Genomic DNA, 131327 nt, shown 5'->3' on the forward strand with positions numbered 1-131327 from the left:
AAAGAAGCAGATTTTTTAATTGGGAAATTTGGGGTTCATTTCATTTCTCTTCCCACATCTGAAACTTTTTTAGAGTATGGAATTAATCCTGTCTTCTTGCCATTCTCTAGCCTTTAAGAGACTGGAAACTCGCTTTTCATTTTCAGAAAGAGTCAAGGCCCTTGGGAACAGCACAGCTCCAGGAGGGGACGTGTTAAGGGAGACATCGCTACCACAGGCGCTGGCAGCACCGCGTCCTCTCCATGCTCCAGCCATTGCAGCAACTTGACCAACTTTCAGAGATGAACCTTCTCCAGCGGCTGCCATCTCCTCCTGCCCCAGTTCCCTGCTCCTCTACCCCCTTCCCTAGGGGCCGTGTCCCCCATGGGGTCCTCCTGTCCCCATCCCCGTCCCCACACGGCCTTGCAGGGGCCTCACCCACTGCGCTGCCCTCCCTGCTTGTCACCCCTTGGCCCTCGCCTCCTCCACCCTCTCTCCAAGGCCTCCTCCTCCCACCCTCCCGGCCTCCCGGCCCCCCTCAGGCTGGGCCCGGCTGCACACCCCCCTCCTCCCAGGGTCCCAACTCCTCTCCTGGGCTCCCAAACTTCCTCCTGGGGTCCCAACTCTCCTCCCAGAGCTCCATCCCTCCTCCTGGTGTCCTAACTCCTCTCCCGCAGTCCCAAGCCTCCGCCTGGGGTCCCAGCTCCTCTCCTGGGTCCCCGCTCTCCTCCGAGAGCGCCATCCCTCCTCCTGCTGCCCCGTCTCTTCCCCCGCCTCCATCTTGTCCCCCCCGCGGGCGCCCCGCGCCGCGCCGCGCGCTCCTCCCGCCGGCAGGCGGCGCTGCGCCGGGCCGGGCCCCCCCGGCGGCGGGGGCGCCGCTCTCTCCGCCCGGCCGGGCCCCGCGGAGGAGGCGGCGGGGAAGCGCGGCGGCGGCGGCGGGCCGCGGCTCAGCGCGAGGCGGCGGCAGCGGCAGCGGCGGCGGCGGGGCCGAGCCGAGGGGCGAAGCCGCGGCCGCCGCTCAGCCCGCCCCGGGCCTGCGGGAGCAGCATGGCCGCCAGCCTGTGGATGGGGGACGTGAGTGTCCGGCCGGGACCGGCACGGGACGCGACGGGACGCGACGCGACGCGACGCGACGGGCGCGGGGCTTTGTGAGGCGGGCGGCGGGGCGGCGCGGCCGGCGCGGCGGGAGGGCACCGCGGCGGCGGCCGCGGGCTCGGGGCGCTCCCTGACTGACTGACTGACTGACTGACGCTCGCACGGACACCCTCGCGCGCCGCCTGACGCCCTCGCGCGCCGCCGTGCCCCGCGCTGCCTGACACGCGCGGGCACACTGAAGGCTCCCGCGTCGCCTGCCCGCGCTGCCGCTCCTGGGCGCTTGCACGCTCACGGTCGTGCGCTGTGGGCGCTTGCACGCTCCTTCGCTCACGAACTCGCTGGCGTGCTCGCAGGCTTACACGCTGGCAGGGGTGTGTGTGCTCGTGTACGCGCTCCCGCACCATAGGCATTTACACACTTAAAAGCTTAAGCTCACAGTTAAAGGCGCTTATACACTCCCGTGCTTGCACTTGTACACTCACACTTGTGCTGACACTCGTAGGCCCCTGTCCCAAAGCATCCGTCGCTGCCTGCCTTGCACACGCACTCACCCACGGGCACGCTCGCACTCATAGGGTGTTACACTCGCACACATGCCCGTGTGAGCACTAGCACACCCCAGAGTTTCCCTCGCTGCTGCCTGTGCTGGCTCCTGGGAGCACAGCCGCGCTCACAGAGGCTTATTCGCTCTCACGCCTCTCTCGCCGCGGAGACGCTCCCCAAAGTGTCCGTCGCCGTCTTCCCTGCCCACGCGCTGCGTTACGTGCTCACGCTTGTGCACCTCATTGCCCCTCGCTGCTTGCCACCGCGCACACATACTCGTGTACGTGCTCACACGTGCATGCTCACACGCAGTGTGTCAAAGTGTTCTGCTGTCTGCTGCCCACACGCACACACCTGCATGTGTGTGCTCACATCAGTATACTCTAGTGTCTCCACCGTCTGCCGCTTGTGCACAACCGTAATGCAATCACACCGCTGTATGACAGTGTGCTGCCTGCCACATGCCTGTGTACACCTGTGTGCACATACATCAGCCCGTAGTATCCCTCACATCCTTTCCTTAAAGATACCCACCAGCGTATCGCGGAGTCCCCCACCGCTTGCCCCTTGGGCACACATGCGTCCTGTGGTCCCTCACAGCCTCCCTCTTCTGCGTGTACATCACAGACCAGCACGTTATCGGGGACCCTGCTCTCCTCTCTGTCCCGTATCCACTCCGAGTCTCCCACTGCATTGCACGCGTACACTGGCTCATCAGAGGGTCTTCCACTGCCTGCCGCTCATGCAAACGCACGCTAGAGTCCCTCACTGTCTCTCTTACCTGTGCAAAGGGCAATCTCCCATCTCTTCACCGTAAGGTCATCTTCTTTTTTCTAACAAATACTCTCCAGAACAGCATAATTACCTCTTTTTCCCTCTGTCCACAAGCTGTCCACTGCTGTGTGTGCTACACCTGTACACATGCAAGCAGCAGTCACCTGTTGTCTTCACGTGTCTTTCATGTACACACACAAACCACAAGATCACCCTCTGCCTCAGAGGGTCACCTCTGCGTGACGTGTCTGTACTGAGTAGGGCTACCCGTTGCTTCTTGTATATGCTCCAAAACCAGGATCATTTCTGTTTTCCACTCACACTTTCACAGGGCACCTGGCACCTTTTGCACATGCTTGTGCAATACGGTCACCCGTGATCAGATATACACACACACAGTACTAGTCTATACTCCCTCTTACACACGTGAAAGAACTGCCTAGCAGCTGACAGACACACGAACACACTCGAGGGCTATCAGTTATCACAAGGCCATCTCTCTTACCCTGTCACACACATATATATACTTATTTCTGTTCCCTCCACACCTCTTCACCTGTTCCATACCCTTCATTCGTGGTGCCAGTGCGAGCTCCATGCATGCACAGTCCTTTTTTTCACTTGCAAACACACAGCCACCCCAGCCTTGTGTTTCCTGCCACATAGACACAGTGCTGCCAATCAGTCTGCCTATTGCAATAAAACTTAATTTCAGTTAGGGCCACCCTTTACTGCTGCTTTTTGTTACACAAAGAGGCATCCTTTTCCCTCAGTACCTTCATTATATATTTGGTCCAAATTGCAGTGCTGTTTCCTACTTTTCAGTCTTTTACTTTTCGCATGTACTATACAGTCACCTCCTGTCCAGTACCTTCGCTCATACAGTGCCACTGCCCTGCACTTCATATACACTCTTACATACACAGTGTCACCCTCTCACCCATGCAGCACAACACACTCAATGCACGCGTGCGATACAAAGTGCTGACTGACTGCGGGATGTGGTTATAGTCTCCCCTTCAAGTGCTGCCCCATATAGCTCCCTGGTTACGTGAGGTTGACATGGCTCTGCAAACCCCCACCCCAGCTGGATGGGGGCTGTGTTACCTGATGCATGCCGCCCGTTCACCGTAGCACCGCGGGCTGTGTCGCACCTTTGTATTGATAGTGCTGGCCCAAGCTCTGTTTGCGTACAGAGAAGGAGCTTGCCCTCTCCTCATCCCCTGCTCCGTGTAGTGACGCTCAGTTTGTTGCTGTATGTCTCTGAGTGGCTTTTGTCCTTCTGTGAAAGCTCCCTGTTCTCTGAAATTCATGCTGTCTCTTGGGTTCCACTTTGCAGACTGTTGAGCCTGGTTCATGCATGCCTGCTGGTTTTGAGTGGCATCGACCCTCTTAAATGAATCTTCTTTTTGAAGTGTAAGGGTAAAATACTTCTCAATAATGTTTTAACTGCTTAGGGTGACATTGACACATATATTCTCCTTTTTGTAGACTCCCATGTCTAACTTTTTCTTTTACTTTTATAGCTGGAGCCATATATGGATGAAAACTTTGTTTCGAGAGCCTTTGCTACCATGGGAGAGCTTGTACTGAGTGTAAAAATCATTCGAAACAGGTTGACAGGGTAACTGTTTATGTTTGTTATCAGTTCATTCTATGAGTGCGTCCTTGCATTTGGATTATACCTTTTGCCCATCACATGGCATCTTTGTGGTCCTGCATATTAGAATGATTTTCTCTTTGAGCTTTTCATCATTGCTGCCAACAATATAGGTATATTGATTATAGCAATGGAAAGGACAGTTGCTGGCTCTTCAACCTCTCCATCACCTAACCAAGGTTTGGCCCTCATCCTGCAGTGCTTCAGTACTCAGTCAAAGAATGGCATGCGTATGGCATACGATCCACCTGGGAATTACACATTCTGGAGTGAATGTCCAGTGACTAGTCTTATGTTAATTGTTACACTGTGCAGCTACATGATGTTGGTAGAGGTGGGATGTCCAACTTTGCAAGAGCCATATCTTTTGAATTCATTTGGAATAAAATGAGTGACTATATGCAGTGTAAAATAGTTTCACGTTCTTGTAAGTGTTGTAGTTGCAGCTTTCAACTGTTTAAACTTGGGTGAGGAAATTTCTATTTAATGAAATAAAGAAGTAAAATATTTGCAAGCAAAAGTATTTTCTGTGTTCTTATGTTGACATAACTTATTGGTAAGTAGGGGTTATCGTCTCACTAGAGATCAGAGATTACTTTGCTAGCTTCTTTTTGGAAGCTGATGTTTATACTTTGAAAAAGAATTTGTGCTAAGTGTTACAACTATAGAAAATTTCCTACCTTTTATCTAAAAATATAATACTTGTTCTCAAATATGTTTTAAATCTGAAATCTTTCTCTCTTCTCCCCTGTCTCTGTGTTCAGAATTCCAGCAGGCTATTGCTTTGTAGAATTTGCAGATCTAGCTACTGCAGAAAAATGTTTACACAAAATCAATGGAAAACCACTTCCTGGTGCTACACCGGTAAGTAAATCAGATCTGCTGGTAAAGAAACAAAATTGAGAAGGGATAGATAAAGTGAAATACATATTTTGAGTAATGATTAAAACCAAGTTGACTAGTTAGCAAACTGGAATTCTTAGGGTTAAATTAGTGAACATAAAACCATTAATGATTTTCCTCAGAAAATTGTTAATTGTTAAGAAAATATTAATTTCTGTGTGAACATACAGATAATATCCAGGTATAGAAATAATATGGTTTATTTTTGTATTTCTGAGCCTTTCTACTGTTACCAAAGTTGGATTGATGAGAAATGAGACAAAAACAAGGAAAAATAAGTTGAATACCCCATCACAGTACTCCTGTCTCTCTTCATTGCTAGCTCCATATTAATTGATGAGAGTGTGCATGTTATGATATAAATACTTCAGATTCATCTTGTAAGTTCCTACTGGATTTTGAGTAACTTTGATTTGCAAGAGAAACATGACTTTTAAGCCTTGAATTATTCTTGGCCCTTAGCAAACGAAAGTTATTCAAACCCACTTACAGTGGAGGCTGCTCATTGTGTAACTGCAATACGTAATAGATGTCCTAAGACAGATAAAAGCTAGCTACCTGGGAAGAAGAGGAGGAATAGTCATAGAGGCTACTTTTAAGGTGTTGATTTGAATGTGTAGCAGATTAAAATGGGACAGCTGACACAGCTGTCCATTGTACCTACAAAAGTTGGCTGCGGTGGATGGGATGACTGAATGGCTCATAAAGCAGCTCTAGAATCACGTCAATTATAGTGTGATATGTTAAAGTAAACTGACCCCTTCTTCAGCGTGCTTAATACTCTGAGTTGGAAACTGGGAGGTTCAGATGTTGTTCCGTAAACTGTGAAGTCAGCCTTCCCGAGAGAGTGGCATCCTCCATCAAAAGGGGCAGATAAGATGCCTTTATATTGCAAGTCAGAGGCCATAATTAAGGGAAACTGTTTTTCCTAGATGCCTTCTATAGTCACTCAAGAAGAGAGCAGCTCCTTCACAGGTAATATAATCATTAAAGTTAGTTTTGAGGAATAGCTGTCTTTATCCACAGTTTAATTCAAAATTCTATGTTGTGTAAAGAGCTGGTTTGCATAATACATGGAGAGAGTTACAGATGTTGGAAAGAGATCCAGTGTAGCCAGCCTGAACTAGTGCACTCAGCAGGCAGTTGTCCAGGTCATCCCTTGCATTTAGATACTATTTCTCTTGTTTGCAGAAAAGTGAATATGGCTCACTTTGATTTATTTTTAAATACTGAATCAGCAAGAAGAACAGAGAGTTGTGGTGATGTTACTGTCTCTGTTTTACAGAATTAGTGTTCCAAGACTCATATGAGTAGAAATGCTGTTCTTTCACTGATTTTAAATCCAAAATATTGCAGTGAAAAAAACAGATCCAATAAAAGATGCGTGTGCTTCAAAGTGGAATCCAGAATCCCATTTTAGGCAACTAAGCTTGTCAGCGGTCCATTTATATCGCTGTGAAGCAATGAATGCAAGCATACAAGGAACATGGTTATAGACTAGAGTTAAGGCTTTGCTCTGTTTCCTAAGAGTTATTTATGCTATCACTAAGGGAAGAAAATACATCCTATGAAGTACATGAGCGGACTAGGCTCTCCACTGTACTAAGGAAATGTCCTCATCTCTAGGTTATGGACTCACTGTCGACTTGTTTTCTTTGGCTTAGTTTCCTTTGAATTCTTCAATGCTATATCACTGTGTAATACAGAGAAAGGTTTGCTTTGGACAGTCTGTAGGGGGAGAGAGAAAAATGTGGGTTTGGAATACTTCAAACTGAGAAGGGAATCCAGTTTAAGTCTTCCACTGACCGGGTGAATGTTGAAGGCAGTATTCTTGTAAAAGGGAGTAACCCTTTTCTTCTTCCTCTATCAGACATATTTCTGAAGAAAACAGCACTTTGCAGTGAGCCTAGTTGAGTCATTGTGTGTTAGACATCATAAAGGAATACCTGTGGGATTGAGAACCTCCTGATTTTGATGTGGATCAGCTGATGCTTAAGTCCTGATCAGACTTAGATGTGAGCTGGACACCAAGCTGCTGAACCGGTTAGGAGTGGGGTGGAGAGTTCCAGATGTGCTAGTAGCACACATCTAGGCTCCTGGGGAGCTTGTAAAAAAATGAGGTACAAAGTTCAGGGAGGCCTCCAGTGTCAAATGACAGGAAAAACAATCTTTTGAGAATACTGTTTCGGACTTGGGATCTTAATTATGTCAAAAGTCCCATTTAGGTACACAAACCTAGTTTTTAAGGATTTGACCAGATGAGTGCATCATCCAGAACAAAGTATTCAGGCATGCTTCTGGAGTCAAGGAATGTTTCTATTTTCCAGTGTAGTTGATTCTGTTCTGTCAGTATGCTTGTAAATCACAAGTCTCCAAGTATGTGTTCTGTTTTTTCATTGTAAGACCTTAGAATTAGGATAAGTCATTTCATGTTTATTGTTAGAACCTCACTTTTCCTGTCTTCCTTAAAAGCGTAAAAATTTGATGCTATTTAAGGTTCACTTGTCTTTCAGTAGCTTTATAAACTGTTGAAATAGAATCCAGACCTCTTGGTGCAGGTTCTGAGCTGTTTTTCATTATTGTAGCTGTACTCAAGATACAAAGATAAAAATGTTGTCCTTGTTTCCTTTACTGGCTGGCCTGACAGCATTGGACATCTGTCAGTATTAAGAAAACTGTGTAAAATAAGCTTATTATATTTTTTTTTCCTAACTGCTTGGATTCACATGAGACTGTTTGAATATATGGATTCATTTTTGCCTTGTTTCAGGCAAAGCGATTTAAATTGAATTATGCAACGTATGGAAAACAGCCTGATAACAGGTAAACACTTAATATTCAAATATAAGTTTTGCCTGTTTAATATCTGTTTATCAGCTGCCTTGCAAAGAGTATTCAAAATGTGCAAACCCACAAGTGCATCATGACTGGATGAGATCTACAGCTAGCAAACTTAGGAGAGCGTTCATGAAATGCACACAACTAAAATTTGTACCGTTTTCTCTAGCAGTACGAGATAATCCCATATTTAAGAAAGTAGATTATGGTAAACTGTTGGGGAACACATTGTAGATACTTGTGTTGCTGTAGATCTTCTTAGCACTTTCTACCTATGTGGGGATGCATCCCATCATAATACTATATTATGCCATGAATGTGCTCAGCACCTAAAGGTAGACACAGTGGTTTCACACCACCTACCTTAACTGGCTGGAGTATCACAACAGTCAGCAGAGAGAGGTGCTCTGAATTGCCCTCTAGAGAAACCCATCTTTCTCCATTGACAGTAAAAGGTGCGTAAGGAGACCAGCTGGCTAAATTAGGTGCCTAGGTGGTTTGAATACCTTTCATAATGCCTGCCCAGAAAAGCTTACACAGTTGAAGTAATAATAAAACATGAGGTGTTCAGGCAAGTGTGTGCTAGGGTGAAAGCAACCCAGTCCTGCAATTTATTAGGGTAGTGTTAGTCATATCTCAGCAATTATACTTTTATTTTAGATGATTATTTATGAAACTTTCCCAAAAATAAAAAAAAAGAAAGAAAAATAAATGCTTTTTAGAGTCAAGGCATGACAGGGCAAAAATGAAAGTTTTTTTTTCTGGTAATTAATTCTTTCAATTCCCTGTGCCCTGGAAACATAGTCATACATTATAGATTGACAACATAACCTTTCCGATTCCAGTGACTTGCACGGTGAATTTTTAGCGGAGCTGGGAGAAGAACTTAGACCTTCTGTCAGTTTTATGCTTTCCCTTTTGTAAAGCACAGCAAATTTGAGGCAGGAGTGTGTTTTAAGATATTTAAAATTTCTAGCATCAGAGCATCTAATTCTTATGTTATCTTTTTAGATAACTATATTGAAGGTAACAAATCTGTAAACGAGGTTTCAGACAACAGACATTGCTTCTGTGTAAATTCAGACCATTCCACATATAGAGATGCTGTTAAAGTTTTTAGGTTTCACATCTGTTTTTCAAAATGGTCATATTAAACTTTGCATTAGAGAAATATTTTAAAAAGTTAAATTAAACTAACTTAGAGATATTATGCTTTCTTGCCACATTAGAAATCCAGATACAGTGCCATATTCAGTAGCCTGTGAGAATTAAAAAAAAAATTAATTATCTTTAAATAAAAAGCAGTATTGAGCAGATTGGTATGAGTGCTTGAACTAATTAGAAAAAGCAATGATAACAAAAATTACCTTCATTTTAGTTGACCAAGCAATTTAATTGGAGGCACTTTAAAGTATCCATTACATAGTCCTTTAATATCACTGCTTTCTGAGGTGGGGGAAATGTTAGCTGTCACTCAGCACACTTTTTTCTGTTATTATGCTTAAGAAGTTTTCTTTTGTTTTGTTTAGTCCAGAATATTCACTTTTTGTGGGAGACCTGACTCCTGATGTGGATGATGGCATGTTATATGAATTTTTTGTTAAAGTTTATCCATCATGTAGAGGTGGAAAAGTTGTTTTGGACCAGGCAGGAGTATCCAAGTAAGTCATCTTCTATGCATTCCTTTCTTTCGCTCCACCTGATGCAACGTTGTTTTAGGGAAAATAAAGCATCTGTTAAGATTTTGAGATGTTATCCCTTTCAAAGGATGATGTAATTCAGCAAAGGAAAAAGTAGTCATATCAGCTTACTGTTTAGTGGATCCCATGGCCACTAAATGCAGCATTCTCGGATATTCAGTCTACTGTATTTGCTGGGTTTTGATGTTCACCATAGTGTATTGTTACTTCTCTGACGGTGTTATGATCTTTATGGGTTGGCAATGTCTTCTAAGACTTCTGAAAATTGTGAAAAGTGTGTGAGTAATTTAAAAACACTGGCTGTCTGGACTTACTGATAGAATTGTGCTGTTACAATCTTTAGGCTATTGAGTATATACTCCCATGGAAGTTTTATGGGTTTTTGTTTCAAACAGGGTAGGGCAAACAAAGCTATGATTCATTGTCAAGTATTTATTAGCTGTATTTATTTCTTCATCAAGTATTTATTCCTCATCTTCACTAGAAATATCTCACCAAAAACAGATAACGAAAAGCCAGTCATCTTGATGATATTAAAACATTTTTCTAAATAACAGAAAATGGAACTACTCCTTTCTTAGGAGAGAGACCAGTTGATCAGCATCCTTATTTTCAAAACAAAACATACTTTCAGTGAAACAGAGTATTCTGATTTAATGCCTGTATTGTGCCAAGACTTAAAATATAGCAACAAATCTCCCCCCTTTTTCACATAAGGGTTTCTCAGTCTTTGACATGTTGGTTTGAAGGAACCGCTGCAGGTCTCTTGTCCAGGCTTCCTACTCCTAGTAGGGCTACTGCCAACACTAGATCAAGTCAGCCATGAATTATGTAGTCTGGAAGACCTCCCAGGATGGAGATCATACAACCTGTCTGGGAAGCCTGTTCCAGTGTTGAACTACCTCCCCAGCAAAGAAGATTGTCCCAGTGTCTGACCTGAACCTCTTTGCAGAGCTGCTAAGTCGCTCTCTGGCTGTTTACTGCTCGTGCTGTTAATTGCCAGTTCACCTGAGACCAGCACTGTTTTGCCTCATCTTCCTCATTGCCCTGTCTGCTCAGGCTTAAACCCAGGAGTGCCTTTTGCTATACCTGCTTCAATCTCTGCCTGCAGAATGGGTGCTGGGTGATGCAGGTTGGGCCATTACTTGAGCTTTGGGGACAGTTCCTAAATGTAGGCCTAAGGAAAAGGGAATCTATGATGACTCGGGAAGTGGGGAGGGGACAGAGGCTTAAAGTCTTATTGCTGGAATGGGCACAACTGTCTTCTCTAGCAGTGCCAAGATGTGTTGCTCCCAGGGATTTTGTTGTGACTTGTGAAGTTACTCAAAGCAGAGGCAACTGCAGGTGTCAATGTGCTGTGAGAGAGGATCATAAGGTTTGTGGATGTGTCTACTAAAGCTCTGGTTGGAAGGGCTAGGTGGTTCAGGTGGTAGCTCTGAAAGGCCTCCCTCCACCCAGTACCTCCTGGCCAGGCAAGAAAGAAGCCTGGGGCTTGATGCACGTTAAACTGAGATAACCAATTCTAAACAGTATGTAGCCACATAGAGTTTTGTTCTTGCTTAATTGCTGCAGCTTGTATATAGACAAGCCTGAACTTCGATTTGGGCTTGGGTATATATGGAATATATCTATCTATATATGTGTATGTATTTTTTATATATATAAATATAGACTTGAATATATAGCTTGCTGTGCAACATACTGCATTCTACAAGGCACCAACCACTACTCTCTGTTAGTTACCAGCATGAACCTTCTCTGAGTACTAGGTGATTCCATTTTCAAAGTAATGCTTTTGTGTTCCCACAGAATAGATAATACACTGTAAATTTACACCCTTGCTTACGGCTCCCTCACTTCCCCACATAGGCAAGCCCTTTCCCTCCCAAGCTCCTTCCTTCACTTATATGGATTCCTCTTTCCCTCCCACACCTAAACCTTTGATCTTTCTGCTGCGTGAGGCAGCCCATCCCATCTCAGGAACATGGCACTGCCCTCTTGGATGCTGTTACATTGCCTCTGACTCACTACAGCATCAAAATCCCACGCAAAGGACTTTTTGGGGATGGGGAGAACCAACATTTTCTGTCTGCCTAACATCCACTACTGTTTGCACTGCTATGAAGGATTGCTGAAGAGTGGAGGGGCTGCTGGCTACCTGCTACCACTGTTCAAGTAGTGCTGTCAGAGCAAGTTTTAGCAGCTTGACATAAAAACTCATTTTCAGGTCCACTGCTGGAAAAGCTGATGAGGCTGTGCAATTGTTAAGAATGACACAAACCCTATTTGAATATCTTCCTGTTGAGAAAAGGATTTGATTGGAAAGTTTTTCTCAGCTGATCCTGCAGAAAAGCAATGTTTCTCTTCACAGTGGGACAGTTTTAGGTATAAATGATGGCCTATGTCCTTTCGATCCTGTGCTGATTGCAACTATTTAGATTATCTTTATCCTCCCAGTATGGATCAGAGGCTCTACTAACTGTCTGTTTATGCATATTATTTTGACATGTCTTGTGCCAGCTCACTTAAGAGATCCCCAGAATCCACTGGCACAAGATCTACTTCATATTTCTAAAGCCCTTGAAAAGTACTACTGAAGTGTAGATGTACAAGTTCAAGCATTTTTCAAATAATATGAAGTAACTTGAACAGACAATCATTTCATTTCTGGTAAAAGCTTGGACAGCCCTAGTGGAAGTGTTTCATTTTCAATAGAGTATTTTCAAAACCAATTCAGATTTCACTGTAAATATTTGAAAAAAAGTGGCATGGCTTTTTTGTTTGTTTGATTCAAATTATTCTGGATCTCTGCAGAGGTTATGGGTTTGTGAAATTCACGGATGAACTGGAACAGAAAAGAGCGCTGACAGAGTGTCAAGGAGCTGTGGGGTTGGGCTCTAAACCTGTACGCTTGAGTGTGGCTATACCAAAAGCGTGAGTATAAGAGCAGCCAGGTGTTTAAGAGTGAAATCACATGTATTTTAAAGTATGTTTTTCTGGTTTGGGTGCATATCCTGGATGTTTCCATCACAAAGTGAAGGAACACCCATGAATATAATAAAATAGCCACAATATCAGAATGCGGAGGAATCAAAAATGTTATAACATTAGATCAAGACCATATTACACTGTCTGTTTTAATTATGTACAATAGTAAATGCACACACCTGTACACACGCTGTATTTAAATAAGATTAGTTTTGAAGTATATGTTCCTTTGCATTAGATTGGAATTGTCTAAATCTGCTTATTGATTTCTAGATAGCAACCTCAATTACTTTGCTAATTCTATTACAATGTCTACTAAATATAAATCTTTTGGGGCAGGGATTAACTTTTTTTTCTGTGTTTGTTCAGAACCTGATACAATGAGATCCTGGTCTGACTTGGGGCTCGTAGCACTAGGGTAATACGAATAATAGAAATTACTCCCTATTTGAATAATTATTTAGATTTTCAGTGGCTTCAAAAGTTGTTGGGGGGGGTTAAGGAAGAGAAAAGCAGGAAGAGGGTATGTATTGTGGTGAGAAGATTGATGTTTCCCTCTTCTTACTTCTCCTTAATTTCATCATTAGGTATAGTTTTGTGTATGGAATATTTTCATTTTCAAGCGGTATTTGTCACCTCATTATTTCAAATCTTGATAATCAGGTGGGATTCCTAATTCTTTGGGAATACTGCCACTTTATGTCAATGAATGAGAATTTTATTACCTTACAGACTATTTAAAACCATTTTTTAAATTATTGCAGTCCTTTTCACCTTAGGAGCTCTGTAAACTGTGTGCACTGAAGATCACCCAGTTCTATGAGAATGGGGATGACTACCTGTTGCATAGGCTGCTGTATGGTAGTGGCAGAAGGGAGGAGCTTTTGTCCATTTTTAGTAAAGGAAACCCCCATTCTTTTACAAGGCTCTAAGTCTTTATCTGTTCAGGTAAAGCAAAACTTAGTACCTTGTCTCAGGAGGCTACAGAATACTTACTTCGTCTTAATTAACAGGAGGAAATAGGGCCCTGGGATCTGGATCAGGGGTTCAAGATTTTCTAAATTGAGGCTCATAGTCCCAAACTCTTCCCTATCCAAAGCCAGGAAATGATCCTAAATTGATCCTAAAGAATGAAAGAAATGTTTATTAATGAATAGGAAGATGAATACAGGGTTTAAAATTAAACCACCTCTTTCTTTCTGCAAATTATGCAAGTGTTAAGAACAGCAGCAATAAATAGTGAATATATTTTGAAGACTGAAATTTGCATGTTGGAATAAGCCTTGTCTATATACCATTTAGTACCTTAAGCTATTTCATTTTCTGCTTTTTCTTAATTGTTCTGCATTATGTGTAATTTACTCTTGTTTTCTTTTTTTAAGTAATCGTGTGAAACCAATGGAGTACAATCAGATGTACAACTATAATTATAACCAATATTACCAACAATATCACAACTATTATGCCCAGTGGGGCTATGACCAGAACACGGGCAGTTACAGCTACAGCTATCCACAGTATGGATACACGCAGAGCACAATGCAGGTAGGACGGCACTGAGTACTCACACTTCAGTGACCTATTGGCACAGAAATACAAGATGGCTTGTAAAAGGGTGATGGGCATATCTTATCTTCAAGCTCTGGGGTCTTAATATAGCCACCTACTGAATTTAGCAGCCCCTGGCTTGTATTGTTGCCTTGTCTGTGGGATATTGTAGGGACTGAGTGGGTAAAAAGGGCTGTGGGGCATAAGGGGCCTCTAGACACAGTTGTCATGGTAGAAGAATTCTATTAATGCAGGCAACTGGATGGCCAGCGATAAGACTGCCTTCTAGGATCCTTCATAAGCCTTGTTTTATAGCATAAGTCAGAACAAGACAGCCACCCTTGCACCTCAGGAATTTCAAGAACTGCTGCCTCTGTTAGAAGCTTAGTGTGGGCTCTCCCCCGTGGAGTCTGCTGGGAGTGGCTCTCCAGGCTTGTGTGTGAAGGATTCTGTTGTAATCAGCCAATATAAAAGTCAGTGTATGACAGTAGTAATCAGCAAGTGATCTTAGAAAAAGATAAGTACGTGTAGTCCTAAGGGGTTATTTTTTTGTCTTTGCAGACATATGAAGAAGTTGGTGAGGATGCATTAGAAGGTATGTTTCTCAAATTCTTTACTGGAGTTGTCAATTCCTTTGCATTGATTAGAGAGCCTTTCTCAAACTGGCCCTTAACTTCAATGTATAATATACATTTATCTTAGAGTAAATCTGAGGCCTGAGAAGATTTGCAGGTCAGTATCATCTGATTGCATCCCGATTTTACACTTGCTCTCGTTAGTCTAAACCTTGCTAAGTCTGAAGCTAACTGGCTTCACTAGCATTGAGAGGATTTATGGACTTGTGTTCATATCTCCTCAGCCCTGAAAATGCAGATTTTAATCTTGTTGCATACTCAAACTATTGTTCTTTCTGTAGTATTTTTTTCTTTTCTGCTACAAAAACAATACAAGTATTCTATTTTTCTGTAAGATCTTGAGATTTAGAGTCCAGGGTACTTCACTGTGCTTTTAGTTTAGAAAAAATAGCATCAGGTAGCACACTGATACAGTATTTTCTTCAGCATCAGGTAGCACACTGATATGGTATTTTCTTCAGCAGTCATTGGCTGAAATGGGCTAGTAAACCATGCTGGTGTTTTAGATATGTGTACCAGCAGTTTTCATTTATTGATGGATATTCTTGAGTAGAATATGCAATACATAGCATATCTTATTTTTCTCTTAAAATAGTTTGTTAAAAGTGGAAAGCAGAGGGATCCTGTACAGGATCCACAGGTATCAGTAATGATGTCAATGAGAAAGCCCTTGCTGGCTTTTAAAAGCATTACGTGAGATCTTTCCTTTCTCTAACATGCTCAAACTAATACAGCAATGCTATAATTAGAATATCTCTAGGGTGTCTTTTTCCTGTTGATTGAATTTTCTCTGTATTTGTATGTTGAATTTTATAGGAAACTGAAATAATATGTTACTAGTGAGGCATTCCTTTTTCTTAATTCTGTTCACTGATCTGTTAAAACACATTGTAGCTAAAACTGAACATGACAAGAATTTTATTCATAATGTGTTTTGTAGTTTTTCCATTTAGGCTAGTCACTTTTCACTCATATAGCCACTTACTAACCAAGTGACTGTGCTAGTTTGATAACCTCATCTTTAGATTATGGGTGTTGTTAGGGGAGCTTTAAATCCCACAAGTTGTTTGGTGAATAAGATGAGTTAATTTTTGCAAGATGTAGAGTATGCATATGTATTAGTAGTAGCAGAATTATGCACGTTATATATTGCTATCCAGTCCCAAAATTCTTTACAGAGATTTCTTCCAACTGTAAAATGGGGCAGATATTCAAACTTAATTCTCTGGGTGTCACTGGCACCACTTTGGTTACTAACTGTGAAATGCTTTGAGATGTTCGAGGCTTTGGCAGATGAGCTCTGGTGACTCTTGTTGCAGTGGTTTAAGACGGTACCATCCCCAGCCATCCACTCTGACCCTGTAGTGGAGTGAGCAGAATGGAACGTGTGCCTGCGCCTCCGCTGCTCCACTTTGCAGTCCGGTGTCTTAGTGCCAGCCCACCCTCTTTGGCAGTTTAAGTGGCTACACTAGACTGCGAGGTGCAGGTATGCGTTCTCTCTGTTGACTCTGCTATGGGGGCAATCATCACTGAAAACAGGGACATACTGGAGTTAGTTGTTCCTTACCCCACTGCAGAAAGATTTCCTAGGGCTAATCTAGCCAGATCCACAACCGGGCAAGTGATGGGAATGCTTTGCGACACCCTCCCCTCCATCTTCCCTGCCCACTTTTGTCTTGATAAGACTAACATATTTATTGGGTTTGGGTGTTCTTAAACATGTTTAGCGTACAACCCATTTGTCTGTATTCTTTCCTCTAGATCCGACGCCTCAGTTGGACGTCCATGAAGCAAATAAACAGTTTATGGAACAGAGCGAAGAGCTCTATGATGCCTTGATGGACTGTCATTGGCAGCCTTTGGACACTGTCTCGTCAGAGATTCCAGCCGTGTTATAGCCTCGTTGCTGAGGCCCTGTCTCTGTGTGACAAGCCCGCCAGCGCGCTCCGGACTGTTATGCTGCACCTGGATCCTGCAGTAGTGAGGGGTGGCCCTTTTTCCACCCAGGTCTGTTACTCAAAGTACAGGAGGACTGTGGCGTTTCCTGTACGAAATGAGTATCGTAGGAGCATCATGGTAACTTTTATTCATGGTGAAAGTTAGAACTGCAACAGTTTTATTCCTTTTGTCTTGAAAAGAACTCTTAATACTTCTTGGGAATTGTAATTTATAAACTTTCAACAAGATGGCACAGGGGAAAGACTCTACTCCAACGTACAATAAAAAAGTTGGTCTTTTAAGTAAAATTACCCTTTGCATTTTGGTTCCTGCCCATCTCTCTGTTTTGCTGCCCATTTAACTATCTTCAGTCATTTGATCCAACTCTCGTAAATGTGTTTTTTTTAAAAGTCAATGTCATATACCACTAAAATGTCTCAAAAGCTTTCTAGTGACTGGGTAAAGTTGCTGTAACTTGAGCATGGGAAAGAAGCACGTAGATAAAAGCTTATGTTTGCTTAATCTAAGCTATGATCTTGAGCTAGCAAGTTTATAGCTTGGTGTTCTTAAGCAAATCTATCTGAAAAGCGTTTTGGAGACAGAAAGGAGTGTTATAAAACTACGACAGACCAATGCCTTCTACATGGTGGTCTAGCGCAGTTTGGCTTGCCTCTCCATCTGTATATGGGGAAACAATTCCCTATCACTTAAGCAGTTCAAAAACTTTTACCAGCAACCTTATTTAAATATGATTCTGTGTGTCTCACCTTTTTCGTTGTGGACAATTCTTGATGGTCTCATGAAGATATTAAGATTTCACAGTGTCTTCCACTGTCCTGTCAGAGTGAATATGGTAAAAATGAAGATTTTGCAGCAAAAACGGGTCAGAGCAATCTAATCAATATATTGTGCAACAAATTGTTGCTAATCTGGAAAGCAGTTTTCTACTGGATGTTGTATAAGCTGGACAGACAAGCAATATATTTAAGCTAATATTATGTTGCATTAAAAGTGACAGCAAAAATAATAGCACTTATGTACATGTTATAAGCCCTTTTCAGGTTTTTGTGCCTTAAACTCTTTGAGAAATAGGAGCAGACAAACTACCTGTAATAAATGTCTATCCAAGAAATAGTTTGGTAACTGAAATTGCTGCTGCAGAGCATTTAGTTGCCTCCCTGCCCATGTTGATGCAGAAATTTGCCACAAAGTTTAAATACTTTCATAAAGCCTACTTCTACTACACCTTTGTTTGTGTCCATAATTATGATATATTTGTCAATCTGTGGTCTTTTTATCAACTGCAATGGTAAATGTACTGTGAATATGAAGGTAATGGTGACCTCCGTACTGGATTTAGCATAGTTTTGAATGAGCAATAAGAGAAATACTGGGTTCCTGTGTTCTCGTCAGCTGTGGATTTTTTCTTCCTGCTACACTTTTGACTTTGCTGTGGGCCATTAACAGTGTCCTGACCTTCAGTTACTCTGGATTTAAGTAAATGAGCGTTCACTGCCAGTGATGTTAGTGTTTCAAAGGCAGCGGAGAGGTGCAAAAGAGCAAAGTGCTTTTTTCTTCTGATGTGGCTGATCACTAAAATGATGGTGCTGATCACTAAAGTGAAGGTGCTGAACACTGAAATGATGCCCCTGTGCTTCAGAAGTGCCTGTTCAATAGGCATTTTGGAGGTGATGTAAAGAAGTTTTTTCTATTCTGTGGTTAAACACTTTCTAGATCACTTGTTGCACTATGACAATGCTACTCTGTATACCCTTCATTCTCCTTTTTTTTGACCTGCATTTGTCTAACCCTCCAAATTTAACTTTTGTAATGTGGCCCTCATAATTCACTAAAGGAGGTGACCTGAAGCCACGCTTATTTTATCAATATAAATGTACGATGCTATGCTAAGGCTGATCAGCATTGCTGTCCTGTTTAATATTTCCTAAGGTGTGGATAAGCCATATCCATCTATCAGCTGTCAGCTGCTGTCAGCTCTCACAGACCTGGGTGCTTGCAGGAGGTGGAGAAAGAAGGGAAGTGATAATGGTAGCATCATCCAGAGCACCTACTAGCCTCTAAGATAAGTTATGTGTGTGTGTGGTTTTTGTGTGTGTGTATATATATATGTATACATGCATACATACACACACACATGTACAGGAAATTTATGCAGAGGACAATTTTGGAGGTAAAGAGGCCAACAAAATGTACCTGCTCTTTACTGGTGCTGTAGAACCTAAAATAGCTCATCCGTTTCCTTTTAGGAGAGGAGCTGTTGTGAGGCTTTGGGCTATGTTGCTGTTAATGCGTGAGGCTGATCCCTGTCTAATGGCTGAGGAAGAGAGAGGCAGCTCCCAACAGCAGCACTAAGGGATGAGCGGTAAGGAAAGCTCAGGGCATTTGGAGAAGAAAAACATTTCTTCAAAACTGTCTGTCAAAATTGGGAATTATTCTGGAGAGAGGAGGGGGTGAGGCTCTCCCACCACCACCCAAAATTGGGAAGAGTGAAAAAGGAGGCAGTTTTCTCACCCTACCAAGTTTAGGGAGAGGCGAGAGCTTCCTGCTCAGCATTACTTCGTAGGTGTGGGCTTTCAGTCATCTTTGCCAGCCTTTTGGGACTGTTTTCTTAGAATCTCAGCCAAGGTTCTGTTGTTCATCTCTCAACACTTTTTTTTTTCTGTGTCACTTGTTTATTCTTCTTAATGTTCGTTTTCAGCTCCCGGCCACTATTGCAGCACCCGGAGTACAGTGGAGCCTTTTATGTGGAGCTACAAAACATCCACTCACCTGGATTGGTAGGGTTTGGGGTTTGGAAGCCAAGTTAAACAGTGTGTGGGATTTTGCTTCTTGTGGATGGCTACAGGAAAAGCCCTGATTAATTACCATTTAGTATAATGCGAGATGAAAGACAACGGCTCCGTGTAATAAGGTAAATAATGCTTTTATCTTTACATGCTAAAGGCAAGAAATTTCAAGGCAGATGATATCACAATACATTGGAATTATGTGCTTCTTGAAAAATTGCATCAAAATCTGCAATTTAGATTATGAAGTACTCTGCCTTTCAGCTTGCAACACTTGCTAGTGATTACAAAAAGTCTTAAACAGTCTCACTATTATACTTGACTACAATATAAGGACTGAATTTATGTTACTGTGTTTAAATTGCAGGGACTCTCAGATTACAATTTGAGCTATATAGAGTGAAAAATGCTTAGCCAACTATAGAGTTGGAAAGCTGTAGGCGTTACTCCTGCTAGGCATTAAGTGGTGATTTCCAAACTAGTCTGCAAGGCTACGTGGTGCCTTGTTGCTGTTACTGTGTGTTTAATTAAGCGTTTGATGGTACAGATGAATGGTGACCTGTGGGAAATTCTGACAGGCTAAGGAAGGGGTTTGAAATCCACTTTTTTAACAAATGTGGGTCGGTACCAGTGCAGCCCCGTGTAGGAGGGTAAGGGCTGTGATCGGGGCCTGCAGTGACGCTTTCCGTGCCTCCGCAGAGAGGATTTCCCTTGTCTGGTGCAGTTTCGGGAGACGGGTTCACAGCCTCCCCTCCAGATCCCATCGCACATGCTTCAGGCAGTGCTGACCACCCTTAGGTATTCCTCTGAATCCCTTTGGAGGAACAGAGATGTTTTGCTCTGATCTTTGCATACTCAGTTGGTTTCTCATTACGGGGTTGCTAATCCTCAGCTTCTACTAAACAAGATCTGAGAGGAACTTTTATCTTCCACCCTCACTGTCTCCCAGAGCATCTTGTTACAGCGTACTGGATACACCAGTTTCTGGATTTAACTTGGGATTTGCTCCGACATGAAATTACTTCTATAACAGGATAGGGTGTGAATTTTAAGTGCAGCAGCTACATTTGAAAAGTGATAAAGCTAGTTCAGAAGACATTACCCTGACAAGCTTTCTTTACCTTTTTGCTTGTTCCAAACATTTCTTCAGAAGATAGCTCCATTTGCTTCCAAGCTACTGCTCTTTTCTGTCTCACCAGTTATTCTTAATCAAAATGGTTTTAACAAGTGCATTATTTTATAATACAAGATTTTATAGGAAGAGTTTTGTGGTAGCACTTAGCACATACTCAGATAACGTGCTGCTTCTCCTGTAAAATATCCAGAATGAAAGGAATAGGAGATAACACAGAGAAAATGATACCGATCAACAGCTGTACGTGAACAGGGCTTGTCTTGTCCTCTCTGCACACAGGCCCCCTCGGGAGCTGCAGGCATTAGCGAACCAAGCGGATCGATGTCTTGCTTTCTTTTTCACAATTAATTTTGTAGAGAGCTTCCCTGCGGGTTAATCCATCAGAGAGGCTGTCGGCTCCCACCTGTCCAGGGGTGAGGACTGCAGGTGCTGTGAGCGTGCTCTCCATCCTGCCGCACGAAAAGGCTCGCTGTAGGGCTCCAAGCCACACCGGGAGGTTTAGTTGGGGTCCTTCCTGACCTGTGGTTGGGCACCGCAAATACACAGCAGGTTTTTCTCTACTCCTTTTTGGAGCTCTGTGTATCTCCCTCGTTTGGGCTGTGATGGGCTTTGGTTTTCAGTATTGTCACTGGCGGAGGTGTTCCCTGTTTAATGTTTGGAATATTCTCTTCCACAACACTTGACGTTTATCAAGGTCTTCTGAATCTTTTTATGTATTTTTTAATTTATTTTTTACTTTTGCTACAGTGTGCTCCCAGTTCCTGTTGTGCTTTGGGATCTGACGGGGAGGTTTCTAGGTTCGCTTTGCTGGAGGTAGCGTGCCAAGAAGAATTAGTGCCGTCTGGGCTATGCCTCATGACTCGGCACAGCAGCTGCAGAATTCACGCAGGAGGTGGAGGACAGGACCACCTGCTTGTAAGCTGTCCCCACTGGATTTGACAAGGACTGTTTTTAGAAGAGCTTGGTCACACAAGATTTGAGATTCATTTCCAGACTTGTTGCTGCTTTAAATGGGTGCCAGGCTTTCTTCATTTGTGATCTGTCACGTTTGTGGTGGAATAACCAGACTGAAAGGGCGATTCCTAAGCAGGAAGCACCCAAAATTTGTGAACATTGCTCAGGACAGATTGAAAGTTAACCGTTGTTCTCCTTCATCCCGTTTCCACCTTCTCCAGGGCAGGAAGCAGACACTTGTGCTCCACTCTGAAATCCAGCTTTTCATCCTGATCTTTCGCTGTGGCTATGGCATCAGCATCTGTATCTGCAGAAACTTCAGGAGCCCCTTCCAGTCGGTTAGCAGGTGCTCTGCTTTTGAATGCTCTCCAGTGATTATAGGTTGTGAGCCAGGGATCAGACAGAGATACTATTCTGGCAGGTGGACTATTGTTTCCAGGATCCTTTTCTTCCATTCCCCGAGGGCGAGGTGTTCCCTGCTGCGATATACTTTCCCAAAGGGAGGAAGGACTCAAAAACACAGCCACTGCCACCACCTTTGCGAAGGGGAACCGCTGACACGCACGTCGAGGGGAGGAGGAGGAAGAAGCCGCGTCTTGCCCGTGTCATGTAGGCTCGAGATTCATCTAGGCTGGGATGGGTGGGGAGCGGTCGCAACCCGGGGTCCTCCTGCTCTGGGGCAAGATCCGTGCTTTTCCGGCTGCAGTTCTCCTTTGCAGAGTGGGGTCCCCACTGGCGGGGCGCGGAGGGCGTGGGGCAGGGGGCGGGGCAGGGGGCGGGGCGGGGGCGCTGTAGGCGGGGCGAACTACAACTCCCAGAAGGCGCTGCGGGAGGGCCCGTCCGCGGGAGCCAATCAGCGCCCGCGCTGCTGGCGTATAAAAGGCCGCGGCGGGGCGCTGGCGGCCTCTCCCTGTGATGGCGGCGGCGGAGGTGGGCGAGTGCGGCAGCGCGGGCCGGGCCGGGCCGGGGGCGCAATCCGGTGCCATCCGCCGCGCCCCGGCGCCCTCCCGCCGCATCGGCGCCCCGTGGGCTCCGCGTCCGGGGCGGGGTGGGGTGGAAGCTGTGAGGGGCGGCGGGAGAAGCGCAAACCCGCCGCGGGGTGGGGGGAGAGGCCGCCGCAGGCCCTGCCCGGCCCTGTCGAAGCTGCGCCTGTCTCAGGCGTGTAGCTGGCGCAGTCAAAAAGGAGCCGACAGCGAGCTGTTTTCCACGACGGTCGCTGCGCAGTTTGTCCTGTAACTGCGGAGCAACATCCCGGGAAAACACACGTGCGGGAAAGGCCCCGGCCCGGCGGTAGGCCTCGGCCTCGGCCCAAGGCCGTGCGGCACAGCGGGGTCCCCACTGGGGTGGGTGCGTGGAGGAGGAGAGGTCGAGGGTATCAGAGCTTTTCTGTTGTCCTAAAGGATTTTCTCCGTGTAAGAAGCTGCCCAGCGTTGAAGACTGGAGCTGTTGCAGTCCTTCAAGCATGGAAGGGGATCCCGTGTACACAAGGTCATGGTGTGGTGGTGGCCAGGGCTCAGCACCACGAGCAGGTGAGATGTGTGATTTAGGCTCTTGATTTCCCCCCCCCCCCCCCCCCCGCCTTATTGTTGAGCATTTGTCTAGTTGCCATCGTGGCCTCCATTACCCAGCACAGCAAACAGCAGTGTTTTCTGGCAGATGCTCTGAAGGCAGTTCTTGTTCCTGGTGTCTTAGTTCCTCTGCAGGACTCATTTTTGGTCTTAGGTCCTGCGGACAAGGCTTTCTCACTAGCAGGGCCTGTTGCAAATATTCCTTCAGACATTAAGAACTGGAGACTCTGCTCCTGTATTTATTACCCTATCAAGATCTGATGTATAGCTGGGATAAGAGAGGACCTTATCTTCCCAGCATCATTTGTTAGGGCCAATGGCAGAGCCAGGATTCAAATCTCATCCTAAGCCAATAAATAATTTTAGCTGCCCCTTTTCTGCTTGCAGCAGTAACAAGCTTTGCTGAAGAGTAGTTTTAGTCTGCATGTTAATCCAAGAGCTGTGGCTCCATGAAATAGCCACAGTTCTCCAACAACGTGCGAGAGTAACAGGAAGGTCTTTGACTGCTAGGCCTCTTTTGCCTGTTGCTGTCACTCACCCCTCCTATATGTTTTCAGGAATATACAGCATGTTGTTCCCTCTTCTTGTAGGGCACTAGTGGTTCCTGGAGTGTGTGTGTGTTAGTGGCATGTGTCCATGCAGAGTAGTATCTGCTGTCTGTTCCTGACCACGCATGTTGCAGTGTGTTCCAGGGCTACTTGATGATCAGGAGCTTGCTCAACTGATTGCCTGCCTGTTGGATAGACCCACCATGGCGCTTGCAAGGTGAGAACATACGCGTTTGTCAGAGCAGAAGCTCTGTAGCCTGCCCCTCCAGATCCCTTTCCCATCAGATCTGAATACCGATCTTGTGGTCGAAAAAGGAGGAAAAGTAAAATGCAAATTGGTCTCAGCCTCTCTGATGGTATGGTCATGCTCTGAGAGGGACCAGTTTGAAGACATTGTAAGTTTAGTCTTAGTCTTGCAGTTTTGGGGAGGCTGGAGTGGGAATGAATTCTGCTAGTCAGCGAATGGATAAGCATGTTAGACACCGGTGGAGATTTGCAACAGAAGTATTAAAGATTGAGGCTGAAATAGTGATACGAAAAACAAAAAAGGTGGGGGGAAAGCAAAGATTGTGTGTAACTTGGTAATTTTGCCTGGCACTTGAGCGCTAAAACAAGATGGTGAGTTAAAAATAATGTTGGTGCCTAGATGGTACAAAAATTCTGTCCAAAGGCTAGGCTGTGGTCACCCTTTAAGAGGATCCCAGGAGATGTAGTGAAGATTTGCTAGCTGGTATCCTGTGTCATACACAAGCAGTTGTGGTGAGCCTTATGCATGGGAGTGTGATTCGACAGAGTCAAAGTCATACAAAATAAAAATAATCCTCTCTGTTGTACAGTCTCGCAGTGAGTTTGATTACATTAATCACAACACTGGATGCGAATGTGACCTTCATGTCCCAAGGGATTCCAAGCACTGTCTGGTGGCCACTTGGGCATTTCTGCTAGTTGTTTTGCTTCCTAGGGGAAGCTCCATTAAAACATGCTCCTTTAAAATTGAAGGCTATTTGGGCTTGAGTTGATGCATTGATTTTTTCTGTGTACAGAGGCCCATCAACTTCAGATTACCTGGCTGTGACTGTGTGTGTATATATATTGTCTTTTCCAGGAATCACTTGCTTAGTGGAAAAGGCTGAGAGCTCGTAGACCCAAGTGATTAATCTCTTGCTCCAGTGAAGAGGATCAGTTTGCTCCCCAAAAGGCCTATATTGCGTGTGGGGAAGCTATGCAGCTAAACACGTGAGTGTCCTTTGTGAATAACTGATATTTGCTCAGTGTTTTCATGAGTGGCATCTCAGCAGTCCTGGACTATGAAGAACAGTGTAAACTGACTGTGAAATGAGTTGTGCCTATGCTGTCAGTAGCTACTAAAATCCTTTTCTAATTGGCCAGTGGAAATGGCTAATCCTTAACTGGCCCTTGCAGCCTGTCCCAGCTTTCCAGGTGGGAATAGTAAAGGTCAGTAGTAAGGTTTGTAGTTCGTCCGCCTGAGATCTCTAGGTCAGAGTTTCTGTGAGATCAGTCATGCCACATCAGCCCTCTTAACTGAGCCTGGTCAGTGATGACACCTCTGTCTTTGGAGACTGCTGGATGAATCCTGCGGATATGGGGCTGAGGCCAGGCAGCTGCATGAACCAGCTGAAATCACTGAAAATTACTGGGAGTGTGAGTGCCAGGGAATTCCTTACTGCAGGTGAAATCTGGATCTATGCTGAGTCAAACTGCTACTGTATTTTTTTTTTCTTCCCTTTTTAGGTCTAAATGGATCACGCTGCTGAGATGAACCAGTCTCTGAAGGTTTTGGTGCCTCTCTGCAAGTCTTCTGTCTCTTTCCAAGCCTCTCCTAAAGTAGTGGCAGTTCTGCATAAGGAGATTAAAAAGATCCTGGTTCCTTTGTAAGCTGTGAGCTCCCCCAGGTGGGGCAACTGCTTTAATTCAGGAGTCATTATTATTACAAGTTGCAGGAGCTTGTTTCACTATAGATGTTACTAAAGTTTCAAAATATTCAGCGTAGGAGAAGTGTTCTGGCTACAGAGTTTTGTCAGGGGAAGAGTTTGGGGGAAGAGTCTGAAGTTAAAACATTTGGAGAGTAGGAAAAAAAATGCATTTGAAATTCCTGCTGTCTCCTGTGTTCATGTTTGGGGTCTGTTGGTCTGTGGTGACCACCTGCTTATTTAACAAGGTAGAACAAGGTTGCCAACATCTGCTACAGTGCTAGTGAGTCAGGTTGTAGTTTTTCCTCATTGTGGCAAATGAATTGAGGATGAAAACAGTTGCAAAGGCTGTTACAACAGATGTGGCATTGCCTGTTGTGCTGTACTGGAAAGCAAAATGCTTGGAAATAAATCTGGGCTTCCTGATGCTGCTGCAGTAGCAGGAGTGGGAAGGAGGAAAGTCACTGGAGTTGGGAGGTGTCCTACTCACAGCTGTGCAAGTCGGAGAAGGGCCCTAAAATATGCCTCCAGCTTTGGGGAGGAGTTGGGGGTGGAGGAGGGGGGTGAGGGCAGAGCATAGGATTTCCAAGTGCCCTTCGCACCCTGCTGCTCCCCATCACTCTGGCCTTCACTGGGAGGGATAATGGTGCTGGAGACCATCCCTTATCCACCCTACCATGGCTAGTGCTGGACCTGGGGACAGATTTGGGTCTGTCAAGCAGAGCCCCAGCAAGTCCCTCCTGGCTGTTTCACTTCCCTTTTTCCTTGTCTTCTCCCCCTTCTGCAGAAAAAAAAACACATCACTGAGCTCAACAAAACACTTTGGGTGGGAGGGAACAAAGAGCAGCAGGAGGGGGAGGACAGGCTGATGGCAAAATCCCCGTGCAGGCCACCAGGCTGCTTGCGGAGCAACTCTGACGGGGCTGGAGCCGGCGCTACTCAGCGCCTCTCCCCGCTTTTGCAGGTTCGGGTCTCCGCGGGGGTCAATCTGCGAGGTCAGAGCAGGCTGGGACAGGTTCCCCGGCCACGGGAAGACGCCGCGGGGTGGGGATGAGGGTGGAGACTTGACCAGCAAGGCGAAGCCCGGGCCGGGATCACAATCCCGGCCGCCGGCATGGACACGGCACCCGAGCCCGACGGGCACTACCAGTACCGCGTGCTGGTGCTGGGGGACGCGGCGGTGGGCAAGTCGTCGCTGCTGCGCTGCTACGCCGAGGGCCCGGGGGCGGCGGGGGGGCCCGCGCCCTGCCCCACTGTCGGCGTGGATTTCTACAGCCGCACGGTGCGGCTGCCGCCGGCCGGCCGGGCCAAGCTGCAGCTCTGGGACACGGCGGGCCAGGAGCGCTTCAGGTGAGCGGCGGGGGGGACGCGGGCCGGGGCGGGGGGCACATCGCAAAGTGCCAGCACCGCTCCTCTTCGCGTTTCCTTTGTGGCAGCGCTGCTGCACCGGGTGCAAAGTCCCTGCCGCGCTTCGCAACGGGACGAGGGTGCTTTCGGGGAGGGGGTTACAACCTTTTGCTGTGCTTGCAGCAAACCTGTGGTCGGGTTTTTTTGGGGGGGGAGCAGAGCCCGCAGGCCTGAAGGGGCTGGGGATTTGCCTCCCTGATTGCATCAGGCTGGAGCCAACAAGCCTGCGAGCATGAAAGAGGCTCAAATGGGCTGCGAAGGGCGGGAGGGGCTGGGGCGGCGGGTTCCCCTTTCCGGGCACCGCCGGGGCTGGGATTTTCTAAAAGGGGGATTTGCCGGCGCGCTGCCCCCGACACCCCCCCGCTGCGGTGCCCAGGTCCATCACCAGGTCCTTCTACCGGAGCGCGGCCGGCGCGCTGCTGGTCTTCGACGTCACCAACCGCGCGTCCTTCGAGCACGTCACCGAGTGGTACCACGAGGCGGCGGGCGGCCGGGCCGCCGGCAAGGTGGCCTTCGTCCTGGTGGGCCACAAGTGCGACCTGGCGGGCGAGCGCGCGGTGTCGGCCGAGGAGGCCGGGCGGCTCGCCGCCTCGCTGGGCATGGCCTTCGTGGAGACCTCCGCCAGGAGCAACCTCAACGTGGAGCTGGCCTTCGAGACGGTGGCCGGCCGCATCCACGAGGCGCTGCGGCGCGGGGCGCTCGCCCCCCACGACGCCTCGGACGGCGTCAAGCTCATCCCCGGCGAGAGCCGCGGCCGCCCGCCGCAGCAGCGGGAGCCCCGGCGCCGGTGCCGGTGCTGACAGCGGCGCTGGGCTGGCCGGGCTGGGACCCGCCAGCAGCTGGGACGCTGAGGGGGTGAGGGAGCAGCACCCCCATCCCCAGCGCCACCCGCCAGTGCGGCTCCATCGGGGCTCCGAGCCTTAATTTGGGGGCTGTGGAAAAAAAACGTGTATACATACATGTATATATATATATGTATATGTGTATATATATATGTTCAGCTGCAGTGGTGTTTTTAATAAACCAGAGCTGCTCCGTGCCGAATAAGGGCTCTGCCGAGCGAGGGGCCGGCGGGTTCCCAGGGCCGGCGAGAGGCTGAAAACCCGCTCGGCCGCCGGCGGAGACCCGCTGGCGCCGCCAGCTCCGGGTGCTCGCGCTGGGCGAGCCGGCGCCTGGGCCGCGGTGAAGAGCGGCCGCCAGCCGCGGCTGAAGCTTCAGGTGCCGGAGAAGGACGAGAAGCACAAAGAGATGCTCGTGCTCAGGATGGGGGGGGGGATGTTCACAGCCTGCCTGGTGCAGAGCCCCGCTGCCTCCTGCGCCGCACGGCAGAGCCGGCGGGGAGCTCGGACGCGCTCAGCTCCGCTGCGATGAAGGAGCCGAGCAGCAGAAATCAAGCGTTTGCAGCACGGGGAAGCACACTGAGCAACTGCGGCGGCACGTTAAACACCCTGTACTCCCCTTCCCGGCTGCCCGTGTTTCGCTGGGGAGGGGGGAAGGCGTCAACACTGAGGCTGCTCACGGGACCTCCCCAACACCAGGCGCGATGGGGGTCAGGTCTGCAGGGGTGGATTTAACGCCCAAGCCCCTATTCGCTCCATGAGCCCCTTCCTACGAGGCCGTCCCCATGCCCTGACCGCACGCCAGGCGCTCGTGGGGCGGTCTGTGACCTCCCCAGCCGCGCGCCGAGCTGCAGTCCCTCTTACTGCCGCGTCCGGAGCGTGCCGGCAGCGAAGCGGCTCAGGGCTGGGCTTCTCCGCGCTCAGGAGGGCCGGGTTGCACGTTTTGAATAGCTGCAGCTCCTGGGTGACCGAGGAGCTGGAGCAGTCTGGCTGCACGGTGAACAGCTCTGTCCCCCCAGCACCAGCTGAGCCCCACAGTGAGGCAAGAACAGCGACAAGCCTGGCCTCACCCAAGAGGCCGCGTTAGTTTAATCGCATGCTCCTGGCTCCTCAGCTGGCTGCTACATGAAAGCAGGAGAGAGGCCTTAGTGGTTATTACTTCAAGTTTCTCCCCTGGGTACTAGGAGCCCCTTGGGCTCTAAGAGCCCTGGCAACAGGCCTGGCAGGGAGGACAAGGCACACTCGTCTCCCCTTGCTGCGTGGAGTGTTTGCAGAGCTGTCTGCTCCCTCTTCCCCAGGTCAAACAAGCAGCAGCTTCTCTGATGTTCACTGGTTTGAGCAGAACAAGCAGGAACAGGCAGCAGGACACAGCCTTTCTTTACGCCCCAGACAAGCAGAGAACCAGGATCAGCCCTAATTTCTTTTCCTCGGTCACCATGTCCAGTTCCTCATGGTCTAAATTTGCAACTGGTGGGCAAACACCTCACCCTGGGCTGGATGTAAAGAGCTTCCAGCTGCTCACCAAATCCTGTTAGCACAGTAGAGGACCAGACGAATCGTTCCACTCGCTTCCAGCCCTAGGACAAGAGATCTCTTACAAGAGCATCACAGGCAGAAAAGCAGGTTATCCTGATCACCAGTCGTTTCACTTGCAATTTCTCCACATGCTCTTGAACAGCACAAGACTGTGCCATGGTTTTAGATTAATAATTTCTTTATTCATGTAAAACAAACGCAAGTATTTATATAAACACTGACATTACAAAGTACTGGAACAGGTAAGGGCAAGAAGGAGGAAACAAAAACCTCTACAGATGCTTCTAATACTGTCCCACACAAGATCAAATGCTCTGTCCCTTGGATAATCACTTATACGATAAACCACTTTCAAGTCACAAATAAAAGTCTTTGTTTTGAGATACGTTGCGCTCTCAGTGGGAATGAGGAAGGGGGCGTAGAACTTTTTTGGCAGATCTCCTCATAAAGTCAGATATTGCTGCACCGTTAATAAAAAATATATGCTTCTCTGTAAGCATTAAAAAAAATATCCCGTGGATGGCATCGTGGAGGCTTCAGCGGAGAGGCAGATATCCCAAAATGCACTGGTGTCATCTCCCAACTCTTCCTAGGGGCTATTTCTTGGTAGTTTTGCGGATCAATGCCATTCTCTGTAACAAAAAAAAAGAGAGAGAGAAAAACATGGGACGCCAAGAGTCTCCAACAAGGTTACTGCAAATAACTGCAAAGCTTATAAGCTACCCACCCAGGAACAATACTGAGAAGACAGTATCTCAGGTTCTCTTAGGACACTGCCTGACTTGTTTCAACACAGGTCTTTCAAGTTCATTTAAACCCTAACACAGACACAGCCAGAGCTAGATAAAAAGAAAGCATCTATACTCTTCTTCACACCTTGAGTTGGCAAAGTGAATGAGTAAAGCTTTAACTGCTGGTAAGGGGCACTAGGATTAAACAGTGCATCGCATCCAGAACCACTTCAAGGCCTTCTCTCTCCATGACAGGCAGTTATTGCAGTAGCTTCAGGAGGAGAGATGCAACCTGGAAAACTCCAGCAGGGCACCCACTTCCCTGGCTCTGACCTTACGTTTAAAAAGCAGTAGCCCAATTCATTTAAAGCAAAACTAAGGGAAAGAACAGAGCTGCTCAGCTTCAGTCTACAGCTGAAATTGCAGGACATCTGTGTGCTCTCTGCTGCACCTTCCCAGGCCTTTAAGCTTTCTGCAGCTGTTTCACTTCTTATGGTGTCCAAGACTTGCGACCCTTGCACACGGACACAGCAGGTGCCGTACACCATTCACCACCTGCAGCGTTGGGGTTCAGATATCAGGTAGCCCCAGGAATTTGAGCCAAAGTCTGTCAAAGAGAGCTCTTGATCACGGTATAACACCACATCCAGACTTCCGTGATTTTGTACCAGGCAGCCTGGGGCTGCAAGTGCAGAGTGGGGGGTATCCGGTTAATCGCGTATGTACTGCATCCCAGACAGAACCGGCCACAAGACTTCACTCAGCCAGTCACACAGGGCATCTCAGTTGTGTTTCTGCTTCCTATGGCTGTTTTTCAAAGTTCTGCGAAGAAATTCTCCAGCCTTTCTGCAACTTCTTAACTGCACACAGAGGAAGCAACAATCCTGTGACAGCAGGCCAACATTCTCACAGCACTGTGCTCACACATGGCTTTTGCAGATCTACAATCTACAGCTTCAGTAGATCCTGCAGCCATAGGGCTCTCTTGGGCTCGAACCACAGCACCTGTGAGGCTACAGAGGTGTGGAGATACACAAGCATTTAATCTAGCATGCTTGGATATGGATTTTCTATTGAACCAGAGGAGCTGAGCAGCCTTTTCGCTTCCTTCTGCACAAAGAGGAAGCACCAAATCCACAAGACGACAGCAGACAAGATTATTGTCTGCAGCTCAGTTGCTTCAGACTTGAACTGCCCACAGACAGTGTGAGAGCTCCTGGTTCACTCAGGGCACAGCCAGCCCACAAAGCAGCAAGAGCAAGCTCGACCCTCTCTGCATAAACAGGTCAGGGGACCCTGGAAGTGATTTCAATTCCAAACCACTTGGAAAAGAGGATACAAATTCACATAGTGCCAAGAGTCCAGGAAGACCCTACCCATATTAGCCTTCTACCACGTGGCTCTCAGCATGTTACCAAGGGCTCCTTACCTGCTTGTGAGCTTCTGTAGTGCAGGCTTTTTTATAGGGCCTGATTTCTTCAGAACCAAAGCCCGGGATCCACATGTTCCACTGACGTTCTGGAAGAGAGGGAGCAGGTCAGCACACGACAAAAACTACCCCAATTGCATGTGGCAGGAGTGGTCTCTTCAGAACTAAAATACCAGTAATACACCCTTCTGGGACCAGCACTAGAAATGGACACGTGCTAGTGATCTGGTCAGAAGCTATAAAAGACTTTTAAGAACAATAGCTGTCAGCTGCACTGCGTTAAAGCACACTAAAGATTAATTTCCTCTGCTAGGTATCTTCCAAAAGAGGCCAAAGGACAGCTACAAACTGCACAATTGAATGCTTAGCTAGGAGAGGATATGGTCAGGGGAAGGACACCCTGACAATCCCTGACTGCGAGGGCACTGTTAAATAGCAACGAATCAGCAGCTATTCACAGGTTTCCACCCCAATGCCATGGTCAGGGTTTGCCCCAATTGAAAAATATGTTCCCAGCTTTGAACTGAGAGAAAAAAAAAATCACTTACCAAGATGCAACTGGACATCTTTCACTTCCAGAGTGTTTGACTTGCGATGCCGTGCAAGCTGGCAGGCAGCCGTCACCACGCTCTCTATGAAATCATCAGCAATCTGCAACAGCATCTGTCACGGACCAAGAACAACAACCAGCCTCATCAGTACTGAACCGTAGCGTCAAAACTATGCGAAGCGTACGAAAATGAACTCTCAGAGGCTACTACTTCAAAGACGTTTGCTGCCATTGCAGTCTTAAAACACTTCTCAGCACTGGGAAGCGAAAGCAGATATGGACATCTGAAGGCTGCAGCAAACATACAGCAGCGTAATTTGAACCAACCCTTGCTGCTTTGGCAAGGGGCCGCTGGTCTGTGAAAGCCCTGGGCCAGCTCCTTCTGTAGCCCCTACCAGGGGTGTGTGTACCTACTTCCTCCACATCTTCATCCAGCTGCTCGTTTGGATCCACCTCACGCACCAGGTCCTGCAGTTTCTTCTTGGTTAAAACCTGAGTGTGGGGGAGGGAAGGAACAATTTACTGCTCTACTTCAGCAAACAAGCTGCCCCCACTATCCTGAGGCCCAAGTCACCCATGTTGACACACCGTATCAGTTCGGGAATGGCAGAGATAAGAAATACCAGGTATTAAGGAGCCATTTTCAAGAACCCCTGGCAGCTTTGACCAGACAGCGCATCCCCGTGTAATAAATAAAAGCGATGCTGTGTCTTGAAAGCGCAACCACTTGAACTGAAACACCATTGCTTAAAACAAGGCTCCTCGTAAGAGAAGACGACGGCACAATCGGAAGTCCTAAAAGGTACAGAGCAAACGTAAGCAGCTTTTCAGTGATCAAGTTTGTGTCCAGGACACAAAGGAATTATCTCCATTACTCCAGTGCTTATCAGCCTGAGTGCTTTGAAAGGAAATCAGACACGAGTTATTCTAGGGTAGCAGGCAGCACCCTGTCAGTCCAAATATGTGGTAAGAAAGCAGAGATTTTAATACTCCTGGACACTAGCAACACGTAAGATAAAGAAACAATTTTGGAGTGTCTGCTTGGCAGCAACACATTTTATGTACATTAAAGACTCAACAACGTGACAGGCAAACATGTAAGCCAGCAGCTTTTTAGAACTGATGCTGCACCTTGCACCACCCCAGTCTGACTAAGGTTATGAATGCACACAACTCTTATTTCTCTCATTTAAATCACATTTAAAGGGAATTTTCCAGTCACTCCCCCACTATATATCTTCATAAGATTGACAAAACGTCTGCAGCTACATCTGTACGTCATCCAACCCAAAAGTGTCTCAGAGGGAAGGACTACATAAAGATGACGGCTCACTCAGGACAGCAACCAATACTTTAATTGACATTAGTATTTGCTGGTATTTTAAGGAAGGAGAGGAATCAACCTACAGTCAGATCTGACCATCTTCCCTGTTGTCCCAAAGCTGAGGGTGAAATTACCTGGTTGCTTTCGGGACTGAGCCGTCCTCCTCCGCTGGGCGTCCCAGGCATCTTTGCCACAGTGGTGCTGTTTGCCATGGAGCTCTGCGGGGGAGTGCTGGCTGGTTCTGGCTTTATCGAGGAGAAGTTGGAGAGGTTGATCAAGGTAGATGGGCCAAACTGGTTCATAATCTGTTGGGCTTTAGCTTTTAGATCATAAAGCTTCTCTAGGTCTTGCTTCTTCTTGGGGTTGTGGGGACCCAAGCCAATCAACTGGAAAAGGAAGCGGAAGCCACAGTAAGCAATCAGAGAAGGGAAATCCAAGGGGTGCTTAACTCTTTGCCCATAGCAAAGCCACAGTGTACTGACAGGACAGAGAGGTTTATATTCAATCAGGTCTCTCTGGACACAGCAGGAAGGGAGGAAGAACGTTTAGAAAAAGAGAAACATCCCCTGGGATATGGAAAATGAAGTTTGCCATGAGAAGCACAACAGCTGCATGCCGTGCACTGACTGACAACAGGTAGCGGCAGTGCGGTCGCACTGACCCACCTGCTCATTCCTCTTCTTCCAGACTGAATCCTGCACATGCATTCACCTCGCCCTTGGATCAATGCCTTTTTGCACACACTTCACTTATACTAATAACAGCTTCAATTAAGAGACCATGTGCAGAGCCAGGGAGATTTAACTAAAGGACAAGGGCCTGGCTTGTTCTCTTGGCAGCAATGCGTGGGCACAGGCCCTGTCCTGCTGCACTCAGCACTGGGCGACAATTGAGTCTTCATCTTCATACTCCACATGCCTGAGATGCAGGTCAGAAGTTCAAATTCCCTTAGGCATCTGCCCACGAGTGCTGCGAGGTGGGGGTTTCATTTTTGGCCATGCCACATTTCAAGCCTGACCTGTAGTGAGCCCTCTCCCCAGACCAATATTTCCACCAAGATCACTTGTAAAGAAGAAACACTGATGTTGGCTGGACAACGTAGGATTCAGTTTCAGGTCCAAGAGTACGAGTCTGCTTACTCAGAGGTAACGTGACAAGAAAGAAAATACACATACATGCCTACACCTTCGATTTGTTCTTCCCATGCTGGGCAGCTGAAAGCCACAGTAAATGAAATCAGATTTACTGAGCTGTCAACAGTGAACCAGAACTGGGTTTCAGCAGCTTAACTAATTACTCAGATCTTCCAGGTTCACCATTAGGCATTAGACATTATTCATGTTATTAGCAGCTGAGCTAATTGCAGAATGACTGGCAACCATTTGATAGCTGAAAGGCTCCAAAATCCAGGCTCGCTAAGGCTCTGCTTGGTCATTGCTGCTGCTCTGCGACACAGCTGGGTGAAAGGAAACTCTGTTCAGACCCTCGGCCTTCCATCACCTCTGGCAGTGCAGACTGCAGTGACAGGCCTATCGCACAAAATGAACAGTTAATCAACAGTTTGATGTAAAAGCCTTTCACATAGAGGCTGCAGCAGTTGTTGCTTGGCAGATACTGGTGATGAGTAGCCATTGAGAACACGTCCTCTGGAAAGCCTATGCAGTGCAGTGTGAAATTACTTACAAAAATGAAAAATGAAGAAAGTTTGGTGTAACAGCTGTTTACTAGCTGTCTCCTTACAAAGCACCCTGTCCATAAATTTAAGCACTTTTGTACTTCAAAAGGACAAAAGAATTCCTCTTAACCTGCTTATTCTTGTAGGTTATTCAGCATTTACTGAAATATGAAACATTAATCACAGTGAAGTCTTAAGTGACAACAATTTCCCTTAAACACCCCCATTTGCTACGAGAGCCTTGTCTTCCTTACACTGATACTGATCACAGGCCCATAAAGTACATTCACATACAAACTGATGAACAAAGGTTTTTCCGCCTTATCTACAAATAGATGCATTTCCCTCATCAGAGTAACCTTGTTAGTTTGAATTAATTCACACCAAAAAAAATCCCAAACAAATCAGAAGTCACACAGAAATGCTTAGCATGTGGCTGTTTTAGTGCTTCATTCCAACACAAACTCATGCACTGTTGCATCCTACAGACATGGAGCTCTTCCAAAAGGTTTTATATGCAAGACACTTCTGTAGTGCTCTCAGCACATTTCTAGCTCCTCAATGTTAACTGAATTAATGCTGGAAAATCCTTATGTTCACACTCTAAAACCCCTTAGATAGCATTTCAGCATGAAGGCACTACTCTTAAGAGCTTAGCACAAGATCAGAGGGACTTCAATATGCTAGTCTGGGTTTTAGCATTGGCTGATCTCAGGCTGTTCACTCCCATGCCTCAGTTTACAAATTCGGAGGGCAGGAATTCTTACTCACCATGCAGAGGAGAAGGCAATGTTTAGGGAATGCTCTGAAATCCTCGGGCAGAAGGCACTTTATTAGTATAAGGCAGTTTTGTTCGTTTATTTGAAGATCTTACTGCATCCTTGGGGTGCTATTAAGACCATCAAATGCAAAACTAACAGGATGTGCAGAATCCCACACCAAGTCCTGCATGCCAACTCATGGCTCACGCAATTTACTTACAGCTATCTGGGTGTCTAGATCTTTAATTACATCAGCAACTGCTGTGGGCCCAGTGAACGGAGAAGCCATTTTCCGAAAGATTCCAGCAAGTCAGCAGTCAGCGTTAACCTACTCTCTCCTCCTCCTCTTCCATATAATTCTCATTCCTACAGGAATACCAGATATTTTGCATATCATCCGTTATATTGTAAGATCTAAACAGGATATGTTTTCACCAGCTGCCACACAAGAGCATGCCATGTCCTTACTACAGCACACAAGGGTATACTTGAGGGTATTAATACTATTTAAGTAGAGGTGGAAGCCCAGGGTACGCTGCTACAGAAGACAAGGCACCTCCTGGGATCCTGACACGGGAGCACAAGTTTGGCAAAACTCCATTTTTACGTCAGAAGACAGAGGGCTTCTTGGTACCAGCTGTGAGCACCGGTGTTCGGATTAACCCAGACCTTTGCAACAGCAGCTTTCTTCCACGGCAGCAATATGTCTCGTGGCCTCAGTTAACATCACCAACTCTCAGCTGATCTGCTCTAATTTGTTAAGCAGTGGTACTACTACAGCACAGTGCTACAACTGTAGTTAAAGCCTATATTAAAGCCAAACAAACCTGTCAGCCTGTTCGTCGGAGTGCTCGGGGTTCCCATTTCCATTAAGAAATGGCTAACAGACAATTTTCACCAACAATGTCACCCAAGTTTGCAAAGGACTGCGTGGTCTGGGTGTCTCTTTAGTATTAATGGAAAAAAAATTGGGAAAATTCTTGCTTTCCTTCACTTTAGTTATTATAAATGTCAGACAAAGCTCTCCCTTATGCTGCTAGAGGAAGTATGCCTTACAAGTGTTTACCCATATTAGCTAAAGATACAAAGTGAGTGAACAGGAAAGTCTTTTTTTTTCCTCCAAGATGTGCTTAGATGCTGAAAAGTAACTGAAACGTCCTTTCTCCTCAGCACACAGCTCCCAGCTTTGCATTTACTTCTGAAAAAACGATACCTGAAATCTAGTGAAATGAAAACCTAGTGAAATAAGAACTTCAAACATACAACTAAAACAGATTTTCTTCCAGCAGCTTGTTCTTCTCAAACACCACGTAAACAGGTCACCAGTCCAAAGACAACTCACATGGAATGGTAATTAGGGGATTGCTCAAAACGCAAAACACTTCAGGAGGCCTCTGAGAGCAGCCACAGACAAAGCAGTCGATAACATCCAAGGTCACCTATAGCAATTTGTAGTCAATAGCAGGCTCCAAGTTCTGAACACAGAAGCCAGTTCGACCAATCCTTCCAACTTTGACATAAAAAGCTAACTCTATGGCAGCTCTGTAACACATTTTTCATTTTTATTAACTACATCCACTGCCCTAACTTTGGGCTTAGAAACACAGACAAAAGCCCAGGACCAGGAACTACATGTTGCCCCAACTTCGTTGAACCTTTTGCTCCAGTTGAAATAAGAACTGTCACATCTCATTACAGGGGGGTCACGACTGTTTTTGAGCACAACTGGGCAAACGGTTTTGGAGCTTGTGTAGCAAAAATTGCATTTGGACCCTGCCCTAGCTGCGAAAGCTGGAAGGACCTTCAAGGGGTCCACCGAGGCTTGAGTGCTTCAGGTCCTGACTGTCAAACCGTCCTTTTCTGCCCCAAACTGAGCAGCCTTGTGGCAGCCACGGCGCCGCAGTGCAGGGGATGACAGACCCCCCCCCCCCCGGGCCGGTGCCAGGACACACGCGAGCAGAGCAGCCTCCTGCTCGCCTTTCGCCCCCTCAGATCCAACGTTTTTCCACCACAAGGTTAAATAACCCTCGCACAGCGAAAAACTCATGTTTTCTCGTGCAGTTCAGGCCGCTACCGGCGGCTCCGCGCCCCGCGCCGGGGCGGCGGGCGAGGCGGGGAAGGGTCCGGGCCGCCCCGGCAGTGGCACAGCCGCTGCCCCCGCCGCCAGCAGCCGCAGGGGCGGAGGGAAAGGGGGCGCCCCGCAGCCCCCGGTCCGCCCGCCCGCTCCTACCTCCCCATGACCCGCGGGCGGACCGAGGCGCCGCCGCCGGCTCCGCTCCCTCCGCCGCACAGACCCGAGCCCTTCCGGGGTCACTACCCCGCCGCCACCCGGAAGCACTTCCCGGCGCCGCCAACCAGCGGCTGCGCGTGCGCTCAACCGCTTCTGTTCCCCGCGCCCAACCCGTTAAGCTTCTGCGCATGCGTAGAGTGGTCCGCCTCGGGTGGGGCGGCGGTGCAGTGGGGCGGGCGCCCCAGCATGCCCCGCGCTATTTGCATAGAGCAGCGGCTGCGCCGCGGCGGGGAAACGGCGGCGTTTGGGGGTAAAATCCCGCGAAAATGACGCGGAAAATGGACGGGAAGAAGGAAGGAAGAAGCCCGGGGTGCAGGCGGAGCGCGGCCGGTCGGCGGCGGGCAGCGGGCCTCGCCGTGAGCTCGGCAGCACCCTGCCGCCTTGGGCCGGCGGCGGCGGCAGAGCGCAGCTTTAAAAAGGGCTTCTGCCGTGCGTGGCACGGGGGGGCCCCGCGGCCGCCCCCGCGGAATCGACATCAAGAGATTTCGGAAGCACAATTTTTGCGGCGGGGGCAGCCGGTAACCGCTTGTTCTGGCGCCCCGGTACCGGGTAACGACAGCAGAGAGCAGCGCGGGGGTGCGCGCGCGCGGCGCGTGTTCCCCGTGGGTGCGCGAGCGCCCCTCGGCCCGGACCCGCGTTAGCGCGCCCCGTGCGCGGGTCTGTGCGCGCCCGTCGCTGGCAGCCTGTATCTGCGCGGGCTCAGGGACAAGCCCGAGCCTGCGGGGATCTATAGGTGCCCGGGTCTGGGTCTATAGGATGCCCTGTAGGCGCCTTGTAAGCACTCGGGGCGGGCAGGCGTGCACCAGCACCATCGGCGTTCCCGCAGAAAATACAGCGCGCCGGGGGCCCTCGGCTTTGCTGCCTGCCCCCGAGCTCTGCTGCGGAGTGTAAAACGTCGCTGAGCGGCGGGGAGAGCCCCCCACCCGGGCGAAAGCGGGGCGCCGGGGAGCGTTCGGTGACGGCAAGCAGCGACGGAATGGTTTATCTACATGTATTATGTGTATTTAAATAGGCTTGCTTTGTAAAAACCTCCCTTTGAGAGCTTGGGGAAGGCCTATGGCCAAGGGCTCGGGCCGCCGGCAGCGCGGCCGGCAGCCCGGCAGGGCGAGAAGGGCCCCGCGCGGCGGCCGCGCTTTCCCCTTCGCCTTCTCCCCGCTGACAGGGCAGCTGCGTCCTCCGGCGCGGCGGAGGCCATCTCCCCCCCTGCGGCTTCACAAGGGTTCGTGGTACACGTGCGAGAGCGCACAGTCTGCGAGCTGGAAATGGGACCCCCGTGGAGAGGGCGCGGGTGCCCCGGCCACCGAGTCCCCGCCGGGGCTGGCAGTCCGCTCCGGCCGGGGGGGTGCACAGAGCCCGCCGGGCGCCTCCGCGGGCCGCGGGGCGGGCGAGTGGTACCGCGCCGAGCCGAGGCACCCGGAGCGGCTCGGGGTGCCGGCTGGCTCGGGCGCCTGCTCGCTGAACGGCGTGGCGTACTCGGGCTCGGGCGGCAGCGGCTCCGCGTACTCGTGGTGCTTCCCCGGCACATCGTAGTGGCTCGCGACCAGCGGCAGCGCGTAGCCTTCATCCGGGGGCGGCTTGAAGGTGGAGGGGCCCGTCTGGCCGCCGGGGCTCGCCTGCAGCATGTCCGGCTCGGCGTACTCTGCAAGGGGGCCGTCAGCGGCTGCTCGGGGCGCTGGCGCCGCCGTCCCATTCCCGCCGAGATGGGCACGCGGTGCCAGGCGGGGACCGGGCTCCCCGGGGCCCGGCTCCGGCGTCGCCGTTACCTGCCGAGGGGTCGGCGCCGAGGTCCGGCGGCGCGGGGAAGGAGGCCAGCGCGGAGCCGGCGGGCGGCAGGCTCGGCTCCGGTGTGGGGTGCCCTGAGCGGAGGAGAGGAGAAGCCCCCCAGGTGTCACCTGCCGCCTCCCAGGACGCTCGCGTCCCCGTGGGACGCCGCGGAGGAGAGCCGGCGCCCCGGCCGCGCGCCTTTACCTTCCGCCAGCCCGCAGTGCAGCTCGGCCGCGGGCTTCCTGCGAGGGCAGAGAGGGAAGTGGGGGGCGCGGGGCCGCCGGAGCAGCCACCGAGTCGCCCCGCGTCGCCCACCGCGCTCTCGGCCCCGGGCCGGGAGCGGGGTGGGACCCACCTTTTCCGGTGGCAGAGGAAAGCCAGCAGCAGGAGGCCGGAGCAGAGCAGCACGAAGCCGCCGACGAGCAGCATGACCAGCAGCGCGGAGCCTGCGCGAGGGAGGGCGGCGGGAGCGGAGAGCGGCGCCGGGCTCCGCCGGGGACCCCCCTCCCCTCCCCTCCGTGCACCCACCTGCCTTCTCTGGGTCCAGGGCGACGCCGGGCACGGGCGTGCGGGTGGCCAGGCTGCCGGGGGGGACGGGGACCTCCTTCGGGGCGCTGGGCGCTGCGGGGCAGAGCGGGCGCCGCGAGCGTGGTGCAAGGTGGCAGCTCCCGTGCAGGGACCCTCGTGTCCCCCCCCACCCCGCCCGCCGCCGCGGGCACCGAGGACTCACCGTAGGGCCGGGGCGCCCTCATCCGCGCCGGCTGGCAGCCCAGCAGGGCCACCTTCAAGGCGATGCGCTGGTGCCAGCGCTGGGGCGTGATGCGCACGTAGCGGGCCACCACGGGCGGGATGAAGGCGTTGGCGACCTCCTCGCGGCTGTCGGCGTTGCCTTCGAAGACCTGGCGGGGAGGAGGAGGCGGCGGCGGAGGACGGGCAGCGCCGCGGCACCCCCGGGCGCCCGCCCGGCCTCTCGCTCCGCGCCCGCCGGCCGCCCACCTTGTCCTCCTGCCCGCCGCTGCCCTTGTAGGTTCTCCAGTTCTTCCCGTCCCGGCTGGAGGAGACCCGGTAGGACTCCACGTAGTAGTCGTACTCCTCCGAAGATCCCTTGGTGATAATCCCTGTCGGGGGGCCGTGGGCTCAGAGCCGGGGGCAGCGACCAGCCCGGCGGAGCCGATAACCTCCGGCGCCGGCTCCCGGCCCGCGTTCCTCCCTCCTCCGGCCTTACAATGTCCCCATTTTCCTCGCCGCAATTAGCAGGCGTGTTCGGGGCCGGCCGCACAAAGCGCCCGTTTTCGGCGGGCTCCGGCCGAACAAAAGGCGCTTGCTGGCGCCGGATGCAAGAGCATAACATTAACGTGTCCGTCGTGGAGCCGGAGGGCGGCGAGCGGGGGCGAAAGCAGGGAGGAAAAGAGCAGAGGACAGAGGGAGGCGGAGGGGGGAGGAGGGCAGCTGCTGGGGCCGCATCCCAGTTTGCACCAGTATAAGAGCAGTGGGGGAAGAGGGGCGCTGGGATGGGGCAGCTGGGGCGAAGCTCCGCTGACCTGTGACGTTCCTGCGGGCGCCCAGGTCCAGCTCCAGCCAGGCGGCCTCGGAGCCCGGAGCGGCGGCCCAGGAGCGGCCGGCGGCGCCGAGCTCGGCCCGCTCGGCCGTCCAGGCGCGGAGCTGCCCCAGCGCGTCCACCTCGTGCCAGGAGGACGAGGCGTTGAAGGCGGCCACGGCGAGGGCATCGCCGCAGGCTGCGGCGGGAGGGAGGCGTCAGCGGAGGGTTTCGGCAGCCAAAGCCGCGGCCGGCTTTCCGGGGAAAGGGGGAAGAAATACCTCGGTGGAACACGAGCCGCTTCTCGGAGAGGGAGCCCCTGCGGGAGCGAAAGCGCCGGGAGCGTCGCCGGGACGGCGCCGAGACCGGCAAAGCCGGGCTTGGAGGGGAGGAAGGGGGGGGGGGATGCCCCGACGCGGAGCGGCGCCAGCCCCTCGCCCACCTTTTGGAGCGGAGCCCGTTGGCGAAGGCTGCCTCGTAGAGCGTGACGCCCTTCTCCCGCGTCACGGCCACCTGCCCGCCCAGCTCGTCGGCGATCGCCCCGGCGTGCACGGCCGCCTTGCACAGCACCGAGGTCTGCGGGCGCGCGGTGAGCCGCCCGCCGCACCCACGGACGCCCCGAGCTTCCCCCCCCCCGCCCCTCCAGCCGGGACGGAGGTGACGAGCGGCCCGGCACCTCCGGGTGCCCCCCCGGCGGGCAGAGCTGGCACTCACGTCTCGGTAGCCTTGGTGCACGTTGCCCCAGATGTCCCCGGCGATGCCCTTGCAGCCGGCGGGGCAGTACACGCTGCAACACACGGCCGGGGGCGCTCAGAGCCGGCGCCGCCGCGCCGCTCATCCGCCTGCTTTTGCTCTCCCCCAGCCCCTCTCCACCCCCCCCCCAGCAAGCCCCAGTCTCCGGGATGGGGATGGGGACCGATGGGGTCCTGATGGGGGTCTCGCAGCGATGCCCCAGCCGGGACCGGTTGCGAATCCAGGCGGGACAGAAACCAGCCTCCCCGCTCGGCCCGGACACCTCCCCGAGCGGTTCGCGTGGCACCCCGCGGGGCCCGGCACCCTCGGTGCGCGGGGACGGGCGCTCACCTGATGTGCTCCTGCGCGTAGTGGGTGCCTTTCACCAAGCAGGAGACCAGGTCTGCAAGGCAGGGACGCCCCCGAGGGTGAGGGGCCGTGCGGGACCCCTGCCTGCACCCGGCTCTGCCCCGGGGAGCCCCGGCCCCACAATGTTCCCAAATAAGACCATGCTCCGGATGGTGGTTGCCCTGAGGGTCCCGGCACCCCTGGGGGGTCCCAGAATCCCTGGGGGGGGGTCCTGGCATCCCTGAAGGTCCCAGTACCCCTGGGGGTCCCAGCACCCCTGGGGGTCCTGGCATCCCTGGGGGGGGGGGGGTCCAAACACCCCTGGGAGTCCCAGCACCCCTGGGAGGGGGGGGGGGGTCCCGGCACCCCCGAGGGTCCCGGCTGCCCCGTATCTGGGGTTAGTCCCGGAGAGCTGGGCTGGCCGGAGCCGCTGCGCCCGCTGCGGGATTGCTCCCGCGCCGCGGTCCCTCCAGCCCCACTGCCCCCATCGCCCGGGGCTGCCGGTCCCCGTCCTCCCCACCGCCTCTCCGAGGCTCTGCCGTGTCCCCGAGCTCCTTCGTGCCCCCCACCCCTCCAGGGAGGAAAATCCCGGGTGTTCAGGGAGCGCGGGGCGATGGGAGCCCGCCCTGGGGGGCGTCCCGCCGGCGGGTGCCGCTGCCCCTCACCTGGGTGCTGGGAGGTGGCGTAGGAGAGCAGGAGGCCCCGTCCGGAGCGGTGGCTGGTGCTGTTGAACAGGACCGTCACGGCGCTGGCGTTGGTCACCAGGAGCGGGGCCGCGGGACCGGCGTTCCTGCAGTAGGGCCCTGCCGGGCCGCGGGGCACCGGGCAGCTCAGGCACCCACAGAGCCCGCGGCACAGCGTCCCCGACCCTCCCTGCCTCCCCCCGTCCCCCCCTTCGCAGGAGCCGCGGAAGCTGCCTCCTAAATCCATCGGCACAGCGATCCGTTTAATCCAAATTAATTTGCGGTCTCCATCTCCCTGATTAACACTAGAGCTTAGCAGGCCAACGAGGCGGGGGGGAGGTTTGGGGACATCGCTGATCCCCAGTGGGAGCAAGAAGTGGCCCTGGCTCTGCATCACGCCCATCACCGTGGCCTCTTGGCATGTGGATACGGCACTGTCGGAAGCAGGGCCGCATCCAGCCGGGAGAGCGCAGCCAGCTGCCGCCGCGGCGCAGCCCGCGCCAGACGCTGCCGCACGACTGACGTCTCCGGTACGTGCCGCCGCCGGCTCCGGAGAGCCGTGGCCGGGGCGGCCGAGCGCCCTGCTCCTTCCCGCGGCGCCCCGGTGGGAGAGGCAAAGGGACGAGCAGGGAAACGGGGCGCCAGCGCCCACGGCAGAAAAGGGGTCTCCGGGCTTTGGGGAGCAGGGAGGTGGGGATGAACCTGTCCCCGAGGCCGGGCGAGAGAGGATGGGGACGGAGCCGGGACGGAGCCGGGATGGAGCCGGGACGGAGACCTCCGTGCCGCCCCCACGGATGGAGGAGAGGGCAGCAAAGCCCGGAGAACAGGGTGGGAAAATAATTAAATAAATAAATCGCGGCCGCTGGGAACGGCGGCTGACTGGAACTGGCTCTTTTCCACCGCGACGTCCGCGGCGGTGCCGAGGGAGACGCTGGCCGCGTTCCCGGCACGGACCCCCCCCCACCGCCCCCGCCCCGGCGGAGCACAAAGCGGCCCTCTCTCCCGGGCCCGCGCTCCACCCCCCGCGCCGCGGCGGCGCCCGCCCCGGCCCCCCGCCACCGCCGGGGTCCCCCCCCCCCCGCATCCGCTCTGCCTCCTGGCAAACCCCTCCGGATGCTCGTCCCGTCTCTCCGGGAAAATCCCGGGAGCGTTCGGGCAGCCCCCGAGTTACTTCATCGGCGGCTGCACGTTCCCATCCGCCCCCCCGGTTCATGATCCCCCCCCCCTCCAGGGATGCTATCGGCTAAAAAGCCGGATTTTCCCGATCTCCTCCTTAGCCGGCGCTTTACGTAACGTGCTCCCGCGCAGCCGGAGCCCCTCGGCTGCCTCGGTTTCCCCCCGGGAGCCTCCGCGACGGCCCTACCGTAGGCGGCGCCGGCGTCGGCGAGCAGCCGCAGGGAGCCGGCCGCGCAGCCCTCCGACGGCTCCAGGTCCACGTCGCCGAAGGCCAGGACGAGCGAGGCGCCCGGCGGCGCCCGCAGCCGCCACCGGCAGCCCGTGTGGTTGGGGTAGGTGCCCGGGTAGTTTTTGGAGCTCAGCGTCCCGCCGCGGGGCGTCAGCACGGTGTGGCCGCAGCCGTCCCCTGCGGAGAGAGGCGAACGGGCTCAGCGGGATCCGATCCCAGCCGCGCCGTGGGATGCAGCTTCCCCGGACCCGGCGACGAGCAGCTTCGCTCGCGCCGTGCCTCGGTTTTACCCGCTCGGGGAAACGGGGCTGGGAAAAGCCCCTGGCACCTGGAGCAACTCCACGTGTTCCCCTACTGCAACAAAAAAAAAAAAAAAAGAAAAGAAAAGAAAAAAGAAAGAAAGAAAGAAAGAAAAAGAAAGAAAAAGAAAAACCACCGTTGGGGCTTCGTCGCTGGCGATTCCCGGAGGAAACGGCACCGAGAGGCTCCCGCGAGCCCCTGGCCGCAGCCTGCCAGCGCCCGGCACCACGGCGGCTTTTCTCCAGGCTCGCTGCCTCCAGGCACGTCCCAAAAAAGCCGATTGGAAAGCGCCGGGCGCTGGGCACCGGCGGGGATTTCTTGCTGGATCTGATTAACTGAACTTAGCAACCCTGCCCCGAAAGAGAAGCTGCAGAAAGCGGCGGCCGCCAGAGCCAAACCTCCGGCTGCGGGCCTGCGTGCCGGCCGCGGTTCGGCATCCGAGCAGCCCCCCCGCCCCCCCCAGCCCTCCCGCGGCCGGAAAGAAAAGTCATTGAAGGGCGACGCTTCGCGCCGCCCGCCCCTGCCTTGGCTCCCCGCGCCGTCTCCGGGAGACAGCGCGAGGGGAAAAAAGAGAAACCCAGCAGTGGAAAAACTTGCAGGGAAAGCGGAGGAGTGGGGGGAGCCGGAGGCGGAAGATCCCGGCCCCCCGCGCCGCTCGCTCCTCGCCGGCAGCCAAACCGGGAGGCTCGGTGCGACGGCAGGAGGTCGGAGCCCACGGGGGGGGGGGGGGGGGGGGGAACCGAGGCAGGGGAGGCTGCAGCGGCAGCCCGGGCTCGCCGCGTCGGCCGCCGCGGGCTACGGGCACCGGGGATCCCCGCCCCGGGCGGCCGGGTAAATCCACCCCCACGCGGGACTCGGGGGCTGAGTTTCCCCCCCCCTACACCCCCCAGATGGGATTTGCGGGAGGGTTTAATCAAGACGGGGGGATCCTGGTTTAATCTGCTTGGCGGAGGGCCCGGGGTGGAGGCAGGAAACCCCCCCCCCCCAATCCTGGGAACTGACACCCTGGAGAGAAACACCCCAAGCTGCCGCCGGCGCGTGCCGGCGATAGGCCAAGAGCCGCACGCGCCCCAGGGACTCCGCTCCCGGCCCGCGCCGCCCGTCGAGATGCTATCGAGCGGCCGATAACCGCAGAGCGAAAACCGAGACTGCGTTTCGCACCCGACGCCCGGGGAACCCGCTCGATTAATTGACTCCCACGCTCCAGGGGCGGCCGTAAGGGGAGCCAGGAGGATGCCACCCGCCGCCAGCAGGCTCCTGCCCTGCCCGACCGCCCGGCGTTGCTATTCCCGGGGCTCCTCCGACAGGCAAAGGGCTTCGGAGGGGCAGAAACCCTTTTCCTCCTATTTCTATGCCTGGCTGCCCAGCGTGGGCACAGACCCATCTCTGCTCCAAGCCCCCTGCTGAAAACAGGGCTGAGATCCACCGTCAGCTCCCGAGCCGGTGGCTCGGAGTCTCGTCCCTTCTCCAAGGATGGGGCTCCCCCGTCACCCCGCACGTGAAAACCGTTCCCTCGCACCCAGCTGGAACGTCCCTTCCCGCCGCGTGATGCCCGCTCCTCCAAGGGGAGCCTGGCTCCGGCCCTTCCCACCGCCAGCACGCTCCGGGTTGGGGGTGAGAGGGACATCAGCCCCCAAATCCGCCTGCTCCGGATGTCCCGGTTCAGGCGAGGATGGGACACATCCTGCTGGAAACGGCAAATGCAGTGCTGGGGGGATTTTGGAGGAGGGGTTGTCTCGCTCGGCACCTCGCGCGGCCCTGCGGAGAGGCATCCGCGTGAACCGCGTTTGGGAGATTCCTGCCCGAGATTTGTTTGTTTTCTCACAGGATGTGGGAAAGACAAAACAGAGCAGATGCTGCGGGAAAAGCCCAGCGTGCCGGCACACTCCGCCTCCGCAGGAGGCAGCCGCGCCGCGGGCCCCGGCCCAGCGCCGCGCTTCCCGCCGCGCACCGCTGCCGCCGCTTAACCCTCAAAGCCACTGCTGGATTCGGGCGGAAAAACTGCAAGGAAAAGTCTCCTGGCTGCCCTCAACAGACACTGTTCAGCAGAGCAGCTTGTCCCAAAAACACAGCTGGAGAATGCAGCGTTGTTCCCCGTACATTAGTCCCGGCCCTGTGACTCAGTTTCCCCTTGCCAAAAAACACAGTGGTGCTTTTGCTTTCCCCCGTCCAAGCCTCCTTGCTCTGGGACAAGCTTGGAAATGAGAAACCCCCGGGAAGCACAAGCCCCGGGCTCGTGGGTGACCCTCCCATGTCTTCTGGGCGAGATTTGGCTGAACATCCCCAGCGTCGCACTGGGCTTGTTCCATTCCCAACTCCAGCCTGGCCAGCGGTGCAAATCTTGCACGAACCCAAGCTCCCAGGAGGTCGCCTGGATGGGCGGCGGGGGAAGAGGGCTTGCACAAATCTCTGCAGACGGAGCCCGCTGCAAGATTTATCCAGCTGTTAACCCTAAGCTGCAGCAATCCGGTGCAGACTCAGGCCTGCGGAGATCCCAGCTTCCCTAGCAGAGCCTGCAGACCCAGCCGTGCCGCCCCGGGGCGCTGCGGCCAGGATGGAGCCGACCCCAGGACGGGGTATCCATGGGCAAGGCCGGCACCAGGTGTCTGGAGTCCGTCCGGGACCATGGGAGCAGCCGCAGGGGCCGGGGTCGCTGCCCGGGACGGATGGCAGGAAAGTGGCCGGGCCAGCTACGCCTTCGTTTCCTTCCCGGTGGCCGTTTCCAGCCCTCCATCACCATTTCCCGGTTTCCCTGCCAGTTTCCTTTGGGAACATCGTCCTGTAGCCCTGGGGCAGTGTCTTGGTGGCTGTCGGAGCACCCAGTGGCGATGTCCCGCTGCCCCCCATGCTGCCACTGTGGGGAAGGGGGCTTTGGGGCACACGTCCTTGCTCCTCCCTTCTCCCAGCTCTGCTCGAAACCTGCAGGAAGGGGGATCTGGGACAAGCATGGGACATGTCCCGCCCCATCCCCTCCTGGGGGCACACAGCAGGGAGGTGGCACCGGGATGCGGCTGGACAGGGCACGAGGCCAGTACCCCCGAGCAGGGGGGCACGCTGGCACTGGGGCTGGAGCAGGATATGGGTGCTGGAGCTGGGGGACAGTGGGGAGCCCGGGCTGGCCCAGTCCTGGGGCCAGGCGGGATGAGAGGAGGGTAGGGGTGCCGGAGGCAATGGGAGCCTGTCCCCATCCGGTAGTGGGGTGGGGGACAGCAGGGACCCCATCCTGGCATGGTACCTGGGACAGCGGGGAGCCCATCCCGAGCCGATCCCGATCTGGGGACAGTGGGGACTCTGGGGGCGATCCCTACCCGGGGACAGCAGGGAGCCCGTCCCGGGGCGATCCCGATCCGGGGACAGTGGGGAATCCCGGGGCGATCCCGATCCGGGGACAGAGGGGAGCCCGTCCCGGGGCGATCCCGATCCGGGGACAGTGGGGAATCTCGGAGCGATCCCGATCCGGGCGCAGCGGGCAGCGGCCCCGGCGCGGTCGCTGCGCGGCGCACGGCCCATCCCGGAGGAAAGGCCGAGGGAAGCGCGGACCCGCTGGGTGCCCGTCGGGGCTCCCGCGGCCGGTGTCGCGGGGCAGGGGCAGGCGGTCCCGACGCCCGCAAGCTGCACTCACCGTCCTGGCCGCCGGCCGGCCGCAGCCCCAGCGGGCCCAGCAGGAGGCAGCGGCGGAGCAGCGCCAGCGCCAGCGCCCCCGCCGCCCCGCCGGCCGCCCGCATCCTCCCGCCGCCGCCGCCGCCGCCGCCGCCGCCGCCGCCGCGCCCGCCGCGCCGCGCCCGCCCCCGCCCGCCCCGTCGCGCCCATTGGCTGCCCGCGCCCAGCCCTGCGCCGCCATTGGCCCGCCGCGCTGTCAGTCAGCTGCCGCTGGCCCGCAGGGGGCCCGGAGTGCCCGGTTATGGAAGGGGCGGTGGGGCCGGGGCACGGGGGGCTCCGGGGGGCCGGACCGGGCCGGGACACGGCGGTCCGGGGAGCCCTGGGGGTCCCGAGGGCATCGGGCCGGGCCGGGGGTCCCGGGAGTGCCTGCCTGGGCCGGGTCCCGGGGAAAGCTTGGGGTGCTCGGGGCTTGGGGACACGGACCCACCGAGACACGGTTGGGGAGAGATCCCACCTTGCCTGTTTTGGGGACATGGGGCGAGGTAGGGGACAGACCCCACCGTGGTCCCCCGGCTCAGACCCGGGGCGCAGACCCCCAGGGTCCCCTCGCTCGGGGCCTGGGGAAACGTATTGCCCAGGGCGGGCTCGGGATAGATCACCCCAAGTCCCCTCGCTCGGCCCCGGGGACGCGGAGTCCTCGGGGCACAGCTGCGAGTGTCCCGTCCCCCTTCTGCACCCCCCACCCCGAGCCACCCAGGCGGGGGCAGAACCCCCCTGTGCCCCCCGGCCCGTCGCTCGTGTGTCCCAGCGGAGCCGTCGCCAGCCCCGTCCGAGCCCAGCCCCTCTGCAGAGCCCGGGGGGGCTGCGGCATCGTCGACCCGCACAGGGACCCTAGAGATTGTGGCCCCCGGTGACATCTGTCACCGTCCCCATCTCCCAGCGCCGCCACGTGGTAGCGAGTTTTCCCAGGACGTGGATTTCTGCTCGTGCCGGGGTTTTTGCACGCTTCCTCGGCTCGGGAGGCGGCAGCTGCAGCGCCAGCCCGACGCGTGCCGGGGACTCGCCAGCGCGGCCTCCGGAAGGGAGAAGCAGTTGCCAAGCTGGCGGCAGATGAGGGATCTGCATCCCAAACCAAAAAAAACTCAAGGCTCTGCGACAGGAAACAAATTTTAACAAACTTGAGCACAAAAAACCCTACAACAAGGCATCTCTTTCTGCCTCCTGGGTGCCAGCCCTGCTAGACGACGGCTCTGGGGTGCTGCGTTGTGCTCGGGGCTTCAGCCGAACATCACCGCGCCAAGCGCTCGCCGCGCAGCCGGCAAAGCCGTGGCAAGGCAATGGCTGCCCAAACCCCCGGGTGCTGGTGTGGCCCCAAACCGGTGTGGGAGGAAGGGGCAGGTGGGGACCGCGGGGGCTCTGTGGCCGGGGACAGCGGCTGGGCGCTGCTGGCCGCGTGTGCAGCGGCACCGGGGCTGGCGCCCCCCGCGCAGGGGCTGGAGCGGAGCCCGGCCCTGCCAGCCGGCAGAGACGCCTCGTCCGCTCCCTCTCTGACACGGGCCCGTGTCGCGGGCGCATCGGCGCCGGCGCTCGCGGGTCACAGTGGCCTCGGCGGTGGTGTCGGGCGCTCGCGGCCGGGCGCCGCAGTCCTCGGGCGACCGAGGAGGTGGGAGGTGGCGCGTGGAGCTGCTCGGTGGTTTGACCGCGAGAACGAGCAGCACTTTCGCACCTCCCGTTCCTCCTGCGGCTTCGGGCGCCCAGCGTGGGCGGCTGCGAGCCCCCGCCGTAGCCATGCTTCGGAGGGACGGCAGGAGGAACGACCCCCCCAAGCGCGTGCGCTTCCAGCTGCCCGAGAGGCACTGGCGGGAGGAGCTGGAGCTGGAGCGGCAGGCGGCCGCCGCTGCCCTTGGGGACGCGGAGGACGCCTGGAGCTCTGCCGCGCTGCCGTGGGGGGAGCGCAGCCCGGAGGGCGAGCGCGGGCTGCCGCGCGCGGGGCCGGCTCGCGGGGCCGGGAGGACCTGGCTGCGGGCCGTGAGGTTCCGCCTCCGGGCGCTGGGCAGATCCTGCGCGGGTGAGGAAGCGCCGCGAGCCGCCGGCGCCCCGGGCGGGGAGGCAGCTCCCTGCCCCGGCAGCCCCCCGAGCCTCAGGAGCAAGCGGGGCTCGTGCCGCGGCAGGCGGGCGCCGGCGCTCACGCCTGGGGCTCGGCCCTTCCTTGCAGTGCCGGCTTTGCGCTCCGGCAAGAGGCTCTTGCGGAGGCCCCGGGCGCCCGCGGAGACGCTCGCTGCCACGGGCGTCGAGGAGGAGCGAGGGGAGCGCGGCACCGTCGCCTCCAGCCCGGCCAGCGCCCAGGACCCGGTGAGCCAGGGCAGCGCCCGGCGCGCAGCTCTCGGGACTCCCGCGCCTGCCGCCGAGCCGCCGAGCCCGGGGCGCAGGGTCCCGACCCCTCCTGCCGCAGCGGGGGCTGCGCCCGGCGCGCGCCGAGCACCAGCGCGGCGCCTCCAGCAGCCCTGCGCCGCCTTCGCCCTCCCCGCCCAGGGCCCCCGGCCTCCCCCGGGGTCCCGTCCCCCCGCAGCTCCCCCCGCCCCGCTGAGCCGGTCTCTTCCCCACCCTTGTCCCCAAAGCTCGAGCAGAGCCTCGACGCCGGCGTCCCCAGCGCTGAGGAAGGGCAGATCCCTTCGGGCGGAGATGACTCCGGGATGGGTAAGCCCCTGGGTGCCGGGGTGCCCGGGGAGCAGGGCTGGCGGGACGGGGACGTGCCGGGCTCGCGCTGGGCCGAGCGCAGCTGCCGGCTGCAAAGGGCGTCTCGTCCCGGCGACGCCAGGAGAGCTGGGGGAGCCGGGAGGGATTTGCAAGGAGGCGTTTGGCGCGTGCTGGCGAGGCAGCCCGCGGGCAGGGCAGTCGGGGGCGGGAAGCGCCGCGGGGCCCCCGCGAGGTTCACCCGCCCGGCCCGCTGCTGCTGTTTGCCTGGCTGCTCCAGCAGCTCAGGACACGTGTGGCTCCTGGGCGGCGCAGGCTGGGTAACGGGCGTGCTTGGCGGGAGCAGCGCTCGGTCACTCTCTTCTCTTCCCCCTTCGTCCCCCTCGTGCCCGTGTCGCAGAACAACCTCCAGCAGCGGAAGAGCAGCCCCCGGCGCCCCGCTGCGACGAGGTTGTAGATGCGGCCGTCACGTACATCTCCAAGTACGTGAAGGACCTGGCCGCCTACATGGAGGAAGCCATCTGCCAGGGTAGGCAGGCAAGGGCGGAGGGTGAGGTCTGGCGCCCAGCGGGAGCGGGCTGGGCGCCGGGGGCTGCTGGGGGGCAGAGGGGCGGCAGGGGCAGGGGTCAGTGTGTGTGCCCCCGCGAGCGGTCCTGCACGGGGTTGTCGCGGGGAGCCCAACAGCAGGGAAGTCCTGCTGGCTTTGGAGCTCTCTTTTCACCTCTGCCCTTTTCCTTCCAGAAATGGAGCTCGCCAAGGAGCTCCAGGCCTTTGGCAGATCCTTCAGGAAGATCTCCGTCCCAGGGGTGAGCTGGTGGGGATGGGGAGCCCCCAAGCTCGTCCCACAAAGCCCGGCGCCCTGGGTGCTGGGCTCCCCTGCCCGCTGCCTGCCGGGGCTCGGCCCCGGCAGCTCCCGCAGGCCCCGCGGCGCCTGCCGGCCCTCTCCTCGCAGCCTGGCGCTCCGCGGGCCCAGCCAGGCTGGCCTCGACGGGAGCGGGCAGCCGGCCGAGGCTCCCGCTCTTCCCTCGCCTTCAAGGAGGTACGTGCTGGGTCTCGCTAGGTCGCGGTCAGGCCCACCAGCATGCTTTCTCCTTTCTCAGCCGTCTGGGCCAGCCCTGGAGACTCCTGCGCCGTCCCAGCAGGAGGACGTGGCTCTGCAGGAAGGCCCCCGAGACGAGGAGCGGCCAAAGCAGAGCCTCGAGGTGGGAGAGCCGCCCAAGGCAGACTGTCGCCCCGGCACCCGCACGGGGATGCTGCCGCACACGCGCGTGCGGGCGCAGCCCTCGCCCAGACGGCGGGGTGCAGAGCGGCGCCGGTCAGCCGCAGGGCAGTGCCGGCCATCGCCCTGCTCCCCGGCAGCCTCCTGCTCCCGCTCCAGCTCTCGAGCTCTTCCTCTCTCCCTCTTCAGGCCCTGGGACAAACGCTGCTCATCAACCAGCAGCTGCTGGAGAAGATGGAGCAGCAGTGGCGGGAGGCCGAAAGGCAGCTGGTAAAGAAGGGGGACTCTCCGTGTGTGCTGGCTGGGGGCTCCCCGAGCCAGCCCCAGGGCTCCCGCTCACGCAGGCGGCCTTGCAGCTCCGTCCCCTTGCTCTTCCCCTGGGGCCGGGAGCAGCGCTGCGGGAGAAAAGAGCCCTGGGCAAGCCCGTCCTCGGGAGAGGGTCCCTCCAACCCAGAGCTCGGAGCTCGGCCCTTCCTATTTGGCCTTGCTCTTCCCGCTGAATCCGCACTCAGCCTGCCTCCCTCTCCTGCTCTGGTAGCAAAAGGAAAAGGCCGAGCTCTGCTGGCTGCCCTGCTCTGAGGATGTGGGAGAGGAAGGGCAGGAAGAGCCGGCGGAGGAAGAGGAGCCGGGTGCCCGCAGCACTGCCCGGCGCGAAGGCTGGCGCAGCTGGAGGAGGGAGCTGAGGCGATGGTGAGAGCAGAGCTGCCCTGGCCGGGGCCGCGCAGGGAGCCCGCTCGGGGCTGCGCTGAGCCTGCGTAGGGGCGCGCAGGACCTTTCTGCTGGCGCTCTGGCGGGAGGGAGAGCTGTCTGCTGCTGGCTGCGGGTGCCCGGGGCAGATGCCCAGGTGCCTGCAATGCAGGGTGCCGGCTGGGAGGGAGCCCAGACACTTGGGTGCGTGGGCAGAGAGTTCATCCTTGCGCCCTCTGAGCTCTTTTCCTTTCTTCCTCTCCCTTCCTGCAGCTTGGAGACCCAATGGCAGCTGCTGCAGCAGCCAGAAGGCCTGATGCTTTACGCCAGGTGGCTGCAGATAACAAATTAATGAAGAGCATCACCTTTCCGAAGTGCTACGCGTGCAGCCGAGAGGTATTCTTCTGGGGAATCAGGGGCAAAGACAGAAGTCAGGAGCCGGCTTAGTAGGGGCAACAGAGGGAGACGATGCCCCGCGAGCAGGGCGGCCCCGCCGCTGCCCTGGCATGGGGGTGCCCCCTTCTCCCTCTCCCCTGCTCTGGCATAGCCTCAGCTGTGAGCCCTGCGCACTGCAGCGCGGGATTGTGGCAGGGAAAGGTTGCACCTCTGAGGTGCGAAGGCCCTTTCTGAGACCCAGGCAAGCACTCACACGTGCAGACTTGTGAGCAAGAACGGGAGTCCCGGGAAGCACCAGCCTGGGAAGCTGCTGACGTGCTTTGGGGCAGGTCTTCCTCAGCCCTAGCGTGCACCCAGGAGGGGCCCTCACTCCGACACTGCTTTAATCCTCATGGGGCTCTCTCTCTCTTCCTTCTTCCTAGTCTCTTCACTTGCCAGACTGGGGCGAGGTGAGCTGGGCTGGACCTGAGATCACGCTCAGGTTCAGCGGGGAGTCCAGACCACCGGGCAGGTTCAGCGGAGAAAAACAGAGCAGGAAGAGTCTGGTGCTTCTGCCCGTGCGGACGCAGCCATCGTCCCAAGGACCGCCATCCGCGCCCGCCGGTGCCGCACGCCAAGACCAACGCGACGTCTCGGCTCTGCTGGACCCCTTCGGACTGCCCAGCACCGAGCCCGGCCGGGAGCGCTCCGTGCCGCGCCGGGGACCGGACGACGACCCCGTCTGTGCGTCCGCGGGGGAAAGAAGGGCGCAGAGCGCCCCGCGCCCCCGGGCACCTGCTCCCGCCTGAGCTGCTGCCCCGCGTCTCCCTCGCCGGCACCGGGCCGGCACCAATAAACACATGTTGTTCGTTCACCTCGTCCCAGCTCGGTCTGTCCTCGTGCGACGCCGCCGCGGCGCAGCCGGGCCGCAAAACCCCCCGCTGCGGGACCCCCCGCGTGGGGCCTGCACCCACCCCACACACAGCCCCCGTTATGCCACCCGAGGCCCGGCCCGGTGGCCCCACGCAGCTCCGTGGACACCCCACGCGGGGCGGCCCTTCCGCCGCCCACCCGCAGGGGGCAGCGCGGCGCCGCGCGCAGGCCTCGACCGCGGCAAAGCGGCGGCGGCGCCTTTAAGGCAGGCGGCGGCCGGAAGTGCTGGCGGCCGAGGCCAGCGCCGCTACTGCGCATGCTCCCTCCTGCCCGGCCCGTTTCCCCCCCCGCCCCCCCCTCCCCCTTCGCTCAGCCCCCGGACTCGGCCGCTCGGCGACGGTAAGGGCCGGCCGGCGCCGCGCTACGGGAGCCGGGAGGGGCCAGGCGGCGCCGCGGCGCGGCGCGCGGGCGGGGCGGGGCGGGGCGGGCAGGGGGGCCCGGCCCGGCCCGCGAGGGGAGGGGGCGCCCCAGCGCGCGCCGCCGTACGTGCCGCCGCCGCCGCGAGGGCGGGCGTCGCGCGCCGCTGGGAGGGGGGGGTAGAGGCGGGGGAGGGGAGGGGGGGGGAAGGCCGAGCCGCTGCGTCCGCCCGCGGCGTTGGGGGGGGGGGAGGGGAGGCCCCGCCCCTCCCCCGGGCAGCCCCGCCCTTGGTCTCCCGCGGGGGGGGGGGCTCCGCGCGCCGGCGGGGGGGGGGGGGGGGGGCGCGCTCCTTCCCCCCCCCACTCCGCCGTGACCCTTGACCTTCGGGCTCCTTGAGGGTGGGGGGGGGCGCGGTGCCCCCCTTGGCCCCTCGCCGTTTGCGGGGCGACCTTTGCTCCCGCCGCGCTGACCTCTGACCCCGCGCCGCTCTAGCGGGGAAGGGGCCCGCGGTGGCCGGAGACCCCCGTGGTGGGGGGGGTGGGGGCCGTGCCCCCCACCTCCACCGCGCCCCCCAGCCCCCCTTCCCTGGGGGCCCGGCCGCCGCCGCCGGAGGCCTCGGCGCTGCGGGAGGGGCCTTCCGCGGGCAGGGCCGGCCGCGGAGCCTGCGGTGGGCGCAGGGCACCCCCGGGGCGCCCCCCACCCGCCCGTAGGCTATGGGGGCGCAGCGCTGAGCCCCCCCGCCGCCGCTGCCGGCCCCCTCCCGCGGGGAGCAGCCCCGGCGCTTGGCCTCCGCCAGGGCCCTGGGTGGCGCGGAGGCGTCGTCGCCCCCCCCCCACCCCCCCAGCGCGGCCCTCCGCCGCCCCATCTCCGTGGGGACGCGGGCCCCGGCCCTGCCCGGGCCGGGACGGGTCCGGCTGTGCTGGAGTGACTCATGCGCGGGGGTTCGCTGTCTGCCGGGCAGCGAGCCCCATCCCTGCTGGCACCGGGCGGAAATCCGGAGGAAGCGCCGCCGCGTCGCCGTGGCTGTGAGAGCCGCCTCGGGGGGCGGTGGGGGGGGGTCCTGCCCACCGGCGGCCGTGGGGCCCGGAGCCCCCCTGCGCTGCGTGGCGGCCCAGCCCCGCGGGAGTAAAGCCCGGCTGAGGACAGAGGTGAAGTGACCCGCTGGGAGGATCCTGGCATCTCCGGGAGCCGCCGGCGGGGCGGGGGCGTCCCCAGGAGCCTGGCCCGCGCACGCCTCGTCCTCGCTTTTTCCCCAAACGCCGTCCTCGTCCTCGTGCAGGGCGGGAGCGTCCCCTGGAGCAGGGGCGCCGTTCGCCGCTCCTTCCCGTGCGGCCGCCTCAGTAAGCCGTGCCTCCCGCTCAGGCTCGGCCCGAGCCGGGCTCGAGCTCAGGCCGTCGTTCCTCCGCAAGAGGCCGCGGTGGGAGCTCGGCCACCGAGAAACCCCGCCGGCGAGCAGCCTCGAACGCGGCCGCAGCAGCCCCAGCTGCGTCGCCCCTGCAGAGAGGGACAATTAATGGCGCGTGCGGAGACCGTTCCAGATGTCGGGAGGGTCTGAGGAAAAGGCGTCTCCCAACGCGCGGGCTTGGAGGTGCAGAGAATTGGGCGTTGTGTGAAGGTGGATGAGGACAAAACTTGGGAGGGTTTTAAAACCCAAGAGCATAATCTTGAACTGCGCTTGGAACATGCGACTGAATTATGTAATTTGTTTTTCCTCTTCCCACACTTTTCATTCCCCCAGTAACAAAATCACCTTGATGCTTCGCTGTGTAGCGTTAGGAAGCGGTCCCTAACGGCGTAACAGATACCGGTGCTGTAAAACACTGCAGGGGCCTTCTGCATCGCTCTGTCTCGCTGTACCTCTGGCACGAGGAACACGGACTCCTCTGCAGCGTGTGTGCAGCAGAAAGGATCGGTCCCAGGCACGTTCTGGGTGGTGAAAGATGAGAGGATCACGATGCCTGCTGGAAGGGTTCCCGCCTAGGAGGGGAAGCTCTGTCTTAGAAACCTTCCTCCCTGCGCTGTTGTGCTCTTGCCAAAAGCTAACATGTGGGTTTGCTTGGCTGGCACCGAGTCTGCGGGGCCGGGCTGGTAAGCTGCAGAGCCCAGAAAAGCCGCTCTGTTATCGGCTGTTAAAGTTACTAGAAAGATGGCATTGTGGGGAACCGTGTTTGCCATCTCTGTACCATCGGATCAGATGTTCCCAGCTATCGTGATCGGCAGGCGAGGAGAAATCCTCTGCGGGGAGAGCGTATCTATTGGCAGATTCCTGCTGGCTCTCTTTGGTGGGGATTTTAAAATAATGCCTCGCTCCGTCTTTCGAGAGCTGCTCCGCGAAGCCCGCGGTCCCCGCAGGTCCGGAGCCGCCGCGCTCGCTGCCGCGGGGCTCTCGAGGACGACGCTTACGAAGCGCCGCGTCTCCCCGTCGGGGCATAGGCAGCGGTGGTCTGGTTCTGCCTGGGGCACAGCTCTGCCTCTGCTTGTCCTCTGCAGCGCTGCGGTACCCAGCCGGCGGGCTTCATGTGAGAGATGGCGAATGCCGAAGTGAGCGTCCCGGTGGGTGATGTGGTGGTCGTACCAAGTGAAGCAAACGAAGGGGAGAGCCCGGAGGATACCAAAACCCAAGTGATCTTACAGCTCCAGCCGGTGCAGCAAGGGTGAGTTGTACCCGTACGCCTGTGTCCGAGAGATGCATGACACAGTGTGTGTGTGGGGGGGTGCGTCTCGCAGTTTGGGGTGATGCGGGGGCTGAGCGTTGCTGCGTTTTCCAGCAGGGCGAGGTTTGTGTCGGTTTTGTTCTGCACACGGTAAAGGAAAAGAGAAAAATAAAACTGCCGAAAACCTCCCCGGTGATCGCTTAGAGCAGCTTTTGTGTGTCGCTGGCGTGGGGCCTCCGAGGGTTGGAATCGCTCCGTGGGGATGTGTCCACATGATATTATATATGCATTTTGCAACGTATGCAGCAACCCGCCACGGCTCGGGAAGCGGGTGGGCAGGCGCTGGGTGGAGGTGGGCCAAGGCGTGCAGTGAGCGGTGCTGCCCTGGCCGTGCGTCCTCCCGGGCTGCCTTTTGCTACTCCTCATCCGTCCCCGGGGTGGGTTTTTGCAACGTTGCAGCTGCTTTACGTGCTGATCTGTGCCACGCGCAGGGCGACAGCTTGTGATTGCGCATTCGTATCTGCATGTGCTTCTGAGCCTGCTTTCGTGGATCCTGATCGAAAATGTAAAGAAGCGGGGAGGTTGAAGGGAATTGTTCTTTGATGCTCTGAGCTGGCAGCTGTTACGGCTGCCACCAGGCATTTCATCTTGCATCTGTATCAATCAGCATGAAAATATACTGACTGCAGTTTGATAACATTTACAGCACAGGGTTGCTATTAGGGTAACTGCCCTGGCCCTTCTGCATGGAGGCCTGAAAATGACTCTTCCCTATCTGATCCCCCAGGGGAAGTAACCGATGCTGCAGAATGTCATACAGGGCTGGAAGGGAAATCCTGGGTCATTGAGCTCTGTTTCCTGTTGTTGCGGGTAACTGCTTCTATCAGAAATCAGAGGAAAAGGTGCAGGGAAACATAATGCAGAGTGGTTTCAGTTGTACAGCCAATGCCGAGGGTGAGATGATAGGACTGGAAACACTGGAAACACCTCTGCATATTTCAGTCCTTGGGACTATTACTGTATTTTGCACGTGCCAAAAAAAAAAAAAAAAAAAAAAAAAAAAAACGGTTGTAATTGAAACTGTGTAAAACAAAATATTTGTGTCCCTAAGGGGCAGGCAAGAAAGAAATGAATTGAGTTTTTACCCTCTGCTATGAATCTTAATTTTTTTGTGATTTATGTAGTTTGTTTATCGATGAACACTTTTACAACAGGATTTACCAAGAGGGCTCTGAGGCCAGCGCCGCCGTGGTGGCTGTTGAAACACACACCATACACAAACTAGAAGAAGGGATTGGTGAGTTCCTCCTCGGTGTGGGCAGAATCCCCTCTTCTGCAGGGCCAGTCACAGCTGGGCTGGTGTCTCTGGTTCGCTGGGCTTCCTTCTGGCTCTGCCCCTGCAGCTGCAGTTTCCCAGGCTGTTGTCATGAATGTGGGTGCAGGGTCTGGGCATACTCTGGGATAAGAGTCTGCTGTTACTGCTTGGTCTCAAAGTCCTGGAACTGAGATTCTGTCTCTCATGGAATGAATGGTAAGGGCTCCCACGGGGTCCAGGGGAGCCGAGACTTCACGCTAGTCTTGGTGCGCAGACCCTAATAGGCAGGGATGATGGTTGTTAGGCTGATGGTTGTGCCTGCACTAGCAGAGGCATCAGACTCTGATTGCTGGTTCTTTCTCTGCTGAACTAACACCTTTACACATTTGTGTTGAATATTCGAAGGAACTGAGCAGGTCGGCTCAGCGTGCTTCCTGCCAGCCTGCGGAATATGTGGGAAAAGGCTTCTGTTGTTAGATGCTGTCACTACATCTTAACTAGTGTTCTGCTTTCTGTGTGGGTGTGGGTCTTCTGGAAATATTAGCAAAGAACTCTGCGAGCGCAGAGAAGAGATGATTAGTGAATATTAAGAGACAGCAGAGCAAGGTGTTGGTCTGTTTCACATTTTAGAGCAGGAGTTTTCACCAAGCAATGATTGTTCTCATTTTACAACCCCCCTCCCCTTATGGACATGTTGAATTGCTGATCCCACATTTTCCTAATAAATGAGCTTCATTTTGAGCATTGCTCTATTAAAGAGCGGGTGCCAGTTGCTGTTGGAGGTAGTAATTGCAGAAGGCTAAGAGGATTGATCCTGAATTAGGAGCGGCCCTTATTTTGGTTTCCTGAATCTAAGCCTCACAACCTGTGAGTTTTAAGCTCCTGCCTTGTGGGATTTGAGCCTCCTGGGTGGAAAGTTTCATTTTTCCCTGTTGTTTCCTCAGACCCCAGCACCATTGAAACGAACGAGGAGATCGAGATTGCCTATCCCATCACCTGCGGGGAGAGCAAAGCCATCCTGCTTTGGAAGAAGTTTGTCTGTCCAGGAATTAATGTCAAGTGTGTAAAGGTAACAGTTTAAGCAGTGGATTCTTTCTCTACTCTTGAGCACCGGTACTTCACCTTCACAGGACCTTCTTACTATTTGTGTTTCATCTGAGCCTTGTCTTGGAGCTGAATGATTTTGCCTTTGCAGCAGGCTGGATCGTTAGCACTAAAGTTGGTTTTAGCATGGGAAGAAGCAAGAGAAGAGTGTAGGATAAGGAGTGAAGTGCTTTCACCCACCTTATATTTCTGTGCTGTTCTTGATTACCCTTTAAAGAAGAGTCATGTTTGGGACCCAGTGAGAGGCTTAGAGCTGAAGACAGGTAGAGGGTGTGTACTGAGATCTACCAGAGCTCTTCTTCCTTGTCTTATTCCTTTGGTGTTCTGCTACTCTCCTCCTGAGGCTATCACTTCCTTAGTGAGCAGGATGCATCAGGAAGAGAAATATTGCTGTTATCTTTCTCCACTTGAAAATGTGCTAATATAATAGCTGATGTGCTAGGGCTGAGTCCCCATGTACCGCTGTGGAGCAGTCGCTCTATGACTGACCCCTAACAGGAACCATCTCAGTCACTGGAGCAGGACAGAACAGATGCCTAAGTGAATAACTGTGTCAGCTAGATGTTGCTTGGCCATTTGATGTAATAGGAGTCTCCCATAAGGATCTCAGAGATGACTGTACATGTTCACAGAAGGAGCTAATTTGTTTGTGCTCCGTACAAAAACCTTCAGGGCTGTTCCTAGCTAGATCAGTGTGGTTTGAATGCCAGTGAGTGGCAGGCTGTCCCTGCAAACATATCTGTTCTGTTAGTATGAGCAGTACTCTGTTGAGTTCAAAGCTGGTTCCTAATAGGGACTTGGGAAGAAGCTCCTCTTTCTGGGTAGAGATGGAGGCTTAGATCAGTTGTAATGACTGTGTTGGATGTCCCAGTACAGTCTCCACAAGTGATGTTTCTCTCTGTTTGCTGAGCTGTTGCTTATCTCATTGCTAGTTCAACGACCAACTGATAAGCCCAAAGCATTTTGTTCACCTGGCTGGAAAGTCTACCTTAAAGGACTGGAAGAGAGCCATTCGTCTTGGAGGAATCATGCTGAGGTATTTGATTTGTTCACTGTTGCATCCAGCTTCAGAACTTCATCACTGAAGCTTCGGGGTCCCAAGCAGGCATTTTGGTTGCTTTGCGTTCTTCAGGAGATCTCTTAGAGGTTCACACTATCTGGGCAGCAGCCTGCAGCACCTCTGGGAGCAAGATCCTGGCCCCACAGTCTGAAGGGCAGGATTTCTCATGTTATACAGAAGTGGCCTTGCATGAGTGCTGGGTGCTGTGGGACTCGGTAGGGATGGAGCAGGGCTGGCCCATAGCTGAAGCCATATGTATGGAGCTGGAGAATGGTCTGTAGTCACCATTTTTCAGAGGTGTTTTGTGTGCAGAGTGAAGCTGGGTTTGCTTTTCTCTCTCCTTCCCCATGGCCGTAGTATTCCCATGTGGAATACTCCCTTTTGTCTCCAGGCTGAGATTTGAGCTGAGCCTGGTTCTCTCCCCACTCCCTGCACAGGAAGATGATGGACTCAGGGCAAATCGACTTCTACCAGCATGACAAAGTTTGCACCAACACCTGCCGAAGCACCAAGTTTGACCTCCTGATCAGCAGTGCCAGAGCACCAGTGCCAGGACAGCAGAGCGTGGTGCAGACTCCCACATCAGCTGATGGTAGGAAGCTAGTTAGCAATGTGACAAGTTTCTGGCGACACTCCTTTGCCTTCTTCCCTCCCTCCCTGGACTTACCAAACTGGGTTGCTGCACATACACTTTACACCTTCTCAGGTATAGCACGGCAGTCCTACTGTTCAAGGCACTCACTGCTCTGGTTTCTGAGAAGTTAACTTTCCTCTAATACCTTGGATGGATGAGATGGCAGAGTTGTCTGTAGGCTAAGGTGAATCCCCTGAAAAGCACCATGGCCGCATGACAAAACCTCACAGTGGCTAGACATTGGCTTAGATGTCTTAAATTTGATCCAGAAACTTTGGACTGGGTCAGATCTGTCTTTGTTTTATAAGCTAGGTTAGCTCCTGACCCTGTCATTTCTTGGGAGATCAGGTCAACTCTGATGTATAGAGCTTTATGGTGATGATGCAGGGGGAGGAGGGTTGCTGGGTGACTGGGCTGGGGCTTGTTTGTACCCTTTTTTTATCCTGATCCTTTTATGCTAGGACTCCAGTCTGCTTTTTGGAGGGCACATGGTTTTCCCTCCAGAAGCCTCAAACCCTTTCACAATCACTGTTCCAGTGAAAAGCAGCAGTATTTGCTTTTAGCTAATTTGGTTTAAAGAGGATAGACATAAACAACCTCACTGCAAGAGTGAAAAAGAGGCTGGGAGGGGTAAGGGAGGTGGAAAGCAAAGCAGGGATTCAGGGCTGGCACTCTGGGTGCTGCAGAGAGAGCTGACGTTGCCTTTCCTGCAGGGAGCATCACCCAGATTGCGCTGTCGGAGGAGAGCATGGAGGAGGGGATCGAGTGGAACTCAGCTCTGACAGCTGCCGTCACCATGGCCACTGAAGAAGGCATGAAAAAGGACACAGATGAGATCTCGGGTAAGCTCAGGCAGCTTGCTGGATGTTTTCTCCCCTTCTCCTTGCCTGTTACATTTTGGAGACTGAAATCCTGGGAATTAGGGGAGTTTAGGCAATGACAGAGCTGTCTCCTAGGTCCTTGGCAATCCCAGCACTTCCTAGGCATGCAAGGTCCCTGCCAAACGAGCTTCCTAGTGCTGCAGGGAAAGTGGGGCTTCAGCCCTGGCTTACAGCTGATAGATGATCTCTTTTGTCACTTGCCACTAAGTACTGTGAGGGCCTTTTTTTTTCATTTTAAGGATGTAAACACCTGCCAGCCTTGAGCTAGACTGAAACCATCAGTGAGCAGCAGCATCTTAGTACCTTCATGTTAGTACCCCTGTCAGCCCTCTTGGCTGTGTTTCTCCTGCTGTAGTGCCTTGCTCTCCTAGGGATCTGCTTAGATAGTTTCCTCAAATGAAAATTGTAAGTTTTGCATCCGGCGAAGACGAACAGAGGCAGTGAAGTGTTACATTGGAAGTCATGTGCTGTTTGAAAACCTGTTAGTGATCTGCTTCTTGGATCTTTTTTGTTTCTTTTGTTGTTATTTTGCTTGTCATGTCTGCCCTGATGGCTATATTAGCAGTTGCCTTGCAAATTTACTCTTGCCTGACAGCTCGTTGCTCTTGGCATGGGTTTAAGGTAGCCTTGAAGGAAAATACCAAATTCTTGTACGTGTTGACTTCCCCCTTCTTGTCAATTCCTTTCCCCATGACAGAGGACACACTGATGTTCTGGAAGGGAATAGCTGACGTGGGACTGATGGAAGAGGTCGTCTGCAACATCCAGAAGGAGATAGAAGAGGTGCTGAGAGGTGTTCAGCAGAGACTGGGTCAGTCTCCCTTCCAAATGACAGGTAGGTAGAGAGCCAGAGCCTCTGTAGTGGGCGAAGGATGCTCAGAAGGGGAGCTGCAGGCAAAAAAGTGACAAGGGTCCAGCCACACAATTTAAAGCTATTGAGTCAGGATGGTAAATGAGTTAGCGAGTTACCATCCATTAGCTGAGCGGTGGGAATTGAGTCCGGGTGTGGTCTGAGCCTGGCAACCATAAAGTGCGTTTACATAAACCACTGTGAGACAGAGGATACATGCCACCCATGAGCAAAATGATGGTGGCACTGTGCTGAGACCATCGGTGGCAGGCAGCATGCTGAGAGCATGGGGCAACTGTCCGCAGCTCCCAGTGCTTGTTAAAGGCTGCCCAGATTTGGTTTTTGGACCGCAGTTATTCAGACACTTCTCTCCATGGCAGGGCTGACTTGAATAGGTCCTGCTCTCTTCTCAATCTGTCCTCACTTGCGCCAGAAAACCTGTTTTGGGGGTTGAACCAGAAGGGGAACTGATCTGGGTTAAAAATAACTCCCCTCCCCTTTTTAGGGTTATTTTTAACTTGGATCAGTTCCCTAATCCAGTTTAGCACAGGGCCCTGTGAGCACAGGGTTTGAGAGCAGCTCACATTGGTGCCCTTGCTGCGAGAACACCCATGTAGCCACAAACTTCATTTCACCCAGGATATTTTTCTTCTAATTCAGCTTTGGGTTGGTGAATCTTTGTCTGGTAGGTGGCAGCTTTTGGAAGCTGTGAGTGATTGAAGTCAGTGGATTATAATAGAAATTTTGCGCAGCTTTCAGTGGAGCTGGCATGTTAATGACACTGTCAGCAGTATGGGGTGATGATTTGTAGGTGGAGATCTAGCTAGTATCTCTGATTGCAAATTATGCTTTCATTTGCAGCAGTTCTGAGCTGCTTGGGTGACACATCTCTGTTTCAGTTTCTTTGTCATATGAATGGGATTATTTAGTCTTTGGATCTCAGAAGGATGAGGGAGCTGGGCCTGCCCTTGTCAGCTAGCCATGGTGGAAGAACAGAGATGGTTTTATGGAAAGCAACAGAAGATTTTTGATGTAATAACATCTGCTGAGTGTCTCACGGAGACTCTTGACCACCTGTGGGACTAAGCCCTCATCCACATGGACTTTCCTTGCAGATGCTGCAGTCTTGAATAACGTTGCTCACACGTTTGGCCTAATGGACACAGTCAAGAAGGTGTTGGACAACAGGAAAAACCAGACAGAGCAAGGAGAAGAGCAGTTTCTTTACACTCTGGCAGGTACAGTCAATGCCTAGTAAGGCTTCTAATCCTGTTGCTGCTCTTGGGAATTGATGTGACTTTCCCTCAGCAGATGTAAAGCTGCTCCTTTTATTTACAGCTGCCTCCTAATCCCCAGTGGACCATATCTGGGTTCTTGTTCAATACGCACTGCTCTGAAACAATCCCTTGCCTCGCAGTGAGCAGTCGCTTGGTGCTTTAGACAGCCCAAAGTGGTGGCTGTGCCCTTTGCTGAAGCTGTGGTGCTGGCTGTGCTAGTCTGATTCAGTCAGCATTAGGAAATAGGTGCTATTAGCTAAGAACTGAGATGCAGTCGTCTGAGCTGCAGGCAGAGCAGTGCTGTGTCCAAGCTAATAAGCTTCTCTGTGGGGCTGAGTTATCTCCCATCTTGGCGTGAAGCTATTTGGTGTCTGATGTGGTTTGCCCTGAGCTGAAGTCAGTAAGCTGAAAGGATTCTTTAGAGTTGTTTGGTGGCTGTGCTGTGTCCTGTAAGACCTGTTCTTATCTGGGATGTCCTAGTCCCCTACTGCCCTGGAAAAATGAGATATAACTGTACTACTTTTGACTTGAGTGCTCACACAGACAAGCAGTGGAGGGAGGAGATGTTTGTGTTGATCCAAACAGTCCTGCTTCCTGTCCCAGGTACAGATGCTGGGCTCCTGGGAGAGGGATCCAGCCAAGCTCAGGAAGCAGTTCACGCTGCCCAGAGGGGCTTGTCCCTCATAAATGGATCTGGCATGGGGAGCAAAGTGCCCATCTTGACAGTAAGAATGGAAATGGCTAATGGCACTGCAGTAGAGGTGAAAAGAACGTGGTCGGTACTTTGTTGCCTGATCCTTACTCAGGCTCTGACAGTTGGCCAAAGCAGACTGAGTGGGCACAGAACATTTAGCAGGTCGTGGCTGTTGTAGGCCAGAGGGCAGGAGAGCTTGGCCTTTCCCTTCAGTGCCGTTTGATCTTGAGCGGATTGAAGGAAACGCTAGGCTGGGCGGTTAGGAAACCTTCTATCACAGAACATGGGATGTAATGGCTGTCTTTGGAGCCATCAAGTCCCCCTGAGTTCCCAGAGTGGTGCTTGCTGTAGCCCAATACACTGCTTAGCTGTTCTCTTTGCAGACCTGGAGCGCCAGCTGGAAGAGCAGAAAAAACTCGCCAAGGACCAGAAGGCGAAATCGCAGACCATCCAGAACGTGGTGTTGATGCCCGTCAGTGCTCCCAAGCCCCCCAAGAGACCCCGCCTGCAGCGCCCAGCCTCCGCCACTGTCCTCAGTCCCTCCACCCCCATCCAGCAGCCTCAGTTCACGGTCATCTCACCCATTGCCATTGCACCCGTTGGACAGCAGTTCTCAGTGGGCAATATCCCGGTGGCAACCATTAGCCAAGGCTCCAGCCCGGTGACTGTTCATACCTTGCCAACTGGCTCTCAGCTCTTCCGATATGCCACCGTGGTGTCCTCCTCCAAGAACAGCTCCTCCGACACAGTGACCCTCCACCCGTCCTCCAGCCTGGCGCTGCTGAGCTCGGCAGCGATGCAGGACAGTGGTGCCCTGGCGAACGTAGCGGCTGTGGTGAACCCCGTGGAACTAGTGGCCATGGAGTCTGGCCTCACCTCCACCATCCAAGCCGTGGAGGGCACCTCGGACGACGGACAGACCATCATAGAGATCGACCCAGCGCCGGATCCTGAGGCGGATACAGACGATTCGGAGGGCAAAGCTGTGATCCTGGAGACAGAGCTGAGGACTGAGGAGAAAGTGGTGGGAGATGTGGAGGACCATCAGCACCAGGTCCATAATGTGGAGATTGTGGTCTTAGAGGACTAGTAGGGAAGGCGAGCATCAGTTTGGGGAAGAGCTGGGGATTTGTCTTATTTTGGGTTTTTTTGTTAAACATTTTTTTCCAGCCACCCCATTTGTTTCCATGGATATTTTCATTGTACAGTATATAAAATATATATATTATATATATATATATATATAAATTTTTTAAACAAAAAAGGTGGAGAAACACGTGAGACCTAGAAAAGGCTCCATCTCCATGGAGCACTGAACAATACTGCCTGTTTGTAGGGTCAAGAAGAGACTGGATCTCTGCTGAACAACCCACAGCAGGGAGGAACTGGGCAAGGGCTCCCAACGCTGAGAGCGCACGGTGGCACAGGCCACACGCATGGTGCTTCTGACCCAGGCCTGCCCATGGCCGGGACAATTTTATTTCAGAGAGACAATAACCAGTGACTGGAGTGTTGACATGATTGTGGGAAGGGGGTGATGGCTTTGGGGTGGAACAGGTACCTCATTTGTGTTTTTATTTTCCTCCAGGGAAGGAAATTCTGTTGGACTTTTCACTGTCACCTCAGCTGGGATTTTTTTATTATTTTTGCTTTGGGGAAGAAAACAGTAACCTTGGCTTTACTGTCCATGTTCTCCTTCTCCACACAAGTTGTTTTTATATCAATATTTTTTGTATTTGTTTGCTTCCTTCCCTTGTCCAGATTTGCCAGATGCAAAGTCTTGGACTTGCTCTTGCTGGTCTTGGGTTCCCAAATCCAGCCTCTTCCTGCGGCACCTTTCCTCCTTCCCATTCCCCACCTGGTCAGGCTCGGTGCTACAGACACTGTTTGGAGACTCCGAGATCACTTCAGCCTTGTACATAAAGGCAAAAAAAAAAAAAAAAAGAAAAAAAAAGAAAGAAAAAAAAATCAACTCAAGCTTAAAAACCACAGCCTCCCTCTTCGCTGTTCAGCATAGCGCTGCAGGGACCTTCGGGATGTACAAAGCATGTTGTGCTGTTGCTTTTCGGGAGAGCTGGACTCCGGATCGGGGCACCTTCTGTTTACACTGTGTGCTGGGGCTGCTCCGTGCTTGTCGCTACTTGTTTGGTGGTTTTATTTTTGTATTTTCTTCTTTCTTCCTTTAATCTCTTTGCAGGATTAGAACTGGCACGTTGCTGAAATAATGTGGCTGCCCCTCCGCTCTGCCGCCTTCCCTTTCTCTTCGCCGGCGGGTCCCTTTGAGCTTCGCCGCGGCGGGAGGAAGGAAGGGGGAGAATCGCTGGGTGCCGTCTGAGCTGCGGAGGTTTGGGAGGGCTGGGGGGGGGGGAGCTGCTTGGCTGGAAATATTAAGCAAAACAACAGCAAAGGAAACAGATCTGGGGAGGGTGGGTGGGGAGGGAGAAGGAAGATGTGTTTGGCTATTTTTTTGCATTAAAAGGAAAAAATCAAATGATGCCTGAATGGTTTATTCATTGGTAGGTCAAAGGCAGCTCCACGATCTTAAAAGCAGCACAGGACAAGCAGGACTCCCTTTCTGAGGTCCCTCTACCCGCATCCACTGCAGGAGGAGCGCTGCCATGCAGACCTCGCGCTTCAGCTTGGGACAGAAGCGTTTCGCCCACTTCTTAGCGGAGGATTGAAGATGCCGAGCTGCACCGGGTCTCATCCATCCCTGAGCTGCTTCAGGTCATGCTGGGAGCTTGTAGCAGTTTATAGCCACTTTGGACAGGGAGGAATGTGGGGGGTGGGGGGGCAGGGGGAAGTGGGACCTCTCCGTGGCACCTGCAGATACTCAGAAGTGGAAGCCAGCTTGTGTGAATTTTGGATGAGGGCTGTTCTCCCCTGGTGAACATCTCCCTCTTCATCTCCCTGTTTTTCCCTTGGTGTCCAAGAGCCTTCACCTGATTTTGTCTCCTGCTGCCCTGGGCTTGCCCCTCGGTCAGGAGAGGGACGAAGGGCCGTTCTGGAACCCATCCCAGATCTGGGCTCGCGGCACATGCAAACTTTCCCAAGTTTGCTCCGCCTGGGACTTGCTGGTGTGGTGCTCCCCTTCCTCCCTCTTCCCTAGGGATGCGCTGTGGGATATCCCTGCCAGAGCTGCCATCCCCTCCTCCAGCGCCGTGCACCGAGACCTGCACCTGCTTTTGTGCCAGGTGCAGGAACAGGGTTGGGGCAAATTTTGCTTCATTCTCACGAGAATCTGAAACTTGGGAGCCGATTACAGCTGCCCCCCACTGCGGCTAGCGGGACGTGCGGAGTTGGAGCCCTGCACATCCGCTTGCAAGAGCAGCCCTGACAAAAGCGCCTGTGGTGTAAATCCTGTACTGAGTTTGCAGGGGCTCTGCAGGCAACCGCAGGAGCTCCTCTCCTGCCCTGCCGTAGGTGGGCGATGCCCTGGGGTGCTGTACTGGCTGCCTGAGGTGGTGACTGGCCCCACGGGCCAGGCAGGGGCTGTGGGGCCCGCGGGCCCCACATGTGCACCCTAGAGGGCTGTAAATACCCTGTCCCCACCTGCGGGTGGCCCTGGCCGGGCAGGCACGCAGCGGAGAGGGTCCCGCTCTGATCTCGGCCGGGTGGAAACGGGCTCGGCCGGAGCTGGGGCGGCGAGACGAGCAGCCCCTGCACCCCAGCTCCGGCGAGGGATCGCCGTCCGCCTGGCAGGGGGTGACGCTGCCCCGCGCGGGGCCCTGGGCTCAGACCCCGACCCCGGGGGCGGGGGACACACACACACTCGGTGCTGTGCGTGACGCTGCCGTTAACTCCAGGCTCGTGGCCGCGTCCCGGGCAAGGGCCCTCCGGACGGAGCAGCTCCCCGCCGTGCTAGGAGCAGCCGGGCAATGAGGGCGCCTGGCCCTTTAAGAGGCGCCCCCCCGACACCACGGCCCTGCCTGCAGCGCCGGCGCCCGGCCGCGCGGGGGCGCTGGCGGCCCCGGCCCGCCGGGTCCTCCGCCGGCCCGTCATGCGTCGCGCCCTTCCTCCACCCCCCCCCCCCCCCCCCGCCCCGCCATTGTGCCTGGGAGCGCGGCGCGCGCGCGCTGTGCCGCGTGACGCCCGGGGAGCGCGTGTGGGCGCGAGGCGGCGGGCCTGGGCCATAGACGCGGGCCGGAAGGAGAGGCGAGGGGGGGTGGCTAGAGCGTCGCCCGAGCCAGGCAGCCGCCGCGGGCGAGTCGGGAGTCCGCCAGGAAGCCGCGCCGCGCCCGCGCCCCGCCGCCCGGACAAAGCCGCCGCCGCCGCCGCCCGGTGCCCCGCCCCCGGCCCGCCCCGCCAGCAGCCCCGCCGCGGAGCCATGTCGGCCAGCAGCCTCCTGGAGCAGGTAGGGGCCCCCCCCCCCCTCCTCCTCCCCCCCCCCCCCCATCCCCGGGCCTGGCCCGCTAGGCGAGGCCGCGGCTCGGGCCTAGCGGCGGAGGGGCGCGGGCGGCGGCCTAACCCTCCCCCGCCCCAGGGCCGCGCCTCACCGTGCGCGCGGGCCGCGGCGGGCCCGTGCCCCCCGCCGCCGCCGCCGCCCGCGCCGCCGCCGCTCCCCCCTGACTCACCGCTCTGCCTCTTTCTCTCCATGCCGCGCCGCCGCGCCAGAGACCCAAGGGCCAAGGCAACAAAGGTGAGAGCCGGGGGGCGGCGGGTGCCCTGCGGGGCAAGTGGCGCCTCGGGGGGCGGCCTGGCGGCGGGGGCGGGGGGCAGAGGGGGACGGGGGAGGCCGGGAAGGGTCCGGCCGCTGCATTTCCCGGCTCTACCCTCAACTCGCAGTGACTGAAGCGGCCTGGAAAAAATTATGAGCTGTGAAATCAGTCGTGGTTTCTGGGGCTGGGGAAACTTTCTGGTTCGCAGGACGTTAGTCTGCGCGTCGGTGAGCGTTTCCTCTCTCCGTTGGGTTGAGCGTGGTATATTCCAAGGCACCGGGGTGTAGTTATGCTATAAGGCCTGTCTTTTAAGTACTTTAAATTGGCAAATGTTCACGTTTGGATTTATTTACAGAGTTATTTCTAATGCTCTAACTCTCTTCCTCAGTGCAAAATGGATCTGTGCATCAGAAGGATGGGTTAAATGATGATGACTTTGAACCCTACTTGAGCCCCCAGGCCAGGCCGGTGAGTAAGAGTGCCAGCTAATGGGCAGGACTTGCCAAAAGTCCCCTGACTTCCTGCTGCTCTCTAGCTAAGGCAGATTTGGCATCATTTTTGTTCTCTCTCTCCACTAATTGCATTTAATGTTTGCCAGCTTTCTGTAGCAGTGAGGGTAACATCCAATTTATCTTTGTGTGTCTCCAGACAGAAACTACCAAACATCAATAGGTTGTGGGGTGTTAGGTGTAAATGTTTAATAACTTCTCTGGGTGTAAGGACTTCCTACAGTTAGAATTTAGCTCATTTTTTCAGTGACAGGAATTAATAACTATCTTGAAGTTACCGTTTCTGATCTTTCAGTTTTACTGTTATGACACAGCTTCCGTGCTTGTTTCTGGTTCTTTGTACTATAAGAGCAAATACACTGTATTGCATTGTGAAATTTCTCAGTAAAATGCAGTAATGCTCTGGAGGCTTTTGGAGGATGCTATCAATGTTCTTATCTTTATCAAACTGAAAATGTACATCATGGGGTTTTCTCTTTTTTTCACCAAAAAAACCCACAGAACACAGATATGATAAATGCTCTAAAGACTTCTTAAAAAAACAATTAAAGCTGAGCTGGAGTTTGTGATTAGTTTCTGAAAATCACACTTCCAGATACTTTTCCTCTTAACTTTTTGTTTAAGATTAGCTGCACTGTTAACTGTCATCTTTTATGAGCAGTAGGAGAGTGACACACAACAGATAGAGTTCAGCTCATTAGTTATTACAAATAAGCATTATAGATAAACATCTGTAGTAAGACTGGAGCACTTAGTTCATTCTGTTGAGTCCTTTTTCTTCTCCAGTTGTGATTAGTAAAAAAAAAAAAAAAAAAAAAAAAAAAAAAAAAAAAAAAAAAAAAAGCTCTCTTTTTTTTTCCTTGTCTGTATTCTTTTCTATTGTTTCTATTAGTCAATATATTTTTTTTATAGTTGTGGCGTTGTTTTTTTTTCTTTTTTTTTGGAACCCAGGAACAGGTTTCCATCTCATTTTACTTTTCAACAAGTGTGTTTCTACTTTGTGCTAAAAGTATAAAAGTAAATATTTTTCAAAGTCCTGCCAGCTCTTCTGTAATCTCAGAGTTCAGCCTGTCAATTAAGAACACTTACAACATTTATCTCCCTAAAAAGCTACAAGCCTACCTTTGAACTACATAGAGTGAGAGTGATTTGTTTCTTAGGACTTGAATAAAACAAGGTACTTTCCTTGTTCTGCTCATTTGATAATGTTTTTTTTCCTGTCCTAGAAATTAACATTGCCAGTTTCTGGACTCCTTTTGAACATGGAAATATTTCATGCAGAATATAGTTTTATTTAAATCTCCTAAATAGAGTGAATGTTGTTATAATGTTAGAAGTGAAGTGTTATTTTACTCTATTTTGTGTATTTAATAATAACTTTTAAATATTTAGTTTTTTCTCCCTGTGTGTGTCACAAACTGGTAAAAATATTAAAGAAATAAAAAAAAATGGGGGGGAAAAAGTGATTGGAGCATACCCCAGGAGGTACAGCAGGGGTGTTACTCTAGAAATTCATCAAGAAGGAGGTAAAATGCTTTGCTAACTTTGAATGAAACTTTAGGGTGACTTTATCTTGCTTTCTCACTGTGGTGTGCTGCTTTTCTGCCCTCATCCATATTTTCACACTTCTTATAATAGAGAACAAAAACCAAGGACTCAGTCTTGAGGTGACCATGATGTTGCTGAGCCAATAAGCCAGACTCCTGATATATATATATATATATATATATATATGTGTGTGTGTGTGTATATATACATATATACACATATATGTGTGTGTGTACATACATACATATATATATATATAAACTATCAAAGATTATACTACTTTTCTGCAGATGGTGGAGGGAATTACAGATAAGACTGAAAAATGAATTAAATGAATCCAGCTGCTATAGAGTGTGGGAATGTTTTTGAAATTACTTTGTGAGTTATCCACATAAACTAAGTGGATAATGGTAACTAAGTCGCAAGGTTTCATGGTTCTTAATTCAAGGGCTGCTATTTCAGGTGCAACTGTTACTAACTTGTCAGCTTAGTAAATGAGGTTACTGTATATTTGAAAGCTCAGATACAAGGCAATTGATTCTTAAACAATTAAAAAACAAACAAACAAAAAACCCTCAACAGCAGCAATAACCAAGCCCAAACACCAGTTCTAGTCCGAGGTGGAGAGGTGCAGAGCAATAGTGAATTTGAGGAAATAAATGTGCAAAAAGTCTTAGTCACTGGAGAGAATTAAAAGCTGGTGAAGTTCTATTTGCATGATAATCGGTAACTGTGTCGGTTGTGATGCAGTGTAGCAGAGCGAGGTAGCACGTTAGCAAAGTGTAGTTCTAGAAATTGAGGCAGGTAGCTAACAGCAGTGGGCCTGTCTTTAATATGCTTTGAACTGATGATTCTGAACTGCTAGTTAACTGTTGTGCTCCTTACTTATTATGTGAGTATGGCTGGTGAATATTCCACAGATGGTACCTTAATGTAGTCTGTATTAAGCTAGCTCTTGAAGTTAAACACGTAACAGCATAGAAGAGGTTTTAGAGGTGACGAGAGACCGGATTTTCCTCTGACAGTGATGTGCTTTATGCATTTTAAAGGAGAAGCCTTCAGAGAGAAAACTCTGCTTCTTTGTCTGTTAGGTTTGGGTTTTAAGTATAGGCTGGTATGTGCATATTCCATTAAAGCCAGTTCCATGGGAGTGTATTCAGTTACCCTTAAAATTGATATTATCTTTCAACGATACTTTGTTAGTTTAACTTTTTTTTTTTTTTAAGTTCTTCTATTTGCATTACAAATTACCCTTTAGAGTCAATGTAACTGTTCATGATGCCAACTTTTGGACAGATTGAGCCCTGAGGACTGTTCTATTGGTTTAGGTTTTGCAGGACTGAGTTCCTGAATTATTAAAATTGTACCCCTGATAAGACTTAAGTTTGTTTTGTTTTAATGTTTTTTTTCCTTTCTTATCTGGGAAAACAGAAAGGTTAGAGAGAGTATCTGAGTTTTCCTGTATTGACATTACAGAGTGCCACAAAAGGCTTTTTAGTGTTTAAGACGACAAAATAAACTTTGTCTCTGAAAACATTAGGTTGAATAATTCCTGTTAATTTTTGTAAATTTGGAGTTAGATATAACCTGTTGTTTTCATTTAACTCAGTGGGAGGTAGAGAGGCAGAACTGCTGTTTCTGTAGGGTGCCAGAGCCATCTTGAGAGCCTCCATAGATTTCAGTATGGCATGAAGTCCTTTGGGAGCTGCACTTGGCACATGAAAACATGATTCAACGAAAAATGGAGTAGAGCCTGCTGCAAGCCAAGCTTTTAAATGGGAACTGAACCTGACTTTCATTTCGTCTGCATTGGGTTGGCATGCAAGTTGCTATATAGCACTAGGGCTGTGTGCACACAGGTTCAAATTACTAGATGATAATGTCCATTAGTGTGGCTTTAACAACTCCCTGGAGGGAGCATTGGTCTGAATACAAAATGACAGATGTTTTTCATGTAAGGAAATCTTAGTGATGTCTGAGAGTCTCCTAATTGTAAAATTAGACATTTGTTTTCATAACCTACAGGATACTTGAATATTAAAAGGGAGACCAAAACATGGAGCAAGTTTTCCTTTCCAAATTTCAAGCCTGCTTTCATGTGCTGTTGCCTTTGCTGTGCCATAAAAGGCTCCTATTGAAACAGTATTGATTATCCCCCATTTTTCCAGTTATCTTTTAGTATGTGCTTGCTGTACTGGAGCTGCTTGTGTTTTGAGGATGAGGTTTACATCCCTGTTTGCTTGCAGGTTCTTGGAATATTTTTGAAGTCTGAAATACTAAATTATGTGGATAAAGCCATCTTCATGGATAATCAGTTTAAGGAAGTGACTTGCAGTACAGACAACTGGAGGCATTCATGATTTTGACAGTATACTTCACTGGACCTTTTTCTCGTGTATTCCACTTTCCTCTGCCTCTTTCCCCTAAAGCCTCTATCAAACAAACAGCAAAGTGTGGTTTGATACATACACTACCCAGGCAAGAGAAGCCCTCTTTTGTATTAGATACTGAAAGTATGTTTTGTATGCTAGATAAGATATTGATTCTGTAGCCTGAGCAGGAGCTCTGAGGCAGTTCAGCATCCAGTCCCATATCAGGCATCAGGAACACAATGCTTTCTCATCTTAGAATGAGAAGCTTGTTAAGCCTTTGTGTTTAATCTTTCTGGCAACGAAGCTGTTTTTAGAGTACTTCTAACAAAGGAGGCGTTTCAAGGCCAGGCTTGTTTATCTGCCCAGCCCTAAGGTAGGGAGGGGTGGAGCACAGGAAGTCTAAGATGCCTTTTATTCCTGGTCCCTTGAAATTTGTTCTGCTTATTCTAACTATTCAGTGCTTATTTTTATTTTGCAGAATAATGCATACACTGCAATGTCTGATTCCTACTTACCAAGCTACTACAGTCCATCCATTGGATTCTCCTACTCCTTAGGCGAAGCTGCCTGGTCTACGGGGGGTGACCCACCCATGCCCTACTTAACATCTTATGGACAGCTGAGCAACGGGGAGCCTCACTTTCTCCCAGATGCGATGTTTGGGCAGCCAGGGGCCCTTGGCAGCACTCCATTTCTCGGGCAGCATGGCTTTAACTTCTTTCCAAGTGGGATTGACTTTTCAGCTTGGGGAAATAACAGTTCTCAGGGACAATCCACTCAAAGCTCTGGATATAGTAGCAATTACGCTTATGCCCCTAGCTCACTGGGTGGAGCCATGATTGATGGACAGTCTGCCTTTGCCAATGAAACTCTGAACAAGGCTCCTGGCATGAATACCATAGACCAAGGGATGGCAGCCCTGAAGTTGGGCAGCACAGATGTTGCAAGCAATGTCCCAAAAGTTGTTGGTTCAGCTGTTGGTAGCGGATCCATTACCAGTAATATTGTGGCATCTAACAGTTTGCCTCCAGCTACCATTGCTCCTCCGAAGCCAACGTCCTGGGCTGACATTGCTAGCAAACCGGCTAAGCAACAGCCCAAGCTGAAGACCAAGAACGGTATTGCAGGTTCAAGTCTTCCACCGCCTCCAATAAAACATAACATGGATATTGGAACTTGGGATAACAAAGGGCCAGTGGCAAAAGCCCCTTCCCAGGCCTTAGTTCAGAATATTGGTCAGCAGCCAGCCCAGGTGTCCCCCAAACCCGTGGGTCAGCAGATCAATAACAGCCCACCAGTGGCACAGGCTTCAGCTGGGCAACAGCCACAGCCACTGCCCCCACCGCCACCGCAGCCAACCCAGCTGCCTGTGCCACAGCAGGCAGCTCAGCCCACCCGCTGGGTTGCACCTCGTAACCGTGGCAATGGGTTTGGTCAAAATGGAGTGGATGGTAATGGAGTGGGACAGTCTCAAGCTAGTTCTGGTTCTGCTCCTTCAGAACCGCACCCAGTCTTGGAGAAGTTGAGATCTATGAACAACTACAATCCCAAGGATTTTGACTGGAACCCAAAACATGGCCGGGTTTTCATCATTAAGAGTTACTCTGAGGACGATATTCACCGTTCCATTAAATATAACATCTGGTGCAGTACAGAGCATGGCAACAAGAGACTGGATGCTGCCTATCGCTCCATGAACGGGAAAGGCCCCGTTTACTTACTGTTCAGTGTCAACGGTAGTGGTCACTTCTGCGGAGTAGCAGAAATGAAATCTGCTGTGGACTATAACACGTGTGCGGGTGTGTGGTCCCAGGACAAGTGGAAGGGACGTTTTGATGTCAGGTGGATTTTTGTGAAGGACGTTCCCAACAGCCAGCTGCGGCACATCCGCCTAGAGAACAACGAGAATAAACCAGTGACCAACTCCAGGGACACTCAGGAGGTGCCTCTGGAAAAGGCTAAGCAGGTGTTGAAAATCATTGCCACCTACAAGCACACCACCTCCATCTTTGATGACTTCTCACACTATGAGAAACGCCAAGAGGAGGAGGAAAATGTTAAAAAGGTAAATTGTCTGTCTGGGTGAAGTGCTGCGGGGTGGGAGCTGGAGGAGGGCTCCTTGCAGCGGGCTAAGTCAGCAGGCTGAAGGCATGGGTTTGTGAAGAAGCTTGGTAGGCAGCAGTTTGCTTCTGTGCTAGCTGTGTGCTTCCGGGCAAGTGGGTGCTAGTGTCCTGGCAGAGCTGTGCACGGAAGCTTGCACAGACCCTGCCTGTAATCAGCTGCCCTTCAGGTGCTGAAAATCTCAAACTTCCCTGAGTACCATATTCACCAGACAGATTAAACATTTATTTTTACACTATTGTCAGCACTTAGATAAGAATGTTGCAAAGTAAGAGATTGGTGGGAGCTTTTGGGGATTTTCAGAAAATAGAGCTGGGTCTTTGAAAGGCTCTTAATCCACCCCCTACCTAAAGTGGGATCAGCATGACAGCTGTTTTGCACCACTTGTAAAACCTGCAGTGATGGCAGTTCCTGTCCCTCCCCAGGTAATCTATTCCTATGCTTAATTATCCTTCCTGTTAGAAGGCTTTGTCTAATGCCCAACCTAAATCTCCCTTGCTGCAATTTAAGTCTGTGACTACTTGTCCTCTCTCCTGTGGACACAGAGCAGGTCATTCTGTTCCTCTTGGCAGCGAGCTCTTATGTATTTGAAGCAGGTAGGCTGTATGCTCCGTTAGCACTGCACAGCACTGCGTAGCATGGCATGTGAACTGCACCGATTGCCTTCCTGCAACTGCACTGTCTTGCCACTTGGGTCCATCAGCTCAAAGCCTGCTGTGATCATTGGTTTAACCGGAGGATTGCAGTTTTCAAAGCATTCTTTGTAGCAAATTGAAAATTCTACCCAAACTCTGGAATTAATAAGAAATTCAGTGACCTGTGGGCCTTGAATTTTTTTTAGATGCAGCTGTGTGCTGAATTCACCTGTAGCTGACCTTCTCCACAATAGGGATCTTGCTTGTATTTGATCAAAACAGTAATTACAAATTAGCATTAGCACAGCTTTCTGGTGGTTTGCCAAGTTTTCCGAGGATCTCTTTAGTCTTAGCAACAGGGAATTTTCCACCCAATAGCTGAAGAATTTAATCAGGAGCTGCAACCTGCTTACCATGACAGTGAACACAATTTTTATTTTTTTGATATATATCTTAGTGTTGGCTGTGTTAATATTATAACTGGTATATGAAGATAGTCACGCTTTGCAACTGATACTCTAGTATGTGTAATGCTTGAAGAAAATGTGTAAGGGAGCATGGAGATGAACAGTTCCCTTAATTTTGTGTAGAACTGTCTTGATTTTTGTGAGAACCTGAATGTTCATGTGAATTCACATCCCAGAAGTTTTTCGCTTGATATCCAGGCTATATTGAAGTGGTAACTGAGTAGTAATAGAGACTTCAAATACGATGAGAAATCATTATTAATTACAGGACGTCTTAGGAAACACAACTGATGTGCTCTGTATCCGACTTGTCAGGAGCAACAGGATTTGCAGTGTGAGAAAGGGACAGATCTTGGTACAGTAGGAGCATGCAGGGACTGGGTGAGAAAAGTTCATAAAGGGCAAGTAGAGAGTGGGTAGAGGGAAAGAATAATACTGAGTAAATGTAAATAGGTAGAGGGAAGAGGAGATGAGTTGGAAAGGCCAGAGAATAAGGTGACAGACGGGTGATCTCTCTTGCAGGGAAGCGTCTGTATTTGCAATTGTTTGTAATAGCTGAAAATTGGTAAGATAGTAAAAGCATGACTTAATTGTCTTATATTAAAAAAAAAAAAGGAAAACATCTTTCCTCATTTTTCAATCGTATTTTGTCATCTCCTCCTCTGCTTTCTTCAATTTCTTTGAGATGTGTTAGCATATAAAGGTCAGAAGTAGAAATAGTAGCTGACAGACATTTAGTGCACCAGAGCCTTCTTTCTAAATGATGTTTGAGTTGATTCAGTGTGGCACTCAAGTGCCAAAGCAGTTGATTAGGAAAACGTTTATCCTTTCAAAGGGAACTTAGTCATATGTCTCTGGAATTCATAGGCAAGCAAGGATTCCTGTAGATATAAAACTGATGTTTGCTTTTTACTATTGACTCAGTCTTTGTTATAGTTCTGGGCCCCTGCCCTGTAACATCCGGTGTGGAGGAAGTGACTTGGTCTTTCTTTCAGCAACAGCTTGACCTCTTAGACTGCTCTCTGATGCAGCCATGAGGATGCTTGAGGTTTCTGTAACTGCTGTTTCAGGGCTTCATTGATGAGCAATAGTTTTTGCTCAAGGAGAGGCTTCTGGGATTTTGCCCTGTTGGGCTTTTATGGAGTGAACACTGATGGTTGCCTTCGGATGGTAATTGGCAAAAACAAGCCATGTAATGCCTGCCTTGAAGCACCTCAGTTGGTCACCTGAAAAAAAATCACAAACCAGAGTTGGGGCACCGAAAGGTTAAAATGCTGTTCTGGCAGCAGTTAATGGTGCAGACTCCCTGCCTGTGGTCTGTCAAGCTCCTTTTATGTTGGGGAAATCCTATTGCTACAAGCTCTTTGTCTCTGCCACTAGTCTTTGGATGAGGGTGATATGTTAATGTTCTGCATTCCTGTTCCTTGAAGCTTAAATGTCTCAAGGTTTGGCTTGTTTTGAACTTCTAGCAAGCTACAGTTGTTTCATTTGGCTCGGAACTTGCCTAAACCTTTGTCTGATTTGCAGCTTTATTCCTGCTTGCTACCCAAGCAGATGGACAAGCTCTTGTGAAAGTCTGGGAACTCTTGACTATTCTTTTAGATTTGTTTCTTTAGAATTCTTTAAAATAGTTCCAAGAAATAATACGAAAAGTGCTTTGTTTAGTGTTTATGACACTCCCTTTGGCCAGTGAAGGGAAGTTAAAAGAGTCATGTTGAAAACATTGAAATCATGCCCTTAGTTGTCCTTTTCTGTTGCCTGTGCCCTTCTGTGCTCTAATCCTCAGAGGCTGATCTCCGTTTCTTGGGAGCTTCTTGTTTTGCGTTATTAATCCTTTAAAGTTTGCATATTTTCTTAGCCAAAACTGATGAAACTGATTGCCAAGTACAATGTTACCTGAGCTAGCTTAAGTCTGTCAAAGGTTTCAAGAAGTTGCTCTTGAGGTAGAGCATGTCACTATCTTCTTCCATGTTAAGATTGCTTTATCTTAATTAAAAATCTAGGTCATAATAGCACATCTCTATTTCTAGGAATTTACACTGAGGTCAGTGTAGAAGACGTAGTAGAATTACCTCAGATCTATCTTGCATGTGGAAAGTAAAATCTTGTATTTGCTTTTCTGAAGAACAAGGTATGCAAAAACTTGCACTCTAAAGGGAGCTTATCTTGGTTCTTTCTCTCTCCCATTGCCTTGCAAGGGCTTGTGGTACTTGGCTTCTTGCAGGCACCGGGGATTTTTAGGAAGGGCTTTGCATTAAAATCAGTTCTGTCCTGTCCGTTTTGGGGGCCAGAGTGGCCAGTGGTCATGTTTGCTTTGTGGTTGATAAGAGGTGTTTTGCAGAGGGTCTTAGGTAGGTATGGAGTCAAGATGAACTGTGCAGGATTGATTTGCATGCTGCAGTATACCAGCCTCAAAATAGAAATGTCTGATCTGCCAGATTGGAACTATTAGTTTCCAAGATGTGCTGCATTGTGTCTCAGTTGATGCTGTCTGCTGGTTAAAGGAGTATTAATAGTGGTAAGTGTCACTGCCCCCTTAGAGGGTGTGATTTAAGGAAAAACTAAGTGGTGTCATATCAGTCTTATTTCAAACTAGCAGGCTATTGCATGGTCACTGTTGAAAGGGAATGTTTTCTGCTATATTTTGCAGAGAGGTGGCTGTAGTTTCTGGGAGGAGAGAGCATACTTTCAGAGACTGGAATAGCACTTCTTTCTTCCTCTCTTACCACCATCCTGGCTAATGCTGCATGTGCTTTTGGTTTTAGCACATTCAACAGGATGTTTCTGACTGTAGGTGAAGCAAAGATTTGGTTTCTGGATATTGCATACCTAGGCAAAAGCAAGCCTTTCCTATGATAGTAGGGGAATAGTGCTTGCACTTGCACAGTTCCTTTCATCCAGCGATCCCAAGGCTATTTGCTCTCTTTCTGCTCCAAATACTAACCACAGAGAAGTTGATTGATGTACCAGGACAGAATTTCCTTGCTGTGAATACCCTTTGCTGTTCTGTAACACACATCTTCCAGTTTAGTTCCAGGTCTTTTAAATCATATATGTGTGTGTCCATGCTCATATGTCTGTTGTAGTTCAGGAACAGAGGAAACATAAACTGTACTACTTGTTCTAGTAGTTTATTACTAGTTGTTCGATGTACTCCATGCTTTGTGCTTAGGATACCTTTAAGCCAACACAGCGAAGCACTTATGACATTCACATGTATTTTTGGTTATGTTCTAGCTCTGTTTAAAGGCAGTAGAAATGGGGGAGTGGGGGTTCATCTTGCTGTAATCAGTGTTTTCTGCTGCAGGACAGGAGAGTATGTTTCCTCATCTGTAAAACAGGAATAGCTGGAAGCCATTTCACTGCAGCTAAAGTGGAAGTTGAGTGGTGAAAAAACAAGCCTGTTCCAGTTTCTCATAGCTGAGTCTGTGTTAATATCTTGTTAGCAGTCGTTTTAAAAATAATGTTGTTTAAAGTCAACTCACTGCTTTTGAAGTTGGTCTCTAGGAGCTGTCAAGATGAGTAGTTTTAAAATTGTTTCACGAGGACTGGTAATCGGCTTCAGAGCCTTTCATCTCTAGGTCACTGGGTCAGACGCAGTGCGGGCTGAGAGTGAGGAGAAGATACTGCACCTCTTACAGGTATGGCCCTGAGCAAAGGGGGTTTCTGTAAGGTCCTTTTGTTGTGAACTTGGTACCAACTCCCTTGCTGGCTGCTTGGTGTGGGAAAAGCTTCTGGTTCCTCCTGTCATCCACCTTCTGCTTCAGGGTGTTGCCTTCACCTTGGCTGAGTGAATACAGCCCTAAGTTGCAGAATACCCTGATCTGATACAGATATGTTAATGCATTCATTCATCTGAAACCATTAGTATAGTCATCGTGTCTTAAAAAAAAAAAAAAAAAAAAACAACCAAACAAAAAACCCTCTTTGCCTTCCATAACAATTGAGTTGAAATTGTGTGGTTGGCTAATTCCCTAGAAACAACATGGAGGTTTTGGTATGCAAGAAGGGCATGCGTAAGGTGCCATCAGTGATGATATTTTTAAAGTGTTACAGTTAACTTGCTGACACTGAGGTTAATAGCCCCTGACAGAAGTGTTGTATTTCAGGTTATTTGACTACAGCTATTTCTCCAGGAAAAGTAATTCCCCTTTGAAGCTGGGTGGGTGTCAGCCATTTTGTTTTCTGAAAGCAGGGTGCATCGGGATGTGGGTAATGCTCCACTGCCTGGACTTTCTATCCAGTGCAGAAGTACAATGGGTCACAAGACATGGCTTAAAGCTGATTAGCATCCTAGGAAAACTGCAGAAAAGCGTTGATACGCGTACCTGGCATTTATGCAACCTAATGGGAGCAGCTTCATGCACAGTGTTCCTCGCGTGTTTTAAACCACGCTGCAATTCGACATTTCTGTCTGAAAGATGTTGCTTTCTTTTTGCATCTTCTGTAAAGTGTTATGTGGCAGGTATTCATTTGGGAGACTTTTCTTTCTGTACTGGGTGATCATTTTAGCTGCAACTATTAGAACCCTCTCTTATCTTCCTGGATGTTCTTGTTTGTACCTGGTAGTACTTGTACTTTTCTATGGCTTCATGAGTTAATAAACTGATTCCTCAGTGGTGCAAAACGCTGGATACTTGCCAACTAAAACAGTGCCACTCTGCTTTTACTGTAGCAAAGTTATCCAAGGAAGTCTCGGTTAACAAGGATTGTCATTATCCGAGCTGATCACTAGAATAGAGACTTGATTGTAGCTCTTTCCAGTGACTAGCTGCCCAGTGTGAGGCTTTTTAATTGAAGTATAAGTCATGTTATAGTGCATTTGAGCAGTTAATAATAAAGCATTTGGATTTTGTAAGCTGTTTGGAAGGAACTTTGGAAATGAAGACTGCATTTCTGGTTCCATACTGTTAGAGTTTCTTTTCTTAAAAGGACATTGCTGAACTAGTTTTGCTTAACTGCAAGCTCTTTCTTGTAATTGAGAATCAGTGTAGAAAACGTAAGGTAAAATCTAAACTGTGTCTAAGTAAACAAAAACTTTCTTTTGCTTCTAATCTTGAAATTAAAATACTGTTTTAGTTTCCTTCCTTGTATTTATCCATACAGATTGTACCACTTTATCAGCTCTACTACTTATAAAGTGATGCCATCTCCTATAAAATGATTTCAGAGAATTTGTCATTGTTTGCAAGTCTTTAAGAAATCATGAAGTCCTGATTGTCAGCCCTATGTTCTCTTGCAAACCCTTCCGATTTTGTTCTCAGCTGATGCTCTTGATGTGTTCAAAGAAAAAAAAAATACATATATAAAACTGTGTTCCAGTACATATTGCTATGTGTTCCCTTTCAAATATCAGTGAAATGAGGGTACGCACAAAAGGCTCTAGGGAATATTGTCTTTTTTACTTGGGCTTGTGAATTGCCTCTTCTTGGTTAACAGAAGTGGGCAAATACAGTCCCTCTTGCCCTTTTATTATGCAGAACATTGTGGTTTTTTTCTTGTGGCAAAAGATATTTATTCTGTCTTGTTTGGGGCTGAGGTGGTGTTTTAGGCCTCAAATGCAAGAACAGCTGCACTGAGTCAAACTGTAAGTCCATGTAGTCTAATATTGTATCTCTATTGTGACTACTGGTCTCTGGGTAGAAGGAGCTAAACCACGGGCTGGCACGGAAGGTGGTTTGCCTGCCTTGTGAGCCCGATCGTGTGGACCATAACTTTGATTCCAGCTTCCCCCAGTACTGAGCTCTCAGCCCTCGCTCGCTGGGCTGGGGAAGGATCTGCAGTGAGAGCTGTGTCTGTCTACAGCACTTGCTGCGTGGTGTACTGGAAGGTGAGAGTCTTCCTCACAGATTTCAGAGTATTTGACATGCAGATGTGGACATGCAGAGAGGCACTGCTCAAGCATCCTTGCTCACTTTTCTACGTAAAAATCTCTGTGCGCCTCTAACAAAGCGGTCAGGAGCAAATGCCTGTAAGGGCAGTGCAAGCGTGCGTGTTCATTTCCAAAGGTTTTCCTAGCATTTAACAGTTTGTAGCTCGGGAACTTCTGGACCCAAAGGATGCATCTTTGTGTTTAACAACTCATGATTTCCTTTGTCCAATATTTTGATGTTGTCTTTGAGCATCCACAAGGCCCTGTAGTGACAGGTTATATAGCTTGATTATGTGTTGTGTGACAAACCACCACCTTTGGTGTATTTTGAATCTGCCACCCGCCAGCATCATGTGATGCCCCGTTGTTCTTGCGGTGCTGGAAGAAGTGGTGAACAGCTGATTTCAGTGTACTCCGTGCCTTGTACATCCCTTTTCGGTTATTGCTTTTCCAGGCCTGAGAGCTGTAGGTGGTGTTTCTGCAGATGTAAACCCTTCTGTAGCTTTGGTCAGCCTCATTGCTCTTCTCTGACTCCTTTCCAGTTTTTCTGCATCCCTGCAGAGATGGAGAGGAGCAGAGTTAGAAGATAGAGGTGCAGCCTGGGTTTGTGTAAAGGCATGATGATAACGTGTGTTCTGTTCCAGATCATGTTTACTTTTTTGAATGTAGACGTTTTCCTAGAATTAACAGTTGCAATCTTGAGCTCATGTTTCTGAATATTAATGGCCAGTTTGGAGCCTTACATCTTGTACATCAAGCTAGGACAGTGTTTTTCACGTGTGTCAGTTGATTTATCTACACTGAATTTGGCCTGCCTGCTTGAATGTTCAGCTGTCTTTTCACACAAGGTGCTTCTGCATTTCTTCACAGTTGGCTGCTATTTTTATTACCCTGAATAGCTTAGTATCATCAGTAAACTATCACTTTATTCACTCCCTTTTCTAGACCTTTTATGAATATATTGAGCCACAAATTCCAGTAAAGCTCCATAGGTCACCTGCATGCAAGTGTTCAGTCCTTAGCACTGCACTTTTATGGTGTGGCAGAGACTGGAACAAATGCATTACTAACTTTACAGCTGTGAAGATCTTGAAAGTGAGGGTACTTCACTTTCCAAATAGTTGTGGTACAAATTTTCTGGTGCTAATATTTAGTGTCTGAGCTATGAGCTATCATCTAAGAGAACCAAAGTCATAAAGCACAATTCATGTGACGCACAATGAGGATGAACACTAGTCTGTAGGGGAGGGGGAAAAAAAGCACCTTGCTATATCTGGTGTAGATCAAATCTCTGGCTTAGTTCTTGGAGGAGCCCTTGGTGAATGCTGTTAACTGTTCAGTGCTATTCACTTCAACTCTCATGTCAGCTGCTCCCATTACTTTTATCGATGCTATTAGCTTGCTTTCTTGCATTGTGAAGGAAAGCCAGCTTCTTCCCTTACCTCAGTGTGGTGAACCTGGTCTGTGCACAGGAGCTGCTGACTGCATCAGCAAGCTGGGATGCAGAGACGAGTGGCCTTTTGGAGGCTCTTGTTTATGGGTAGTGTTAGCTGTGATAAATGGAAGAGAGCAGTCAGGTTTCCTGCTTGTACCCTTGCTTGCTCACTGATGGTGAAGATGATGATTTTCTTGTAACTTTACAGATGATAATGAGAGAAAGCTTGTAGCAAAGTCACTAAACTGGGCTTGGGAGCCTGCCTTTTTGGTTTTCCGAGCTGTCGCAAATGCCAAATATGGCAAAACTTCTCATCCCATGTAGTGGTAGGAAAGAACAAAGACTGATATAAGGCAGGGAGGATTTTTTTTTTCTTCTCAGTGACATGAAAAGACACTTGTGCAATTGTCTTGCTTGTGCAGCAAAACCAGCAAGTTTAATTCCATTCCTTAGTGGGAGTCCAGTCATCCTAGCATGAAATGCCACTGGAAGTCCTCCCAGGCTGCTTTGCATTGCCCTTGTTTCTAAATATTCATAGTTGTTGTTAGTTTATTTGCTCTTCTGTTTATTTTGCAAGTTTTGCTCTACAGGATGATGACTCTCTACAGGAGAGTAATTATAAATGTTTCTGGGAATAGGTCTGCCTTCGTGCTATCAAATGTGGTATTTTAAGCAGGAAGATTGCATCAATTCTGATGATGCTTTGGAAGATTTGGGGGAACGGCAGTATGCTTACCAGTATCTGACAACTAGAACCACCTCACTTGTATAACAACTGCCTCAGAAAGAAGGTCCCACTGTAGTACAGATGCTGTTTGTGTCCTTTGTATCCTTAACTCCAAACTGGTTGTTCTGATATGGATGATGTGTGATTTAAAATGCATGACCACTGTGGTGTTTATGTTCACAAATGTTAAGGCAAGTTTTGCTATGTTTTGGCTATACTTCAAAAATTACATCTTATTGTTCCCTATTTATTCTGACCTCATCTCTCTCTGACTACATGGTCAAGCAGTTGGTGTCTAGTAAAGCTGTGGTGTGCTCAGGTTTTAAGAGGAAACCAGAACTTCCTAACTGCCCAGCCATGCATGCTCAGTGCAATGTTAGGACATAGTCTGGTGCTTCCTTCCGCATTTAACATTATTTGAGCATCCTCGTCCCTTTCTGTCCTGTCCCCCCAGCAAACAAATCCTGGTGGCGAAGTCTGAGTTGCAGGTGCTGCCCAAGCACAGTTGTGTCCCTGTTTGGCTTACGTTCTTATCAAATGATGCGAGTTTGCTCTTTGGAGGGGGGCTTGTATGGATGTTTGGTTTTGCTTTGTTAGGTTTTGATTAGGTTCTTGGTTGCAAAAGCAAGTCTTCCTTGCTCTGACAAGGACTTTATTTGCTTATCTTCTTTCTTGATGCTAAGCTCTGTTATGTGAATGGGAGGTAGGATAAAGACTTCTAACTATAGCCAGACCACTGTAACTGATGATTTTAAACAACGTGGAGCTAGTATCCTGTCTCCTAGATGGGACAGGCTGGAATATAGCTTTTTGCTGCAGCTCTGCTGGCTTGCTAATGCTCACAGTAGGAAAACCTTGTGTTTGGTTTGTAAATCAGTTAAGACTTGAGACTGTATGTGGAGTAGATAAGCATAATAAGAAAGTGATACTTCCTGTCCATCATTTGTGCTGACTTGTAACCATGCTTTAAGCTGATCTTGCTGGGAAAGCTGTGCTGGATATGTCTGAGGAAACATTGCTGGTGATGGACTGCTGCAGCTTCTTATTCTGAAGGCAAGTCAGAAGTCTGTCTTGGACGCACAGGCACGTGGAAATCCAGACATGTTATTTTACTTTGCTAGAATTGTATACAACATGAAATGGGAATCTTCCTTGAGAGGAGGGTTCAAAACCAAAATGCTGCACCGTTGCAGCAAGTGCCGTGGGCTGAACTGTTCTGGCGAGCGCGGTGTGAGCAGCCTCAGTGAGAGCTGCAAGTGCATTTCTTAAGGTTGGATGTCTTTGCCTTTTGGGGAATGATCCTGGCATAGCATGGATCACACTCTAGTGTTGTTGGCTCCTGATGTTTGGAAATCAATGTGCTTTGCTTGTAGGACTGGGCGGTTTGAAACCGAGACTATGCTTTGTGGCCGCCTGGTTTTTCAGGCTGCTGTGCTCCAGATCAGACTGGACCAAATAAACCCTTGCTGTAGTTTGTGTGTTGTGCAACTGGGAATCATGTTCTTGGTTCTTCTGCAGGCTTTGATTAGTCTTTCATTTCTCTATCTGTAGCGTGGAAATAATGTCCTTACCTTTACCTTGGGAATTATTAAGGCTGAATGTTGTTTCTTAATCAAGGTAAGAGCCTCTGAACAAATGTGTAGCGTTATCACCTATTGTCATCGTTTCTGGGTACAAACTCTGAGCTCTTTGAGTCTTTTGTTGTTGTTGGCTCCCCACAGTGTGACTAGATAAAGTAATCTCTCATCAGCCTTCTCCACTAGCTTGTTCAGCTGCTATTATCAGGACCTGGCTTGTGACATTGCTGCAACCCCCTGGGGACTGCAGTGACATGACTGAAGTGGATTAAGCAGGATGATTACAGAGGGCTTCTATTTACACAAGCTAGCCTTGCCTGAGCTTGGTGCCTCTAAACACAGTGAGCCCAGAGACATGCTTGCAGTGATGTGTGGGTGTCAACACTTGATTTGAGCAATGGTATGCTTCTTTCTAGTCATCACCGTATCACTTTGCACTCCAGCCATTTCAGTGCTGCAGCGTTCTTGGCCCTCTGGTTGCTGAGGGATTTGATAGATGGAGACAGCAGTCCGAGCTGGTGTCTTTTTTCATGCTCCTCCCCCTTAGATCAATAAGGCACGGCCCAGGTCTAATGAAAAAGGCAACTGAAGAAAATGTAACACTTTTTGACAGGATCTGTTTGCCCTTCAGGGACTATATGCCGGAGCAAAGCCCAAAACATCAGTATGAGCATGCAGATGCTAACTACGGTGCCTTTTCCTGGCTTTCCCTTAGCTGTGTGGGCTCGGGGTTAACTCCGTCCCCATGCCCTTGAGATCAAAGGAGGATGCACAGGAGGGATGAGCATCTGCAGCATTGTTAGCCTTTGACATCAGTCCTGATAGATGCATTTGCAGCTCTACTGTGATGTGATGCTCGCTTCTTGCCTGACCAGTCCTTAGGGCCAAGATATTTTTGTGAGATCTGCTGCAATTGGGGTGGCAGATTAGATGGTGCAAAAATCCCCTAGGCCTTGGTTTTACCCCCACTTTCTTCTCATCTAGGAGGAGTTGCAAGAGAGCAGCTGTGAAGCTGCCAGCAGAAGAGCAAGCAAAGCAATATTGAAATTGGTGGAAAGGAGAAGCTGTTACTTCCCTCCCTTTTGAGTAATGGCAGCAGTGTCCTCAGCGCTGCGTGCTAAACCCAGACCCCAGGCAGCCAGGCAGGTGCGAAGCAGAACTTTTGGCATGCTGCCTAAACACCTCCTGGGGTGGAGGCTTCGCCTTGCATCATGCCATGCCCTTGGCAAAGGGCAGGGCAGGACTGCATTGAAATAAGCCCCTCCAGAGCCCTGAGCAGGCGCTGTTAGATTTCATGCTGCATTTTTCTACGATAAACTCTTGAAGGCACTATTTGAGGCATTGATGGAGAGAAATGGGATAGTACTGCACTGATATTTCAAGGTTTTATATTGAAAAGCTGAAGACTTAGAATACTTGATTAAGAGAAGTTGCACTCTAATCCATCCTGAAATTGAGATGTTCACTCGTGTCTCTGATCCCCTGATAGACTTGAGGGCAGGAGCACAACTATTCTAGCCTCTCTTCGAAGGTGCTGTCTTCTGTTTTGACATCCTAGGATTTTTTTTTTTTTTTTTTTTTTTGGGGGGGGGGTGGTCATCTCTTACACTCAGGCTTAGTCATTTTTTTGGCTCCCTGCTTTTAACCATCTACTGGCCTTGGGAGCAGCTTTGCCTTCGCAGCAGGGGAGAGGCGCCTAATTAGGCTGGTGGCTGAGCTCCATCTGCTCAGCTGACTGGGTGAAGTGCTCAGCAGGGACTTCAGCCACCATCTGCAGGCCAGGCCACTCTCCTTTGCCACTGTAGGAGAAGGGGGCGGTTCGAAGGCTGTGTAGTCCTGGCAGCCGGCTTAACCCACGTCTGAATTGGGGAAGATGGAGGCATTAGCTCAGGCAGTTGCAGCTTCTTCCCGAAAGAATGCGTCATGTTGCCATCTGTCCTTGTTTAACGTAACATGCTGGCTGCCGAACCAGGCAGCAGAGAAGGAACAGGGCTTGGCAACTTCATTTTGATTTGTGGCTTTCCCTGCAGCATTTGGTTTTCTTTATGCTCCAGACTAGTTTTGCTTCCCACCATGGTAGTTTTATTTTACTTTTGGGTGGTGGTGTTTTTTTAGCAGCAAATGGCACCTGCAATAAATTTGGACAGGCTTATGAGAGAAGGAGAGAATGAAATAGAGTTACATGGAGCAAATACTCTCGAAGAGAATGTGTGGTTTAGCCTAATCCTTCTCCCTGGAGAGTGGTGTGTGCACTGTATCATATAGAGCTCTGTTTCCTTTTGTGCAGAAATGGAAGTAGAGGGTGACTAGGCACGAAGCAGTCTCTGCTTCCCAGCAGACGTTCGGCTCATGCAGAAGAGCTGGAGCTGAAGTGATCCTTGGGTCCTTGTATGCAGGTGTCAAAGTCTGGGGGAACACGTTGTTTCAGGTTGGATACAAGACCTCCCTTTTTGGGAAGGTTGCTAATAATAGCTGGCTATACAAGCTGTTAGTCCAGGATGGAAGCTTCTAGTAGACAAACCCTTGCCAGATTTAGCAGTGGTGGCAGAGGACTCTGCTTCTTTCAGGAATCGACACGCTCGCCAGCGAGATGCCAAGGAGGAAGTGAAGGTGCATGGCACTGTGCCGTGGCAGACTTGCCAGGAAGTATCCTGAACCGATGCAGCCGGATTCGAGTTTATCAGGGCCTGACACTGCCTCTTTTTTAAAGTTAACTTGAGGAAAAATCCAAATTGTCTCGTGGGCACCTAATGGAGGCATTGTTTTCCTGTGGAGGCGGGTGTGGACTTGGCATATCTCAGGGCTGTTTGTGGATGCTGACTTGGGCGATCAGCTCGTTCCCGCACTGAGCATGTGAACTACAGCCAAAATGTTTTAGTGCACTTCACGCGAGAGATTGCAGGGACTTGCCTGTGCTTGGAGAAGATGCAGTTAAGAGGCAGGGAGGAGCAGCAGCAAGAGCCCTTTAGTCGTTGACAGGTTTTATTTTTGAGGTGGTGTCATATGATCTGGAAACAGCGCTCAGAATGTGGGCTGGGCAGCATTTCTTAACCCTTTGGGAGAGTCTTCGCCCATTTCTGGGCAAAGCTTCTGGGTTTTGCTTGGGTTTAACAGAGAAGACACTATGCAGCATGGGGTATTTAGCACTGGAGATCATATAATAACCCTTGATCTCTGTGTGTGTTTGGTGCTGTGCTGTCTGTGTGTTTTCAGTATGGTGTAAATGCTTGTCTGGACAGAGCGTTCCTATAGTTGTTGGAGGATAGATGGGATGTGAATGAATAAAGAGTGGCACTAGTCACCGGGAGACCTGTGAACCTGTTGAATTTTGGGGTGAGATGCAATCAATAGGTTTCAGAGTTAGCAGTGAAGCTGTGCTCTGATGAGTGAAGCTGATGGTGGCTGCGAGCCATTTCGTGTACTCTGTAGATTGAGGCAGACATAATTACTGCATAGGTTTGAACTGCGCTTTGCTCTGATGCGTTCGCGGGTCTGAGAAACGCCAGCTGCGGCCCTGGGGAGCCGACTCTCGTTCTGGTCTGGCAGGCGGACGGACAAAGGCAGAGCTGCGCTGAGGGCTCCAGCGTCCCGTTCTTGCTTCCTCTTTCCTCCTCCCCGGTCTCCGTGCTCTGCTCCGAGCTCTGCCTGATCCTCACAGCACAGGGATTCCTGTTACAAAAGTGCCCGGTGTCACCTCCAGCACAGAGCTGTCTCTTCTCCTCACTTCGGATTCCCAGGCTGCTGGTGCACCCGAGACGGAGCTTGTGGGTGCTGCAGAGTGCCTAGAAGTAGGAAGCCTTGTTTTGTCACCCTCCGCTCCCACTCCTCACTGCTTGGAGCTGCAAATTCAGCAGTGACCTAGACTAGTTCCCCCACCCTCGCCCTTTTCACCAATTCTTTCTTGGTTTGTCTTTAATTTTTTTCTTCCCCCTTCTGTTTACCTTTGTGCTGTTTAACCTCTAACTTGGAAAAGTTTAGTGATGTCTGTTTGGGGAGATCCTTTAATGCTGATCACACTTACTACCTGGAAGACGTTGCTGTGAGCAAGAAGAGAGGAAAGGGAGGTGGAGCTGTGGTAGCAGTGGCCCTCCTGAAGGGGAAATAGGATGAGCTGATAGACCCAAGCGATGCAGTGTAATACGTAGTCACGTCAGCCGCGAGCAGCTGCAGAACCTCCTTTGCAAGGAGAAATACTGTTTCTCAGGCTTCCCTTGCTCACATGGACCAGGCTTCTGTCACAGACTCCACATGTTGAAATGCTGATGCGTTAAACGGGTGAATAAAATTGCTTTCCCACTTAGCTGTGGTAGCTTTGTAAGAGCTGCTCTAAGCTAATATGTTTTTTTTTTTTTTCTTTTGCAGGAACGCCAAGGCCGTGTCAAGTAAAAGGCCATCCCTCCCACAGAGACTGCAGCAGAGATTGCATCCCAGCTATCTTTCAGAGAGAGAGCGAAAGAAGAAAGAGCAAAAAAACATCCCAGAGAGAATTAGGACTTTTTTTTTAATTTCATTGACTTCAAAAAGACTCTTACAAACTTGCAGTTTAAAAAAAAAAGTATTGGAATTTCACAAAAGACATAGGACTTAAAAAATAAAAAAATACAAAAACAACAAAAAAAATCCCTTCTAGATAGAATATAGGTAAAAAAACTGTCCCCTTTCTTTTGGCTTTGGTTGTGATTTCAGAGCATACACTTTGTTTTTTGTCTTTTTACTATGTTTTTTTGGATTTTAAAGTCCGTAAGTGGCATATGCCTTTTTTCTCTAATTTTTAAACCCTGCCGCTTCCCTTCCTTCCACCCCTTTGCGCCTCCTTCCCCTGGTTTTGACATTTGCACTTGGAACACCGAGTTGTAACATCCACCACAGAAAGTGGAATAGCTATTTTCTTTTTTTCTTCCCCCTGGACTGGAAGAAGAGGAATTCTACAAGAATGTGGGGTTTTGGCCTAAGAAGAATTGAATGGGAATTGTCCACAAGGTTGTGTCTAAAGGTGGTTCATTTTTCTCTGACCCTTTGTTACTCAAAAGTCAAGTACTAGGAGTCCTAAGAAATGTTCTGTTCTTGTGCATTATACAGATTACAGATTAAGTCTGGGTTAATTTGATTTGAAAGCTGAGAACAGTGGTAAAAACTTGTTTTGTTTACAGGAAAATGAATTCTGGACAAGAAGAAATATTGTAAAATGTGTAGTGAATATGTTTCTTCAGTTTCTTGTTAAGCCAATGAGGAATGGGCGTTGCCTTTCTTTTCACCATTAATCACTTCTCGATAATAAACGTGAGATCCTGTTGAGCATCACTGTTGTCTGCCGCTCGGTTTTGAGTACTGCCCTCGGTGGGCTCTTGCTTAGAGTAGCGCCGGGGGGACAGCAGCACAGGGCACCCGTTCCAGCCTCCGCGTTGGGTGCTTAGTGTCCTACCGAGGATGTTCACCTTCGCTTTCCCTTTGCATTGGAATCTGGTGTTTTGCTGCTGTGTTATTTTAAGGCACATTAATAGTGAAGTGTAGTTTTCCCCTTGGGTTTGTAAGCGGATTTGAAGCAGGGTGGCGTGGCCTGTCTCTGTGCTTTCCAGCCCGACAGGCCCGAGTGCAGCTCGAGTGCCTGTGTGCTCAGGAAGGCGTCTGGCACCGTGAGCTGGCTTCTCTTGGGGGACAGAGCCCCGAACTCCGAGCCGTGGCCTCCTACGTCGGTCCGGTGGCTGCAGTGAGCCTGTCGTACCAGGAGACCTGGCGTCCGGGGTGGAATAAGCTTGGTCCCGGGAAGATATTTTTCTTCCCTGATGGGTGTCCAAAACACAACGTGTCAGTCTCCTGGGAGCGAGCTGTATTGAGGATCGAGGGCTGCAGCTAAGGTGGTTGCATAGCCTGGAGCCATGAGGGGCTGCGGATTGGGGTGCAGGTGCTGCGGATTGGGGTGCAGGTGCTGCGGCGGCTCTGCTCCTGTCTCCGTTCTCGCGTGCTCTCTGCCTGCCTCCAGCCAGCGCCGCAGCTCTCCCCAGCGCGAGATGCGCGGTGTCCGGCTCGTCTTGCTGTTGAGGATTTGTTCCCATTTCATGGGTGAGTTGGAGATTAACGTGCTTTTCAGGTGCGTGAAATACAGACAGCCACTTGCAGATCTCCCCTTGAGAAATAGCTCCAGGTCAAGAAGTCAAAAACCCACTTTTCTTGTGTTTGACAGTTCAGAGGGAATGAAAGAGCTGCAAACAAGTCTGCTGTCTGAGGCAGTCTAGTGCTCTAACTGCCGTTACCTAGCGGGATGTCAGCAAGGAAAATTGTGATATATTGAAATTATCCCAATTATTTAACAAGTTAGGAAACACCTGTAACCAGCCAGCTGACTTGCTTGTTCTTCTCACCTTGGGCTAGAAAATCGGCCTCCTTAGCCTCTCTTCCCAGTTGCCTTGTTCTAGCACTTCAAGGTTGCCTTGAAGGGAGGTAGGACAACGAATGCTTGCAAATGTTGCATGCACTTGCTGAAAAGTGCTGGGTTTTATTGCTGGGCTAAATCTTGTTTCTTAAAAACACGCATTGCTCGAAGGTGTCTGTGCTTTTCAGAGGGAGCCTAAAACCTGCCCTGTTTGCAAAGTGGCAGGAAAAGGCAAAAACAGTGGAAGAAACCTGACTTTAGCAGAGGCCCAGCTGAAGCAATTTGTCTTTTGAGGGATTACTGTAGTAGTGAGTTAAAAAAAAAAAAAAAAAAAAAAAAAAAGCCCCGGAGGTTTGTGTCAGTGATGGCAGGTGCTTTGCATAGATGGTTTCGCTGCGGGTCAGATGCTCCTAGTTCCCCCTTTTCAGGCTTCAAGCAACAAGCAGAGGGAGATGGGTGAGGGACAGGAAGATGTGATCTGAAAACCGCAATGCTTAATAAGCAGATGCAGGTGTAGTACCTGCAATTATTTTTTACTTAAGAAAAATAACTGCCCGATTGCTTTACTCACCCTGCTGCTGCAGTCGGGAGATCTTCCTTTACCGTGGAGTGGCACCGCGCTGGCATTGCTGCCTGATTCCTATTTGCGGTTAAATTTTTTCCTGCTTTTTAGCTGCATGTGAGGAGGGAGCTAAAACACTTCTTGTTTTTTTTTTTCTTTCCTTTTTTTTCCTTTAGTGGCAGAGCAGGTTAATTGCTGGGACTTCGCCCTCCTAGCACCTGTGTTTCCCGGCAGGATTTATTCAGCAATACCTTCAACCTCGCAGCCGCTTCCACGGAAAGCGGCCTCCCGCGACCGCAGCAGGGCTTCGCGCGGGTGCGGGAGTCCCGCGCGCCCGGGACCGGCCCGCGTCCACCCCACGCTGCGGAGAGCGGAGGAGGAACGTGGGCACGTGGCCCGGCGTGGCGCATGGGGCCGCGAGACGCAGCCTCCTCCTCGGCCTCTCGGATCCGTGACCGGGCAAGTTGGGTTTGATCTGTTTTCTTAACAGTTTAGGGGAAAACGGATCATTTTGTGTGCGCTCTCTGGCTAGGCTCTGTCATCCTCGCTCTTCGGAAGACCCGTGGGCCTTCTGCAGGGTAACGGAAAAGATAACCCTAGAATTGGCCCCAACGTTAGACCTTACGAGTATTTTCTTGATGGGAGGAGGCCACGGGAGCATCCGTGAGTGCAGAAACAGCCCTGGCGAGCGGTGGTGGCTCCAGCGGGGAGCGAAGGAGCTCGTGTCTCCCAGCACCCGCCAAAGCCAAGACACGTCAACGCCTATCGAAGCTTCGCCTGGCTGGAGAAGGCGGCCGACGGCCCGAGGCTGCCCCGACCTGCTTCGCTCTGCAGGCAGACGCCCCAAAATGAGGGAAAACCGCTTTGGAGTCCGGAGAACCAACTTCCTTCGCTGGTACTGAAGACTACGACGGCCTGGACGGAGTTTCCGCCCGAGCGAGGCGCGGGGCAGGCGGCGAAGGTGTTCACTGCTTTCCTTTCTTTGCAAAGGCAAAATATTTCCTGCCCCGAGTTTCCTGGGGCCGAGAGGGGAGAGCTCCCCGGTCAGCGGGCGCGCGCGTCCCCCCCGCCGCGCTCGCGCCTTCAGAGCTGCGGAGCGACGTGCGCCACAACGGCGCAGCCGCCCGCGAGCGGGCCGCAACGCGGAGGAGCCGCGGGCTGTCCCTTTGCCGCGGAGCTCGCGTGCCCCCCCCGTAAAGCAAGGCTTGGCCTTTGCGCGGCGTGCGCTCGGGGTTTTCCAAAACGCTCCCGAGCACCCCGGCCCCAGGGAGGGAAGCGTAACCCGGACGCAGCCGGGGTCCGGATTCTGCCGCCTCCCGGGATTTCCGCGCTGCGCCCGGGCCCCCGGTGCTGCTCCCTGCTTCTGGCACCTGCTGCAGCTCCTGGAATCGGGGACCGCAGGAGCTTGGTTGGGGTGCTGGGAGAAAGGAAATTCCCAATTCCAGCGGACAGCTGGTCTGACGGTCGCCGCGCGAGGGCTCCCATGCGCCGCTGTGCACACTGTGTGCGGCGGCTGTGCACCGTCGCGCGTGGCTGTGCACGGTGGCTGTGCACCATTGCGTGCGGCTGTGCGCGGCGGCTGTGCACCATCGCGCGTGGCTCCGTGCAGCTCTCCCGGCCACGCTGGGAGCCCTCGGGCCGGGGGCAGGAGGAGGCGGCCGGAGCAGAGGAAGCGGGAGGCTGCTCGGCCGCGCGGGAGAAGCGAGCGCGTCCAGCCAGGCCACGGGAGGACGTGGCTGGCGGTGGCTCGGGCCTCTCCCTCCGGTGCCCGGAGGAGAAGTTGCTCTGCCGCTCCTGCCCGGGGCTGTCTTGCTGCTGAGCACGGCTCTTTGGGGTCTCGGGCAGCGCAGCCCCCTCCCCGGGTGCGTCGGGGGGGGGGTCTGCCCATCGTCCCCGGGGCTGCCCACGTTTACAGGTGAGACTCACTAGCTACGGAGCAGCTCCCCCCCTCCTCCCCTCCCCTCCCGGCTGCCCGAGGGTCTGCTCGGTGCCGAGCCGAGCGGCGGACGCGGTCCGGACCGCGCTCGGGGCGCTCAGCAGCTGCTCGTGGCTCCTCACTCCGGGAAGCAGCTCGGTGCCCGTTTCCTCCTCCTGCCCCCCGCGCGGGGGCTGCTTCCCTGCGCGCCGGCCGCGGCGAGCGCTCGGCCGCTCTGCACACCGCGGGCAAGCGCTGCCCTAGGAAACCCTGGCTGCGTCGCCCGGCGCGGCCGCCGTGCTCTGTCCCTGGTGCCGCACGGGACGTTTTGGGTGAAACCGAAGCAGCAGCTTGACGTGGGAAGGGGTGTGTGTGCGGGGGGGGGGGGGGTCCCGTTCTCCCCATCCCGGCCTCCGTTTTTGGCTGCTGTCTAGCTGGGACATGAGCTGATCCTGATCCCGACCCCGTGCAAGGAGCTCCGGGCTGGCGAGGGGCCGTGCGTCCCCGGGGACACGGGACTCGGTGCTGGCTGCCACCGCGGGGTCCCATCGGACTGGCTGGAGAGGCGCTGGCGGCTGCAGGCAGATGGCGGAGAGGCCAAGAACGGCGAATCTTCAGCAGCAAAACCCTGGTCGTCGGCCCGTTGCCTCCAGGGAAGACCAGGACGTGGGGAAAAGCGATGGGAAAGTCTCCCGGTGCTCCCCGGGAGGTAGGAAATCACAAGGAAGGCAGCAATGAGCATCCTAGGAAGGAGCAAACATCAGCTCTGGTTCAGCCTTGGCTGACGGGTGGGACGTTCCCACGTTGGGGAGCTGCAGTCCAGGGAGTCCCGAAAGCATCTCCTGCCCGGGGCCGAGCCTGGAGCAAGCAGAAAGGCCGCGAGAGGCGGGCTGTGCCGGTGGGCTGCGCTCCCGGGGCTGCAGCAGGAGAAGCCTCCGGCCGATACGGGGTCTCCGGGAACAGCTCAGAGCCGCGGGGCGAGATCCCTGGGTGCACGGGAGAGGCTGGCTGGGGACGCGGGAGGAATACAGCGGGTCAGGGCAACGCCGGCGGCGTGGGGCTGCGAAAGCCTTGATGCGGAAAGCAAACCCAGCGCCGCCGGGGAGCTCTGCGGAGGAGGCAGCAGAAGTCCAGCCAGCCCGAGAGAAGCCGCCGGCGCTGTTGTCTCCCGTCCAGCCCTCTGCAGCGGGATCTCTGCCCCTTCGCCAGGCCGGGGTTTCCACGGCAGAGACCGACGGCAGCTCTCGCTCTTGCCCGGCGGCCGGGCCGGGCCTCCGGCCCCCGCGGAGAGCAGAGCAGCAATAAGCCAATTGCTTTTGACTCGCTAGGAAAATAAGGGTATTAATAGCAGACGTGCCTGCGGATCGGAGCGGGGGGGGTGCGGGTCGGCGGGCGAGCGAGCGTCAATTAAAGCAGGATCAAGTCTCTCTTCTTTTCAGGGGCCTCGTTCTCCTCCTCCTGCCCTAACGAAGGCTCTTCCTCATTAAGGGCTTTTGCCTGCTGGCTTCCTCTAAAATGTCCTCTATCTATATTCACTCTTTCCACTTCATTAACTCCTTACTCCAGTGCCTCTGAAGCCAGCTGCATCCTCCCCCCCCCCTCGAAGGAGGAGGAGAGGGAAAAATCCACCCTCGGCCATGGATGGATGCGAAATGCTGGGTTAAGGGCTTGGGGGGGTGGGGGAAGTGCATGCAAATGGGTCTGCAAATCCACGCAATCTCCTGCGAGTGGAGAGAGCAAAAACGGATTGCACAGAGGAGCTGCCAGCGGTCGAGGGCAGCGGCCGCGGGGCTCCCGGCCGCCCCCTCCGAGCTCGGCCCCGAGGCCCTTCCTCCAGGGCTCCTTAACGGCTCGCTGGCAAATTAGCCCCTTATCAAAAAGAGAGAGGAAAAAAAATGCCAATTCAGGCTTAAGATGAGCTGCCGCTTCGTCCTGGGGGAATGTAAATAGCCTGACGAGGCCTCACTGTTTTATTATAATGAATTTCTATAGCGGTGGGAGGAAAAAAAAAATACTCCCGCGGCGTCCCTTAGCAATTGAGATCGGCTGAGGGGATGTTTGATGTCAGTGCGGGGAGGGGGCCCGGGGGCCGCAGCTCCTTTGGCCTGTGTGAAGCGGAGCCGGGGGTCTCGCAGGGCCTGAAACGCAGCCCCCGGGCACGGGGCAGCGCAGAGCCTCTCGGGGAGCTGCCGCGGGGATTTTGGCAGCCCCAGGGAAGCAGCAACCCGGGGACCTCTGGGAAGACTGAGAAGGCAAAATCGCAGCGTCAGCAATGGGGGCCGCGGGGTCCCCGCGAGGTCTGACCCAAACCCGGCTGCGGGGTCGGGGCACGTCCAGCGGCGGGTCCCTGGGGCCCCCTGCCCGGCAGGGACGCGGAGCCGCGGCACTTGGCTGAGGCACTCGGGGGCAAAACACAGTGGGGTTGTGAGCGGCTCCTCGGGGAGGGGGGGTCTGTCCTGGGCTGTGCTGGGGGGGGGTGTTTGGGGCAGGGGACCCCGCAGACCCACCGGGGTGAGCCGCCTGCCCCTGGCTGGGACTACGCGGGGTGGGGGGCATCGCCGGGCATGCGCCTGCTCTCCTGCCCTTGGTGAAGGTCAGGCAGGGCTGGGGGGTCCGGGTGGGGGGAGCAGCGTGCCGACACCCCGAGGTGCCCCGGTGGTCTCAGGTAAGACAGGATGGGGGTCCGGAGCAGCCGACTGGGCTGCAGAAATGGTCTTTTGGAGGCCCGTGGAAATACCACTCCCTCCCCCGAGGGGTTTTCTCGGGGCTGGGAGTGCAGGCAGGGCTGCAGGGCCTGGGGGGAGAGATGGAGGAGGCCCAAGGGGTTTGGGGAGCACCGGGGGGGGGGGTGCAGGGACGCTGGCCGACCCCGCGTATCCTCGCGGGAAGCCGTGGCGGGGCGGCGGCGCGTTTCCTTACCAGCTCGCCGTGACGATGCTCCCGGCGTCTCCGCGCAGCCCCGCGGCCGCCCCGCTGCGCCCCCCAGCCCGGGCCGGCCCCCCCCTTTGGCATTCACCGCGTGCCTTAATTGTGTGACATTAAATCAAGGTCCGCGGTGAACACGAAACGCTGGGGCCGATGGCTGAGGGCGCGCGGCGGGGTCCCCTGCTCGCTCCCCGGCCCCCCACTGCCACCCCATACTGAGACCCACGGTCGGGGGGGGCTAGGACTGTCCCCCCACCCTGAGACTGTCCCTGGTGTAGGGCAGTGAGTGATAGCTGGGGTGGGGGCAGCCATGGGGACAGGGTTATCCCCCCCATGCTGGGGGGGGGGCTCCTCACCTCCCCAGGGTTGCAAATCCCCCTCCCGGCCCCGTCCATCCTTCCTGGCTCCTCGGCAGCCGGCCGGCCGGGATTAGCGTCAGGCACGGGCCCGCGGTCCGTGGCACTGGGGGGGGGGCAGGGTTTAGCGCCATGGGAAAGGCAGATTATCCCTGCGGCTCGGGCTGGGCAAACGGCAGAGCCACGGCAGATTGGGGGTGGGTGGGCCCCCCCCCCCGTCCCTCTAGACAGGGGAGATGCGTCCGACCCCCCCAACCCAGTCCTTAGGGAGTTAGCCCAGGAGCCCTGTAAGATCCTCCGCTCTCCTCTTTGAATTCCTGCACAGACTCTCCCGAGAGCCCCTCTCTTCTCCACCCCGCCACGGAGAATGGCCACGGGGCCGGGGGTGGGATTGGGGGGTAGAGGGGGCTGCAGGGAGCCGCGATGCCGATGCACCCCCAGATCCGGCCCCATCCGGCATCCTTCAGGCCCGGCTCTGAGGCTGCTGCCTGACCCCGAGCAGAGGGCCCGTCCCATAGGGCCGGGGCAGCTATTTTTGAACGAGATAATAAGCAAATCCCCCCCCCCAACCCCCCGGCTGTCCTCACCTCCCCCGGCTTTCGTCAAGCAATCTGCACCCTCAGAGCCATGGAAACCCGGGGAGGGGCAGGAGGGGGGAGCATCTTCCTACCAGCTTAAACTCTCCAGTGGATCAGTCTGGGAGGGACTGGGCGGGGATTCGGGGGCTGCTTCGTAGTGGTGGGATGGGGAGGTCCCACGCGCCAAGCGTTCAAGCATTTTGTGCGAGTCGGGGCCTACCGGGGTAGGAAATGGGACGGGGGGGGAGCCCCCCCACGTGGGTTTCTGCAGCAGCCTCCACCGATAAAACCTCCACCCACTCTATTTCCACAGTGAATTTAATGTCAGAATAGTCAAAATGGCAGAAATTGCCCCAAATTCCCCTCCTGTAGCTCAGACCCCGACCTTCCTGTCCCGGACTTGCTTCCAAACAGCAACAGACACGTAAGGGCCAGCGGAGGCTGCACAAACTCACCACAGGTGATTCCCACTCCGGCCTCTCTGCTTTTCCCTCGCCAGACCCGACCTGCCGCATCCCTTCCTGGGGTGGTGGTGGTGGGGGAGGGGGCTTGCACACTCTCACTCACACTCACGCTCACACTTGCCCTCGTGAGCCAGGCCACGCACCGACGGAGGACGCGCTCCCTTTCCCGGGTATGTGGGTCAGGGGCAGCACCACGCTCCCCCCTGCTGCAGCCGGTGCCTGCTGCTCTCCCAGGGCACATCCCAGGGACACATCCCAGGACACTCCGAGTGGGCCCCAGCCCCAATCCCAGCCTCGGCCCAGCTCAGCACCGCTCTTCACCGGCATGTTTAGGGGGGGCAGAAATAGTCGCTCCAGGCCCAGGGCCACAGTGGGGCCTGTGACCATGCCAGCAGGGCTTGAAGGGGCAAAATCGTCTCACAGGAGATGTCAATAGTCCCCAGCCTGGGAGTAATTTATAAGGGGGAAAATGCTGTTTCCATAGCAGTGCGCCTGCCCCACTTCTCGGCAGGGTGCGATGCCTCGCTGACCCCCAGGGATTCCTCCGTCTCTTTCATCCCCTTCGCATTTTATTTGATTTTTCTTTTACTTTACCCGCATTTAGGATTTCACAGCCTCTGCAGAAGTGTGGCCAAGCCTCATCTCCCAGCTCCCAGCGCCCGGTGGCACCCACTGGCGGCTTCAATCCCGAAAGGACGGGCTATTTTGGGTAGCGCTTCCCGGGGAGGGCTCCGTGCAGCTGCACTGCGCCGCTCGGGCTGGCTGTTCACGCACACAGGGCCGCCCCCCTCCCCCGGACCGGGGTGGGGAGGGAGCAAACCCCTTCCCGGGGCGCCCCGAGGCCCCCAGGCCGGGCCGGGGGGGGGGGGGGGAGGTGGGGGCAGGGCCCCCCCTCCGCCCTGTCAGTTGCACCCGGGGCTGGTCAGTTTCAAAGCCGCGGGATGGTCAGTTTCAGCTCGCTGCCCCCCCCCCAAAGCAAACCCAGCCGTGGGGCAGCGAGGTGTGTGCGGAGGGGAGAAGGGGGTCGCAGGGGGCAGCGGGGCCCAGGGGGGGTCTGCAAGCCGGGCAGGGCAGGAGCGTCCCCCACCCCCTCTGCGGTCCCACCCCCCATCCATGGGGCAGTTTGCTTGTGGCCCTGCAGGTCCCGAACCGCTGCAAAGGGGTGTGTGTGTGGGGGGGGGGGGGTCCTCACCCTCCCCCTTCCCGCCCCCCCCCCCCGGGTCACCGCTGCTTTGTGGCCCCCGGGGCTGGACGCGGACCCGGCCGGGCCGGAGGCGCCCGGAGCTCTCCGTGGTGCTGCCCCGGCCGCGGAGGCCGCGGCGGCGCCGGGGCCGGGGGCGGACGTGGGGGTGGAGGTGGGGGGCGGCTCTGCCCGCTGCCCCCCGCTCGGCCCTGCCCGCCCCCGGCACGGCCGGGGGTGCCCATAGGTATGCGCCTCCCCCCCCCCCGCCTCCCGCAAATCTCCCTTCCCCGGGAAAGCGCAGCGCAAATACCTGGGCTTTGACGCCAGCTCCATCCCTTTCCGTCCTTCCTGCCTCTGCCCTGTTTCCCCGGCAACCCCGGCGGGTCCCCCCCCCCTCCCCAGCTCTCACCCCACTTTCCCCATCCCCCTTTCCATCCCCCCTTCGCAGACAATAGAGCGGCGCAGCCCCCCGGGGCCTCCCCCCGCCCCGGCCCCCTCCATCGCCATTACCTTGGCGTCTGCAGGGCTCCTCACGCTTCTTCCCCAGGAAGGAGCGGAGGAAGAGGAGAAGGAGGAAGGGAGGAGGAGGAAGAGGAAGGGCACACGCAGGCAGATAAAGCCCGAGAAGGAGCGCGATGGCAGCAGCGAGGTGCTGGGTGACGGCCCCAGTGGCGGTGTTGCCTTCCCAGCCAGAATGAGGCCACAGCTGGGCTGGTCCCCGCTTGCCGCGTGTGCGTGCGCGCGTGAGTGTGTGTGTGCGTGTGCGTGTGTGTGTTTAACCCTTCCCTGCTCAGCCCACAGCACGCAGGATCGTTGCTTCCCTGCCCAGGCAGTGATGTGATACAGGCCCCAAGGAGCCTGGGGACGGGGCCGGAGCAGGGATGCGGGTGATGGGAAAGCTGCGAGCGCTTCCCTGGGGAGCTGATGCTGGTTAATTTGTCTGTGCAGAGGAGGGAGATGGAGCGATCGGCGGTGCTGGCAGGGGGCATTCGAAAGGGGCTGGCTCCCTGCAGCAAGGGCAGCACTCGGCTCCCCCTAACCCCAGGGTGCTACGTCTCTTGGGTTAGTTCGAGGCACAGGCTGCTCTGTGTGCGATGGGCAAAATATCAGGAGATGCTCCCACGGTGCTGCTCCCCCCCCACCCCCTGCCCCTCGCCTCCCCGTCCTCCGCTTCAATTTGACTCCCGTATAGCAGGCGAGGGAGGGCTGCTCCCCTCCCTTTGATTTCCTTTTCCTCTCTCTTTTTTCCCCTTCCCCTCTCTTTCCTGATCGCAGGAGGGGGCTGCATGCGGGTCTGGATCAGGCCCACGTGAGAAACCCTCAGGCATCCCTGCAGGATCTCCATAGCCCCAGCAAGGTGGAGCAGACCAGTCCCTGCACCAGGGACCCTGCACCAGTCCCAGCCACCGCCAGCAGCCCTGGGGGGGGAGGGAAGGGGCGGGTGCTGCCCAAGGACCTTGTGCAGCTCATCTGGAGGCACTGCTGGAGGCATCGGGGCCAACGGGTGGCTGGGAAGGGTTTTGCCATGGGGTGAACGTTGGCTGTTTGCATGGAGGGCTGGAAGAGGCCCAGGCCATAGGGAAGGGGTTGAGGGAAGGTTGGATCCAGCCTGGGAGTGAACTTGGGCCCTGGGACGGCACCGTCAGCCGCACGCATGTTAATGATTGACGGGCGGAGGTGGACGTGCCGGGACTCTGCCCCCGTCCCGCTTGATGGCCCAGGGATGGGGCAGGACCAACCTCCTGGCCGATCATCTCCCCCCTTCCCTGGCCGCCCTTCACCAGCCCCTCTCTGACATTCATTCCCATAGGCCTCGACAGCTTGGAGTCTCTGATGTCTAGCAGGGGTTGTGCGCAGGGAGCAGCCCTGCACACAGTTACTGGACCCATGTGTGTTTTCCCTCTTCTCCCCAGCTCGCTGCTTAACTGAAACAGGCAGTAAAATCCAATTCTCCCTGCAGGGAGAGAGATGGAAAGGCAGAAAATGAGACCTAGAGAGGAGGAGAAAGCATGCAGGCTGAGAGCAAATCAGCAGAGGAGAGCCCAGGTGTCCTGCTGCCACCCCCCTCCCACCTCTCTGCAGCTGCATATCGCTAAATTAGGCCCACGATGTGCCCACGGCCTCAAAACCAGCCCCAGGCCCTGGGTGCTCCCTGCTCCCCTGCCTTGTCCCACCCCACGGTGCTCCAGACCGGGGTCTCCATCCCCCAGCTGGGATCCCGCAGGGCCGTTTGCCAGGGTCTATCTGCTCCTTCCTCCATCTCAGCTCCTAATCCAGCTCGTGCCCTCAGCCTCAGAGACCTCGATGTCGTGGTTGGGGTGTCTGACAGCCTTGGGCAGCCCGAGGAGTGGGCTCTGCCCTGTGCCGAGCCATGGACCTTGTCTGGCCTCCTCCTGCTCCCGGGATGCGCGATAACACCCAGCCAGACCCCAGGGGGACAGTCAGCCCCCGGGATGGGGACACCAGGCTCTCCAGGGGTGTACTGGCTCCCTCCCAGCACGGCCCAGTGCCCCTCCCAGCACCCGCGGGTCCCTCCTCCCAGTCCAAAGTTGCAGCCAGCTCGGCTGGGACGGCTTATGTTGCAGCGGGAGCGATGCCGGGTCACACGGTGCTTCCCAGCCCCGCGGAGGCTCTGCCGGGCAGAGCGGAGCCGCTGCCGGTGTCAGGTACCCTGGGCTGCCCGTGGGGCGAGCCAGCAGGGCTGTGGGTGCTGGGGGGCTCCCCGGGGCCAGGCAGCGGGCTGGCACCTGGCTGAGCCCTGCAGCGGTTTTGGGGGGCTGCCCCCGTGGCGTCTGTGCTGCGGGGGGACGACTGCGGCCCTGGAGCCTGGTGGGAAGGTGAAGTCCGGGGCAGGGAGCTGCAGCGTCCCTGGCACCGCGGCTGGTGCAGAGTCGGGGTGCTTCGATCCAGGCCTTTCCCCCTCCCAGGCCGGTCGCTGTCACCTGGACATGCCTGGGGTGGGGTGGGGGGATGGAGGTGGGGCAGGTCCTCCAGCCCCGTAGAGATACAGTGACCCTCGGGTTTGCTTATGGGGACGACTGCACCTCCAGCGAGGCCTCGCAGGGGACAGAGCGGGACACAGAGGGCTGGGGGGGTCCATGGACTCCCCAGACGTGGGGAGCATGGAGGAAGGCAGGGGCAGTGGGGCGTTAGTGCTCCACAAGTGTCCCGAGCAGCCAGGTCTCAGCTTCCCTTTGCTGCCGGCCAGGCAGCCTGTGGCAAAGCGGTGACGGGAACCAGTGTCAGACCTGGCACTTGCAGGCTTTAAACGGGTCTCGGTAGCGGTGAGGGCTCCAGTCACGCACTGGGATGTTCTGGGCCGGTGTGGGAGCGAAGTCAGCTGCGTATCGAGTTACTGCTCCTCGATGCCCGTGGGGAAGGGGAGTTCCCAACCCCTGGAGCATCCTGCCACCATGTGGGACCCCGGTGTGACCCACAGCTTGGGGGGGGGGGGCTGCCGCAGGATGGACCCCTGCCAGGAGCGGGGCCAGGTCGGCTGGGTGGGACGGGGATGCGGATGGGGGGCCGTGTTTGCCGTGGCAAAGGAGGGGGTTGCTAGGCAATGCAGCCCGGAGGATGCCCAGCAGCCTTCCTCCTCCTCCTCCTCCCCCCCCCCGCCATGGCCGCCAGCCCCCCCACCCCGGGGCAGCCCGCTCCCAGGCCCAAACGCCCCACTGCGGCGGCGCGGCGAGCCTGAGCATCCCCACGGCGGGCTGCAGCGCTCTGATGACGCCCCCGGCTGGCTCAGGGTCCAGGTCGGGTCAGGATGAGGGTGACGTGCAGGAGCCAGGCCGGTGGAGGAGCTGGCAGGGACGGGGATGGGGACGGGGATGGCCCCCGCTCGGTGCCTGCTGCTGGGGGGCACCGGGGATCGCCGAGAGGCGACTGCTGCAGTTTCGTACCAGCTTCCTCCTAGCGGTGCCCCCTTGCCGGCTCCCCGCGCCCGGGGGCACAAGCAGGGGACGGTGCTGGGGGGGGGACCCGCAGCGGCGGGGTGAGCCTTGCACCCCGGCACTAGCGAGCTCCCACTGCTCCCTCTTCCGCTTGTGAGACCCGTGGACGGGTTTTCCTCGGCTTTCTGGTGCCCGAAGCTCAAGCCCTGCATCAAGCGGGGGCCGCGAGCGGCGGCCCGGGGCCGTGTCGGGGCTGCGAGCAGAGGGGACACGGCCGGGTCCTTCCGAAACGGGCTGGGGGGGTGCTGACCCCGCGTCTCTCCCCGCTCCAGTCACGCACGCCGTCAGTGGGAACCCCACGCTCCCGCCGTTTCCCACCGAGATGCAGCTGGCAATTTTTGGTGAGTGATTTTCCCCGCTGCTGGGGGCACCCTGGCTGCCACGGGGATCCCGAGTGGCCAGGCCTGGGCGCTGGTTGGGGGCGAAACCCCCTCGGGGCCGTTCCTCATGCTCTCCTGGCCGGGGGGGGGAGGCCTCGGGGCGGTCGGGGGCCGCCCTGGCGTGAACCTCTCCTTGCACCCGTCTCCCTGCAGGCATGGGGTGCTTCTGGGGAGCAGAGCAGCTCTTCTGGAAGACACCGGGGGTCTTCTCCACCCAAGTGGGCTTCGCAGGAGGCTTCACCCCCAACCCCACCTACGAAGAGGTCCGCTCAGGTAGCCATCGGCTCCTCTCCTCCCGCGCAGCGCCGGGGACCCCCGAGTGCTCCTGCACGCCCCGGGGCGGGAGATCACCCGTCCGGGCACCGCGGGGGCAGAGGGCTCAGGGGACTGAACCTGCCAACCTTCAGCCCTGCCAGCGGCACGAGCGGGCTGGGGAGCCGCACGCAGCCACGTCCCGGGGACGTCGCCGGGCTGCGTTAAGCCCTTGGCGGCCCCCAGGAGTCTTGCAAAGGAGGCTACAAGGCGCCGCTGGATTGCACGGGGCCCCGGGGCAGAGCGGGGCCCGTGGCGGGCGGCAGCGGGGCGGACGCCGAACGGTGCACGGTTGCCGCCTTGCCACAGTCCAGCCCTTGCTGGGTCCAAGCACCAGCGTTCGCTGCAAGGCCGGGAGCGGGTGGCCGGGTGGGATTTTTTTTGTGGGGGGGGGGCCAGCACGGGTGCGACGCCGGGCCCCGCGGCCCCCACCTTGCACTGATCCGCTTGGAGCCGGCTTAGGCTGCGGCGGCAGACGGGGAGGCTGCAGCAGGCCGCCAGCCCCCCCCGGGCGCTCGGGGCAGCCAGGGCCGTTTTGGCTGCGTTTCCTCCGCCCCCGGGCGCCCGGCTCAGCTCCGCGGGTCCCGGCACTGGGTCCGTGCCTCGGGTTCGCTCCCAGAGTGTGGCAGGACCCCGCTCCCGTGGGATGCCCTCCAGTGAGGTCATGTGCTGATCCCCCCCCTTTACCCCCATCCCAGCCCCCCAAGTCTCCCCCAGCCTGGACAGGCGGCTGCCTGGCTTATCTGCAGAAACGTTTTGCACGGGGCGCTGCGGAGGATTAGCCGTCTGCAAGAAAAATTATCCGTGGCTGCTGTCTCCAGCTGGGGATTTAACACGATGCAGAGGGGGAGCAGGCTCGGGGGGAGGCGTATGGGAGCTCCTGGGGTGCCAGAGCCCCTCCGGGAGACCCTGGGCCCCCTCCATGCAACCCTTACCAACGCTCCTGTTTTTTTGCACGAGTGTCACGTCTTTGCCAGTGGGCGCAGGGCTCGCTCTCGCCCCGCAGGGCTGACCGGGCACGCGGAGGTGGTCAGGGTTGTCTTTGACCCCCGGAAGATCAGCTATGAGGAGCTGCTCAAGGTCTTCTGGGAGAACCACGACCCCACGCAAGGTAGGGCCGAACCGCGGGGCCGGACGGCGGCGACACGTCCCGGCTCAGCCCCGGGGGCTGCCCCAGAGCCCTGCCCAGGCGCTGGCCCCAGGGGCCGTCACGTCTCCGTCCCTTGGTGCTCTGTGCAGGGGCTCCTAGAGACCCAGGGCTCCCTTATTGCCCCCGGACCCCCGATCCTGGCTCCCCACAAGCCACGAAGGGCAGGATGGGGAAACTGAGGCACGGGGAAGGGCACAGCCCTGGGGCTGGGGGGTGCAGAGCCGAGGCAGGATTAAGCCCCAGATATCCCAGCGCCCACCCTCATGCTGCCTCTCTGCAGCTGTGCCCCCCCTCTGTGCCTCGGTCCCCCCCCCCCGAAGGGTGCTTGTTGCCTCCCGGCAGGATCGGGCTCGGCGAGTGCCCGTCACCCCCTCCCGGGTGCTTTTCCTCCCCAGGCATGAGGCAGCAGGAGGACGTGGGCACCCAGTACCGATCCGTCATCTACACCCTGGGCCCCGAGCAGGGCAAAGCCGCCCGCCGGAGCATGGCAGCTTACCAGGAGGTAGGGAGGGGGGCACAGACCCTGATCTGGGGGCAGCAGGACCCTCACTGGGACTTTTTACTGAGGTGAAGGGAGCAGGTTTTGCCCTGGCCCAGTTTGTCTGGGGCAAAAGCAATAGGGCACCTGTTACCCCAAAGGAGCAGACACCTCATGGGGGGCTGTATGGGGACGCAGAGTGAGGAGCCCCCCACCCCCTCGCAGCCCTGCCCAGCATCACGCCGATGCGGGTGCCGGGGGTCCAGGCGCCTCCTCCCCTCTGCCTGCTCCTAGGAGCTGAGCAAGCGGCAGCGGGGGGCCATCACCACCGCTGTCGAGCCGGCCGGCGACTTCTTCTACGCCGAGGACCGCCACCAGCAGTACCTGCACAAGGTGCCCGCCGCCTCCTGCAGCCTCAAGGGCACCGGCGTCACCTGCCCCATCGTCCCGTGATGCCACCGGAGCCCTTGGCCTTGGCTCTTCCTTGCCTTCCTCTTCCTCGCTACCTCTCTCCCAGGGGTGGAGGAGGGCTCCCACACCGGCCTGCAGACAGCTCCCGTGGCCCGTGGCCACCTCCACGTCCCCGGGGATGGTGGTGCTGGCTTGTCCCCTCGCCTGTGCTACCCTGTTTCACCCAGGCACAATTAAAGCTGTGTTTCCCCCCACCCTGTCCTGTCCGATTCCATGGGTGTAGCCATGGGGACAGCAGGGGCACCCTGGTGGGGCTTGGGCCATGACAGGGACCATGGTGGGCTGGGGGCTGGTGGTCCCTGTGGCACTGGGGCTGGTGGTCCAGGAGGCTGGTAGGACACAGGGGGTTGGTGGCCTCAGGGGATCAGTGGTCCTGGGGGCTGGTGGCCTTAGGGGGGGGATGAGTGGTCCTGGGGGCTGATGGGGCACAGGGGCTGGTGGCCTTAGGGGGGGATGAGTGGTCCTGGGGGCTGATGGGGCACAGGGGCTGGTGGCCTTAGGGGGGGGATCAGTGGTCCTGGGGGCTGGTGGGGCACAGGGGCTGGTGGCCTGCGGGTGGTCAGTGGTCCAGGGGCTGGTGGCCCGGGGTGGGGGGTGGGTCCCACCGCCGGCCGGCAGGGGGCAGTGTCGAGTCCCGCGGCGCCTCCGTCCGCCAGGGGGCAGCAGCGGCTCGTGAAGGGAATGCGTGCGCATGCGGGTACTTACGGCGCGGGCAGGGAATGCGTGCGCACGCGGGTACTTACGGCGGAGCAGGCAGGGCGTGCACAGGTACATGCGTGCACATACGTGCCCGCGCATGCACACGCACACGCTAACCCATGTGCACATCGCAGATATGCATACGTGCCCACCACATGCACACACGCAGTGACTCACGTGCGCATGCACACGCACCTCACGCAAACGCAGCCATCACACACTCATGCACACCCCCCCCCAGTCATGCGCAACCCCCACGGCACACCCCTCGCACACACGTGTGCAGGCCCTTTGCGCCTAGCACACGTGCCCTCCGTGCACATGCAGGCACCCATGCCTGCCCACACGCCCCCTCGCACAGCGCGTGCAGCCCCTTCACACTCGCGCAGGAGTGAGGGCGGGAGGGGACGGGCCAACGGCACCCCTCGGTGCCTGCGGGAGCCCGGGTGCACACGACGGGGAGATGGGACGTTCTCCCCCACCCACCTCCCCGCCCAGGCAGCATCCTCCAGCCCTCCGGGGGCTGTGGGTGTGCGTGGGTCTCCCTGGGCCCATGCGTGGTCTGGGGGGGGGCCCAGAGGGATGCTCTGGGTCCTCAGCCTGCCACCCTTCCTGACCGCATCCCTCCTGTCCCCAAACCCTGCCCCTGCCGTGGCCCAGGGTTGGGTGGCAAGAGCGGGTGATGGGGACATCCCTTCCCAGTCCTTCCACTGCTCCCAGGCCAGGAGCTGCCTGAGCCCCGGCCTGGCCAGGCAGCTGGAGCTGAGCACCCAGAAGGACTTTGGGGGTCAGGACCCCCCCAGGGTGGGTGCTGGTCCCCGCCATGCCCTCCTGCCACCGCTCACCTGCAGCCCCTCCGCAGGGTCCCCGCCGTTGCTGGGCTCAGCTCTGCAACACCACGGGGCCTTTGCACCAATCCTGCACCCCTGGCTCCCCCAAACCACCCTGGGAGCCCAGATGGTGCCTGCCCCAAAAGCCCTTCCCTTGAGGGGGTCCTGGGAAAGGGACCACCTTGCACAGCTCCCCCAGCCCTCTGCCCATGGGGGACGGCTTGGGACCCCCCATGCCACAACCCCTCTGCACAGCCCTGGTGCCTGGGAGGAGGCTCAGCCCCACCGTGGGGTGCACCCCAAATAACCCCCCCCCCCGGGCAGAGCCTCAGCACCGTGCTGGCACCCTGAGAGATTCACCCCGTGTCCGTGGCAGCCGGGGTCTCCCCAGCTCTGGGCTGTGGGAACCCCCCCACTGCTTCCCACCGCCTCAGCCCTTTGCATCCCGGCCTGCCCAGAGCTACTGGGGCAACTGGGCAGCACCGGGATGAACTGGCAGAGAGCTCCTGGGGGGCAAAGGGGAGACCTTGGATCCCAGAAAGGCCCCAAAGATCACATTTCTCCCTATATCGCCTTCTCCCAGCTGCTGCAGAAGCGGTGACAGCCACATCCCGGGATGCGCTGGGGGGTGGCGCGTGCCCCACACCGGCCACCGAAGGGTCAGCGGCCCCTATTAGCCCCATCCGGGCTGCAGGTGGCCCCAGGTGCGCGATGGGGAGGTGCTGAGGGGGCTGTCAGGGAGGGCCTGGCCGGTGGGCATGGGGGTGGCTGGGGTCTGCGCCCTCCCTCGCCCGCGTAGGCTGCCCCAGGAGCTGCCCTTGGGGGGGGGTCATCGCCGTGCCGGGTGCACGGAGCTGTACGCGCGGGTCTTCCCTGCGGTGGCAGGTCTGGGTTGGCACCGCGGGGCCCCAGGGCCGCCCGGACCGCAGAAACCGCGCGCGGCCGTGGCCCAGGAGTCCTGGGCCGGGTCTGGCTGCGGGAAACCTCCGCGTCCCAGGCAGGTGGAGGACGGACGGACGGACGGACATCCACAGTGCCGTGGCCGGGCATGCCGCCCGCAACGGCGGTCATGGAGCCACCGCGATGTTTGGGGATGCCTTGAGATGTCCCCGTGTCCCCCTGCGTGGTGGGAGCCGGGGGGGGGGATCTTGGCCTCTCCGACGCCCTTTCGCTCCTCGCACGAAGCGGGATTCGGGGCTGGTTTTGTGGCCCTGGTTTTAAAGAGAAAAGGGTGACGAGAAATGAAAACGAAGCCGAAAGCCCCCCCCCCCCCCCGATAAGGTCACCGAGGGTGAGTGAAAGCAGAAAAGTGAGAAGGCAGCTTTCGGGTGGGGGGGGGCACCCGCGGGGTCCATCTGGGCCCAGGGAGGGGTGACACGGGGGGGTCCCCTGGGTGCATGCAGGTGCTGTGCACCCTGGGGGGGGGGGGGTTACACGTGTCCTGTCCCGTTCCCCCCGCTGCCCTTCCTCGCTACCAGCCTTTGGGGCAGGTTTTCGGCCGCGCGCGGCTGCTCCCATCCGGGCTCTGATTGCCCGGTCGGACGGACAGACAGAGCATCCAGGAGATGCCGGGCACAGCGGGGAGCCAGAGCCCTTTGGTGGCTCCTCATCGCCAAACTGAGGAGGGGACAGCACCTCTTCAGAAAGTGAAATTACCCCGGGGAAACGACGGAGAAAAAAGAGAGAGAGAAAAGGGGAAAAAAAAAGAAAAAAGAGAAAAAAAAAAAAAGAAAAAAAAGAAAGCCCGGAGCAAGAAAGTGGCAGGTCGGCTTCCGGCCCCCCGCACGGGCTCTCGGCACCTGGCCCTGCAGCTGCAGCGGCGCCGCTTGTTTTTTGAAGAAGGAGTTAAATAAGAGCGAAAGCCGTGGCCAGTGCATCGGATCAGATCGGATCGGGCCGGGCCGGGGCGGCGGGCTCGACCCCGGCTCCAGGGGGATCCTCCCGGCCCTGGGGGACGTGCGGCAGTGGCGGCGGCATCTCTTGTCCCCGGCACAGCGCTGCCTCGGGGCTTTGGCATTTTTGCACTGAAGCAAAGAGGGAGATTTATTATTATTATTTATTATTATTATTATTATTATTATTATTATTATTATTACTGTTGCATCTGGGAGCCTGCAGGGAGGAATAGCGGGTGCCTTCCCGCAGGCTTGGGATGCACGCGGGGTTTTTTCCCAATCCCCAGCTGCTGGAGGCCGGGCATGCCGGATTCCCGGAGCGCTGGGGGAGGCAGCGCGCGGGAGGTGCCGGCGGGGATCTGCCAGGCTTTGGCGGTTTATCAAGGCTCGGAGGATATTTAAGCTGAGGCAGGGCTGGGCAGACGGTGTCTCCCAGCAGAGAGATGGATGGGGGAGTCTCCCACGGCACCGATGGGTTTGGGGAGCCCTGGGATGTGTTGGGGGGGGGAGAAGCTGCCTGTGTCCCCCCCTTTCCTGGAAGGGGCCTTTTGGGGAGCAGCTCGAGGAGAGGAGATTTGGGGGGGGGGTGTCCTTCCCGTCCTGTCCCTCCCGCCGTGCTGTCGTCCCTCACCCAGCTCCTGCCCTGGGTGGGTGGAAACTCTGTGTCAGCGGAAACGGGGAGGGGGCCGGGGGGGGTCGTAGCCACCTGCTGCCCCCAGAGCGAGGTGCCAAGGTGCCACCGCGGCCCCATCCGTCTGTCCCTCCCTGCCGCTTCCAGGCGGCCGGTCCCAGCGTGGCCTGGGGCAGGACTGCGACGAGTTTGCAAGGTCTCAGCCTGGCGGCTTGGCGCATCCCTACGGCACGGGGTGGCACAGCGGGACCCGTCACCCTGCGCGGTGACACAGGGGTGGGGGGTCATGGGCCCCCTCCTGTCCCCATTGCTTCTGCCTGTGCCTGCTGCCCATCATGTTTTCCGAGCCCCAGGAATGAGAGGGGCCGAGCTGGTCCCTTCTCGCCCCCTCGCCTGCCTCAGTTTCCCCACTGGGGAAAACATCCCGTTTCCCAGGCGCTTTGCACCCATCAGCTCCGGGGGGGGGGGGGGGTGCGAGCCCCCCCACCCCACCCCACCCAGCCCCACGGAGCAGCGTCGCTGCCGGCGCCTCCGGCTCCGCCGGCGCTTCCCGGCCGACGGCTCCGCTCTGAGCCCTGTTCTGAGAAAGAGGCGCCCCGAGGCGCTGCCGCGGGGCCGGCCGGGCGCCCGGGCCCGCGGCGGGGATGTGCACGCGTTATTTATATTGACGGAGAGATGCGAAGGGCTTTTTCGCCGAGCGAACAAAATAACAATTCAGGCTGCTTTGAAAAGCGCCTAAACCGCGACAGGAAACCCAAATTGTACAAATGCAGATGTGAGTGGAAAATACTCTTGAGTTGGTTGCTCTGGCTTTCACCTTAGCTAAAAATAAAGCGGGTTTATTAGAGGCTGATGGGTGCTGAGATAGAGCATCCTCCCCGCCGTGTTTTTCCACGGGGGCCGGGCCGGGGGGCTGCGCGGGGCCGGCGGCCCCCTCCCCGGCTCGCGGCGGGCAGAGCCCCCGGGGTCCCTCCGGGGCCGCAGCACTGCTTGGAGCGGGAGGGAGCTGGCGGGGAGCCCCAGCTTTTTTTGGGGGGGGGGGGGCGCTTTTGCCAGGGCACGCCGTGGGACGCCGGCGGCGATTCTGCGCCGGGCGGCGGGATCCGGGGTTATCCGGGGCGGGGGGGGGGTGGTGATTTTTAACGGTCTTGCTCGCTGCAACGAGGCAGCCTGGCAAAGCCACATCCTCCCGCAGCTCGGCAGGAGCCGGGGTTGGGGGGGGAGGTGGGAGGAATTTGGGGTGCTGAGGAAGGGAGGAGGCCTGCGGGGACCGGCCAAACCCTTCCCGGGGGGCTCTCCGCGGGCGCCGTGCCTCGGTTTCCCCTCCGTTTATCCGCCCGGCGGTGCCGTCCGCGCCGCCCCGGGCCGGGAGCCGCCCGCCCGCGGCGCCCGCCGCCCCCTCCCTCCGCGCGGCCGCGGGAGGATAGCGTGGGTGGGAGGCGGCGGGCGCCTCGCTCGCGGCGCCCGTGCCGGCGGGGCCCGGGCTCCTCTGAGTCACCAGTGTCCCTGCACCTGCGCCGGGCCCCGGCTGGGAGCCGCCAAGAGAGCTGCTCCCACCTGCACGGCCGTCCTTCGCGCCCGCCTCCTCCTCCTCCTCCTCCTCCTTTGCACGGGCAAGGGAAAGGACCGGGCAGGCATCGAGCGGATGAAGGGAAAAGGAGGCAGAGCAAAGGGAGGCGGGACGGGAGCACCCATGGTGGGGGGGAGGCTAAAGCACCCTGGGGTGCTGGAGGGACCCATCTGGGGCTGCTGCAGCAGTCGGGGCATTTTGAGGGAGGTTGAGAGCAATGCGCTGGGAGAAAGGAGAGGAAAAGGGATGGAGCTGGGTCCTGGGGGATCTCTCTGCTCCGGGGAGGCTCCGGGCGTCCTTGGGGGGAGGCCGTGAGAAAGGAGGCCGGAGCCCGGCGTGCCAGCGCAGGAAGCGGCGGGGGGAGGCGGCGAGCGGGCGGCCGGTCCCAGCTCCCCCAGATGAGCCCGTGAGATACCGGCAGCAGGAAGCAGCTGTCGGGGAATCCCGAGCGCCGGCTCTGGGAACGGCGGCCGCCAGCTGTTAGCGCTGGCCCGGCCGCTCCCGGCCCGCTCCCGCCCTTCCCGGCCGGCCGAGGAAGGGCTGCGGGGGGCCCGGGGCCGGGCGCTGCCTCCCGCGGACCCCCGGCTTCCGCGTGCCGCTGCCCGGCGGAGGGGCAGCTCCCTCCAAGGATGCCGTGAGTCACCCGCCAGGCGCCCGCCTGCTGCCGTCCTGTCCCCGCGGCTCCTCGGGGAGGGATGTTTCGGATGCCCGGGATTTGGCCTGGAAAAGCGCTCCTGCTTCCTCTGAGGAAGCTGTGGTTCCCTCTCGCCCTCTCCTTCCCGGCGCCGCCAGGCGACAGCCTGCAACGGAGGTGGCGGGGCTGGAGCTGAGCCGCTGCTCCCAGCAGGCCCGGAGGGGCTGGGGAAACTGAGGCACGGAGCGGGTCACTGGGGCCGCGGTGGCCGGGCTGGCGGTGGCGCGGGGCCGCGCGGGGTTTGCCAGTCCTGCGGCGTGGCTCAGGGTGGAGGCTAGATTTGGACCCCACCATGGGGCAGTTTCCTCTCCCCCGAGCTGCAAGCAGTGGGGCGCAGAGCCCCGCTGCGCAGCCCGACCCCTCCGTGCCCCCGTCCCCCTTTCCTTACGTGACAAAGTGACATCCTCTCTCTCCTTTCTCCTGGACAGGGCTGGTGACTAATGATCAGACTGGGCAGCTAGCCAAAGACGGAGCTGCTAGTCCCCCTGGAGGGAGGGAGAAGAGAGGTGTGTGCTCATCTCCCCCTTCAGGGGACTTCGCTGTCCCTTGTTCACTCTGAACCCTAATGATGGCCAGCAACATGTGCCCTTCAGGGTCCTGTTGCTTCACGCTGCCTGCAGGCACGGGCAGGTGGGGCTGGCTCTCCTTTGGCAGTGGCACAGGGCAGGGGGGGAGCTGAGGAACCCCGAATTTCAGAGGCCCTGGGGGCAAACGGTAAGTGCCATCTCACTGAGGCAATGAGGATGGGCGAGGTTCAACCAGCCCTGTGCCCGAGGTCCCCCCCAGGGTAGCTCCCCAGGCCGTGCCTCAGTTTCCCCAGAGCCGGGGGGGGGGTGGTAGTGGCATTGGAGCTCTTCTCTTCCTTGCCCTGCAGCCATCTCAGATCTGGGAGAGCGACACCCCCCATTTCCCTGCTCCATCCCCCCGGGGCAAGGAGCCCTGCAGGGCCCCGCGGCCCCCTCCCCCCGGCACGCGCCGTGGAATACGTCCCCGGTCCCCTCCGCGCTCCCGGGGTGGGCGAAGCCACCCGGCCGGCTTGGCGGAGCAGCCGCACGCGTGTGGGGAGCCGGGGGCCGGCGGGGAGAGCCCGTCTGCGGGGGCCGAGGCGCCAGGCGCTGCGCAGCGCGGGGCACCAGAGCTTGGGGAAACTGAGGCACAGAAAGGCTGGTGGTGATGGGGGGGGGGGGATCTGACCGGCTCTGCCACGGGTGCCGGGGGGGGGGGCTAATCCCCTGGCCAAACAGCGCCGGGGCCGGGCTCTCGCATTCCCCGGGGCCCGGCCGGGTCTCCTAGTGACCGCCGCGGGCCGCCGGCCGCGCTGCCGCTCTCCCCGCGCGCGGCACAGCGGCGCTCTCCGGCCGGGCTCGCAGAAAGCCCGCCGCGTCCTCGGTCCGGTGCGGCTGCCCCGGCTCGGCAGCGTACCGGTAAACCGAGGCGCGCGGGGCTGCCTGGAGGTCGGCTTCCCACCGCTTCCAGCCTCGCTCGGCGCTGCTTGACGGAGTTCCTCCAGGCCTGGGGATCCCGTTCGCCGTCCCGCTTTGTCCAGAAGCATCTGGAGGCAGCCCAGCTCCCGGCGATCGGTCCCTCTTCCAGCGAGACGAAGGGACTTGGGGGCTTTGACCCACGCCGGGGAGCCGGCAGGGCCAGCGAGCGCGCCGAGACCTCCCGGCCGAGGCCCCGGCCCGGCCCCGGCGGGATCCCTCGAGGGTGGCCGCGGTCCGGGGCGGTCGCGCCAGCAGCTGGGGCCCCGAAGGGACTTGGGCTTTGCAAAAACGCACTGTGTCACGCCGGCCTGCGGCCTCGGAGCTGGCGAGTCTGTGCCGGAGCCGGGAGCCGGGAGCCGGGAGCCGGGGCTGGAGCATCCACATTTCACTCGCGGCATCTGCTAAAATCAATGGATCGAAGCCGGCGCTTTAAGCGCGCGTTTGAACTCCTGCAGGGCTCCGGGGCAGCGCGCTTCGGTGGCCGAGGTCCCCCGCGCCGGGCTCGCCCCGCTCGCGCTTCGGTCCTGAAAACCGGACAGGTACCAAGGGCCTCCGAAGATCACCGCGCGGTGGGATTTATACCCCATCCTTGTCCCGAAAGTGAATCCAGATGACCACCGGGGAGGAATTCCTCCCTTTGTAGTGCGCTTGGGCGTTTGCCACGTCTCCGTTCCTCTCCTCCGCCGGCCAAAGCCCTTCCCCGGAGCCGGGCGCGCTCCGGCTTCGCCGAACGGCAGGAATCGCCCCGAAGCGCCGGCGCTGCCCCCCGCGCCGGGGGCTCGCTGCCCCGCTCGCCTGCCCGCGGCGCGCGCCGCGCTGGGACGTTTCCCCTCTGGTTTATGTCCTTCACATCCTGCCACCTGTACGGACTTATTTAAGGAGGAGGGGAGGAAACAAATAAATAAATAAAGGGAAAAAACGGATTTGGGGCGGGGGGGGTGATCTGTTCTGCAAAGCCTCGCGGGCGCTGCTCGGGAAGCGCCCCGAGCCGCGGGAAAGTCTGCAGAAACGCAGCGTGGAGGCAAATTGCGCGGGGTTAGCAACCGGATCCCGGGAAAAGGGCCGGCGGGGGGGGGAGGCGGTGGGGAGACGGGCAGCTCGAGGTGATGCTCGGGTGGGGGGAGCCCCTCGCGGACGCCCCCCGGCCCCGGCGAGGCTGCCGGCCTGGGGGCTCAGCGAGCCTAGTTGGCGCGTGGGGCGAATGCCCCGTTCCAGCCTGGCGCTTCTTCGTCCTTTTCTTCCTTTTTATTTTTTAATAACGCACGCAGTGTGGGCCCTTTTCAACATGAAATCATTGCACTCCGGAGCATTCTCGCTCCCTTTTCACCCCCCCCCTTCTCTCTCCTCAGCGCCAAGAAATCTGCCTTCCCGGCTGGCCCGGAGTGAGAATATCCCGATTCGGGGCTGGCGGGAGGAATCTGCCTTTTTTTTTTTTTTAATAAATAAATAAATAAATAAATAGAGCACTGTGCAGGGTCGGGACGGAGTTTAAGCCCGGCGGGTTTGCAAAGCAAAAGCGAGGCGGCCGGGCAGTGTGTGTGTGTGGGGGGGGGGAGTGGGGTGTCGCGCGGGTGTGCGGGAGGCGACGTCCCCGCGCTGCCAGCTCGCTCGCGCGCCGGCCGCCCCCCCCCCCCCCCCGCGCCGCCGCGCCGCCCCGCGTGCCGTGCCGGCGCTCATTGGCGGGGCCGGGCCGCGCCGTGGCCATGGCGGCGGGAAGGTTGCCTTGGCCACGCATCCCTGTGTGAATGCATGACGTGCGCAGGGCTGGCGCCAGGCTGTCTGGGGCCGGGAGTTAGATCAACACAGCTGGAGGGCCCGGGCCACAGCTGGGCAAAGGCAGCGGGTCCCGCCGCCCAAGCGGGGCCTGTGGGAACGGCCCGCCAACAAAACCCCCTGCAAACAAAAGCCCCCGGTGCAGCCTTTCAGCCCCCCCGCCCCCCTGGGAAATGGGGGGCGGCGAGCGGGGCCGGGCATGGGAACAGCGGGGTCAGCGGTGCCACCGCGGCAGCCCGGCGAGGACGGGGATGACGGGGACACGGCGCAGGGTGGGGGGGGTCCGGGTACCCCTTGAGGCAAAGGCGAGGCTCTGGGAGGGTTTCTGCAAAAGCCGCTGGGTGGGTGGGTGGGGGGGTCGGGGCAAGCGGGTTGTTGCTGCCTCCCCCGGGAACAGGTTAAGGAGTATTTAAATAATGGGAATAACGTGCCGGCCCGTGCCGCCACCGCCGCCGGGGCTCTTCCCAAGCTGCCACCCTCTGCATGCAGGCCGTTTCCCAGGAAAGGAGCAAGGAGGGTGGTGTGGGGGGGGCACCCAAAAAAGTAGCTTGCTGCAGCTTTCCTGTGCTTTTCTGGGGGGCCTCGGGGCAGCCCCATGGCGAAGAGTGAGCAGAGCACGGCTGCCCCGTGGCTTTGGGGGTCCCGGGACCCATCGGGTTTTGTTTCCTTTGCAAGCAAGGGAAGGAAAACTCAACACAACCGATATTTGGGGATTTGGGCAGATCTGGAAGAAATTGCTTTTGTGGGCAGGCGTAATTTACTCCAGGTGCCCCTGTAACCCCCCCCCTCCACCCACCCGGCCCGAGCAGGGCCCCGAGGTATCCTTCACCCCGGTGGCAGGGATGTCCCCATCTTGCTGCCCCTCGCCTGGGTCCCCCCCGGTACCAAAACCCAGGAAACACCACGGAAATCCCCCCCAAATCCTCCCCCAAAGGTGGGGGGGGGCACTCTGCCCTTGGTTTTGCAGGGATTCACAGTGTAGGTGTCAGAGGAGTTTTAGCACCCCTGGGGGTCTGGGCACCAGGCATCCCTCTGGCTTCGCCCTGGGGCCGGGGGACTCTTTGGGCCGGTCGCTGGCTCAGCTGGGTGGGTTTTGCCCTCCCCTCCCCATCGTTCTGGCTGAAATAAGCCCCCGGGCCTATAAATCTCTGCTCCCCCTCCCCGCTCTGAAAAAAAAAAATGCAGCCCGCTCGCAGGAGCGCAGTCGCTGACCTAAATCTGGTTTCTCCATCGTAACCTCAGCTTTACCGCAATTAATTTTTTTCTTCTGGTCACAAGATAATTCCTGACGCCAGAAAGTCTGGAGGTCATATGAGAAGCGAATTGAGGAACAGGGCGGCACTAATTTCCTACGAGATCTCCCTGTAAAGGGGAAAAAAAACATCGCCCTCCCCAAAACTCGGAAAAGAAACCTCCGCGAAGGGGGGGACCGGCCCGGGGTGGGGGGGGCGCAGGGGTCTGGGGAAGGGGGGCTGGGGTAGAGGGGGAGCTGGGCTGGATACCCCACCCCCCAGGGGGGATTTTGGGGTCCGGCCCCGTGGATGGTGTTGTAGGGTGCGGATGGGAACCTGCGGGGCCACCTACCCTCACCCCCCCACCACCCGTGGGGCCACCACGGACACCAAGGGTCATTTGGAGGGCGTGGCCTGTGTGCTCATTTGCATACGAGGGAGGGGCTTACCGCTTCATTTGCATGCAGTGGGCGGGGCCCCGGCGCGCTGCCTATATAAAGGGCCGCCCCGCACTGCCCCCTCCTTACTGCGCCAGTGAGGTCCCGGGGGTTGAAGGTCCAAGGGTTTGGGGGCCCGAGCGGTTGGTGGCTCCGCGGTCCGGTGGCTACGAGGTCCTAGCAGCGGGGCGAGCAGAGCCGTAGCGGTCGCGGCACCCAGCGACGCGGCAAGGCAGCCCTCGGCGCCCCCCCCCCCCCCGCCCGCCCCGGCCCGGCCCAGCCAGCCCCACCATGAAAGCCATCAGCCCGGTGCGGTCCGTGAGGAGCTGCTACGAGGCCGTGTGCTGCCTCTCGGACCAGAGCCTGGCCATCGCCCGGGGCAGCAGCAACAAGAGCCCGGCGCTGGAGGAGCCCATGAACCTGCTCTACGACATGAACGACTGCTACTCCAAGCTGCGGGAGCTGGTGCCGGGCATCCCGCAGGGCACCAAGATGAGCCAGGTGGAGATCCTCCAGCACGTCATCGACTACATCTTCGACCTGCAGATCGTGCTGGAGGAAGAGGCCAAGGGCCGCGACCCTTCCTCCGAGGCCACCCTGCTGTCCCTCAAGGTAAGGGCTGCTTCGGGCTGGGGGGGCGGGGGGGGGTTGTGGATGTGCCGGTCCGGGTGTGCGCCCCCGGGGGATTGCTTGGTCCGGCCCGGTTTGGGGTCTCGGGAAGGGTGGGGGGCGGGAGACCCCCGCTGCCGAGGCGGCTCTGATCGCGCTCCCCGCTCTCCGCAGGCAGCCGAGCTCGCCTCTGAACTCTGCTCCAAAGACGAGAGAAGTTTGTGTCACTAACGCCTCCTCCACCAGGTGAGTAGCCGCCGCACGCCCGAGCCGCTCCCCTGCCCCCCTGCCCGGCCGCCGGGGCCGCCCCGGCGGGGCGCGCGGCCCGGCCGCGCTGCCGGCAGCGCCGAGCACCGCCGGCGCCCCGCTGCCCTCCGAGCCTTCCCCCTCCCCGGCCCTTTGGGGGGAGAGGAAACTTCAGCCCTGTCTGCACAGAGTTAACACAGAGCTTGTCTTTTTTTTTTTCTTTTTTCCTCCCTTTCTTTCTTCTCTTGGTGCCAATTAGCAAACACGCAGCGAGTGTCGGTTCCTGATTCGTTATCAGCCGGAGGTAAATAGCAGCTTCCTCTGCGGCGCCAGCCTGTCTGCGGACCTGCCTCTGATGTGCCGGCGGAGTGACAGGGCCCTTTCTCTGTCCCCGTGTCCCCCCCCCCCCCCCCCCCGCCGCCCGGGCGCCCGCAGGTGCGGGCTGGCCCCCTGCCCCGCCCCGCGCGGGGGGCGGCGGGGGGCGCCGCGGGCCCCCGGCGGCCGCTCGGGCTTGGCCGCCCGCTCCCACCGTCCTCGGGCTCTCCCGCTCCTCCGAGGCGCCAGCTTTACCTCCCGAGGACCGGCCCGCGCTGCCCGCCTCGCTCCGAAACGGGGTCCGCTCGCCGCCGCCGCCGGCTCCCTCGTCCGAGCGCCGAGTTCTGAGCGTTGCTAGTCAAAAAAAAAAAAAAAAAAATCCCGGCTTTTTTTTTCTTTTTTGGACTTAAAACCAGAATGAACACAAACGAGACACTTTTTTTTTTTTTAACACGATAGACTGGTGAAGATGCAGTTGTCTGTATATTTTTGGATTATAGTGATTGAGTTCTTTTTAAAGGTGGGGGGGGGGGGGCAATTCTCGAATACAAACCAAACTCTCTGGGGCCGCGGCCTCGTGTATTGTGGAGCTCTATACTAGAGTATAAACGTTTGTACCTTTTGCAGGAAGGTGAATTTCTGCTGACATGCCTTATACTTGCTTTATAAACTTTTTATAAAAGTTAAATTTTTACGTAATAAAACAAAGGTCATTTCGAACGGCTTCGCCCTCCTTCTCTCTGCATCCTCACCGAACCTGGCCCGGAGGAGCCAGGGTAGCGCGCGCATGTGTGTGGGGGGGATATTAAAGCCGTGCCAAGTTGCTGGGGTTGATCCGTGGGACTCGGAGGAGAGCAGCAGCCCCAGAGGCAGGGGCTGCAGTGTTGCCATCGACGGCAATTGTAACTTCTAGGGTTACCTTAGGAATCTCATTAATTGTTTAATAGCTTTGAAATGTCAGCTAAGGTATGGTAGGAATTAACCCTAGGCTGCCGTCTCCCGGCGGAGGTGTCCGCCAGCTATTTTGGGCGCTGCTCTCCTTATCTGATGTGGAAGGAGCGAAGACTCTATCTCTCTTCCTCTACTTTAGCTCACGGCGCTGCAGAGCCCACGGATGCCAGGTGGCCCTGGGGAGCGTGCGCTGGCGTGCCAGCGGCAGGGAGACCCTTTCCCGGGTTTAACCCTGGGAGCAGCTCCCTGCTGTGGCTCAGCTCCGCAGCGGCTGGGGACAGCTCCACCCTCGCCCCGAGGGTGCCTCCATGCTGGGTGCAAGCGGAGGTGTTTCCCAGGCTGTTTTTCCTGGGAAAGGGATGAGGGACAGCTGGGATAACCCAAGAGGCTGGGGCACGGCCGGGCGATGCCTGCCCTGGCTCTGAATGGGGCTGCTTGGAGCCTTGCCTGCCCTGGGGGGGGGATCGCTGTGTGGTGGCCCCACGGCTGGGCTTGGGGTGCAGAGGCGAAGGCAGAGGAGGCAGAAATCCCTCTCCTCCCCCTGGATTTGGAGGGGGGGCAGTTGCCTTTGGCCTCCCAGATGTGACTCGCTCAGCTGCAGAGCCCCGTGGCTGCCGCCGGCACAGCTGGGCCGGATCCTGCTCCCCAGGGAAGGCTCTTGCCTGCCCGCAATTAGAGGCGGCTCGGGGGCCTCCTGCCTGCTCCGGGCTCCCGGCCCCCACGTGGAGCTTCGGCTCCTCCCTGCCTCGTGCCGGGCTCTCATTTGGATCTCCCAGTCCTCTCCTCCCTGGGCCAAGTAGGGCGCTGGTGCTTGGCTTCGGGGTGCACCCGCATCCCCAGTGGCTCTGCAGACCCGCAGGTGAGCAGGGCTGGAGGCTGGGAGAAGCGAGCGAGCGGGTCAGGCTGGGGGAGGAAGAGGAGGAGGAAGGAGCCAGGAAGGGCCGTGCGGCATGGGCCGGCGCGGCCGAGCAAACCTTTCCCCTCTCGCTCGGCGCTCTCGGTCTTTCCCCGCTAGCTTCAGCCCTGATCCCCGCGAGCTGCAACATGAGCTGGGGGCAAAGCCATCACCCACCAGGCTCCTCTCACCCAGAGCAGGCGGCATTTTTCCATGGGTCCTCCCGGGGCCAAGAGCGCGGTGGCAGCCGTCGGCCCCGCGGGGGGAGGCTGGGAGGAACCTCGTGGTGCCTGTCCCGGCGTCGCCTCTCCTCCCGGGGCTGCAGAGCCGTGCTCGGATTTGAGTTTGGGGCCCAAACAGCTTCGGCTGGGATGGGTAGGTGCTCGTACAGCGCCGAGCGCGGAGGAGCTTGGCCCCAAATCCCGACTCCTCGGGCAGCCGCCGCAGCCCTCTGCCCTCCCGTCGCCCCGCCTGGCAGTGGACCAGCTCCAAAGCGCGGCCTCGCTTCAACCCTCGCATTCCCGGCACGGCTCGTAATCGCCAATAATTAATAACAGCAATTAATGATGCTGCCCTGCTGTTTTCGGCTCTTGAGCGCCGGCTCCGTATCCGGGCCAGGCGACGCGAACGCCCCGCCGGCAACGCTCGCTCCCCGGCAGGGACGGTGAGGAGCCCGCAGAGCCTCGGTCGGTCCCCGGGCCGCCGGGGGCACCGGCTCCCCGCGGGCTCACAGGTTTTTTGGCAGCGGGGAGGCTTTGGCGGGAGCTCCCGGGAAGCCTCGCAGGGCCGTCGCCTCCTCCGCCGCAGCAGGCGGATCCCAGCGCGGTTCCTGGAAGAGCCGCGCGGCGGTTCCCAGGCCTCTGCCCCGGCGATGGGAACGACGAGGCCGGGGGGGGGGGCGGAGGGGGGAAGGCTGCCCCCGGCACGTGGACCCCTGCCCTGGCTCGCGTTCCTGCCCGGGATTGCAAAGCTGAAAATTTCTTTGGAAACCCTGATAAAAGAAAAAAAAAACCCCACACTGCTAAAAATAAATCCCTTTGCCTCGCTGGGCCTGGGATTTCCCTCGCGGGACAGATTTATTGCAACAAATCCCTCCATGCCGCTCCAGCCCGTGCCCCTCCGTGCTGCCGCGCGGGGCCGGCGAAGCCTTTTGCTCTGGACCCTTTTCCCGAGGCGGTTGCTTTTGTCTTGGAAGCGCCGTTTTGTCAAGGGGAAGACTAAGAATAGCAAAAAAAAAAAAAAAAAAAAAAAAAAAAAAGTGTGTGTGTGAGGAGGGGGGATGCAAAGGAGCCCGCCGCGCGCGCCGGCGTGGAGGGCTGCCGCTGGCCGGCCCGGCCGGCTCGCTCGCCTCGGCGGCTCTTGGCAGGGCCGCGAGTCTGATGCAATCGGCTGCGCTGACGGAGGCCGCGCCGGCGGTTCCCCACCTGTATTTGCCATTGTGTGCCCGGAGCTGTTTGCAGGTGTTTGCTGGCGCCGCGCTGTCTGAGCCGCACTTCCCTCCTCCTCCTCCTCCCGCTGCCTTCCCCGGCCAAGGCCTGCCCCCCCCGCCGCGCGCCAGCCCGGCCCGCCGCCAGCCGGCCGCCGCCGCGGCCCGCGCTGGGGCGGACGCGCTCGCACACGCGGGCGCTTGTGCACGGGGGCACGGGCGGGCCCCCCCGCGTGCGCAGCACACGAATGTGCGCGTGGAGACACGCGTGCACTTCTGCGTGAGCGCACGCGTGTGCACGCGTGCCTTTTTGCACACGTGCGGTTTGCATGCACATGCATGTACTTGTGCACACCCACAGGCACGTGCGTGTACACGCTTGCACAGACGTCTGGGTGGACACCCGTGCATATGCACACATGTGCAGATTTGCTTATATATATCCCAGCAGGGATGCACACACACACACGCACACTACCCTTAAGAGAAATGTATGCACGCACGTGTGTGCACACATGTGCGTGGAGCAATACACCCACGCTGCAGCTGACATGCAGTGCGTGCACACCCCCAGCAGTGACACATGTGCACACTCACACATATGCACACACACATACCAGTGATATGCACACATGTGTGTGCTCACATACGTGCAAGGACCCCAGCACACCCATACCCCTTCCCTGCCAACAGCAGCACACACGCACACGCAACCCCCCCACCCAGTATCAGCCCCCCCCCAAATTAAAAGGTCCCTTTCCCCAGCCCTGGGAATGTCTCAGGCCGTTCCCCATCCCGGGCATCCCCGCGCCGTTGGCTTGCTCCCAACTTGGCGAAATATCCGTCTCCCGGGGCCCTGCGGCATTTTCGGCTCAAGCGATGGCTCTTCCTGTCCTAACTCACGGCACGGAGCAGCCGGAGCACGGCCAGGCTGCCCGGCCTTGCTCCGGGCTGGGGGGGGGGGGAGGGACGATGGGTCAGCAGCCCTGGGGGGGTTGGCGGGGGGGGGGCTGTTCTTGATCCACCCCGGCTCAGCACCCGGCGCTGGGGCATGCAGCACGGCCAAGGTGCCTCCCTGCGCGTGGGGCAGCTGTGGGTCAGAGCAGGGAAACTGAGGCACGGCTGTGGTGCCGAGCGAAACCCCCTCCTCCCCTCTCCGTCCTCGTGGCGGTACCCCCCCGAATCGTGCTGATGGGGGGTGGGGGGGATCGTGGCGCTGCAGCCTCCTCTCGCTGCGGAGCGCCTCGACGGCTCCTCCGCACCGTCCCCGCGGGGCCGGCACCCTGCCCGGCCCCGCGGCCCTTCTCGCCCAGCCACCGCCCACGCCCAAACGTGCCGGGATCAGGCTCCGGGCTGATTTTTCGGGAGGCCGGACTTGTGCTGAGGTCCCCGGAGCAGCCCAGTGTAGCTCCGGCTTTGCCGGCGTGGGGTGGGAGTGGGGGGCCCGTGGGGAGAGCGAAGCCCCCTGGCCCTGCCCGCCCCGCTGGGGACCACCCGGCAGCGCTGGCAGCAGGGACCCAGGCGTCCTGGCAGCCGGCCCTCGCGCTCCAGCCCATCCTTCGGCTTCCGCTTTCCCACGGGCGATGTCTGGGCTCAGGCCCGCGGCCCGCGGAGGGGACGAGAACGCGCCGCGAGCGCTGGTTCCCGGGGTGCAGCCCCGAGCCGGGCCAGGAGCCTGCCCAGCCCGGGGGCTGCACGTGGGGTGGCCGGGGGCTCGCCAGCCCCGCCCGGGCCCCCCGAGCCCCCCAGCCTCCAAAATGGGGCAGGGGGGGGCGGATTTGTACCTTCGCGTGATGCCGGTGCTGGAGCCCGCTCGGACGCCCCGGGGAAGAGCCACCCGGAGCCGGACAAGTATCAGGGATGGGGGCTCCCCCAGGGATGGGGGCTCCCCCCTTCCCGTCCCCCCACCGTGGAGGGGGAAGCGATGATGTCACGGTGCGCAGAAGGGTGACGTCACAGGGCACGGAAGGGTGACGTCACCCGTTCCGGCAGCTTGGAGCGGTGAGGTCACAGCGCGGCGGGCACGGGGCGATGCCCTCCGGCACCGAGATGGCCTCTCCGTCGAAGCGCAGGAGGGTGAGGGGGTCCGCGGGCGGCACGGGGGGGCAGTGGGGCGGGCGGGCGGGAGGTGGGGGGGGGGTGGGGGGCCGGAGGCGGCGCAGGGGGAGCCGGGACCCACCCGATGTCCTTGCCCCCCCCCCCCGCCGCCAGCGCAACCAGGGCACGGAGGCGGAGGCGCAGTGCTCGCCCGTGGACTACAGAGACGTGGTGTGCGGCGAGGTAGGGCCGCCCGGCGCGCGGGGTGGGGGGCTCGGGCGCTGGGGCAGCCCCCGGGCGCCGCGCTCAGCCCGCTTCGCCCCCGCCAGGACCTCTGGGACCGCGAGGAGTACCTCTCCAAGGTGTGCACTGGCCGCTTCCTCGCCCACCCGGCCTTCAAGTTCACCGTGGCCGGGCTCGTCATCACCAACGCGGCGGTGATCGCCAGCCAGGCGATACCGCGCTTCAAGGGGGTGAGCGCCCGCTGCACGCACGCCGGGCTCCCGCCGGGCCTCCCCTCTTCTCCTGCGCTTCCCCCCCTCTTTTTGATGCCTCTGGACCTGGGCAGCCTTTCCGGTACATCTGTGAACGCCGCCAGGCCCCTTTACCTGGCGGAGAGACGCCCCAGTGCTGCTCCTTCCCGGGGAGATTCATGCCCGGTGAGGAGAGTGAGCTGGGGGAATCCCAGCCGTACTAGCCACCAGCGAATCCACGGAGCTTGCCCTCGCTGGGTCACTCCTGTGGGGGGGGGGTGGCTCCTTTTGGCATCCGCAACCCCCAGCATCAGGGTGACTTGATTGGAAAAGATCTGCTGAGCTTCCTCCATCTGGGAGGGCAACGTCTGGGTCCTCAAAGCATCACTGGGGGGAGAGGAAGGGGAGGAAGAGCGAGGCCCCCCCCCCCCCGGCCTTTGGTGCTGTTTGTCCTCAATTGCTGGTAGCGTTTTTACCCATCCAGGCTGCAAGCCCCTGGGAGCAGCTAGAAGTGGCAACCAGTTTGAGTGGGGAAATTGGGGAGTTGGGGGGACGAGATTCTACATTTTGCATCCTGCGATGGCCCTACTCGAGGAGCTGAGAGCGCGGAGCACAGCCCGTCCCCTCTCTGGCGATGCTCTTCAGAGCTTGTCTCTGTCCTCTCTCCAGATCTACTATTCGCTGAGCACTGCCATAGACAACATCGTGCTAATGGTCCTCTTCTTCGAGGTCCTGCTCAACTGGTACAAAGGTTTCTGGCTGTACTGGAAGGTGAGCGACCCTGGCTGGAGGCTCTCAGCATCCCTGTGTTCCTGCATCCGTGTCCCCTATGTCCCTGTGTTCCATGGTTGCTCATCTACTCGCTCCTTGCTGCGGGTGTCCCAGCGTCCATCCAGCCTGTGCATGCTGCCTCCTCTCCAGTGGGTCTCCAGGAGCCCTCGCTGCTGTGCAGGAGGACAGGGAAAGTGAGGCAGGGCGAGGGGACAGGGATGCGGCTCAGGCCCTGGGCCCAGCAGGGCTGAGCCGGGCTCTCCCAGCTGCGGCTCGATGCTGCCGTCTCCAGGGGAAGAGGAGGAAGAGGCCGCCTTCAACAACCGCCTCTGCGGCTGCCTGGGCGAAGCAGCGCCTGCTTTTATCGTGGTTAAGGCAGCAAAAAGCCAGACTCCTGGGCCCCGTTCTCATGCCCCTGTGCTGCCGGGGACGGTGATGTCCCCTCCGGGGTTTGCCCTCCCTGGGAGAAATGAAGATCTTTTCCAGGGCTCCCAGCCCATGTGGGCAGATGCTTGGCTGCTGGACCACTGCAGCCAACGGCTCCTAGCCCTGCTCACCCAGTGGCCCAGGAGCTGCTGGAGGAGCCCCCCCACTAGCTCAAGCCTGCCCCCTTGGGCCGTGGGGCAGACCCACGGGGGCAAATCCACTATTTGCAGTCCCCTCTCTGCTGATCCCTGCTGTGGATCTTGCTGAGAGGGAGGTTGAACCATGAGAGAGGAAAGGGCCTGAGTCACTTGGGGTCCCACTGCTGCTCCCTTGGGCATTTTTGGGGGTCCCTGTGGCCGCAGCCGGTGATTCAGACCTGCTGGTCCTGCACGCATGGCGCTGCGCAGCTGCGGAGTTCGGCCCTTCTTCCTCTCGCTGCAGGATGGCTGGAACATCTTCAACTTTCTCATTGTGGTCTACCTGCTCGTCGGGCCCCTGATCCCCCTGCTCAACGACCAGAAGATTTTCCACATCCTGAGGTGAGTGAGGGAAGGGGGTGGCCTCCTTCAAAGCCCCCAGCTTCCCTGGTTTGGTCTGAACTGACACATTTCTTCCCTGAGACAGGGTGCCCCATCCTGCCCACTGCTGTGCCAGACCCTGGGTGTGCACTGGTGGGAAGCAAGGTCTTTTCTCCCTGAGCAGTCGGACAGGAGTGGGGAAACTGAGGCATGGGGGAGGGATTTGCCCAAAGCCAGCAACAAACCAAGGAAACCCCATAGCTTCTAAATTTCCTTGTTTGGACACACAACATCAGCTGGGAGACCATTTCTCCACCAAGGCTGCAAGCCAGAGATGCCAAGGAGCTCAAGCTCTTTTCATCTCTTGCTCTTCACTGTTACTTTTTTGAGCTGGTTTGGTGAGTTCCACTGGCAGTGCAGAGCCTCTCCCAAACCCTCGCAGGAGAGGCAGGGAGGGAACCCAGGCGTCCTGGCTCTTTCCTCCCCCCACCATCAGCGAGGCGACAGGAGATCTCACCTTGCCCCAGGGTGATGAGGCTGCTGCAGGTCTGCATGCTGGTCAAGGGGCTGGCGAGGATGATCCGAGTGATCTTCAAGGCCATTCCCAACCTAATCAACATCATGTTCCTGCTCTTTATCCTCATGCTGGTAAGCCACCCACTTCCCCAAGGAAATGCCCACCTGGCAGTGGGCCTGGAAGCCAGCAGGAGAGCATTAGCCCAGGGCCTCCCGGAAACACCTTGGCCTTGGTCAATGGGATCCAGTGTTGGCTATAATTATCAGAAGCAGAGATAGTTCCTGAGCTCCCAGTCCCATGACTGGTGTGCTTGGTAGAATCCTGCCCAGGCCTAGCAGTATAACTGCCTTCCCTTGTCTCACCCCTGGGCTGTAGGCTGGAAGATGTTAAGCACCCTTTCTGGCACAACCTGAGGAGGGGATGATGAAGGTGAGACCCCCAGCATTGCTATCTTTATGCAGGTTTTCGCGATGCTCGGTGTCATCCTCTTTAGCAACATCATCCCAGCCCACTTTGGCAACCTGGGGAAGGCTCTGTACTCGCTCTTCGTCTGCGTCACACAAGATGGCTGGCTGAACATCTACCAGGCCTTCGAGTGAGTGAGGCAGCCCTGGTCTTTTTTGCAGGGCTCTGAACCACCAGAGCCACTGCAGGGAGTGACAGGGCTTGGGAAGCCTTGGACCTGGGCTCTGGGCTCTGGGCTCTAGGCTGGGCTGGGGTCCCCCCTTAACCTGGAGAAAGAGGGAGGACTGAGTGGGATATGGGTGTGTGGGGGCAAGATGGGGACTCCTTTTCCATGGATGCTGAGAGAGAATCCATGCTTGGACGGTCGCCACCACCAGCCGTGAACCAGATTGTCCCTGTGCCCGGCAGGAAAGAAGGGCATGCTGTGAAAATAGGGGGTGCCATTTACTTCCTAATCTTCCTCACGGGCGGGACCTTCATCTGCGCCAACCTGCTGGTGGCTGTGGTAATGTCGAGCCTGGAAGAATCTTTGATCACCCATGAAAAGAAGGAACAGAAGAAGGAGCAGGGGGCCAGCCTGGCTGCTCTGCCCAGCCTGGAGGTAAGCTGGCCATGGGGCCAAGCGCCCAGGGCAGGCCAGCTCTGCGGGCATCCCAAGCCAAAGATGGGGCTACTGTGGGCTGAAAACACGCATCAAAACCACCCTGGAAGGGGCATGTTTTGGTGGTTCCCTATAGAGAGATCTCCCTGGGCATCCAAACTAGAGACCTGCGGTCAGGGTTGCCTCCCATGCCCAATCCCTCCCTAAGGGGAGCTCCACCCAACTGTCCTCATCCTGTTCTTCTTGTTTTCTCCAAGAGCAGGGACTGTGGGAACACCCTGGGCACCACTTTGCAGCACATGATCACCTATTTTGGAGTCTCTGGGGGGGAGGAGGAAGGGAAATTCCCCCTGCTCAAAAGGAGCCTTGATCCCCTCCAGGGGCTAGTTTAGAGGCACATCCAACCCCAACATGATTTCTCATATGACAGAGGCCTCATGTCACCCAGGACTCTAGAGAGTGATAGTGGGGATTTGGGGTTGATGCCCCCCTCTCTAGGGGACACTGACTTCCCAAGACGAGATGTGTGGCTTGGGAGGAAGAAAGGTGCTTTACCAGGTGGTGACATGGTCCTTCAGGGAGCTGAGGTGTCCTGAGAGGAGAAGGCTCCAGACTGCAGTTCCCATGGGGCTGTGCCCTAGGAAGAGAAATGCTCTTGGGTGTTGAACTCACTGCACCTGGGGGATCAGCTGATGGAGCAAAGCTTCTGGGACCAGAGACTGCACTTCTGTCTTACCATCATTGGTTAATTTTTGCCTCCTCAGCCAAAAATCAGGAGAATTTTGGTAAAATGGAGGCTTTTTATGGAAAAAAAATCAATGGGAAGAGAGGAGAACAGGAAAAACTGAATTCTTTCAAAACAGTTTGCAGCTGGCTTTAGTTGTAGCTATACTTTGCACCTACCTTCAGCATGTGAAGGCCTGGATTTTTGTCTCCTTTGTGCTGGACTCCAGGCTTGGGTTATTTGACAACATAGGGAGGGTTGGTCCTTGTACCAGATCTGTAAGGACCTCCTGAGTGCTTCCGCTGGTGAAGGTGAGCAGTTGTGGCTGCATTGCTGTGTTTAACCCTTTCAGCTGGTCAACGAGGATGTTGACATGGACCCTGAGCTCAGCCTGACACACTTGAAAGCAGTGATGTGGGACAAGGCCTCCGTGCACAACCTCCAGGAGCCGTTCACCTACAACAACCTAGCCAACCTGAGCAAGGAGACCTTTAACGACTTCTGCCTCCTCTTGCATTCCATCCAGGAGAACCTCAGACAGTACAAGCAAATCCGTGAAGAGCTCAACACGTGAGGCCAACTACAAAACTCTTTCCTCTTTGCTAGCTTGGTCATAGGCTAGATTAGGTGGAATCAGCCCATTTATGCACAGCCAAGGCAAAATAACCCCCTCTTCAGGGAGATCTGTCTCAGAAAGGCTTTCTTTTCAGTTGTGGGTGGAAGCTGATAGCTGCCACCCATCTGGAGGCATCTATGTGGCAAAGAGATACCATCCCATGGGTTCTGACACAGAAGAGGATTTTACTGGTGGAAAGCCATGGCTGTAAAGCCTGGAGAAGCCCTGTTGAGCAGGTATTAGGTAATACAGCTCTTGTCTAGAAAGAGAGAACTGGAGATAGTT

General features: G+C 55.8%; 10 protein-coding genes, 1 long non-coding RNA gene and 5 other non-coding genes across 28 annotated transcripts in view; 14 read left to right on the plus strand and 2 right to left on the minus strand.

Moving 5' to 3' along the window:
• Positions 1–964: 964 nt before the first annotated feature.
• Positions 965–18002, plus strand: TRNAU1AP (tRNA selenocysteine 1 associated protein 1). 4 transcript variants are annotated; one of them, XM_062594298.1, is made up of 10 exons: positions 965–1053; positions 3731–3807; positions 3918–4015; positions 4816–4915; positions 7725–7777; positions 9322–9453; positions 12307–12426; positions 13863–14025; positions 14590–14623; positions 16425–18002. In XM_062594298.1, the coding sequence occupies exons 3-10, from the start codon at positions 3930–3932 to the stop codon at positions 16559–16561; spliced, it is 825 nt and encodes a 274-aa protein (XP_062450282.1). In that variant the 5' UTR covers positions 965–1053; positions 3731–3807; positions 3918–3929; the 3' UTR covers positions 16562–18002. The 4 variants fall into 4 exon arrangements, 3 of the variants coding, with proteins under 3 accessions (XP_062450282.1, XP_062450283.1, XP_062450281.1); XR_009960639.1 differs by lacking the exon at positions 3731–3807 and adding an exon at positions 15983–16149 and having other exon boundaries at positions 971–1053; positions 16425–16503; XM_062594299.1 differs by lacking the exon at positions 3731–3807 and adding an exon at positions 14731–14760 and having other exon boundaries at positions 971–1053; positions 16425–16473.
• A 4085-nt stretch (positions 18003–22087) lies between these two features.
• Positions 22088–25726, plus strand: LOC134150298 (uncharacterized). 4 transcript variants are annotated; one of them, XR_009960623.1, is made up of 5 exons: positions 22088–22106; positions 22898–23026; positions 23748–23830; positions 24719–24849; positions 25366–25726. It is a non-coding gene; the product is annotated as an uncharacterized LOC134150298 (long non-coding RNA). The 4 variants fall into 4 exon arrangements; XR_009960622.1 differs by lacking the exon at positions 22088–22106 and adding an exon at positions 22383–22427; XR_009960621.1 differs by lacking the exon at positions 22088–22106 and having other exon boundaries at positions 22593–23026; positions 23656–23830.
• LOC134150460 (small nucleolar RNA SNORA16B/SNORA16A family) lies at positions 22624–22764 on the plus strand. Its single transcript, XR_009960659.1, has one exon. It is a non-coding gene; the product is annotated as a small nucleolar RNA SNORA16B/SNORA16A family (small nucleolar RNA).
• Positions 23486–23616, plus strand: LOC134150448 (small nucleolar RNA SNORA44). The gene has a single exon (XR_009960648.1). It is a non-coding gene; the product is annotated as a small nucleolar RNA SNORA44 (small nucleolar RNA).
• Positions 23874–24009, plus strand: LOC134150449 (small nucleolar RNA SNORA61). The gene has a single exon (XR_009960649.1). It is a non-coding gene; the product is annotated as a small nucleolar RNA SNORA61 (small nucleolar RNA).
• LOC134150456 (small nucleolar RNA SNORD99) lies at positions 25161–25233 on the plus strand. Its single transcript, XR_009960655.1, has one exon. It is a non-coding gene; the product is annotated as a small nucleolar RNA SNORD99 (small nucleolar RNA).
• A 713-nt stretch (positions 25727–26439) lies between the features above and the next one.
• RAB42 (RAB42, member RAS oncogene family) lies at positions 26440–27892 on the plus strand. The gene is made up of 2 exons (XM_062594204.1): positions 26440–26894; positions 27328–27892. Exons 1-2 carry the CDS (start codon positions 26659–26661, stop codon positions 27749–27751), a joined length of 660 nt encoding a protein of 219 aa, XP_062450188.1. The 5' UTR covers positions 26440–26658; the 3' UTR covers positions 27752–27892.
• Positions 27893–29486: 1594 nt separating this feature from the next.
• On the minus strand, positions 29487–38115 carry TAF12 (TATA-box binding protein associated factor 12). Of its 2 annotated transcripts, XM_062594295.1 has the most exons (7): positions 38027–38115; positions 36017–36162; positions 33495–33746; positions 32451–32528; positions 32035–32149; positions 31487–31575; positions 29487–29958 (listed from the first exon to the last, which is right to left on the minus strand). In XM_062594295.1, the coding sequence occupies exons 2-7, from the start codon at positions 36083–36085 to the stop codon at positions 29923–29925; spliced, it is 639 nt and encodes a 212-aa protein (XP_062450279.1). In that variant the 5' UTR covers positions 36086–36162; positions 38027–38115; the 3' UTR covers positions 29487–29922. The 2 variants fall into 2 exon arrangements, with proteins under 2 accessions (XP_062450279.1, XP_062450280.1); XM_062594296.1 differs by lacking the exon at positions 36017–36162 and having other exon boundaries at positions 38027–38111.
• Positions 38116–38499: 384 nt separating this feature from the next.
• Positions 38500–38628, plus strand: LOC134150454 (U11 spliceosomal RNA). The gene has a single exon (XR_009960653.1). It is a non-coding gene; the product is annotated as a U11 spliceosomal RNA (small nuclear RNA).
• A 583-nt stretch (positions 38629–39211) lies between these two features.
• On the minus strand, positions 39212–50245 carry LOC134150432 (discoidin, CUB and LCCL domain-containing protein 1-like). The gene is made up of 17 exons (XM_062594355.1): positions 50008–50245; positions 49380–49574; positions 44992–45195; positions 44514–44732; positions 43133–43270; positions 42471–42522; positions 42102–42174; positions 41830–41963; positions 41669–41706; positions 41392–41586; positions 40847–40968; positions 40581–40749; positions 40379–40471; positions 40206–40296; positions 40055–40092; positions 39850–39942; positions 39212–39725 (listed from the first exon to the last, which is right to left on the minus strand). Exons 1-17 carry the CDS (start codon positions 50243–50245, stop codon positions 39298–39300), a joined length of 2520 nt encoding a protein of 839 aa, XP_062450339.1. The 3' UTR covers positions 39212–39297.
• Positions 50061–54304, plus strand: LOC134150292 (uncharacterized). Of its 2 annotated transcripts, XM_062594095.1 has the most exons (10): positions 50061–50523; positions 50671–50807; positions 51074–51152; positions 51550–51678; positions 51891–51955; positions 52250–52351; positions 52558–52638; positions 52907–53058; positions 53329–53451; positions 53874–54304. In XM_062594095.1, exons 1-9 carry the CDS (start codon positions 50244–50246, stop codon positions 53405–53407), a joined length of 1104 nt encoding a protein of 367 aa, XP_062450079.1. In that variant the 5' UTR covers positions 50061–50243; the 3' UTR covers positions 53408–53451; positions 53874–54304. The 2 variants fall into 2 exon arrangements, with proteins under 2 accessions (XP_062450079.1, XP_062450078.1); XM_062594094.1 differs by having other exon boundaries at positions 51891–52351.
• Positions 54305–54665: 361 nt separating this feature from the next.
• On the plus strand, positions 54666–67536 carry GMEB1 (glucocorticoid modulatory element binding protein 1). 4 transcript variants are annotated; one of them, XM_062594003.1, is made up of 11 exons: positions 54666–54702; positions 56459–56639; positions 57211–57374; positions 58589–58671; positions 59634–59758; positions 60726–60829; positions 61291–61445; positions 62201–62329; positions 63066–63203; positions 64334–64456; positions 65573–67536. In XM_062594003.1, the coding sequence occupies exons 3-11, from the start codon at positions 57247–57249 to the stop codon at positions 66277–66279; spliced, it is 1692 nt and encodes a 563-aa protein (XP_062449987.1). In that variant the 5' UTR covers positions 54666–54702; positions 56459–56639; positions 57211–57246; the 3' UTR covers positions 66280–67536. The 4 variants fall into 4 exon arrangements, with proteins under 4 accessions (XP_062449987.1, XP_062449989.1, XP_062449990.1 ...); XM_062594005.1 differs by lacking the exon at positions 56459–56639 and having other exon boundaries at positions 54674–54702; XM_062594006.1 differs by lacking the exons at positions 54666–54702; positions 56459–56639 and adding an exon at positions 55635–55745.
• Positions 67537–69250: 1714 nt separating this feature from the next.
• Positions 69251–92411, plus strand: YTHDF2 (YTH N6-methyladenosine RNA binding protein F2). Of its 2 annotated transcripts, XM_062593989.1 has the most exons (6): positions 69251–69543; positions 69804–69828; positions 70236–70315; positions 74755–76341; positions 76943–76993; positions 91473–92411. In XM_062593989.1, exons 1-6 carry the CDS (start codon positions 69517–69519, stop codon positions 91494–91496), a joined length of 1794 nt encoding a protein of 597 aa, XP_062449973.1. In that variant the 5' UTR covers positions 69251–69516; the 3' UTR covers positions 91497–92411. The 2 variants fall into 2 exon arrangements, with proteins under 2 accessions (XP_062449973.1, XP_062449975.1); XM_062593991.1 differs by lacking the exon at positions 76943–76993.
• Positions 92412–104056: 11645 nt separating this feature from the next.
• On the plus strand, positions 104057–108189 carry LOC134150367 (peptide methionine sulfoxide reductase MsrA-like). Its single transcript, XM_062594252.1, has 6 exons — positions 104057–104129; positions 105689–105757; positions 105950–106069; positions 107115–107219; positions 107654–107760; positions 108031–108189. The coding sequence occupies exons 1-6, from the start codon at positions 104057–104059 to the stop codon at positions 108187–108189; spliced, it is 633 nt and encodes a 210-aa protein (XP_062450236.1).
• An 11338-nt stretch (positions 108190–119527) lies between these two features.
• ID3 (inhibitor of DNA binding 3) lies at positions 119528–120742 on the plus strand. Its single transcript, XM_062594073.1, has 3 exons — positions 119528–120064; positions 120236–120307; positions 120567–120742. The coding sequence occupies exons 1-2, from the start codon at positions 119744–119746 to the stop codon at positions 120290–120292; spliced, it is 378 nt and encodes a 125-aa protein (XP_062450057.1). The 5' UTR covers positions 119528–119743; the 3' UTR covers positions 120293–120307; positions 120567–120742.
• A 5183-nt stretch (positions 120743–125925) lies between these two features.
• The window catches only part of CATSPER4 (cation channel sperm associated 4), a 7472-nt gene continuing 2070 nt past the window's right edge, over positions 125926–131327 (plus strand). The window contains exons 1-10 of the mRNA XM_062594356.1: positions 125926–125970; positions 126106–126174; positions 126261–126404; positions 127074–127175; positions 128043–128140; positions 128647–128767; positions 129098–129231; positions 129384–129389; positions 129510–129702; positions 130779–130996. Of these exons, the coding sequence (XP_062450340.1) occupies positions 125926–125970; positions 126106–126174; positions 126261–126404; positions 127074–127175; positions 128043–128140; positions 128647–128767; positions 129098–129231; positions 129384–129389; positions 129510–129702; positions 130779–130996 (1130 nt within the window). The remainder of the gene's footprint in view (positions 125971–126105; positions 126175–126260; positions 126405–127073; positions 127176–128042; positions 128141–128646; positions 128768–129097; positions 129232–129383; positions 129390–129509; positions 129703–130778; positions 130997–131327) is intronic.

Source organism: Rhea pennata, chromosome 23 (assembly GCF_028389875.1).
Source record: "Rhea pennata isolate bPtePen1 chromosome 23, bPtePen1.pri, whole genome shotgun sequence".
NCBI classification, from domain to species: domain Eukaryota; kingdom Metazoa; phylum Chordata; class Aves; order Rheiformes; family Rheidae; genus Rhea; species Rhea pennata.

What these genes read in the sequence shown, in the direction of transcription:
- TRNAU1AP (XM_062594297.1), top strand. Translation starts at nt 1,027, where the DNA reads ATGGCCGCCAGCCTGTGGATGGGGGAC. An exon ending in CCAGCCTGTGGATGGGGGAC is followed by an intron (nt 1,054 to 3,917) that starts GTGAGTGTCCGG and finishes TTACTTTTATAG; the next exon opens with CTGGAGCCATATATGGATGA. An exon ending in ACACGCAGAGCACAATGCAG is followed by an intron (nt 14,026 to 14,589) that starts GTAGGACGGCAC and finishes TTGTCTTTGCAG; the next exon opens with ACATATGAAGAAGTTGGTGA.
- TAF12 (XM_062594295.1), bottom strand. Translation starts at nt 36,085, where the DNA reads ATGGCTTCTCCGTTCACTGGGCCCACAGCAGTTGCTGATGTAATTAAA. An exon ending in TCAGTCCCGAAAGCAACCAG is followed by an intron (nt 32,529 to 33,494) that starts GTAATTTCACCC and finishes CCCCACACTCAG; the next exon opens with GTTTTAACCAAGAAGAAACT. An exon ending in CTACAGAAGCTCACAAGCAG is followed by an intron (nt 29,959 to 31,486) that starts GTAAGGAGCCCT and finishes TTTTTGTTACAG; the next exon opens with AGAATGGCATTGATCCGCAA.
- LOC134150432 (XM_062594355.1), bottom strand. Translation starts at nt 50,245, where the DNA reads ATGGCTACGGCGGGGGCTCGCAGCCGCCCACGCTGGGCGCCCGAAGCC. An exon ending in GGCGCTGGGAGATGGGGACG is followed by an intron (nt 45,196 to 49,379) that starts GTGACAGATGTC and finishes AGGGTTGCTAAG; the next exon opens with TTCAGTTAATCAGATCCAGC. An exon ending in CCAGCGACGAAGCCCCAACG is followed by an intron (nt 44,733 to 44,991) that starts GTGGTTTTTCTT and finishes CTCTCTCCGCAG; the next exon opens with GGGACGGCTGCGGCCACACC.
- GMEB1 (XM_062594003.1), top strand. Translation starts at nt 57,247, where the DNA reads ATGGCGAATGCCGAAGTGAGCGTCCCGGTGGGTGATGTGGTGGTCGTA. An exon ending in CTCCAGCCGGTGCAGCAAGG is followed by an intron (nt 57,375 to 58,588) that starts GTGAGTTGTACC and finishes CTTTTACAACAG; the next exon opens with GATTTACCAAGAGGGCTCTG. An exon ending in CAAACTAGAAGAAGGGATTG is followed by an intron (nt 58,672 to 59,633) that starts GTGAGTTCCTCC and finishes TTGTTTCCTCAG; the next exon opens with ACCCCAGCACCATTGAAACG.
- RAB42 (XM_062594204.1), top strand. Translation starts at nt 26,659, where the DNA reads ATGGACACGGCACCCGAGCCCGACGGGCACTACCAGTACCGCGTGCTG. An exon ending in GCGGGCCAGGAGCGCTTCAG is followed by an intron (nt 26,895 to 27,327) that starts GTGAGCGGCGGG and finishes TGCGGTGCCCAG; the next exon opens with GTCCATCACCAGGTCCTTCT.
- LOC134150292 (XM_062594094.1), top strand. Translation starts at nt 50,244, where the DNA reads ATGCTTCGGAGGGACGGCAGGAGGAACGACCCCCCCAAGCGCGTGCGC. An exon ending in CGGCCAGCGCCCAGGACCCG is followed by an intron (nt 50,808 to 51,073) that starts GTGAGCCAGGGC and finishes TTGTCCCCAAAG; the next exon opens with CTCGAGCAGAGCCTCGACGC. An exon ending in GGCCAAAGCAGAGCCTCGAG is followed by an intron (nt 52,352 to 52,557) that starts GTGGGAGAGCCG and finishes CTCCCTCTTCAG; the next exon opens with GCCCTGGGACAAACGCTGCT.
- LOC134150367 (XM_062594252.1), top strand. Translation starts at nt 104,057, where the DNA reads ATGCCGGGTCACACGGTGCTTCCCAGCCCCGCGGAGGCTCTGCCGGGC. An exon ending in GATGCAGCTGGCAATTTTTG is followed by an intron (nt 105,758 to 105,949) that starts GTGAGTGATTTT and finishes GTCTCCCTGCAG; the next exon opens with GCATGGGGTGCTTCTGGGGA. An exon ending in GAACCACGACCCCACGCAAG is followed by an intron (nt 107,220 to 107,653) that starts GTAGGGCCGAAC and finishes TTTCCTCCCCAG; the next exon opens with GCATGAGGCAGCAGGAGGAC.
- ID3 (XM_062594073.1), top strand. Translation starts at nt 119,744, where the DNA reads ATGAAAGCCATCAGCCCGGTGCGGTCCGTGAGGAGCTGCTACGAGGCC. An exon ending in CCACCCTGCTGTCCCTCAAG is followed by an intron (nt 120,065 to 120,235) that starts GTAAGGGCTGCT and finishes CGCTCTCCGCAG; the next exon opens with GCAGCCGAGCTCGCCTCTGA.
- YTHDF2 (XM_062593989.1), top strand. Translation starts at nt 69,517, where the DNA reads ATGTCGGCCAGCAGCCTCCTGGAGCAG. An exon ending in TGAGCCCCCAGGCCAGGCCG is followed by an intron (nt 70,316 to 74,754) that starts GTGAGTAAGAGT and finishes TTTATTTTGCAG; the next exon opens with AATAATGCATACACTGCAAT. An exon ending in AGGAGGAAAATGTTAAAAAG is followed by an intron (nt 76,342 to 76,942) that starts GTAAATTGTCTG and finishes CTGTGGACACAG; the next exon opens with AGCAGGTCATTCTGTTCCTC.